The 144179-nt window shown below is 37.3% G+C and overlaps 1 pseudogene; it reads left to right on the plus strand.

Annotated features, from left to right (window-relative positions):
• The first annotated feature begins 1413 nt into the window (after positions 1–1413).
• Positions 1414–111130, plus strand: LOC119522365 (annotated as a pseudogene).
• Positions 111131–144179: the final 33049 nt, after the last annotated feature.

A 144179-nucleotide genomic window follows, 5' to 3' on the forward strand; every position in this document is an offset into this window, starting at 1 on the left:
CTACTTCTCTACCAACAGTGAATAGGTACATCCCTCTCTCCACATTTTCTCCAGCAAATTTATCTTTCTGTTAATCTTTTAAACAGTTTTATTCACACACCATGCAATCCATACTAAGAAAACAATATATTGTCCCTGGCATAATCAAATAGTTATGCATTCACAACCACAATCTATATGAGGACATTTCCATATCTTCTGCAAAGACAGAAGAAGAGGGAAAAAATGAAGAATAAAAAATAAAGTAAAATAAAATAAAAAGGAGAAACAATATTGTGCAAGTTTGAATGCATTATGTCTCCCAAAATGCGATTATCTTTGATGTAGTCTTGTCTGGGCACTTATCAGTGTCAATTAGATTGTAATTCTTTGAGTGTTTCTGTGGAGATGCACCCCACCCAACTGTGGGTGATGACTCTGATTGGGTAATCTCCATGGAGGTGTTACCCTACCCATTCAGGCTGGGTCTAAATTAAATCACTGGAGCCATATAAATGAGCTCACAAACAGAAGGAAATCAGTGCAGCTGTGAGTCACATTTTGAAGAGGAGCTACAGCCAAGAGGGACACTTTGAAGAATGCACAGAAGATGAAAGAGTAGCTGCAGATGAGAGACAGTTTGAAGATGGCTGTTGAAAGCAGACTTTTGCTCTGGAGAAGCTAAGAGAGGGCAAATGCCCCAAGAGCAACTAAGAGTGACATTTTTAAGGAGCTGAAGCCTAGAGAGGAACATCCTAGGAGAAAGCCATTTTGAAACCAGAACTTGGAGCTCATGCCAGCCATGTGCCTTCCCAGCTAACAGAGGTTTGTTCTCTATCTGTTCTTTGACATTCAGTTCAACTTAGTCTAGACCTCTTGCATAGCTTTTAACTGGTCAGAAATTTTCAGCTCTTGTTATTCTGGTTCTTATCCTGCCTATATAGAAGTATTTTTATGAGGATCTATCCAGATATGATTGACCCCAAACAGATTTTCCCAGACCAGACAGGCCCAAGTCTCAGAAAGAGTGTGTAATCAGTATCAAGTTTCCCTGAGTTTGAGACACAGCATGTCGTCAAACTTTCCTGTAAGGTCACTACACTCTGTGCCTTTCTTATCCTGCCCAGAAGCTGGGGCTTTGCAGCTCTCAACTCCCCACTGGTGTAAATAGGTTCAGTGCCTTTAATTCTTGGCAGACCCTGTCCCTACCTGGGGTCTCATTAAGGCAAGCTTAAGCTGTTTCTGTTCCCTTTATTCCCAGATCCTGGGGTCTGAATTCTCTGAAGGAGGTCCACCACTTGACCTGGGCCTCACACCCCTTTTCTTGGGGAAGGAATGTCCTTTCAGGAATTATCCTCTTCACATGATTCCTAATTTTGTCTCTCAGACCTGTCTTAACTCCATCCTTTCCTGGATCAGCACTAACATTTGAAAATGCCTGAGGCTTTCTATAATGAGCTACTTTGTGGAGGCATGGAAGGTTCCCTGGCTTGGCAGGTTAGTCAGGGAGGCCGCCTCCTAAGCATTGTGTGCCCAGCAGGCACCAGGCTGGGAGAAGGCCAAAGCACTGTGTGCCTGAAGGCAGGCACCAAGGCATTGTGGGCCTGAGGGCAGGCACCAAGGCATTGTGTGCCTGAAGGCAGGCACTGAGGCATTGTGTGCCTGATGGCAGGCAATTAACTTAGAGAATGATGCTGGGCTCCTTCCATGCCCTTGCTTTCCCACCTGATTCAGAAGAGATCATTCCCTGAGATTACTATTGTCCTCAAGCTTGCACCCGAAGATTGTAAACATGCTAGTCTTGTGATTCTAGAAGAAATGTGGTTGCCTGGGGAAATGGAAAAACAATCACGTAGCCCAAAGAATGCTTATGCTATATAATCCTGTGCTAAAAAGCCAATAAAAAACTTCTTGCAGGAACAGAGATATGGAGTCGGCTCCCTTCTTTCACAATTGGTGCCCTGTGTAAGGACATTCCAATCCTGACCACAACATTTGGAAGCTGTGCAGTAAGTACAAGCAATTTTATTTTGTGGTGGTTCAGTAGTTTCAGCCACTCAATGATATGGGTCAGTCTTACTGTTCCCCAGTGCTGGTATGTGTTAACCCTACAATGGCTGCTGCAGGCTAGTGGATATTCTGTCTCTGAGGACACTTTGCATTCTTTGTTACATGATGTTGTTCAGCATAACCCTTGGTTTCCTGATGAAGGCACATTAGATCTAGATGTCTGGGAATGAATTCGAAGGAATTTAAAATGTGATTTTGAGCAAGGACAAAAAATTTCCTCTAAGACATTTACTACATGGGCTCTTGTTTGCACTGCCCTGACCCCTCTTCATATTGCTGGAACTGAGCTTTCTGAAACTGAGGTAACTAAAAGGGAGACCACAACTGTCTCCAATGAGTGCCTTCTGCCTCCCAAGCCCTCAGCTCCCCTTCCAACAGCTGATAAAGGTGGCAGACAAACAACCATAACCTGGCCCTCTCCTCCTCCTTCTTTACCACCACCACCACCTCCTCTCCCTGGAGGTGCCGCACCAGTTTTACAATGCTGTTTGCATGAGGCAGCATTGGCTGGTGATCTTGTTTGCCCCATTATGCTTAACCAGCAAAATCAAAGAGCGTTTGAGCCATTAACTTGTCAGACTTACAAAGAACTCAAAAAGAGTGTTCATGAGAAAGGAGCTGCAAGTCTGTTTACTAAAGGGCTATTGAAAGCTTTGTCTGAAGGTTTTGTTTTAACCCCCCTGGGAACAGGGATATGCTTGTGTTTCTACCTCAGCAGGCCGCATTGATGATGTGAGAAGTCCTGAAGAAAACTACACTAAAGGCTGGGGTGGTGCTACAAAAAACTGGCACCCCTGTAACTCCAGAAACACTGTTTCTGGCAATGGTTTCTACTATCCATTGCCAGAGTGTGGTAATCTTAATCTTCCTTTCCTTGTTCTCCTTTCTATCCCCATGTGTCTCTGCCCACCTGTATTGGGCACACATTTTAGACCCCCCTCTGTTCCACCCAGTAACTTGGATGGACTCCCCTTTCCCTGTCTCCCACAATGTTACCACTTGGCTAGGTGGAGTGCATGTGTCACCTAGCAGTCCTCTAATTAATGGCAGTCAATGGATCTTAGCTAACAATAGTTTATCTTTTGCCTCCTCTCATCTTCCCCTTTGTGTATCTTTAACCAGTGAATATTGCATCAAACCCCACAACTGTGCCTGGCTACATAATGCCTCCCAGATACTCACTTTCATATCCACAGGGAGCCTCACTTATGGAAACAAAACTACCCAGAATAATGTTTCTGTGCTGGCTCCAGATCCCCCTTGTGCATCTAGATGCAACATATATAAACCCATGGGTGCATCCCTCAATTGAGATGCATGCAGTGGCAAAAATCCCCATGTCCTTTTCATTCATAACCACTCTATTATTGATTGGAGCCCCATCAGATGTCTCATGTCTGGCAATCATACACAATTAGTTCATTGGGTCAGAAATCACTCTGTCCTTGTGGCAAACTCCTCTGAACCTATCATTTGGACCAATGGCTCATTAAGTCTTCCCACCCCTCAACTCAACTCCTGGCTGCTGCAGTGTACTGTGTGGTGGTTAGGACATGTCTTCCACAAAGTATCCATCTGGCATGGTAATTATAACTCTTCCAAGCATACAAATATTACTTTCACTCATAACTGTACTCTTGATGTCCTAGTCTGCATTATGCATCCTTACGTATTCCTAATCAGTGATTCCCGTAATGTTACCTATTCTGATCATTACAACAATACCTTCTCAAACAACTCATATTTTACTTCTTGTATTTCAAACACTAAAATAACTGAGAGGAATATAACAAGTATATTAGTCTTAAAGAAACAAGCTGAAATATTTCTACCAGTGAATTTAACTCAAGAATGGCAATCTTTCTCCTCTCTTGCTGTTCTTGAACAGGCTTTGCAAAACATTCATGTCACCCATTTCATATTTACTCTAATTGCAGTTCTTATATCCACTGTTGTAATTTTAGCCTCCGCTACTGCGTCTATAGTAGCTATCACCCAAACTGTGCAAACAGCTCACTTTGTAAATTCTGCTATTGAAAATGTTAGTCAACAATTTATTACTCAACAAAGCATTGATCAGAAAATCCTAACCCACCTTCAAGCTCTAGAGGCTGCAGTTGAATTTGTAGGTGAATGGCAAGATGCCCTTGCCCAGCACCTTACCTTAAGATGTGATTGGCAGATGATGTCCATCTGCGTAAACCCTTTGCAATGGAATCATACATGCCACACTTAGAATGATGTCAAAAAACAATTGTGGGGAGTGTTTCATGATAATTTAACTACTGATGTGGATAATCTAAAAACACAAATTTTAGAAATCCTCCATGCCACCCAAATCAATGAAGAGCGAACCAATGCTATCAATACTCTACAAAATCATTTGCAATGGCTAGACCCAAGCTCCTGGCGTCACATATTTCTCTACCCTCTATAGCTAAATGGCTCTTCCTTAGTGCTATATCTTGTGTTTTACTTTTAGGACTCCAGTGCTGGTGGACCAGCCTAAGAAGACATCATGCCCATTCCCGGAATCCCCATGATATCCCTATGAATGAGCTTTATGTTATTACACAAAACTATAATCGTAATCAAAAGGGGGGAGATGTGGAAGCACAGAAGTTTCCTTGGCTTGGCAAGTTAGTCAGGGAGGCCACCTCCTAAGCATTGTGTGCCTGAAGGCAGGCACCAGGCTGGGAGAAGGCCAAAGCATTGTGTACCTGAAGGCAGGCACCAAGGCATTGTGGGCCTGAGGGCAGGTGCCAAGGCCTTGTGTGCCTGAAGGCAGGTGCTGAGGCATTGTGCACCTGATGGCAGGCAATTAAGTTAGAGAATGATGTCAGGCTCCTTCCATGCCCCTGCTTTCCCACCTGGTTCAGAAGAGATCATTCCCTGAGATTACTATTGTCCTCAAGCTTGCACCCGAAGACTGCAAACATGTTAGTCTTGTGGTTTTAGAACAAATGCAGTTGCCTGGGGAAACAGAAAAACAATTATGTAGCCCAAAGAATGCTTATGCTATATAATCCTGTGCTAAAAAGCCAATAAAAAATTTCTTGCAGGAACAGAGAGATGGAGTCGGCTCCCTTCTTTCACACTACTTAGAATAGTGTAAAAAAGAGAAAGAAAGAAAAAGAAATCCCTTTTCAGAGCCAGTCCCCATGCCCCAGTTTTACTGGTCAAGAGCTGGAGCTGGTACCTGGCTCTATGTGCCCTTTCCTTGGCTCATAGCCCTTTTCCAGTATTCTGAACTCAGCTGATTCCAAAAGCCTCTGTTTTTATTATTTTTTTTCCATCAGCCCCTCATTCTTTCTGCTGAAAGAGACCTCAGGGTTCCTTTTCTGCTTGCTCTGAGTTTATCTATGTTTACAACTTGTATTCAGTAGTCCAAAATTGTTAATTAAAACCACAGTTGGAGCTTGGTTGAGCTACCTTCCCTTGCTCCTTGTAGAGACTGCTTTTTTCCCACAATGGAAAACTCAGCCTGCTGTGCCAGTTGGGGAGGACTTCCAGCCTTTGCCACTTTGGGGGCTTTACTTACAGTTCTACACCATGGTCTTGGCCCTTTCACCCATTCCAGACCAGTGTACAATGTGTGTCTGGTCACGAATGTCCCCCAAACTGTTTTTCAAGACTATTTACCTGTTGTTCCAGGCTGTTTACTAGTTGTTCTAGAAGACCAACTAAATTCCACACCTTCCTACACCACCATCTTTTCCTACCTCTGCCAATTGATTTTTGACAAGGGTGCAAAGTACATGCAATGAGGAAAGTAATAGTCTCTTCAACAAATGGTGTTGGGAAAACTGAATATCCATATGCAGAAAAATGAAGTTGGATCTTTACCACATACCATATAGAAATATTAACTCAAATTTGATAAGTGACCCAAATATAAGAGCAAAAACCATAAAACTCTTAAAAGAAAACATAGAGGCAGAACTTATGACCTGGGATTCCATGACAGGTTCATACATATGACACCAAAAGCATGAGTGACCAAAAAGTGATATATAGATTCAAATTCATCAAAATCAAAAACCTATGTGCATTTAGATGTTCCTTGGTAAATCATCAAGAAAGTGAGAAGACAACCTACAGAAAAGGAAAAAAATGAAAAAGAAACTATATCTGTTAAGGGCTTAATATCCAAAATATATGAAGAACTTCTCTAAATACATTTTTATTGTGAAATCCAACTCACACACAGAACAGTGACAGCTCTCAAAGCACAACCCAACAAATATTGAGAGCAAACCTCAAGATCTTGAAGATGCTTCCTCTCATTTTCTTATAGAAATTTTATAGTCCTGGTTCTTATATTTTTATTAATGGTGTGAGATAGGGGCCATCCTTCATTATTTTGCATATGGATATCAAGTTCTCCCAGCACCATTTGTTGAAGAGTCTATTCTGTCCAAGTTGAAAGGACTTGGCAGCCTTGTTAAAAATCCACTGGGCATTTATATGAGAGTTTCCTTCTGGACTTTCAATTCTATTCCATATTTCAATATATCTATCTTTGTGCCAGTACCAAGCTGTTTTTACCACTGTAGCCTTGTAATATGCATTAAAGTCAGGAAGTGTGCATCTTCTAACTTTGTTCTTTTTCAAGATGTTTTTGGCTATATGGGGCCCCTTACTCTTCCAAATAAATTTGATAATAGGCTTTTCCATTTCTCCAATATAGGCTATTGGCATTTTGATTGAGATTACATTAAATATGTAAATCATTTTGGGTAGAATTTACATCTTAGCAATATTTAGTCTTCCAATCTATTAACACCAAATGTCCTTCCACTTATTTAGTTCTTTGATTTCTTTTAGCAAAAAAAATTGCTAAAATATTGTGGCTTTCTGTGCACAGGTCCTTTAGAACCTTAGTTAAATCTATATGAGATATTTGATTCTTTTAGTTGCCATTGTAAATGGAATTTTTTAAATTTCCTCCTAAGATTGCTCATTTTTAGTATATAGAAATGCTACTGAATTTTTGTGTGTTGATCACTTTGCTGAATTTGTTTATTAGCTGTGGCTTTGCTGTAGATTGTTCTGGGCTTTCTCTATATAGGATTATGTCTTCTGCAAATAGTGAAAGTTTTACTTCTAACTTTCCTATTTGAATGCCTTTTACTTCTTTTTCTTGCCTAACTTCTCTGGCTAGAAATTGCAATACAGTGTTGAATTATAGTGGTGAAAGTGGGCATACTTGTCTTGTTCCAAAACTTGGAAATTTTTGAGTCTTTCACCATTGAGTATGATGTTTGCTGTGGGTTTTTCATATATGCCCTTTATCATGTTGAGGAAGTTTCCTTATATTCTTATTTTTCAAAGTCTTTTTTTAATCTAGAAAGGGTGCTGGATATTTTTTAATCCCTTTTCTGTGTCAATGGAGATGAACATGTGTCCTTTTCCCTTTGTTTTGTTTATGTGGTGTTGTTACGTTAATTGTTTTTCTCATGAATAGTCCAACTTATTATATATCTTTGGAATAGCCCCTATTTATCTGATCAGATTTTATCAGCTCTTCATCATCTGACTTTATCCTGGATATGTTGGACAGTTTTTAAGATTATACTTTTTATGAAATTGTTTCATCTTCAGGAGAAAATTTCCTTTCTCTATTCCTTCTCTGGGAATCTTGAGCTATTCTGTTTGTTTTCGTGCAGAATTTTCTCTCCACCTCCTATGATTTGTTTAAATTCTCTCCCTCACTTTGTGCCCCATTTGCCTTACTTTTATAGTTCTGGGCCCCTCCTGTTTTACAGCAGTTCAGTTTACAACCCCCCCTCTTTGTTTTCTCTGTGAGGTTTTCTGCTTCTGGTTTCTTCCCAATAGGGCAGCCCATCCTGCAGAATCAGATAGGGTCAATCAAGAAAGGTGGGCCACTCCAGAAATGTCTGTTTTGCATTTAGGTGGTCCAGTCAACAAAAACTGGATTGACTGAGCACAGTACTTTCCAGCCACAGTTTTACTGCAGTCTTCCTATGCCTGCTGCTTTTGGGACCCTTTTATATGCAGCACTACTCAGCAACATGTGTTCTGCCCTGGTACTCTGTGGACTTGGATCCTTTTGCCTGGCATGAGGTTCCATTGCTGCTAGTCCTGGTTGGAGGTGGGAGGGATCTGGGTCATTGCCTCTGAGCAACTACCCAAGCTATGTGGGACTGAGTAAGGGTGAGGGAGAGGACTGATGAGAAAGAGACAGAAGTTTCCTATTTGATATTTTCCTCTTTTTTGATTCAGTATTTGTGGAGTACTTCTTCAGACTCTACCATCCTCCAGAGTTCTAAGCAAGTGAGATTTGTCCTTTTATTTGCTGAATCTCTTAGGAGGTTTTTCAGGGGATATCTTACCACACCATGTTGATGACATCACTACACCAGTAGGGTTTCAATATCCAGAACACATAAGGAAATCCTATTTCTAAAATTGCCAATGTATCCCAAAGTTTCACCCAAGGTTTATTGTTCAAAGTATGGTTTCAGGGGCCAGAAGTCCAAGTCAAAGTATGTTTGCAAGACCATGCTTTCTCCTGGGGTCACTAGTGTTTTGGCACTGCTTTTCTGGCAAACTTGGGATTATCTGGCCTTCCCAGAACATGGAGGAATGCATTCCTTTCCCTTCCAGGTTCCCACTAACAATAGCCTTTTAAAGTTGAAAGAATGTCCTGACTGAAAAGCAACAACAGAAACCACATTTACAATTGCCTCATTACTTTCTATTGAGGGGTGTGTAATAGTGAATTTATAGTAATCAAGTACTTTTGTAAGAGATGTTCACCAAGCAAGTAATTGACTTTTTCAACTTATTCTGTAAGAGATACCTCTTACTACTACATATGCATCATCTGAGAAACATAAAAAGTACCTACCAATATACACTATGTCCATCCAGTGCAGATATTTGTTCTTAACAATAGCTTCATAGGGGTTAAGTTCAAGGATTTATAAAGGTACAACTTAATGCACATTTTGGAGTGAACTATATATGAGCACTAAGCAGTTTCCATAAACACAAATGTATATGTTGTATCATAAACATACAGCGTTAAAGGGACTCGGGCAAGATGACGGCATAGAGAGGAGTGGAAGCTAAGTAGTCCCCCTGGAACAACTACAAAAAACCAGAAACAACTAGTAAATAATCCAGAATAACTGCGGGGGGACAAACGAGACCATCCATTCATCATACACCAACCTGAATTGGGAGGAATGCCCGAGAACACAGCATAAAATCTGTAAGTAAAACCTGCGGAACCAGGTCGGGAGACCCCCTCCCCCATAGCCCGAGCTGCAGAGCTGCGTGGTGCCACAGAGAAGCTCTCTCCCAGCAAGCAAATACAGCTCAGCTGAGCTCCAACTGGGGTTTTAAGTAGCGAGTGTGAACTGCTCACTACAGGTACGCAGCCCCAAAAAACAGACAGAGGCTTTGGGTGACGACTGACCTGGGAGAGCCGGAGGGTTGTCTTGGACTGGGTCTGAAGGGGACTATCTATTTCTTTTTTGGCTCAGTGGAGAAAGCCCCAGTCATTTTCAGTTTCCAGGGCTGTGACTCTGGGAAGGGTGGAGACACCACAAGCAGAGAGCGAGACCACTGAAATGCTAATGACCTCCACCTGAGGGGTCTGTCTTCTCTAGGAGGAAAGGGGTGGGGCCCTTTCCATTCAGAACCAGACCCCAGAGCCTGGGGGAACACGGCCATACCTCCTCACACCAGGCAAGAATTATAGGCTAACAGGCGTCACCTGCTGGGCAGAAAAGCACAGTGACCTGAGGCATCAAAGGGTGGAGCAATTTTCTAAGACACACCCTCAGGGAAACCAGATACTGAATATTTCTTCCCTCTGGGACCTGAGCATGTTCTGGTCTGGGAAAACCTGATTTGGATAACCAAGGAAACCATGCCTAGACAACAGAAAATTACAACCTACACTAAGAAAAACAAAGTTATGGCCCAGTCAAAGGAACAAACGTACACTTCAACTGAGATACAGGAATTTAAACAACTAATGCTAAATCAATTCAAAAAGTTTAGAGAAGATATTGCAAAAGAGATAGAGGCTGTAAAGGAAGCACTGGACATGTATACGGCAGAAATCAAAAGTTCAAAAAACCTACTAGTAGAATCTATGGAAATGAAAGGCACAACACAAGAGATGAAAGACACAATGGAAACATACAACAGCAGATCTCAAGAAGCAGAAGAAAACACTCAGGAACTGGAGAACAAAACACCTGAAAGCCTACACGCAAAGGAGCAGATGGAGAAAAGAATGAAAAAATATGAGCAACATCTCCGGGAACTCAAGGATGAAAGAAAGTACAATAATGTACATATCATTGGTGTCCCAGAAGGAGAAGAGAAGGGAAAGGGGGCAGAAGCAATAATAGAGGAAATAATTAATGAAAATTTCCCATCTCTTATGAAAGACATAAAATTACAGATCCAAGAAGCGCAGCGTACTCCAAACAGAAGAGATATGAATAGGCCTATGCCAAGACACTTAATAATCAGATTATCAAATGTCAAAGACAAAGAGAGAATCCTGAAAGCAGCAAGAGAAAAGCAATCCATTACATACAAAGGAAGCTTAATAAGACTATGTGCAGATCTCTCAGCAGAAACCATGAAGGCAAGAAGGAAGTGGTGTGATATATTTAAGATACTGAAAGAGAAAAACCACCAACCAAGAATCCTGTATCCAGCAAAGCTGTCCTTCAAAAATGAGGGAGAGCTCAAAATATTTTCTGACAAACAGACAATGAAAGACTTTGTGAACAAGACACCTGCCCTACAGGAAATACTAAAGGGAGCACTACAGGGTGATAGAAGACAGGAGTGTGTGGTTTGGAACACAATTTTGGGAGATGGTAGCACAACAATATAAGTACACTGAACAAAGGTAACTATGAATACGTTTGAGAGGAAGATGGGGAGCATGTGAGACACCACAAGAAAGGAGGAAAGATAACGACTAGGACTGTGTAACTTGATGAAATCTAGAGTATTCAACAATTGTGATAAAATGTACAAATATGTTCTTTTATGAGGAAGAGCAAGCAAATGTCAACCTTGCAAGGTGTTAAAAATGGGGAGGCATTGGGGGAGGGATTCAATCAGCATAAACTAGAGACTGTAACTAATAGAATCATTGTATTATGCTTCCTTTAATGTAACAAAGGTGATATACCAAGGTGAATGCAGATGGGGGGGGGGATAGGGGAGGCATGTTAGACACTTGACATTGGTGGTATTGTCTGATTCTTTATTCTACTTTGATTTAAGGTTATTTTTCCTTTTGCTGCTTCCTAGCTGTCATTTTTTTGTTTCCTCTTTCTTTTGCCTCTCTACCTTCTTTGACTCTCCCTCCTGCCTTGTGGAAGAAATGTAGATGCTCTTGCTTAGTATGAGCAGAATGTTCAATTAGGATGAACTTAAATGTTTGGAAATGAACAGGGGTGTTGGTAGCAAGATGTGAGAATAACTAACAGCGCCGAATGGTGTGTGAATGAGGTGGAAAGGGGAAGCTCAGAGTCATATATGTTACCAGAAGGAAAGTTGGAGGTCAAAAGATGGAAATGTATAAAACTGAATCCTATGGTGGGCAATGTCCATGATCAACTGTACAAATACTAGAAATCACTTCATGAACCAGAACAAATGTATGACAATACAATTAGAAGTTAATAATAGAGGGGCATATAGGGAAGAACTATATACCTATTACAAACTATATACTACAGTTAGTAGTATTTCAACATTTTTTCATAAACAGTAACAAACGTACTATATCAATACTAGGAGTCAACAATTGAGGGGGATTGGTTAGGGATAGGGGAGGTTTAGAGTTTCCTTTTCTTTTTTTCTTTTTTCATCTTTCACTTTATTTCTTGTCTGGAGTAATGAAAAGTTTCTAAAAATTGAACAGGGGCAAGTGATTGTACACTTTGGATCTTTGGATAATTGTATGGTATCTGAACAATCTCAATAAAAATGAAAAAAATAATAAATAAAAAAAATACAGCGTTAATTTAAAATATTATATTGATATAACTTTATAAAGCACAGATTGCCTACAAAGACCAGAAAGGTAACAAAAATAAGTTAGCCAGCTGTAAGGGAACAGAGAGTGGTAGAACCTTTCAAACTGGGGAATATATTCCCAGCTTAAATACAGAAGCTACTACTCATCTAACACAGATTGTTGCCACATAATAATGCAGACACACATATGCCACATCTTCTGAGTTTTCAAAAGAGGCTTGAAATTTGGATTTATATTAAAATTTCTAAATTTCTAATCACTGGACATCAGTAAGTCAAATGTGGCCTATTGGCCAATTTTCAACCTCTGTTGTGAGCTGCCATCCTCTTCTCTACAGGATGTTAGTGGAAACCTTTGTCTGAAGCAGGTCGTATAGTGTCTGTCCCAGTTCAGGTCTGGATTATCTTCTTCCATTGCCTTGGTTTGGTACTTCTATGTCCATATACTGGGATAATCCAGATCCTATATTGTTCACATCATACCTATCACTTCTCATATCATCTGGCTTAACATTTATAGTTAATAATCTATAAATTTGTTCTTGCTCAAAGTTCAGCCTTTAATATTCAAAACCTTACATTGTACTATGAGGAAAATTAGTTGTGTGTATATTGCTTTAGCTATTTCCTTTCCTATTTACTGCTGTTCAATATGATTAGTACTGAAATGGTAGAATTACCATGACCTTAGATCAACAGTAGTATCTGCTAATGACATTTTCAAACTAGCCTTTGGAGCTGCAGTGAGAGGAATTTTGTAACTACTGACATTAGAGAGGGAAAGAAATGTCTTCCAGGTTAAGCCTTGCTTGGAAGTTTCTGCTGTCAGAAAGTTTTACTGCTCTGGTTGTTTACTGTTTCCCAACAGTAGCAGTTGAAATTAAAAGAGGTAGATGACCTTATCACTATGTGTAACTGCACCTACTGTATAACTCTGTCATAGTTCTTATTGTATATCCTCTCCACTAGACTGTGAGATTTGAAGACTTACTCATTGCAATATGCCTAATATCAAGCACAGTGCTGGACACATGTAGATGCTCAATGCTCACTAAATGTTTGCTGAATGAATGAATTAGCAGTTCCATCTTGTAGAAACATTCCCCACCCTTCCCTTAGGTGAGTTAAATCAGAGCTAGCAGGTATTCATCATAATGAAGTATGGTATCTATACCATGCAGAATCATTATATGTGGTCCACATACAACCAATCAAAAAACATTCAGATATTTTTGAAAGGTTTTAGAAATGAAATTTATGAAGCTATTCTGCAGAGCTATGGTAGGCTGATTTATGCCCCCCCCCCCCAATGATTCCCATGCCCTTACATGGCAAATGAAACTTTGTAGAAGTGATTAATATTATGTACCTTGAGATGAGGGGATTATCCTGGAATATCAGGATGGGACCAATCTTAACCCATGAGTTCTTAAATGTGGAGAAGCTTTCCAAGCTGTGATTAGAGGTGGCGGGGGAGAGAGAGAGAGAGAGAGAGAGAGAGAGAGAGAGATGTGACAATGGGAGCAGTGTGAAAAGATACAATGTTAGCTTCAGATGGAGGAAGGGGGCTATAAACAAAGGAATTAGGTGGCACCTGGGAGGAACATAGATAGCCATCCTGACACCTTAATTTTAGCTAATACTGACTTCCAGCCTTCAGAAATGTAAGTCTTTTTTGTTTAAACCACAAAGTTTATGGTAATTTGTTAAAGCAGCAATAGAAAACTAATACAAGTGCAAAGACAGTTGTCATATTAACAAGGTTCTGGTCATAGACACATTACTGGATTTAAATGTTCTTTTATTAAACATTTATTAACTGTTAGACAAAAATGATCAATATGCTCTCATAGGCCATAGAATAAGCAGACTTCAATTTACTGCTTTACAAGCATCCAATTTATCTTTAACACCCATTTCACAGAGTCTGGTGATCAACATGGAAAAATATGAATGCTGTGCATCATTATCCAGCTGACTGGGAATACAAGCCTTTCAGATGGTCATGTTAACACTGGCATTTAAATCCTGTGTGGTCCCCTAATAGGGGCTATAACAAGAATTTCTGAATTGTGAGTCCATTTTTATCTTTAAAATTTTAATTTTGAAATATTTCAAACTTACAGGACAGTTACAAAAAGAATACAAACCCCATTCAGAGAACTCCAACATACCTCTACTCCCCCCAAATATATAGATCCACAAATTTTAACATTTCACATTTGCTATTTCTTTCTCCCTCTCCCTCTCTCTCTCCTTCTCTCTCCCTCACTCTTTCTCTCCCCCATCTCTATCTCTATCCCTATCTCTATCTCTATCTCTATTTCTCTACCTCTCTATCTCTTTCTCTCTTTCTCTCCTCTCTATGAGTTTTCTCAACACTTAAATGTAGGTTGTATACATCATGCTCCTTGAACACTTGAATACTGGCAGGCATATTTTCCAGAAACAAGGACATTCACCTTTGTAACCACCTTAAGTGCAGTTAGCAAATTTAAGAAATACAACATTGATATAAAACTTATAGTTTGTAATCCAAATTTTTTTCATGTGTCCCAATAATGCCCATTTGAGTCTTTTCTCATCACTTTCTGGATCCTATCCAGGAATATATATTGCATTTAATTGTCATTGTCCCTTTAGTTGCCTTCATTTTTTTAATTGTGAGAACATATATACAACATAAACTTTCCCATTTAAATAATTCTCATATTTACCATTCAATGGGATTCATTGCATTCACAATATTGTAGAACCCTCACGACCATCCTTCAATCTCCGCAAGCAGAAACCCTACAACCATTATTCATTAACACCCCATTCCACATGCCTTCCAACCTTGGCATCATATACTTTAATTTCTGTCTCTATGGGCCTGCATATTCTCCAATATTGTCTTTGCAGTTACCACAGGGCTTAAATATAACATCCTAAATCTATAACAATCTCACTTGATTTGATACCAATGTAACTTCAATAGCATACACATAATGTGTACTTATGCCCCACTATATCCCCTATCTTTATGTAGTTTTTCTCACAAATTGCATGTTTATACATTGAGTCCAAAACCCCTGATTTACCATTGCATGTCAGTCATTTACTTTTAGATCCTATAGAAATTAAAAAATGGAGTTACAAACTAAAAATAAAACACTACTGGCATTTATATTTATCTGTGACATTACCCTCACTAGAGATCTTTATTTCTTCTTGCAGTCTCAATCTATTATCTATTGCCTATATATTATATATTGTCTTTTCCTTTCAACCTGCAGAACACTCTTTAGCATCTCTTGTAGGGCCAGTTTAGTGGTAATAAACTCCCTCAGGGATTGTTTATCTGGGAATGTTTTAATTTCATTCTCAGTTTGTTTTTACATGAAATTTTATTGAGATGTATTCACACACCATATAGTCCATCCAAACTATACAATCAACAGCTCACAGTATCATCATATACTTGTGCATTCATTGCCACAATCAATTTTAGAATATTTTCATTTCTCCAAAATTAAAAATTAAAAAAAATCAGAACACCCAAAACATCCTATAACCCTTATGCCCCCTATCATATATATATACACACACACATATATATATATATATATATATACACACACACACACACACACACACATACATAGTCTTTATTTTATTACTCATCTGCCCATACACTGGGTAACAGGAGTGTCAATCACAAGGTCTTCACAATCACATGGTCACATGATGAAAGCTATATAGTTAGGCAATTGTCTTCAAGAATCAAGTCTACTGGATTACAGTTCAACAGATTCAGATATTTCCTTCTAACTATTCTAATACACCAGAAACTAAAAAGGAATATCTATGTATTACATTAGAATAATCCCCAGAATGACCTCTTGATTCAATTTGAAATCTCTCAGCCACTGAAACTTTCATTTATTGTCCCCCTTTTGGTGAAGAAGACATTCTAAGTTCTATGATGCCAGGGTCAGGCTCATCCCTGGGAGTCATGTCCCACATTGCCAGGGAGACTTATATCCCTGGGATTCATGTCCCCCATAGGGCAGAGGGAATTGAGTTTATTTTCAGAGAGGGCTGAGAGAGAAAGGCCACATTGGAGCAACAAAAGTGGTTCTCTGAGGGTGACACAGGCATAATTATGACTAGGCTTAGTTTCTCCTTTTCAGGAATGTTTCATAAGGGTAAGCCCAAAGACTGAGGGCTTGACATATTAAATTGGGAGACCATAATGCTTATGAGAATGTCAGGAATTCTCCAGGTGGGGAGGTTTAATATTTCCACATTTTCCCCCAGTCCCTCAATGGGACTTTGAAAATCCTTTTTGATTTTCTGTCCAAAATGCCCTGAGGTGTATCAGGGTATTTCATTAACAGAATCTCAAAATCTTATTCCCTATTCTAAGTTCCATGTAATTATGTTGTTTAAATAAACTGAACAAACAGGTTAAAATAGATTATGTATGCTAGAGAAAATAAATTTTGTACCAGATAAACATCTCAAATTACAGTTAAAACTCAGGACTAGATGTGACTTCTATAACAGCTTACAATCTATAAACCTTTACAGTAAGCCTTATTGAGCATTCTGTTCCCCTGCATCATCTATTGCCCAATCTCTGTACACATTCTCACCCCTGATGAACTATGCTGTCAAATATAATTCTCAGCATTTGCTCAATATGGTTAGGTTATATTAGTGAGGCCTTACAATATTTGTCCTTTCATTTCTGGCTTATTTCACTCAGCATAATGTCCACAAAATTTGCTTAGTTTCATGCCTCAGAATTTCATTCCTTCTTGCAGCTGTTCAATATTCTGTTGTATGTATACACCACAGTTCACCTTTCCATTCATCAATTAGTGTACCCTTAGGCAACCTCACTTCATTGCAAATTGTGACTAAAAGTGCCATAAACATGAGTGTGCTAATGCTTATTTGTCTCCCCGCTTTCAGTTTTTCCAAGTATATACCAAATTATGGGGTTGTAGGATCATATGGATACCCTATACTTAGCCTCTTATGGAACCACTACATTGCCCTCCTGAAGGGCTGCACTGTTCCACTTTTCTACAAACAGTGAATAGTCATATATCTCTCTATATATATCTCCAGCAATTGTATCTTTCTGTTCATTTTTTACAAAGTTTTATTCACATAAGATACAATCCATCTTAAGTGAACAGTCAAGGGCTCCTGGTATAATCATATAGTTATGATTTCACCACCACAAACTATATGAGAAAATTTCTGTTTCTTCTGAAAAAACGAAAGGAAGAAAAAAATAATGAAGAGTAAAAAATTAAAATAAGAAATGAGAAACACCACCGCCACCACCAAGAATCCCATACCCCTCCCTTATATCACAATCTTTTGATATTTAGCTTTGGTATTTTGCCTTTGTTACAATTAATGGAAGAATATTACAATGTTACAGTTAACTATAGATCCAAGTTTGTATTGATTGTATTTTTTGCAATATGCCATCCAATTTTCAACACATTACAGTGTTCATAAACACTTGTTCTCCCTCATGCAAATATCCTGAAATAACTTCATTCCTTCCAATATACTTCTGCCTTATCAAAAGAAAATTAACAAACCATAGTCACACCTGAACATTTCCATATCTTTAAGATCAGCCTCAATATCTTGTGTGTTATTATTAGATTAACGTTCCCCCTTCACTAGCTGCTGTCTTTAGGTCACTTATATTCAAGAATATAAGACAGTTATTTTACATTTTTCACAGAGTTCACATTAGTGGTAACATATAATATCTCTCCTTTTATGTCTGGCTTATTTCACTCAGCATTATGTCTTCAAGATTCATTCATATTGTCATAAGTTTCACAACCTCATTCATTCTTACTGCTGTGTAGTATTCCATTGTGTGCATATACCACATTTTGTTTAATCACTCATCTGATGAAGGACATTTAGGTTGTTTCCATCTCTTGGCAATTGTGAACAATACCACTAATGAATATTGGTCTGCAAATATCTTTCAAGTCACTGCTTTCAGATCTTCGGAGTAAATACCAAAAAGTGAAATTGCTGGATCACGGGGAAACTCAATACCTAGTTTTCTGAGGAACTGCTAAACTGTCTTCCAGAGTGGCTGAATCATTATAGAGTCCCACCAGCAATGAATAAGAGTTCCAATTTATCCACATCCTTTCCAGCATTTGCAATTTCCTGTTTGCTCAATGGCAGCCATCCTTACTGGTGTGAGATGATACCTCATTGTGGTCTTGATTTGCATCTCCATAATAGCTAGTGAAGATGAACATATTTCCATGTGTTTTTTAGCCATTTGTATTTCCTCTTCAGAGAAATGTCTTTTCATATCTTTTGCCCATTTTATAATTGGGCTGTTTGTACTATTGTAATTGAGATGTAAGATTTCTTTATATATGCAAGATATCAGTCTCTTATCAGATACATGGTTTCCAAATATTTTCACCCATTGAGTTGGTTGCCTCTACCTTTTTGACAAGTACCTTTGAGGTACAGAAGATTTTAATTCTGAGGAGTTCCCATTTATCTATTTTTTTCTTTCATTGCTTGTGCTTTAGGTGTAAGGTCTAAGAAGCAACCTCCTAATAGTAGGTCCTGAAGATGTTTCCCTACATTATCTTCTAAGAGTTTTGTGGTACTGTCTCTTATATCAAGATCTCTGATCCACAGTGACTAACTTTTGTATAGGGTGTAATGTAGGGATCCTCTTTCATTGTTTTGGATATAGATATCCAGTTCTCCCAGCTCCATTTGTTGAAGAGGCTGTTATGTCCCTGTTCAGTGGATTTTGGGGCCTTATCAAAAATCAGTTGACCATACATCTGGGGGTCTATTTCCAAATTCTCACTTCAATACCATTGATCAATATATCTATCTTTGTGTCAATATCATGCTGTTTTGACTACTATGGCTTCATAGTGGCCTTAAAAGTCAGGCAGTGTAAGTCCTCCTACTTCATTTTCCTTTTTTAGAAAGTTTTTAGCAATTCAAGGCATCTTTCATTTCCAAACAAATTTTATGAATAGCTTTTCCCAGTTTACAAAGTAGATTATTGGAATTGTGATGGGAATTGCATTGAATTTATAGATCAGTTTGGATAGGATCGACACCTTAACAACATTTACCCTTCCTATCCATAAACACAGAATATCTCTCCATCTCTTTGGGACCACTTTTATTTCTTTTACTAGAGTTATGTAATTTTTTGTGTAGAGGTCTTTTACAGCCTTGGCTAAGTTTTTTCCTAGGTACTTAATTTTTTAGTTGCTATTGAGAATAACAATAGTTGTTTGATTTTCAGATTAATGTGTTGTATTACATTGATTTTCTTATTTTGAACCACCCTTACATGCCTGGGATGAACCCCGGTGGTCACAGTGTATGATTTCTTAAAGTGTCTTTGCATTCAATTTGCAAGAATTTTGTTCATAATTTTTGCACCTATATTCATTACAGAGATTGTCCTATAGTTTTCCTTTCTTATAGTGTCTTTATCTGGTTTTGGTATTACAGTGATGTTGGCTTCATAAAATTAGTTAGGTAGTATTTAATTTTCTTCAATTTTTTGAAAGAGTTTAAGTAGGAAATGTGTCAGTTCTTTTTGGAAACTTTGGCAAAATTCCCCTGTAAAGCCGTCTGGCCCTGGGGTTTTATTTGTAGGAAGCTTTTTTAAAAACTGTTTGGATCTCTTTACTTGTAATTAGTTTATTGAGGTCTTCTATTTCTTCTCTATTCCGTCAAGGTTGTTCACGTTTCCAGGAAATTATCCATCTCCTCTGAATTATCTAGTTTGTTGGCATAGAGATTTTCATAGTATCCTCATGATTTTTTATTTCTTCAGGATTTGTAGTAATATCCTCCCTCTCATTTATTATTTTATTTATTTGGGTCTTCCATCTTGTTGACTTTGTCAGTCTAGTTAAGTGTTGGTTGATCTTGTTGATCTTCTCAAAGAACCAATTTTTTGTTTTATTTATGCTCTATTGTTTTTTGTTTGTTTGTTTTCCATAGCATTTGTTTCTGCTTTAATCCTTATTTCTTTTCTTCTACTTGCTTTAGGATTAGTTTGCTGATCTTTTTCTAGCTTCTACAGTTGCTCCATTAGTTATTTGATTTTAGCTCTTTCTTCCTTTTTAAAGTTTGCATTATACTTATAAATTTCCCCTTTAATACTGTCTTTGCTGTATCCAATAAGTTTTGATATGTTGTAGTCTCCTTTTCATTCATCTCTAGATATTTAACAATTTCTCTTACAATTTCTTCTTTGACCCACTTGTTTAGGAGTGTGTTGTTTAACTTCCAGATACTCGTGAGTGTTCTGGATCTTTGATAGTTATTAACTTCTAGTTGCATTCTATTGTGGTCAGGGAATGTGTTTTGAATAATTTCAATCTTTTTAAATTTACTGAGGCTTATTCTATGCCCCAGCATATGATCTATCCTGGAAAGAATTCCATGAGCACTACAGAAGAATGTATATCCTGGTAATTTGGGACGTAATATTCTATATATGTCTAAGTCGAATTCATTTATCACATAGTTTACATTCTCAATTTCCTTATTGGTCTTCTGTCTGGATTATCTATCTATAGGAGAGAGTGCCATCTTGAAGTGTCCCACAATTATTGTGGAAACATCTATAACTTCTTTCAGTTTTGCCAGTGTTTGTCTAGTGTACTTTGGAACACCCGGATTGGGTGCATAAATGTTTGTGATTGTTATCTCTTCTTGGTAAATTGTCCTTTTTTTAGTATATAGTGTTCTTCTTTGTCTCTTATAACATCCTTGAATTTAAAGTCTATTTTATCTGAAATTAATATTGATACACCTGCTTTCTTTTGATGGTAGCTTGCATGGAATATTTTTTCCATCCTTTCACTTTCAATTTCTTTGTGTCACTATGTCTTAGATGAGCCTCTTGTAAACAACATATTCATGGTTCATATTTTTTTTAAATCCATTCTGCCAATCTATATCTTTAATTGGGTAGTTTAATCCATTCACATTCAGTGTTATTACCATGACAGCAGTTCTTGAATCAGTCATCTTATCCTTTGGTTTTTTATTTGTCAGATATATTTTCCCCGTCTATCTTCATTTCCTTTAACTTACCCTTACTAAAACTCTTTAGTTCTGAGCCCTTCTCCATACCTGTCTTTCTTTTCCTTTTTTGCCTGCTAGTAGGTCTCCCTTTAGATCTCTTGTAGGGCAGGTCTCTTATTAGAAAATTCTCCCAGCATTTGTTTGTCTGTGAAGATTTTAAGCTCTCCTTCAGTTTTGAAGGATAAAGAATTCTTGCTGGAAATTTTTCTGTTTCAGAATTTTAAATATATCATATGACTGCATTCTCACCTTGATGGTCCCAGCTGAATAGTCAGTACTCAATCTTATGCTGTTTCCCTTTTATGTGATAAATTACTTCTCTTTTGCTACTTTCAGAACTCTCTCCTTCTCTTCAGCATTCAACAATCTCATCAGAATATGTCTTGGAGTTGGTTTATTTGTATATATTATATTTGGAGTTTGTTGGGCATCTTTGATTTGCATATTTATATCATTTAGAATGATTGGGAAATTTTCCCCAAGAATGTCTTTGTATACTCTTCCTAGCCCATTAATCTCTTCCTCTTCTGGGACACCAATGATTCTTACATTGTGTGCTTCATAGTGTCCATCACTTCCCTGAGATCCATGTCAAATTTTTCAAGTTTCTTCCCCATTCATTCTTTTGTGCTTTCACTTTCTGTCACCCTTACCTCAAGTTCACTAATTTGTTCCTCTACCTCTTTGAATCTGGTGTTGTGTGTCTCAAGACATTTAGCTTTGGTCTATTGCCTTTGTTAAAATTAGTGGAAGCATGTTACAATGTTACTGTTAACCATAAACTTTTGTTTGCATTGATTGTACTTTTCCTCTATAACACCCAATTTTCAACACCTTGCAATATTGACAATTTGTTTCCCCTCATGAAGAAACATTCTTATATTTGTACATTTATTTAACATCATTAATCACTCTAGGTTTTGCAAAGTTATACAATACCAGATTTTATCTTTTATCTCTTTCTTGTGTCATACATGCCCCTAGTCTTCCTCTTTCAACTGTTCTCACCCTCATTTTTCTTCAGTGCACTTACAATATTATGCTACCATCACACATTTTTCTGTGATACATTTCTGGATCTATACAATCATCCCTGGTGAACATTCTGTACTTCTTCATCATCATATGCCAATTCTCTACCCTCTTTCTATCTGCTTATAACCTGTGTTCTCACTCTTAAATTTTGCTCATTAATATTAGTTCATATTAATGAGACCATACAGTATTTATTATTTTGTTTCTGGCTAAGTTTATTCATTGTAATATCTACTCTCTACCATTTTGTCTTTTGGATATTATATGTCATATCTTATTTTATTTTTATTTTTTCTCTCTCTTTTTACCCTTGCTGATAGTCTTCATTTCTACACTCTTCCAAACCTCTCTTTCCTGTATTTTCCTATCTGCCTGTAGTGCTCCTTTAGTATTACTTTTAGAGCTGCTGTCTTGTTCACAAATTCTCTCAGTGTCTGTTTGTCTGAAAATACTTTAAACTCTTCTTCATATTTGAAGGACAGTTTTTATGGATATATAATTCTTGGTTGACAGCTTTTCTCTTCCAGTATCTTAATTATATCATATCACTGCCTTCTCCACTCCATGGTTTCTCCTGAGAAATCTGCAAATAATTTTATCAAGCTTGCCTTGTATGTTATGGATTGTCTTTCTCTTGTTGCTTTCAGAATTCTCTCTTTGTCTTTCACATTTGATAATCTGATTATTAAGTATTTTTGAGTCAGTCTACTTGGATCTATTGTATTTGGGGATTACTGCACTTCTCAGATCTGTAAGTTTATGTCTTTCAAAAAAGATGGGAAATTTTCAGTGATTATTTCCTCTGTTACTGTTTCTGCTCCTTTTCCCTTTTCTTCTCCTTCTGGGACACCCATGACACACATATTTGAGCCCTTCATGTTGTCATTCAATTCTGTGAGACCTTCCTCATATTTTTCCATTCTTTTCCCAATCTTTTCATTTCTGTGTAGGATTTCAGATATCCTGTCTTCTAGTTCATAAATACTTTATTCTACCTCTTCAAATCTGCTGTTGTTAGTCTCCATTGTGCTTTTCATCTCCTCTGTTATGCCTATCATTCCCATATGTTCTGCCAATTGTTTTTTCAAACTTTTGAGTTCTTATGTTTGCCCAATAATTTCTTTATATTTTTTATCTCTTTAGCCATATCTTCCCTCAACTTGATTTGATTTTTGAATTGATTTAGCATATTTGTTTGAACATCTTCAATTATATATTTCAACTCTTTTATCTCATTTGAAGTGTGTATGTTCCTTTGATTGGGCCATATCTTAATTTTTCCAAAGGTGGCATACATTTCTGTTGTCTAGGCATCTGATTTCCTTATTAACCCAATCAGATTTTCCCGGAACATATGTGTCCATGTCTCAGGAGGAGGGTGCAATCAGTATGGATTTTCCCTGAGTAACAGGTGCAGCAGATTGTCAGAGCTTCCTGTGAGGCCTCTACACTCTGCTTTTCCTATTGTTCCTGTTTGCTAATGCTGCCATTTTTCAAAACACTAGAAATGGATTTTATAAAGGGGGTTTAATTGGTTACACAGTTACAGTCTTAAGGTCATAAAGTGTCCAAGGTAAGACATCAAAAGTCAGGTTCCTTCACTTGAGAAAGGCTATTGGCATCTGGAAAAACTCTGTTAGCTCAGAAGGCTTGTGGCTGTTGTCTACTTGCTCCTAGGTTGCATTTCAAAATGGCATTCTCCAAAATATTTCTCTTGGGGCATTTTGTCCTCTCTTAGTTGCAGCTCCTCTTCACTCTCACTTGCTTTCCAAAATGTCACTCACAGCAGCTCTTGGGGCATTTTGTCCTCTCTCAGCTCCTATGTGTTCTTCAAAGTGTCCCTCATGGCTGCAGCAAGCAGTGAGCTCCTTCTGTCTGAGCTTTTCATATGGCTCCAGTGATTTAGTTCAGACCCACCCTGAATGGGTGGGGTAATGCATTCATGGTAATTATCCAATCAAGTTCTTGTCCACAGTTGATTGAGTCACATCTCCATGGAAACACTCAATCAATAGGTTCCAAATCTAATCAACACTAATATGACTGGCCCCACAAGATTGCATCAAAGAACATAGCATTTGGGGGGACATAATACATTCAAATTGCCACACGTATCTTCCCAGCAGGTGATGCTCATCCTCCCAAAGCTCCCCAATGGGGTAAAGATGTGTAGTGCTTTTAATTCTCAGCAGACCCTGTCCCCACCATGGACCAAGGATGAGTCAGAAGCCAAGCTTCAGCTGATTTTCCCTTTTTTACTCCAGGCACTGGGGTCTGAATTCTCTGAGAAAGGGCTACCAATTGAGCTGGGTCCCTCCCACCCCTACTTTTCTTTGTCTCTTTGATTACCTTAAATCCACCCCTGCATGAGACAGTGCTGACAATTGAAAATGCCTGAGGTGCTCTCTAATGAACTACTTAGAATCAGAGAAAAAACAAAAAAGGAAGAAATCCCCTCTTCAGGGCCAGTCACCAGCCCTCCAGTTTCACCAGTCAAGAGCTAAACCTGGTACCTGATTCTATGTGCCACTTTTCTTGGGACACAGGCCTTTTCAAGTATTCTGAGCTCAGTCATCTCCAAAACCTCTTTTTTTCTGTCAGCCCTGCCACCTCTCTGCTGAGTGAGACCTCAGGGTTGTTTTACTGCTTGCTCCAGGTTTCCTTGTGCTCATAGATTGTATTCAGCAGTTCAAATTTGTTAATTAAAACCACAATTCTTCTTGGTTGAGCTACCTTCCATTGCTCTTAGTATATACTCCTTCTTTTACCCACAGGGAAGTTTTCCAGTTCAGAGTGCCATTCCAGTGGGGGAGGGGTGCCCATTCCACAGTTTGGGGACTTTACTTACATTTCTTATGCTGAGATCTTGGCCACTCCACCCATTCCAGACTGGTGTATGATGTGTGTCCAGTCACAGATATCCCCAAAAGAGTTGTTTCAGACTATTTACTAATTGTTCCTGGCTACTTACCTATTGCTCTGGAGGACTCATTAAATTCCACACCTCCTTTTTGCTATCATCTTGCCCTGCTGATAATCTTTTCATGTATTTTTGAGCCATTGGTATTTTATTTTTGGAAAAGTGTCTGTCCATGTATTTTGGCAATTTTTTAATTGGCATGCTTGTCTTTTTGTGTTAAGTTGTAGGATCTCTTTGAATATTCTGGATATTAAACACTTATGTGACATGTGGTTTCTATATATTGTCTCCCATTGTATTGGCTGTCTTTTCACTTTCTGAAAAAGTCCTTTGATGCACAACTGTTTCAAATTTGGAGGAGATCTCATTTATTTATTTTCTTCTTTCACTGTTCATGCTTTAGGGGCAAGGTCCAGGAAACCACCTCCTATAACAAGATATTTAAGATATTTCCCTACATTTTCTTCTAAAATTCTATGGTCTTAGCTCTAATGTTTAAGTCTTTGATCTATTTTGACTTAAATTTGTATAGGGTGTGAGATAGAGGTTCTCTTTCATTCTTTTGATATGGGTTTGTTGAAGAGACTGCTCTGTCCAAGTTGAGTCAACATGACTGACTTATCAAAGAACAATTATCTATAGATGGGAGGGTCTATTTATGAGCACTCAATTAGATTCTATTTTTCAATATATCTATCTTTATACTAGTACCATACTGGTTTGACCACTGTAGCTTTGTAATATAGTTTAAAGTCAGGTAGTGTGAGACCTCCAACTTTGATTTTCTTTCTCAAGATATTTTTAGCTATGCAGAGCAACCTGATCTTCCAAATAAACTTGATTATTGGTTGTTCTACATCTGCAAAATAAGTGGTTGGAGTTTTATTTGGTATTCCTTTGACTCTACAAATTAATTTGGGTAGAATTCAAATCTTAACTATATTTAGTCTTCCAATCCATGAACACTGTATGTCCTTCCATTTATTCAGGTCTTCATTGATTTCTTTTACAACTTTTTATAGTTTTCTGTATAGGTCTTTTATGTCCTTGATTAACTTTATTCATAAATATATTATTATTTTTGTTGCTATTGGAAATGGAATCTTTTTCTTGATTTCCTGCTCATATTGCTCCTTACTATTGTACAGGAATATTATTGAATTTTGCACATATATCTTGTATCCTGCCACTTTGCTATGCATATTTATTAGCTCTAGTAGCTTTACTGTTGATTTTGGGGGGATTTTCTACATATAGGATCATGTCATCAGCACAGTGAAAATTTTTATTCTTTCTTTCCAATTTGGACACCTTTTATTTCTTTTTCTTGCCTGACTGATCTAGTTAGAACTTCCTTCACAATGTTGAATAACAATGGTGACACTGAGCACACTTCTCTTGTTCCTAATCATAGAGGGAAACCTTTAAGTCTTTCCCCATTGAATATGATGTTAGCTGTGGGTCTTTCATATACTCCTTTTATTATTTGGAGGAAGTTTCTGTCTATTATATCCTGTGATGTCATCACAAAATGATGTTGAATTTTGTCAAATGATTTTTCTCCATCAATCAGGATGATCATGTGGTATTCCTCTTTAATTTATTAGTGTGGTGTACTACGTTAATTGATTTTCTTGTGTTAAATCACCTTTCTATACCTGAAATATAACCCACTTGTCCTGGTGTTTAATGCTTTTAACGTGCTGCGGGATTTGATTGCAAATATTTTTTCAAGATTTTTGCATCTATATTCATTAAAGAGATGGGATTATAATTTTTTTATTTGTATGTTTTTCTGGCTTTGGTATTAATTTGATGTAGGCTTCATGGAATGAGTTTTGTCACTTTCCTTCCTCTTCATTTATTTTTAAGAGTTTGAGAAGGCTTGGTATTCATTCTTGACTGCTTGGCATAATTCACATGTGAAGCCGTCAGGTCCTGGACTTTTCTTTTTTGGGAGTTTTCTCATGACTGATTCAATCTCTTTACTTGTGATTGGTTGTTGAGGTCTTCTATTTCTTCTTGAGTCAATGTTGCTTGTTGATCATTTTCTAGGAAGTTGTCCATTACATCTAAGTTGTCTAGTTTGTTAGCATATAGCTGTTCACAGTATCTTACCATCATCTCTATTTCCAAAGTGTACAATCAGTTGTTCATGGTACCATTATACAGTTGTGCATTCATCACCTCAATTATTTTTTAATTTTAGAATATTTTCATTACTCCAAAAAAGAAATAAAAATAAAAAAGGAAACTCAAATCCTCCCATATCCCTAACACCCCCTCTATTATTGACTCATAGTATTGGTATAGTACGTTTGTGGCTTTGATGAAAGAATATAAAATATTGCCAACTGTAGTACATAGTTTGCAATAGGTGCATTTCCCCATATACCCCTCTATTATTAACTTTTAGTTATAATGTCATACATTTGTTCTAGTTCATGAAAGAAATTTCTAATATTTCTACAGTTAATAATGGACATTGTCCACAACAAGATTCACTGTGTTACACATTCCCATGTTTTAACCTCCCACTTTCCTTATGGTGACATACATGACTCTAAACTTCCCCTTTACACCACATTCACACTCCATTCAGCACTGTTAGTTATTCTCACAATAATGTGCTATCATCACCTCTGTCCTTTCCCAAACACTTAAATTCAACTTAGTTAAATATTCTGTAGCTTCATTCTGTATCCTGATAACCTTTATTTCATGTCTATGAGTTTACATAATTTAATTACTTCATATCAGTGAGATCATACAATATTTGCCCTTTTGTGTCTGACTTTTTCACTCAACATAATGTCCTTGAGTTTCCTCCATCAACCCATTTTTAAGATGGTTTTGTTCATGCATGATACATTCCATCCTAAGTAAACAATCAATGGTTCCTGTATTATCATGCTGTTATGCCTTCACTACCACCACCACTATCTATATAAGGACATTTGCATTTCTTCTGCAAAGAAAGAGGAAGAGTAAAAAAGTAGAAAGAAAACAGAAAAAGAAAAAGAAAGAAAAAATGACAGCAAAAAAGAACAAAAGAAAAGATAAAATTAAAATAAAATAGAATAAAAAAGTCAGACAGCATCACTAATGCCAAGAATCCCATACCCCTCCCTGGTATCCTCCAGTTATAGGCATTTACCTTTGGTAAATTGCCTTTGTTAGATTAAAGGAAGCATAATACAATGTTTCTGTTAATTATAGAGTCTAGTTTGCATTGATTGTTTTTTCCTCAATACCTCCCATTTTTAACACCTTGCAAGGTTGGCATTCATTTGTTCTCCCTCATATAAAAACATATTTGTACATTTTATCACAATGGTTTGCCATTCTAGATTTTACTAAGTTATACAATCCCAGTCTTTATTTTCCCTCTTTTCTTCTGGTGTCCCACATGCCCCTAACCTTCCTCTTTCAACCATTCTCACAGTCATCTTTGTTCAGTGTACTTACTTTATTGTGCTATCATCACCCAAAATTGTATTCCAAACCTCTCACTCCTGTCTTTTCCTGTCTGCAGAATTCCCTTTAGTATTTCCTGTAGAGGAGGTATCTTTTTCACAAACTCTCTCATTGCCTGTTTGTCAGAGAATATTTTAAACTCTCCCTCATATTTGAAGAACAGTTTTGCCAGATATAAAATTCTTTGTAGGTGGTTCTTCTCTTTCAGTATCTTAAATATATCACATCACTGCCTTCTTGCCTCCATGGTTTCTACTGAGAAATCCACACATAGTCTTATTAAACTTCCCTTGTATGATGGATTGCTTTTCTCCTGCTGTTTTCAGGATTTTCTCTTTCTCTTTGATGTTCGATAATCTGATTATTAAGTGTCTTGGTGTAGATCTATTCAGATATATTCTGTTTGGGGTATGCTGCACTTCTTGGATCTGTAATTTTATGTCTTTAATAAGAGATGGGAAATTTTCAGTGATTATTTTCTGCACCTTTTCCCTTCTCTTCTCCTTCTGGGATACCCATGACATGTAGATACATGTGCTTCATATTGTCTTCAAATCCCTGAGACTGCTCATATTTTTCCATTCTTTTCCTTATCTTTTCTTTTATGTGTAGGATTTCAGATGTCTTTTTCTCCAGTTCCTCAGTGTTTTACTCTGCCTCTTGAAATCTGCTGTTTTATGGCTCCATTGCATTTTTCATCTCTTGTGTTTTGCCCATTCATTTCTATAGGTTATGCTAGTTGTTTTCTCAAACTTTTGAGTTCTTCCTTATGTTCACCCAATATTTTCTTTATATCCTTCATTCTTTTGCTATATCTTCCCTCAACTCATTTAATTGGTTTTTTGAATTGATTTATTGTATTTTTTAAAGATATTTAATTAGTTCTTTCAATTCCTGTATCTCACTTGGAGTGTAATTTGCTCCTTTGACTGGGCCATATCTGCCTTTTTCCTAGTGTGATTTGTAGTTTTCTGTTGTCTAGGCATCTGGTTTCCTTGATTACCCCAATCAGATTTTCCCAGACCAGAACAGGCTCAGGTCTCAGGAAGAGGAGATATGCAGTATCAGGTTTCCCTGATGGTGTGTCCTAGAAGACTGACACACTTTACTGTGAGGCTTCTAGACACTGTGCTTTTCCTAACCTGCCCAGCAGGTGGCACCTGTCAGCCTGTCACTCCCCACTGGTGTAAAGAGGTGTGGTCCCTTTAATTTTCAGTTTAAGTTGTTTCTGGTTTGATTGTTTCCCCCAGGCCCTGGGCTCTGAGTTCTGAAGGAAAGGCAGCCATTTGAGCTGGGCCCCACCCCTTCCTCTTAGGGAAGATACATCCCCTACGGAGTTACCTTCTGCGCTTGAATTACTCCTTTGTGTCTCTGACTCTGTTAGGTTCATCCCTGCCTGGGTCAGCATGGGGCAGGGAACTGAAAAAGCCTGAGACATTCTCCACTGCACCACTCAGACTAAGAGAGAAAAAAAAGGAGAAAGAGAGAAAGCCCTTTTTCATAGCCAGTACCAAGTCCCACAGTTTCATCTGTCAGCCAGAGAAAGTACCCAGTCCTCTGTTCTCCTTTTCTTGGGACACAACCTTTTTCCAGTATTCTAAGCTCAGCCATCTCCAAAAGTCTCTGTATTTTTTTCCTGTCAGCCCCACCTCCTCTCCACTCAGAGCTACCTAGGGGTACTTTGCTGCTTGTTAGGGGTTTGTGTTTGTAGCTTGTATTCAGTGGTCCACATTTTTAATTAAAACCCCAGTTGGAGCTTGGTTGAGCTATATTTGCTTGCTTCTGGCAGGGACTGCTTCTTTCTCCCATAGCAAAGTGTTGCAGCTTAGCCTGCTGTGGGGAGAGAGGTGCCAGTCCTGCAGTTTTTACTTACAGCTTTTATGCTGTGATCTCAGCCATTGAACCCATCCCTGGCTTGTGTATGATGAGTGGAGAGTCACAGTTTTCCCCCAGCAGTTGTTCCAGACTATTTACTACTTGTGCCTGGCTATTTACTAGTTGTTCTAGATGGCTAACTAAATTCCACACTTCTCTTTGCCATCATCTTGCCCCACCACCCTTACCCTCATATTTTTCCAATTTTTTATTGAGATTGTTCACATACCAATTATCCAAAGATCCAAAGTGTACAATCTATTGCCCATGGTACAATCATACAGCTGTGAATCCATCATCACAATTAATATTTTTTTTCAATTTTAGAGTATTTTCATTACTCCAGAAAAGAAAGAAAGGGAAAAAAAAGGAAATTCAAATCCTCTTCTACCCCTAACCACTCCCCCTCCATTATTGATTCATAGTATTGATATAGTACATTTGTTACTGTTGAGGAAAGAATGCTAAAATACTACTAACTATAGTACATAGTTTGCAATACATACATTTTTCCTATATGCCCCTCTATTATTAGCTTCTAGTTATAGTGCCATACACTTGTTCTAGTTCATGAGAGAGATTTCTAATATTTGTACAGTTAATCATGGACAATGTCCACCACAAGATTCACTGTTTTATACATTCCCATTTTTTATCCTCCAACTTTCCTTTTGGTGGTATATGTGACACTGAGATTCCTCTTTACACCACATTCACACACCATTCAGCACTGTTAGTTATTCTCACAATGGGCTACCATTCCCCTCTGTCCACTTCCAAACATTTAGGTTCACCCTACTTGAACATTCTGCTCATAATAAGCAAGCACTCCCCATTCTATAGCCTCATTCTATATCCTGAAAACACATTTCATGTCTATGAGTTCACCTATTAAAATTAGTTCATATCAGTGAGACCCTGCAATATTTGTCCTTATGTGTCTGTCTTATTTCACTCAATATAGTGCCTTCAAGATTTCTCCATCAATGTGTTTTTAAGACAGTTTTGTTCACACACATGCATTCCATCCTAAGTAAACAATCAATGTTTCCCTGTATAGTCACATATTTATGTATTCACCACCATCACCACTACCTACATAAGGATGTCTCCATTTTTTCCATAAAGGAGCAGGAAAGGTCAAAGAACATAGAGAGACAAGAGAAAGAGAGAAGCAAAACAAAACAAAACATTACAGCTAGGAAGCAAGAAAACAAAAGATAGCATTAAACTAATGTAAACTAAAGAGTCAGACAACATTACCAGTGCCAAGAATCCCATACCCCTCCCTTATGCCCCGCTCTTATATGAATTTAGCTTTGGTATATTGCTTTTATTACATTAAAGGAAGCATAATACAATGTTTCTCTTAATTACAGTCTATAGTTGCATTGATTGTATTTTTCCCTCAATGCCTCCCTATTTTTAAAACCATGCAAGGTTGACATTCATTTGTTCTCACTCATGAAAAAGCATATTTGTACCTTTCATCACAATCATTGAGCACCCTAGGTTTCACTGAGTTATACAGTCCCAGTCTTTATCTTTGCTCTTTTTTTCTGGTGTCCCATATGCTCCTAACCTTCCTCTTTCAACCATACTCACAGTCATCTTTGTTCAGTGTACTTACATTTATGTGCTACTGTCTCCCAAAATTGTGTTCCAAATGCCTCACTCCTGTATTTCTTTTCTGTCTGTACTGCTCCCTTTAGTGTTTCCTGTAGAGCAGGTATCCTGTTCACAAACTGTCATTGTCTGTTCATCAGAGAATATTTTGATCTCTCCCTCATATTTGAAGGACAGTTTTGCTGGATATAGGATTCTTGGTGGTCAGTTTTTCTCTTTCAGTGTCTTATATATATCACCCCACTTCCTTCTTGCCTCCATGGTTTTTATTGAAAAATCCACACATAGTCTTATCAAGCTTCATTTGTATGTGATGGATCGCTTTTCTCTTGCTGTTTTCAGGATTCCCTTTTTATCTTTGATGTTTGATAATCTGATTAAGTGACTTGGTGTAGGCCTATTCAGATCTATTCTCTTTGGTGAATACTGCACTTCTTGGATCTGTAAATTTCTGTCTTTCATAAGATATGAGAAGTTTTCATTGCTTATTTCCACTGTTATTACTTCTTCCCCCTTTCCCTTCTCTTCTCCTGGGAAACCCATAAGATATACATTCTTGCATTTCATTTTGTCCTTAAGTTCCCAGAGATGTTGCTCATATTTTTCTATTCTTTTCTCTATCTGTTCTTTTGTGTGTAGGCTTTCAGGTGCCTTGTTCTCCAGTTCTTGAGTGTTTTCTTCTGCCTCTTGAGATCTGTTGATGTATGTCTCCATTGTGTCTTTCATCTCTTTTGTTGTGCCTTTCATTTCCATAGATTCTGTCAGTTGTTTTTTTGAACTTTTGATTTCTACTTATATACACCCAGTGTTTTCATTATGTGCTTCATCTCTTTTGCCATATCTTCCCTATACTTTTAGAATTGATTCTGTATTAGTTGTTTAAATTCCTGTTTCTCAGTTGAATTATAAGTTTGTTCCTTTGACTGGGCCATAACTTCATTTTTTCTTAGTGTAGGTTGTAGTTTTCTGTTGTCTAGGCATATGGTTTCCTTGGTTACCCTAGTCAGGTTTTTCCAGACCAGAACAGGCTTGGATGTATAAGGAGGCAATAGTGTCATATCTCCCTGAGGGTGTCTTAGATTGATACACCCTGTGAGACCTCAAATCACTGTTCTTTCCTGCCCAGCAGGTGGTGCCTGTCAGCCTGTCACTCCAGACTGGTGTAAGGAGGTGTGGCATTTGGCTGTTTTCCCCTAGGCTCTGGGGTGTTGTTCTGAATGGAAAGTAGATAGTAGAGATTGGCCCCATCTCTTTTCTCTTAGGGAAAATGCACTCTTTAGGAAGAGGTTAATAGCATTTGAATAGTCTCTGACTCTGCTCTCTCTGCCCTTGGCTGGGTCTGAGTGCTGGGAATTGAAAATGAAGCTATCTCCCCTGAGCCAAAAAAAGGGACAGAAAACCTCCCTTCAGGGTCAATCTGCAGATCCCCTAACTTTTACCCATAGGCCAGAGACAGCACCCATTCCTCTCTGCTTCTCCTCCCTCCCAGAGAAGTCCTCCACCACTCCAAGTTCAGTCATCACCAATAGCCTCTGTCTGTTTCTTGGGCATTTGTAGCTTGTAGTGAGCAGTCTATGCTTGTTAATTAAAACCCCAGTTGGAGCTCAGCTGAACTATATTCACTTTCTCACAGAGTGCTTCTCTCTAGCACTGTGAGGCTTTGCAGTTTGGGCCTTGGGGGAAGGGAGCTCCTGGCTTGGAGCCACAGTTTTTACTTACAGATTTTATGCCATGATCCTGGGCATTCCTTCCAATTCTGGTTGGTTTATGATAAGTAGATGGTCATGTTTGTCCCCCCACAGTTGTTCCATATTATTTACTAGTTGTTCTTGGTTGTTTGTTAGTTGTTCCAGGGGTACTGATTAGCTTCCACTCCTTTATATGCTGCCCTCCTCTTCTTCTCTTCCCCTTATCTTTGTAGGATGGTTTTGCCAATTATAGAATTCTTTTTTGGCAGTTTTTCTCTTTCAATATCTTAAATATATCATATCACTAACTTGCTTCCATGGTTTCCACTGGAAGATTCACACTTAGTCTTATAAAGCTTCCTTTGTATGTGATGGATCACTTATCTCTTGCTGGTTTCAGAATTCTCTTTTTGTCTTTGACATTTTCCAATATCATAAGTAAGTTTCTTGGAGTAGGTCTATTTGCATATATTCTGTTTTGGGTACACTGCAGTTCTTGTACCTGTTACTTTATATCTTTCATAAATTTGGGAAATTTTCATTGAGTATATCCTTCATTATTCTTTCTGCCCCTTTTCCCTTCTCTTCTCCTTCTGCAACACCCGTAACATGTATATTCATGTGCTTCATGTCATCATTCCATTCCCTGAGGCCTTGCTCATATTTTTCCATTCTTTTCCCTGTCTGTTCTTTTGTGGGCAGAATTTTGGATTTCCTGTCTTCCAATTCACTGATCCTTTCTTCTGCCTCTTCAAATATGATGTTGTATGTCTCCATTTTGTTTTTTATCTCTTCCCTTGTGCTTTCCTTCTAATATGTTCTGCCATTTGTTTTTTCAAGCTTTTGAGTTTTTCTGTATGGACACCCTGTGTCTTCTTCATATCTTTCATCTCTTTTGCCACATTTTCTTTCAACTCATTGATTTTATTGAGAAGGTTTGTTTGAACATCTTTAGTTTTTCCAACTCCTGTATCTCAGTTGAGGTGTTAATTTGTCCCTTTTAATGGGCCATATCTTCATGCTTTCTTGTTTGATGTGATATTTTGCCATCATTTTCTTGATTAGTTCATTCTGGGGGCAATTTTCACTCTTTTGCCTAGGGTTCTCTTGTTGGTTGGCTTTGATCTCTGTCTGTTCTTCATCTGTCTTGCCAGCCAGTTGTCAGATTGGCTCTGCTCCCCAGTTCCCCCCCAAATTCAGGAGCCCACAGCAGTCTGTCACTGGGATAGGGTGGTAGGCACTGGACACTCCAATAAAGTCTCTGTGTATGGTACAACATGTCTGCTGTCTCACAGCAGTGCTCTGTTTTTTTGCTGGCCAGCAAGACCTGAAATTGTTTTAGCACCCTGCTTTAACAGTTGGGTCACCTGTATTTCTCAACCAAAATAGGGCCAGGCTTCCATGCAGGGGGTGTTGACCAGCTCCAGTGGTCCTAAGGTAGGGATTAGTGTGTCTTTCCAAAGCCCTTCAATTCCCTTGCACTTTACTTTCTGATTAACAGATGGTGCTGTTCAGTGACTTAATTGTCTTCAGAAGATGTTTTGCCTCTGAACACAGGCTGCATCTGAACAGGTGGGGTTATAACTGCAGGATTCCACTGCCTTCACTTTGTTGGCTAAAATCTGGCTTCATGTGGGGCTGTGTCTCCACTTTACATGTGGCATAGGACTCCTCCTACTATCCTTGTTTTGCATCCATTCTCCAGGCAAGGAAATGGCTGCATGCTGCTGTTTCCCTCAAGGTAGTGGAAGGGCTTTTGGACTCAGGGCTGTAAATACAGTCTCTGTGCATGTTTTCTCAGACTCTTTGCCCATCATTGACCTGGGCCTTGAAATGTCCTCCACTGTCCCTCAGGTCTCCAAACATTGGGGTCTGTCTCACTGCTGTAAGAGATTTTATAGTCTGTGTCCCCAGTGGGAGGGTCTCTGGCTTCTGTTTCTGTGCCTTTTCCATGCTGTGTGAGATGAAGTGAGGGGGAAAGGAGAAGACTGGCTGGTCCAGGATGGAAGATTCCTACCTGATGTTTTTTTCTCTTTCTTCAATTTGGCATATCTAGGGTCATTCTCCAGTCTATATCTTCCTCCAGAATTCTGAACAATTCAGAACTGTCCTTTTTTTCTGTTGAGTCTCTGGAGAGAGGTTTTCAGTTGCTGTCTACATCACCATGTTGATTACATCCTCTCCCTCACTTTTGAAAGCATTTTTGCTGAATATACACTTCTTAGTTGGCATTTTCTTCTTTCAGCACTTTAAATACCTTTTCCTACAGTCTTCTTGTCTCTCTGATTTCTGATGAGAAATCAGTGCTTAATCGTATTGTGAGTCTCTTTTATGTGATGTAGCTTCTCTCTTGTGGCTTTCAGAATTTTCTATTCATCTTTGGCATTTGACAGTTTGATTATAATATTCCAAGCTATGTTTCTGTTTGTAATTATCCTGTTTGGACTTCATTAAGCATCTTGGATGTATATATTCATGCCTTTCATTAAATTTGGGTAGTTTTTGACCATTATTTCTTTGACTATTCCTTCTGGCCCTTTTTCTCTATCTTCTTCTTCTCAGAATCATGAATAATGTGTATATTGGTATGGTGGATTGTGTCCCACAGGTTCCTCAGGTTCTGTTCATTTTTCTTCATTATTTCTTCTTTCTAGTTTTCAGATAGAATGATTTTTTTAAATTTTGAAATAAATTCAAAGCTATAGGAACAGTTGCAAAGACAATACTAACCCCATACACAGAATTCCATCATACCCTGACCCCCTCCCCCGATAGCTCAATCCAACTTTAACATGCTGTCACATCGCTATTTCTTTCCCTCCCTCCCCCCCTCCCTATCTATCACCCATCATCTATTGCACTGTCTTCTGAACATATGAGAGTTAGCTGCACACATCCTTGAACATACACTAATTCACGTATACACTTCCCATGAACAAGAACATTCTTTTATGCAATCTCATTAAGTGCAGCTAAGAAGTACAAGAGATTCAACAATGATGCAAAGCTTACATTCTATATTTCCTTTTCCTTATGTCTCAACTGTGTCCCTTTAAGCCACCTGTCCTCTCTCCTCCATTCCCATCCAAGTTCATCCTTGGCATTCAATTGTCATCTATTTAGACTGATTTTTTTTTCAGTTGTGGAAACATATATACAGCCTAAATCTTCCCATTCCACCCCCTCCCTAGACTTCCATTAATGGGATTAATCACATTTAGAATGTTGTAATGCTCTTTCCCACCATCCATTACTAAAAATTTCCCTTCACCTCAGACAGCAACCCTACACTATTTCTTAACTCCCCATTGCCCCTTCCCCCATTTCTCTCAACCCATACTCTACTTTTCATCTCTATGGTTATATTCTGTGACAATTTCTTTGTGTTTACTGTGGGGCTTAAAATTAACCTCTTAAATCCATACCAATCTTGTTTTTCTTTGATACCACCTTCACTTCAATAGGACACATAAACTATGTTCCTATACTCCTCCATACCCCCACCTTTATATAGTTGTCTAAAATTACATATTTTACATTGAGTTCAAAACCACTGATTTGTCATTAGAGTTTGTGTATTTTATATCATGTAGGAAGTAAATGGTGGAGTTACTATTCAATAATTATTGACTTCTATTTGTATTCCATTGTGGTTGGAGAATGTGCTTTGAGTATATTCAATTTTTTTTTTAATTTCTTGAGGCTTGTTTTATGTCCCAGCTTATGGTCTTATTTTAATTGTCTTATTTTCAAGTACTATAATTCTTTCTTCTGCCAGGGCCAGTCTGCTGATAACCTCCCACTAGGGAGTTTCTAATTTGTTACTCTGTTCTTCAGTTCTGTTTTGTTTCTTTTCATAATTTTCATCTCTTTATTGATATTCTTTTTGTGCTCATCTTTTGTTTTCACAATTTCCTTTAGTTCTATCTCCATGTTTTCCTTTAGCTCCTTGAGCATATTTGGGAACATTTTTTACAAAGTCTTTTTCTGGTATGCTCGATATGCTCTTCTTCATTGATGGTTTCTAATGCTTTAATACTCTCCTTAGCCTGGATGGACCATCACTTCTTTATTTCTTTGTCAAAGCCTGAATATTTTTATATGTTAAGTTGTCATCACTGGAATTTAGACCTTGAAACACCAATTCCTTAAGATTGTATCCAGCTAGTGTTATGACAGAACTTTCCTTAATGCCTGGAGCTAACAAATCGAGCAAGGGAACAAAGAAAACATCTTTCCAATATTCTCAGATTGACCTTGCAAGTGCTCTCCTTCACAGCTTATCCATACAATGAATTTAGAGACTACCTCTAGGAAGAAGCATAGAGGCATCCCTGATCCTTTCTGTACATGCATCCTGCTTTGAGAATGCATGTGTGTCTTTAGTAATTCCCCAATTTACATGGTTTTGAGTGTCCTCTCTTCCCTAGGAAACAATTTCCTCGTAGTCCCAGCACTATGCTGCAAGTCCCACAGCCAGCAATACTTTGCATCAGACAGTATGATTTGACATTTGCCCATAGCATTCTATATGAGAGCTCAATGAGCAGCCTTCAACATGCAGGGCAAGCTCTGAGATATTGAGTCCCTCAGCCTGCCACCAGAAATATTGGGCCAGACATACATGATCTTAGTATGAGCAGTAGGGTTACTCAGCTCCCTCTGGAACCAGGCCAAGGGATCTGCACTGGGAGCATGGCTGGCTCTGTGCCAAGTCAGTGAGGGTTGTGAGACAGGCTAGTAAGGGTGCCAGGAGAACATACATCTTTTAAGTAGCCTTTTTCTTGAGTTGTTGCTCACCTGTTACTCTATTCTTTTAACTGTGTTTGGAGCTATAGAAAGATATTTTTGTCAGTTTTTGCTGTTTGTTCAAAGTTTCTGTGGTAGGAAGGAGCCCTGAATGTCTCACTCTGCTATTTTGATCCTGATCTCAAAGTGAGTCAATTTTTAAAAGCAATTTATGTCAGACAATTTGGGAGAATAAAAAGCACCATGGATCAGATGGTTTTTCCTAATTTACAGAAGAATCTCTCTGAGCTTGAAAGCAAATGGGCTTTTTTTCCTTGTCCTGGGGAATCAGACTGGTTATGTGCATTTCATGATCATCACCAATAATCTTTCAATGACACTAATATATGAAAGCACTTGGAAAACTATCAATTGTTATATAAGAGACTGTTATTACTACCAACCTCCCTTCAATCTATTCACATTCATTTTCAAGGCTCTAATTGCACTGGGCAACTTCATTAATAATGACAATTCCAACTCATATATGCTGAGATATTTTAACCTTCCAGTGCTTCTTTACTTGCATCTGCTCATTTGTTCTCCCAAGAAAAGAGTGATGTAAAAAGCTCAGGTGTTATTAACCTGTTATGGATTGAAATATCCATAAATATTCAAAAAGAGATATTTAAGTCCTAATCCCATCTTGAGATAGTCTCTTGAATATGATCCTATTTGGAAATAGGATATTTGAATATATTGTTAGTTAATATGAGGCTAAACTGGACCCATAAGGATAGTCTTCTGGTGTCCTCATAAGAGGAAATTTGGACACAGGCAGACGCAGAGAGAAGATGGCATTAAGAAGAGGAAGAGAAAGATGAAATTGAGATTTGCAGCAAACTAAAGAACAGCACTGATTGTTGGCATGCTACCACCAGATCCCTATGAGCTTCAGAGGAATCATGGCAATGCCAACTCCTTGATTTCAGACATCTAGCCTCCAGAACTGTGAGACAATAAATTTCTGTTGTTTTAAGCCACCCAGTTTGTGGTACTTTGTTATGATTGTCCTAGTAAACTAAGACATAACCCCATGGGAAAAAAAGGAAATTGAGTGTGAAAATACTAAAAATCATTGAATTATACACTTTAAATGGGTGAATTATATGGTGTGTAAATTATATCTCCATAAATCTTTTATATAAAATTATTATTACCTGAAAATAAAAAAATTAAGTACTGGCCAAAGTTTCTGTGATGGTTTATACATACAGATATCTCTTGTTGGTTCTGTTTCCCTAGAGAACCCTAACTAACAGAGTAACTTAGGTAGATATTGTCAGAGTTGGATCTTGCTGGCAATGATGGAGACTTAAGGAATTAGAAAAAACATGGAGGCAGAAAAATAATGATTAACCCACCAAATGGCAGATCAAAAAACATGATAATTACAAAGTCTGCTCAAAATTGAGTTCCCTTCAACACATCCCACCTGCACCCCTTGTTGAAGCTTTTAATTTTCTTCATGTCTTGATCATCTCCTAAGGTTCTTTGTTGAGCTTGAACCTAGAGGAGAAGTCTGTCAACAGATGCAGCTCTGCAAAACACAGTGGACAGAAGCAGTGGCAATGAAACTGAGTCACCAACTTTCTTATCACAATGGAATGTGTTCAATGACACTTGTTCTATTTTTCTCAAATACAATGCTCAAAATAAAGGTGGATAATTAAGGTCAGTTTATTTCATGTACAAATCAGGTACTTGTGCAACACATGCAAAAATCTTTATCTCCTGAGTGTGTGCTATAATGATTTCTATTCCAACTTTTAACTGAAAATAAAAGGAGCAATTGCCTTCAAAGTTACATGACATCAAAACTGGATCTTGGAATAGCCATAGTTATTTTTTTCCATTATGTAAAGGGTATGGATCTTGTTAAGAAACAAATATTGTTGAGAATTTTCTAGGCAGAATTGTGCATCATTCCCATCCCCTTAAATGACGTATGCAGATTTTATTTTCACATAATTCCCAGTTTGCACCTGATCTATGAGCTGACATTTCTTTGTGAATATTTTAACTAATGTGTGCTCTGGTCTCCTGTGCAAAATCAAACAAAACTTTTCCCACTCAACTTTAGTCAAGTGTTATGTATTTGCTTATGAGCATTGCCTGGGAAAAAAAATGGGTCATCTATTTCAAAGAGATTATTTTGTATCTGTATAAATGAACCTTTTAGGGATTTTATTTGCAAAGAACACATTTCAAAGAAACTTTACCTTTACCCAGACTATAGAAAGCTATCCCAGATGGAAAATGAAAATACCATCTCACTAATTACAACCTTTTATTATTGGAATTAAGTTCTGTTTGATGTATCAGGGCTGTTTCGGTAAATGGTAAGTTCAAATATCTCTCTGAAGATGAAGGGCAGTTAGTACACTTCATTGTCCTTAGAGTTATGTCACCTGGAAAAAAGTGTGGTGACCTGACAACTATGGGAAACCATTTTCAACTATCATTTTTGTTCCAGAATATAACCATTATTAAAACTCTTAATTGCAGCTGCTCTGCCCATAACCATCCTCTATTAACAAAATTTAGTAACTTGAGTTACTTGAGTCCATAAGAATACATCATACCAAACCGTTCTGGTTTGCTAATACAGTCATTATGCAAAATACCAGAAATGGGTTAGCTTTTATAAAGGGGGTTTATTTGGTTATAAAGTTATAGTCTTAAGGCCATAAAAGTGTCCAAACAAGGGCATCAACAATAGGGTACTTTCACTGAAGAACACCAATGGCATCTGGAAAACCTCTGTCATCTGGGAAGGCACAAGCATGTGGATGGCATCTGCTCTGTGGTTCTGGTTTCAAAAGGGCTTTCTCCCAGGATGTGTCTATCTAGGCAAATGGGAGTGTTCTCTTCATTTCTCCCAGGCAAACTCTGGACTAAAAAAAGTCTACTTTCAATCACCATCTCCATAATGTTTCTCTAAGCTTCAGCAGTGAGCTTCTTCTGTCTGAGCTCTTATATGGCTCCAGTAAACTAATCATGACCCATGCTGAATGGGTGGGACCTCACCTCCCTGGAAATAATCTAATCAGAGGTATTACCCACAGTTGGGTGGGTCACATATCCATGGAAACAAGTTAATTCAAATATCCCACATGATTGGATTAAAAGATCACAGCTTTTTCTTGGAGGATATAATACAGCCAAACTGGCACACAAGCATACCATTCAATGGGATTCATCACATTCATAATGTTGTAGTACCCTTGCCAACTTCTACTGTCAGGGCTTTCCCATCTCCCCAAACAGAAACCCTACACCCATTATGCATTAACTCCCCCTTCCCACTTCCCTCACCTCCAAAGGATTCTCTCCTAACTCTCAAATTTTCCAAATAAATATATTTTCAAGTTTTACTCAAATGTTGACTCACTTTATACCCCACAACTTCCATGTGAGGTCCTGACATATACCAATCCATTTTGGTCAATTGTTAAACTGGTCAACTTTCCTTCCTTCATGTCTCTGATATGTAGTCACCTGACCCAAGTTTCAACTCCACCATCTTTCCTTAACAACTAAAATTCCTACAAGTAATTACATTGTGTTAATGGTTTATTTTAATTTGTTCCTCAATTGGATGGATGTAGAGAGTGAGGAAAACACACAGAAAGAAATAAACAGAAACATTTGTAAAACAAGGGATGAAAGGGGCCTTAGAAATCATCTGGTCCATGCCCTAATTTTACAAATATGGAAACTAAAATTCATGAAAAAGAAAAGAAATAACTTATCAAAGTTATCATAAATTTTGACTATCGTAATTATAGTCATGTGAAAAGTGGAGACTAGAACTCAAGTTACCTAGTGTATTTCTGTTGGTGCCGCTCCAGATTTTCCCTGTTTCATGGATTTATATAAGTTTGCACATCTCTCCACCTTAAAGTTTCCTAAACACTGCTCACCACTCATCTAGCTTGCTTTTTTGCTTCTGTTTTCCTCATCTATGATCACATAATACTCTGTGCATACTTTTACTACAGTATTCATCATGCAGTATGGATATAGTTGATTTTCTTGTATGTTTTTTTCATAGTGGACTGTGGATTTTTTAGAGCAAAGACTGGGTCTTATTCATCTCTGAATCTTAACACACAGAAATACACCCAGCACAAATTAGGTACACATCATATATTTGTGGGAAATAGTTGGATTTTAAACTTTTATCTCAACATTCAAATTAAAACTACATTAAGATACAATTTTTTCACCTCAGTTTAACAACATAATTTGTTGGTGAGGCCATGGAGAGACAGGCATCTAAATCATTGCTGCAGGGAATGCAAAGTAATATAACCTGGGTAGAGAGGAATTGTGCAATATACAGGAAAATTACATAGAGTGGGTTTATTACAGCAGCAGGACTTCATAAATAAATTTGACACTCAGAGTCAGATCAATAATTTCACCTTAGTCCCTGGTATTTTATCCAATAGAAGAAGGATCATAACTAGTGCAAGAAGATAAGGGCTTCAGGACCTAGCTTCAAACACAATGGAGCTATTATGATATGGGCATGACATCTATGATCCTCTCAAGTAATCTAGTATTCAGATAAGACTAAGAATTCCATAAGAGGCTTAATACACAAATTAAGGAATCAAGACTGAATTTGTATGATATGGATTTGACAAGTCTAGTAGTAATTGGGGAAAGGCTGTAGCTTAAACACCCTTAGCATCATAGTTGTTAATGGCCAATGCTATACATCCAGCTTATGAAAAAAAAAAAAAAGCAACTGAATAAAGAATATGATCATAAACACCTGGCTGACTTTTCAAGTTTGGTTTAAAAAATAAGTGGGTCTAAGCTTGCAGGCTGAAGGCAATCAGCACCTGCTGCTAAGTAAGAAAGGGAAGAGAAACAGGGGTTAACACACACCACACATTGCCATACTGTTTGGCCTTGCCTGTAATGCATATTATCCTATTGTGGTACCACTAGTCTTAAAAATCAGGCCAAATGTCATCTCTTCTAGGAAACATTTCTTGATCTCATAGATGGAAAACATTGCACCTTCTTTAAACCTCCAAAGCATTCTGCCTGTAACTCTTTTATAAAAGACATTAATCTTACTTTGCCATTTTACTTTCCCTTGTGTACTTATCTTGCCCCTATGAGATTATAAACTCTTCAAGGGCAGTGAAGATGTTCCCATATTTTTATCTCCCTCACCTCAAATAAATACTATAAAATATGTGCTTTATTGAAATTTTGACTTCATTTCTTGTTGAAAAATTGATACAGAACATCAGGATTAAACTGGTGCCAACCAATATTTCCTGTTTCAAGAGTTCTACCTCTTTCCAACAACAATATCTATGAAGACAGGGTAAAAACAGAAACTCATAATATGACTAAAAAATAAGATTGACAAGCAAGTTATTGCCAGAAGCTAGAGCATCTTTTTCTCTAATTATAAGACACTCAAAATGAAATTGACAATCACAATTGGAAGTTGACACATGCTTTTCAAGTTGAAATGAAGTAAACCTGTTGTTTTGAAAGAAATGGAGAGAGGTGTCATCTTTCATACACTGCCTGGTCCCAGGATATATACTACTCAGAAAAATAGGCAGCCCAGCCAATACATGCAGGTATTTTTGTATTTTAGATGACCAAAATACTAGTATACTCTTCTATCAGTTCCTACCTTTTTAATTCATTCTGGGGCTATAACTCAAGAAATCAGTGTGGCAGAAGGTATGATGTGAGATAGGAATTGGCAATGATTTACTACATTCTACAAAAAATAGATTCAAGGTCACTAGCTATGAATTTGAAAACGATACTTTCTCTAGGTAGACAGCCTCACACACATATCTTGGAGAATGAAGTACATGCTGGATTGCATCCCCCACTCCACCAGATGCCCTTATGTAGAGAATAACCCCCAAAACAATACAGGGATGCTCTGAAGAGAACTAGTAAGTAAAATGTTGTATATGGAGAAAGAGACAGAAAAGTAATTGGTAATAGTAGATGCTGGGAGCTTAGAGTTTTTCATTTGCTTCTTTAGCTCAGTGTCAGAGAAATGCACAGAGAGAAAATTAAAACATAAAAGGAGATCTCACATCAATCTAATAAAATCTGCTTAGACCAGTGGTTATCAACTTGGAACCAGGGGCAACCTTGCCCCATAGAAGTTTTTGCCAATGTATGAAGAGTTTTTTGTTTGTCACAGCTAGGGGTGGTGGTGTGCTACTAAAATCTTGTGTGTAGAGGCCAACAATGCTGTTAAACATGATACAACATATTGGGCAGTCCCCGCAACAAACAATTATCTGTCCATAAATATCAACATAGCCAATGTTGAGAAATTCTGACTTAGATAAATGAATGCCTGCTAGAATTATAAATTGAGCTAAGAGGTAGAATTGTCAATCTAAACTGAGAATGAGATTCTATTTATAGACAAGTTGGAAAAGACCAGGAAAAAGGTGATGTCTCACATACCTCACAATATTGAGACAAAATATAGCTCTCCTTGTTCCAAGAGGAGGGAATAAATGATTAATTTGGAGTCTATGAAAGGGCACTGCAGAACAAAGAAAAGGTGAAATTTTTGAAGACTTAGAGAAGACTGCTCACAATTACTTACTATAAGAAACAAAAGAAAAAAATTAAATTTCTTAGCTTTCTAAACAGGATTCAACAAGCCACAACTCTATGAAATAGGAACAGAGAAAAATAAAAGATAAGAGAATGCTATGTAAAGACCTCTAGATGAGCCAAAAAGGAGTTGTGAAAGGAAATATTGTTTCCAAAGAGAATAGAACAGCAAACCATGAATAAAACTCATACTGTAAGCAGAAAACAGCAGAGCTGACACTAAAGAAAGTCAAAGAAATGGAGGGCAAATTGAGAAACAATAGAGAGACATAGTGAGAAACATAAAAATAATAGAGATCCAACCACAGATAATTAGTGTTCCTAAAGAAAATACTAAAACAAATGGAGCAAATGCAAAATAAACTAAAATAATTGAAAACTTTTCTGATCTGAATAAATATCAGGGTCCAAAATCCAAAAGGTTCACTAAATATCATCAAACATAATTTAAAAAGAAGATCCATTACTTCACACATTCTGGCAAAATATTTGATTTCAATTTATTAAGAAGAATTTAAAAATTCCTACAAACTTTAGGGTATGTATGGGTAAGGTCAAGGTTTTCTACACAGGAATAAAAACAGACATTTCAGACTTCACACATGTTCTTTGATATACTCAAAACTGCATATTAATAAGCATGCAACACATATAGAATTCTGAGAAAGATTGTTTCCCAAGAGCTCTGTACCTAGATACATTGTCATTTATTCACAACAGGTATGCAACAGGCTAGAAAATGTACCAACCAATAGCCCCTTTAAAAACAATTACATGACTACATATTCCAGTCCACTGAACAAATAATCTAAGTGGATAAATCAAGCAGAGGCAATTCCTGCCATAAGAGGATGGACATTGCTTACTGAATTGAATGAAACATGGAGCCAACAAAACATTATAAATCTGATTGTGAAAATGAATGCAAATGGAAAAATTATATGTTATTATAAGAAATCTATGAGGAGAAATATATAATTGCATACCAAAAACTGGGTCTTAAACTCTAATCGGGGGAGATGGGCAATTAATAAGAACATGAATGAGTACCTGTATAAATAGATACATACTTAAATAAACAAATAAAGTCATTACAGATACTATTAATAGAATAAAGGAAATAAATAAGGTTCTATGATAGAAATAACAGAGGTGACCTACTTGAAATAAGGTGGTCAGGGAAGAACTCTCTTAGGATGTCTCATTTAAGCTGAAGGATAAAAATGTGAAGAATTCTGTTTGAAAGGGACAGAGTATACTATGGGTAAAGGTAATAACAAGTACAGAAGCCTTATGGTGTGAAGGAGCATGGTACACTGGAAGAACTAAACTGCAGCCTCACTAGTTTCTTTCAGAGTGAACTTGGGGAACAATGATGACAGATGGCACTGTAGAGATGGGCAGGAGCAGCCACATCATGCAGGCCCTTATAGGCCATGGCAAGGGTTTGTCAGCTTATTTCAAAAGCAATGATAAGTTGTTGATAGATTTTAAACAGAGAAGGGATGCAACCTGATTTACTTTTTAAAAGAAAAGTAAAACTGTTCTGTGGAGATATATTGAGGATTTTTAAATGATCAAGAAATACATAGTTTGCAATTTATATAAATGTTTTCAAGCACTGAAAAATATGAACAGCTTCCCATACAATTTTCTGTAAAGAGCTTAACCCTGAAACGGAAATCTGATAAAGATAGCTTAATGAAATCTAGAGACAAATTGAAGATAGAGATATGAGTCCTAATTAAAATAATGTAGAACAAATGTATTGGTATATTAAAAGTAAATCGGAGACGGGGCAAGATGGCGGACTGGTGAGCTGTATGTTTTAGTTACTCCTCCAGGAAAGTAGGTAGAAAGCCAGGAACTGCGTGGACTGGACACCACAGAGCAATCTGACTTTGGGCATACTTCATACAACACTCATGAAAACGTGGAACTGCTGAGATCAGCGAAATCTGTAAGTTTTTGCAGCCAGGGGACCCGCACCCCTCCCTGCCAGGCTCAGTCCCATGGGAGGAGGGGCTGTCAGCTCCGGGAAGGAGAAGGGAGAACTGCAGTGGCAGCCCTTATCGGAAACTCATTCTACTGATCCAAAATCCAACCATAGATAGACTGAGACCAGACACCAGAGAATCTGAGAGCAGCCAGCCCAGCAGAGAGGAGACAGGCATAGAAAAAAAACAACACGAAAAACTCCAAAATAAAAGCGGAGGATTTTTGGAGTTCTGGTGAACATAGAAAGGGGAAGGGCAGAGCTCAGGCTCTGAGGCTCATATGCAAATCCCGAAGAAAAGCTGATCTCTCTGCCCTGTGGACCTTTCCTTAATGGCCTTAATTGCTTTGTCTCTTAGCATTTCAATAACCCATTAGATCTCTGAGGAGGGCCCTTTTTTTTAATCCTTTTTTCTTTTTCTAAAACAATTACTCTAAGAAGCCCAATACAGAAAGCTTCAAAGACTTGCAATTTGGGCAGGTCAAGTCAAGAGCAGAACTAAGAGAGCTCTGAGACAAAAGGCAATAATCCAGTGGCTGAGAAAATTCACTAAACACCACAACTTCCCAAGAAAAGAGGGGTGTCTGCTCACAGCCATCATCCTGGTGGACAGGAAACACTCCTGCCCGTCGCCAGCCCCATAGCCCAGAGCTGCCCCAGACAACCCAGTGTGATGGAAGGGCTTCAAATAACAAGCACACACCACAAACCTGGGTGTGGACATTAGCCTTCCCTGCAACCTCAGCTGATTGTCCCAGAGTTGGGAAGGTGGAGCAGTGTGAATTAACAAAGCCCCATTCAGCCATCATTTGAGCAGACTGGGAGCCTCCCTACACAGCCCAGCAGCCCAGAACTGCCCTGGGAGGATGGCACTCACCTGTGACATAGCACAGTCATCCCTCAACAGAGGACCCGGGGTGCACAGCCTGGAAGAGCGGCCCACTTGCAAGTCTCAGGAGCCATACGCCAATACCAAGGACTTCTGGGTCAGTGGCAGAGACAAACTGTGGCAGGACTGAACTGAAGGATTAGACTATTGCAGCAGCTTTAAAACTCTAGGATCACCAGGGAGATTTGATTGTTAGGGCCACCCCCCCTCCCTGACTGCCCAGAAACACGCCCCATATACAGGGCAGGCAACACCAACTACACACGCAAGCTTGGTACACCAATTGGACCCCACAAGACTCACTCCCCCACTCACCAAAAAGGCTAAGCAGGGGAGAACTGGCTTGTGGAGAACAGGTGGCACGTGGAAGCCACCTGCTGGTTAGTTAGAGAAAGTGTACTCCACGAAGCTGTAGATCTGATAAATTAGAGATAAGGACTTCAATTGGTCTACAGATCCTAAAAGAATCCTATCAAGTTCAGCAAATGCCAAGAGGCCAAAAACAACAGAAAATTATAAAGCATATGAAAAAACCAGACGATATGGATAACCCAAGCCCAAGCACCCAAATCAAAAGATCAGAGGAGACACAGCACCTAGAGCAGCTACTCAAAGAACTAAAGATGAACAATGAGACCATAGTACGGGATACAAAGGAAATCAAGAAGACCCTAGAAGAGCATAAAGAAGACATTGCAAGACTAAATAAAAAAATGGATGATCTTATGGAAATTAAAGAAACTGTTGACCAAATTAAAAAGATTCTGGACACTCATAGTACAAGACTAGAGGAAGTTGAACAACGAATCAGTGACCTGGAAGATGACAGAATGGAAAATGAAAGCATAAAAGAAAGAATGGGGAAAAAAATTGAAAAAATCGAAATGGACCTCAGGGATATGATAGATAATATGAAACATCCTAATATAAGACTCATTGGTGTTCCAGAAGGGGAAGAAAAGGGTAAAGGTCTAGGAAGAGTATTCAAAGAAATTGTTGGGGAAAACTTCCCAAATCTTCTAAACAACATAAATACACAAATCATAAATGCTCAGCGAACTCCAAATAGAATAAATCCAAATAAACCCACTCCGAGACATATTCTGATCACACTGTCAAACACGGAAGAGAAGGAGCAAGTTCTGAAAGCAGCAAGAGAAAAGCAATTCACCACACACAAAGGAAACAGCATAAGACTAAGTAGTGACTACTCAGCAGCCACCATGGAGGCGAGAAGGCAGTGGCACGATATATTTAAAATTCTGAGTGAGAAAAATTTCCAACCAAGAATACTTTATCCAGCAAAGCTCTCCTTCAAATTTGAGGGACAGCTTAAATTTTTCACAGACAAACAAATGCTGAGAGAATTTGCTAACAAGAGACCTGCCCTACTGGAGATACTCAAGGGAGCCCTACAGACAGAGAAACAAAGAAAGGACAGAGAGACATGGAGAAAGGTTCAGTACTAAAGAGATTTGGTATGGGTACAATAAAGGATATTAATAGAGAGAGGGGAAAAATATGACAAACATAAACCAAAGGATAAGATGGCTGATTCAAGAAATGCCTTCACGGTTATAACGTTGAATGTAAGTGGATTAAAGTTCCCAATTAAAAGATATAGATTCGCAGAATGGATCAAAAAAAATGAACCATCAATATGTTGCATACAAGAGACTCATCTTAGACACAGGGACACAAAGAAATTGAAAGTGAAAGGATGGAAAAAAATATTTCATGCAAGCTACAGCCAAAAGAAAGCAGGTGTAGCAATATTAATCTCAGATAAAATAGACTTTAAATGCAGGGATGTTTTGAGAGACAAAGAAGGCCACTACATACTAATAAAGGGGGCAATTCAACAAGAAGAAACAACAATCATAAATGTCTATGCACCCCATCAAGGTGCCACAAAATACATGAGAGAAACACTGGCAAAACTAAAGGAAGCATTTGATGTTTCCACAATAATTGTGGGAGACTTCAACACAGCACTCTCTCCTATAGATAGATCAACCAGACAGAAGACCAATAAGGAAATTGAAAACCTGAACAATCTGATAAATGAATTAGATTTAACAGACATATACAGGACATTACATCCCAAATCACCAGGTTACACATACTTTTCTAGTGCTCATGGAACTTTCTCCAGAATAGATCATATGCTGGGACATAAAAGAAGCCTCAATAAATTTAAAAAGATTGAAATTATTCAAAGCACATTCTCTGACCACAATGGAATACAATTAGAAGTCAATAACCATCAGAGACTTAGAAAATTCACAAATACCTGGAGGTTAAACAACACACTCCTAAACAATCAGTGGGTTAAAGGAGAAATTGCTAAATATATAGAGACGAATGAAAATGAGAACACAACATACCAAAACCTATGGGATGCAGCAAAAGCAGTGCTAAGGGGGAAATTTATAGCACTAAATGCATATATTAAAATGGAAGAAAGAGCCAAAATCAAAGAACTAATGGATCAACTGAAGAAGCTAGAAAATGAACAGCAAACCAATCCTAAACCAAGTAGAAGAAAAGAAATAACAAGGATTAAAGCAGAAATAAATGACATAGAGAACAAAAAAACAATAGAGAGGATAAATATCACCAAAAGTTGGTTCTTTGAGAAGATCAACAAGATTGACAAGCCCCTAGCTAGACTGACAAAATCAAAAAGAGAGAAGACACATATAAACAAAATAATGAGTGAAAAAGGTGACATAACTGCAGATCCTGAAGAAATTAAAAAAATTATAAGAGGATACTATGAACAACTGTATGGCAACAAACTGGATAATGTAGAGGAAATGGACAATTTCCTGGAAACATATGAACAACCTAGACTGACCAGAGAAGAAACAGAAGACCTCAACCAACCCATCACAAGCAAAGAGATCCAATCAGTCATCAAAAATCTTCCCACAAATAAATGCCCAGGGCCAGATGGCTTCACAGGGGAATTCTACCAAACTTTCCAGAAAGAACTGACACCAATCTTACTCAAACTCTTTCAAAACAGTGAAGAAAATGGAACACTACCTAACTCATTTTATGAAGCTAACATCAATCTAATACCAAAACCAGGCAAAGATGCTACAAAAAAGGAAAACTACCGGCCAATCTCCCTAATGAATATAGATGCAAAAATCCTCAACAAAATACTTGCAAATCAAATCCAAAGACACATTAAAAAAATCATACACCATGACCAAGTGGGGTTCATTCCAGGCATGCAAGGATGGTTCAACATAAGAAAATCAATCAGTGTATTACAACACATTAACAAGTCAAAAGGGAAAAATCAATTGATCATCTCAATAGATGCTGAAAAAGCATTTGACAAAATCCAACATCCGTTTTTGATAAAAACACTTCAAAAGGTAGGAATTGAAGGGAACTTCCTCAACATGATAAAGAGCATATATGAAAAACCCACAGCCAGCATAGTACTCAATGGTGAGAGACTGAAAGCCTTCCCTCTAAGATCAGGAACAAGACAAGAATGCCCGCTGTCACCACTGTTATTCAACATTGTGCTGGAAGTGCTAGCCAGGGCAATCCGGCAAGACAAAGAAATAAAAGGCATCCAAATTGGAAAAGAAGAAGTAAAACTGTCATTGTTTGCAGATGATATGATCTTATATCTAGAAAACCCTGAGAAATCGATGATACAGCTACTAGAGCTAATAAACAAATTTAGCAAAGTTGCAGGATACAAGATTAATGCACTTAAGTCAGTAATGTTTCTATATGCTAGAAATGAACAAACTGAAGAGACACTCAAGAAAAAGATACCATTTTCAAAAGCAACTAAAAAAATCAAGTACCTAGGAATAAACTTAACCAAAGATGTAAAAGACCTATACAAAGAAAACTACATAACTCTACTAAAAGAAATAGAAGGGGACCTTAAAAGATGGAAAAATATTCCATGTTCATGGATAGGAAGACTAAATGTCATTAAGATGTCAATTCTACCCAAACTCATCTACAGATTCAATGCAATCCTAATCAAAATTCCAACAACCTACTTTGCAGACTTGGAAAAGCTAGTTATCAAATTTATTTGGAAAGGGAAGATGCCTCGAATTGCTAAAGACACTCTAAAAAAGAAAAACGAAGTGGGAGGACTTACACTCCCTGACTTTGAAGCTTATTATAAAGTCACAGTTGCCAAAACAGCATGGTACTGTCACAAAGACAGACATATAGATCAATGGAATCGAATTGAGAATTCAGAGATAGACCCTCAGATCTATGGGCGACTGATCTTTGATAAGGCCCCCAAAGTCACTGAACTGAGTCATAATGGTCTTTTCAACAAATGGGGCTGGGAGAGTTGGATATCCATATCCAAAAGAATGAAAGAGGACCCCTACCTCACCCCCTACACAAAAATTAACTCAAAATGGATGAAAGATCTCAATATAAAAGAAAGTACCATAAAACTCCTAGAAGATAATGTAGGAAAACATCTTCAAGACCTTGTATTAGGCGGCCACTTCCTAGACTTTACACCCAAAGCACAAGCAACAGAAGAAAAAATAGATAAATGGGAACTCCTCAAGCTTAGAAGTTTCTGCACCTCAAAGGAATTTCTCAAAAAGGTAAAGAGGCAGCCAACTCAATGGGAAAAAATTTTTGGAAACCATGTATCTGACAAAAGACTGATATCTTGCATATATAAAGAAATCCTACAACTCAATGACAATAGTACAGACAGCCCAATTATAAAATGGGCAAAAGATATGAAAAGACAGTTCTCTGAAGAGGAAATACAAATGGCCAAGAAACACATGAAAAAATGTTCAGCTTCACTAGCTATTAGAAAGATGGAAATTAAGACCACAATGATATACCATCTCACACCAATTAGAATGGCTGCCATTAAACAAACAGGAAACTACAAATGCTGGAGGGGATGTGGAGAAATTGGAACTCTTATTCATTGTTGGTGGGACTGTATAATGGTTCAGCCACTCTGGAAGTCAGTCTGGCAGTTCCTTAGAAAACTAGATATAGAGTCACCATTCGATCCAGTGATTGCACTTCTCGGTATATACCCGGAAGGTCGGAAAGCAGTGACACGAACAGATATCTGCACTCCAATGTTCATAGCAGCATTATTCACAATTGCCAAGAGATGGAAACAACCCAAATGTCCTTCAACAGATGACTGGATAAATAAAATGTGGTATATACACACGATGGAATACTACACAGCAGTAAGAAGGAACGACCTCGTGAAACATATGACAACATGGATGAACCTTGAAGACATAATGCTGAGCGAAATAAGCCAGGCACAAAAAGAGAAATATTATATGCTACCACTAATGTGAAGTTTGAAAAATGTAAAACAAATGGTTTATAATGTAGAATGTAGGGGAACTAGCAATAGAGAGCAATTAAGGAAGGGGGAACAATAATCCAAGAAGGACAGATAAGCTATTTAACGTTCTGGGGATGCCCAGGAATGACTATGGTCTGTTAATTTCTGATGGATATAGTAGGAACACGTTCACAGAAATGTTGCTATATTATGTAACTTTCTTGGGGTAAAGTAGGAACATGTTGGAAGTTAAGCAGTTATCTTAGGTTAGTTGTCTTTTTCTTACTCCCTTGTTATGGTCTCTTTGAAATGTTCTTTTATTGTATGTTTGTTTTCTTTTTAACTTTTTTTTCATACAGTTGATTTAAAAAAGAAGGGAAAGTTAAAAAAAAAAAAAAAGAAAAACAAGGAAAAAAAGATGTACTGCCCCCTTGAGGAGCCTGTGGAGAATGGAGGGGTATTTGCTTACCCCACCTCGATGGTTGCTAACATGACCACAGATATAGGGGACTGGTGGTTTGATGGCTTGAGCCCTCTACCATAGGTTTTACCCTTGGGAACACAGTTGCTGCAAAGGAGAGGCTAGGCCTCCCTATAATTGTGCCTAAGAGCCTCCTCCCGAATGCCTCTTTGTTGCTCAGATGTGGCCCTCTCTCTCTAGCTAAGCCAACTTGAAAGGTGAAATCACTGCCCTCCCCCCTACGTGGGATCAGACACCCAGGGGAGTGAATCTCCCTGGCAACGTGGAATATGACTCCCGGGGAGGAATGTAGACCTGGCATCATGGGATAGAGAACATCTTCTTGACCAAAAGGGGGATGTGAAAAGAAATGAAATAAGCTTCAGTAGCAGAGAGATTCCAAAAGGAGCCGAGAGGTCACTCTGGTTCGCACTCTTACGCACACTTTAGACAACCCTTTTTAGGTTCTAAAGAATTGGGGTAGCTGGTGGTGGATACCTGAAACTATAAAACTACAACCCAGAACCCATGAATCTTGAAGACAGTTGTATAAAAATGTAGCTTATGAGGGGTGACAATGGGATTGGGAAAGCCATAAGGACCACACTCCACTTTGTCTAGTTTATGGATGGATGAGTAGAAAAATAGGGGAAGGAAACAAACAGACAAAGGTACCCAGTGTTCTTTTTTGCTGCAATTGCTCTTTTTCACTCTAATTATTATTCTTGTTATTTTTGTGTGTGTGCTAATGAAGGTGTCAGGGATTGATTTAGGTGATGAATGTACAACTATGTAATGATACTGTGAACAATCGAAAGTTTGATTTGTTTTGTATGACTGCGTGGTATGTGAATATATCTCAATAAAAAAATGTATCAAACAAAAAAAAGAAAAAAAAAATCAAAAAAAAAAGTAAATCATACCATGACAATCCAAGAGATGCTTAGAACCTGAGGATATTTCAACATTAGGAAAGCTATTAAAATAATTCATCAAAATATGTCAAATGAGAAAACCAGATAATTATCTCCAAAGATGGAAAATCAAAGTATTTGATAAAAGTCAAGACCTATTACTGATTTTAAGGTTTCCAAATAAACTAGGCCTAGAGGCATACTTAAGATAATAAAATCTAAATAATCTCAAAATATGTTTATCATAACTTCCTTCAGTATTTTTCCAGAAGTTCCCATAAATGTAACAACCTCAAAATAATAAAAACAGGAATGGCAACATTTATAGAGGATTTACCATATGGGAGGCAATTATGCTATCTGTTTTATGTGGCTTACATCCTTTAACTTTCACAAGGATTCTAACCTTAAATATGATCTTTACCTTCATTTTACAGATGAAGAAACTGAGAACACCATAAAAAGAAATGGTATATAGAGGCAAAATTATTGTTTGTGAATGATATGATTATAAACTAAAGAATCTAAGAAAATAAACTAAAAAGTCAGGAAAAGCAGTAAGAAAGCTCAGTAAGTTGGCCAGAAATAATATATATATATATATATTCAACAGTTTTATATACCAGGTTGAAAATGAGATTAAAATAATCATAACCATATATAATAGCATGTGATCTGACTGCTGATCATTGCATTTGATCAGCTATTTCAGAATACTGTGTGTCAGTTCTGAGGGCAGCCATTGTTCCAACACCAGTCAGGCAAAAGCAGCAGAGGAGTCTTAAGACAAGACCCTTTCTCAAATCTAAGGAAAACTATGAGAGAGCTGCTCTAACTATACAAGTGCTGACTCAAGAAAACACAACTTCAAAACCCATAGGAGAAGCTCCTGGTGCCCTTGTCAACTCTTCCTCCACCCCCTCCACAGCATGTTGTGGAGCCAGCCTGCACTTTTATTGTAGGTCCTTGGTCCTGTTACAGCAGGAGCACAACAACCTATATGGGCACACTGGGGTGCCTGTACAACAGTGCCAAACAATTGGGGGCAATCCACTTGGATATTCTCCTTAAAAAGAAGGGTGAATTCTGAAGTCAAGCAATGGACAATGCAGAATCAATTTGCAAAAATTGTGAAAGGTATTTTAGCATTGGTTTGTTTGGTTTTGTTATCTTTTGGCACTCAAGGAAATCTCTATCATAACATAATCTGGATACAAACTTAAGGAACAGACAGCTCAGGTATTAAATCCAAAAGTTAACATTTTAATATAATATTAAAATGTACATTATGCACCAAAGTATTACAAGACAGACAAAGAAATAGGAAATGATGGCCCATTTGAAGGAACAGGATAAAGATCCAGAAACCATCAACAAAGAAGATCATATTGTGGAAATACTAGAAAAAGACTTTTAAAAAATTATCCCCAATATGTTCAAGGAGATAAAGGAAAACAGAGAAAGAACTAAAAGATATCAGGAAAACAATGGATGAACATATGAGAATCTCAACAAGAGAGAAATTTTAAAAGGACCAAACAAAAGTACTGGAGTTGAAGACCATAACAACTGTAATTAAAGATTCTCAAGAGAGTTTCAAAGGCAGATTGGAGTGACCAACCAAAAGAATCAGTGAACTCAAAGACAAGATATGCAAAATGTAAGGCTGAGGAGCAGAAAGACAAAGAACAAAAAAAGTGAAAATAGCCTATAAGACTTGTGGGACACCATCAAGCATAACAATATACACATTATGGGAGTCCTAGAAGGAGAAGAAAGGGAGAGAGGCAGAAGGAATATTTAAAAAATAATAGCAGAAAACTTCCCTAATGTTTCAGTTTGCTAAAGCTGTCAGAATGCAATATACCAGAAATTGGTTGGCTTTTACAATGGGGATTTATTAACTTACAATTTACAGTTCTTAGGCCATGAAAATGTCCAACTCAAGGCATCTGTAGGATGATACCTGGACTCTGAAGACAGGCTGCTGGCATCCAGTATACCTATGTCACATGGGAGGGCACATGGTCCAAATCTGCTGGTCCTTTGCTCTTGTGTTTCCTTGTTTTCAGCTTCTGGTTCCAGTGGCTTCCTCTCTGAGTTTCTGTGGGTCCTTTCTTGGCTTCTCTAGGGCTTTTCTCTAAGCTCTCTGGGCTTTTTCTTTCCTTTATTGTCTCAAGAAGGACTCCAGTAAAAGGATTAAGCCCCACCATAAATGGGGTGGGTCACATTTCAATTGAAATAACCTAACCAAAATGTCCCACCCACAACAGGTCTGCATCCATAGGAATGGATTAAAAGAATATGGCCTTTCCCAGGTACATAACAGCTTCAAACCACCACACCAAACTTAGCCAAAAAAGAACATGAATATGCAAATCCAACAATCCCATAAAACACCAGACAGGATAAACTCAAAGAGAAACACAGCAAGAAACATAGCAATCAAACTATTTGATGCAAAGGATGATGAGAGGAGAGAGTTCCGAAAATTATGAGAGAAAAGTGGCATGTTATGTATAAGGGATTCCCAATAAGATTAGGTGTTGATTTCTAATCAGAAACCACAGTGGCAAGAAGGCAGTGAGATGAAATATTTACAGTGTTGAAAGAAAAAAAAATTACCACTAAGAATTTTATATTCAGTGGGACTGTCTTTAAAAAATGGAAAGATAAGATTCCCAGATAAACAAAGTTGAGGGAGTTTGTCACCATTAGACCTGCCCTATGAGCAATGTTAAAGGGATTCTTCACACTGAAAGGAAAGAATACTAGGCAGGGGATTGAAGCAACAGAAATAAATGAAGACCTTTGGTAAATGTAGCCATAAAGGTAACTATAAATGTAGTACAGTACACTCAAATTGTGTGTTTTGGTATGTAACTCTACTGTTTACTTCTTACAGTTACAAAAATGCCAATGCATAAAAGTAATCATGAATCTATGGTTTGGAAAATACAACATGTAAAGATTTAACTTGTAACAAGTACAACAAAAAGGTGGGGGAACAGCTGGGTACATAAAATATGTATGTATATATTATTGAAGTAAAGTTGGTATTAATTCATGCAACATTATCAACTTACAGCACTAATTTTAGTCCCATGGGTACCACAAAGAAAATATATGAAAAGTATTTTCAGAAAGAAATGAGAAGGGACTCAAGATGGTACAACACAAAAATAAAATAAATATGAAAGTAGGCATTAACCAAAGATTTAAAGGATGAAAAAGGTATAAGACATACAAAGACAAAATAACAAAATGACAGAAGAAATTCCTGCATTATCAGTAGTTACTTTAAATGTAAATGGATTAAACTGCCCAGCCAAAAGGCAGAGATTGGCAGAATGGATACATAAGCATGACCCAAATATATGCTGCTTAAAAGAGACTCATCATAAATTCAAAGAAACAAGTAGGGTGAAAATGAAAGGATGGAAAAAATGTGACATGTAAATAATGAACAAAAGGAAGCTGGAGTAGCTATAGTAACTTCAGATAACATAGACACTAAGTCAAAATCAAATATGAGGGAAAAGGACAGGCATTATATACTTATAAAGGGGTCAATTCAACAAGAAGACATAACAATTATAAATATATATGCACCTAATGGCAGAATCCCAAAATATATGAAGCAAATATTGACAGATATCAAGGGAGAAATAGACATTCTACATTAATAGCAGAAGCATTCAACACACCATTTTCAATAGTGGATAGAACATCTAGGCAGAAGATAAATAAGAAAATACAAGACTTGAATGATAGTATAAACCAACTAGACCTAATAGACATATATACAACATTACACCCAACAGCAGCAGAATACCCATTTTCTCTAGGACACATGGATCATTCTCCAGTATAGTCTACATGTGAAGACACAAAACAAGTCTCAGTAAATTCAAAAATATTGAAATAATACAAATCCAACAGCACATTGAAAGAATTATACATCATGATCAGGTGGCATTTATTCCAGGCATGCAAGGATGGTTCAAAATAAGAAAATTAATTAATGTAATAAACCACATTAATAGAACAAAGGGAAAAAACAAATAATCATCTCAATTGACACAGAAAGGGCATTTAAAAAACTACAGGACCCTTTCTGTATTAAAACACTTAGAAAAAAAAGGAATAGAAGTTAACTTCTTCTTTTGTCTTTGTATGTTTTGTAGGAAAACCCCAGAGCTAACATCATACTCAATGGTGAAAGATTGAAAGATTTCCCTCTAAGATGCTGAATATAACAAAGATGCCTACAGTTATCACTGTGATTGAACATTGTACTGGATGTTCTAGACAGACTGATTAGGCTAGCTAAAGAAATAAAAGGTAAGAAGTAAAACTTCCCCTATTTGCAGGTGACATGATACTGTATATATAAAAATACCAAAAATTATACAATAAAACTACAAAGTCAAGAATCTGGTGGATGTGAGATCAACAAGCAGAAATCAGCAGTGTTTCTATATACTAGTACTGAACAATCTGAAGAGGAAATAAAGAAAAAAATTCCATACAAAATAGAATTTTAAATAAAATTAGACTAAAATAATCAAATACTGAGGAACAAATTTAATCAAGGAGGTAGAAGACTTGTAGACAGAAAATTACAAAATATTGCTAAAGTAAATAAAAAACTCTAAATAAATGGAAGGTCATTCTATGCTTATGGACTGGAAGAAGACTAAATATGGTCAAGATGTCAGTTCCACTCACAGATTCAATGCAATCCCAATAAAAATTCCCATGACCTTAATAGAAGAAATGGAGAAGCCAATCATCAAGTTTATATGGAAGTGTAAGAGGCCTTGAATAGCCAAAACAATCTTTAAAAAGAATAAATTTGGAGGACTCACATTAAGCAATTATAAAACTTACTGCACAGATACCATGGTCTAAGCAGCATGGCAATGACACAAGGTCAGACATATTGACTAATGAAATCAAACTGATTGTCCAGAAACAGACCTTCACATCTATGGCTGATTGACAAGGGTGCCAAGTCCACTCAATTGTGAAAGAATAGTTTCTTCAACAAATGGTACTGAGAAAACTGGGTATCCATGTGCAAAAGAATGAAGAGTGAACCCTATCTCACACCATATACAAAAATTAACACAAAATGAATAAATAACCTAAATATACATAAAACTAGTGGAAAACATAGGGAAGAATTTTCAGGACCTTGCATTACAGAATGATTTCTTAGACTTAACAAAAAAAGCTGGAGCAAAAAAAAAAGAAAAAGAAAAGATAAGTGTGGTTTCATCAAAATTAGAAACTTGTGTGCATCAAAGGATATCGACATGAAAATAAAAAGACAAACTACAGATGGTAGAAAATATTTGGAAACCACATATCTGATAAGGGTTTAATATCTAAAATTTATAAAGAAGTCCTACAACTCAACAACAAAAATGCAAACAAACCAATTATACCAGGTTCCATTGATTGTACACTTAGTATGGACTGTATGCTGTGTGAAAAAAAATTGTTTGAAAAATAAACAGAAAGATACAAGTGTGGGAGAAGATGTGGAGAGAGAGATAAACCTATTCACTGTTGCTAGGGAAGTAGAACGGTGCAGCCACTCTGGAGGGCAGTGTGGTGGTTCCACAGAAGGCAAAGTATAAGGTTGCCAAGTGATCTTGCAACCCCATTATTAGGTACATACTTGGAAGAACTGAAAGCAGGTACATGAATAAACATTTGCACACTGGTGTTTAAGGCAGCATTATTCATGATTTGCAATGGAGGGAGGTGGCCTAAGGGTACAATGATTGATAAACAGAAGGGTGAACTGTGGTGTATACATATGAAGGAATATTGAGCAGCTGCAGGAAGGAAGGAAGTTGTGAGGCATGCTACTAGGTGAATTATCCTAGTGAACATTGTGTTGAGTGAAATAAGCTAGAAGCAAATGGACAAATATTGTATGGTCACACTAACATAAACTAACTATAATGAGCAAACTCTTGGAATTGAATTCAAGAGCATAGGCTATCAGGAGATAGAAAGTGGGAAGAGATTGTGCAATTGATGATTTAGGAGTGCAGAATGTTCAATAAGGTTCATTGTGAAGGTTCCTAGATTGTAAGTTCTTACAGCAGTCACATCTATTCCTGAGTATTAAATGTTATTTCTAAATTATGAGATGCTGTGCTCTTTGTGTATAACCTGGTAGTCCCAGGAAGGGGTATCTGTGTGACACCTGAGACTCAGAGTTAGAGTTCTGCAGCTCTGAAAGTCAGCATTACTCTATACAGCATCCATTAAAGAAGCTGAGAAAGAGATCAGACTTCAATTAGAGATATGAATAAAACAGACCTGGTTAGGACCAAAGTAAATTGGAACACAGGGTAAAAGATGGTATTGTTTGTATTTTAAAACTTCAACAACTGTGTGAGACCAAAGTAAGAGATATTTATTTTGTCCAAAATTTAAATTTTCTGTGGCACACTATCTAATTTAAACTTTCCGGTCAATTTATTTAAACAACAAAATTACATGGATCCTAGAATAGGGAATGAAATCTGGTTACTCTAAAAAGGTTAAGTGATGCCCTGATACATTACAGAGTATTTGGGGCAGAAAATAAAAAAGTATTTGCAAAGTCCCCTTGAGAGACTGGGAAAAATGTAGAACGATTAAACATCCCCACTTGGGGAATTTCTGATATTCTCTTAAGCAATAGGGACTTCCAACTTAATAAGACAAGCCCTTGATACAGAGGCTTGCTCGTATGAAACTTACCTATCCAATGGTGAAACTAAGCTTACTTATAACTATGCCTAAGAGAACCCAGAGAACCCTGTGTGTGGGTTAGATGTGGCTTATATCTCTAAGCCAACTCTGCAAGTTAACTCACTAACCCCCAAAGTGGGACATGAATCCCAGGGATGTAAGTCTCCCTGGCAATGTGGGACAGGACTTCTAGGGATGAGCCTGACCCTGGCATCATGGGATTAAGAATGCCTTTTTGACAAAAAAGGGAAAATAAATGAAACAAAATAAAGTTTCAATGGCTGAGAGATTTCAAATAGAGTCAAGAGGTCATTTTGGAGGTTATTCTTATGCAACATACAGATATTTATTCTTAGTTTCTAGTGTATTAGAATAGCTAGGAGAAAATACCTGAAACTGTTGAACTGTAATCCAGTAGCCTTGATTCTTGATGATGATTGCATAACTATATGGCTTTTATCATGTGACCATGTGATTGTGAAAACCTTGTAACTGACACTCCCATTACTCAGTGTATGGACAGATGAGTAATAAAATTAAAGACAAAGTATATACAAATAATAGGGGTAAAAGGGGTATGGGATGTTTTGGGTGTTCATTTCTATTTCTATTTTTTGGAGTAATGAAATTGTTCAAAAATTGATTGCAGTGATGAATGCACAGCTATATGATGATACTGTGAGCCACTGATTGTATACTTTTGATGGATTATATGATGCATGAATGTAGCTCAATAAAATTACATTAAAAAGTGGGCAAATACTTGAATAGATATTTCTTAAAAGAAATCACATGAAAATGTACTTAATATGATTAGCATTAGGAAAATGCAAATCAAAACAATGAGATATCATTGCAATCCTATTAGAATATCTACTGTTAAAACTGAAAAATAAGAAATGTTGGAGATAGTGTGAAGAAATAGAGATACTTGTTCATTGTTGATGGGAATATAAAATGGTGCAGCCTTTGTGGAAAACAGTTTGGTAGTTCCTCAGAAAGTTAAGTATAGCATTACCATATAGCTTGACAATTCCACTTCTGGCTATATATCAAAAAGAACTGAAAGCAGGGACTCACATATATTTGTACACCGTTGTTCATAGTGGCATTATTCACAAATTTCAAATGATGGAAGCAATGCAAGTGTCCTTGAACAGAAGAATGGATAAGCAAAATGTGGTATATACATATAATGGAATATTATTCAGCCATAGAAATGAATGAATTTCTGATACATGCAACAACATGAATGATGCTTGAAGACATCATGTTGAGCAAAAAAAAGCCAGACATAAAAGGATAGATACTGTATGATCTCACTGATATGAAATAATTTGAATAAGCAAATCCATAGTATCAGTAACCAGAATACAGATTACCAGGAGCTGTTGTGGGGACAGTGAATAGGGATTTAATGCTTAATTGATAGAGAATTTCCATTTGGGGTATTGGAAAACTTTTAGTAATGCATGATGGTGGTGTTATTACACCACTGTGAATGTAAGAACATGAATGAATTACATATTTGAATGTGGTTAAAAGTGAAAATTTTAGGTTATATGTGTATGTCACTAGAATAAAATTTTTAATAGAAACCAACCATAGGACTGTACAACACCAACAGTGAGCTTTAATTTAAACTTTGAACTATGGATACTAGTACATCTATAATAACATTCTCTCATCATTTGTAACAAAGTTACCATACAAATGCCAAGTGTTAAAAATGGGGGCAGTTATATGGGAACTCTGTATTTTCTGCATGGTTTTTCTGTAAACCTACATCTTCTCTATTAAAAAAATAAACAACAACAAACCCTGCTTCCTGAAAAGTCCAATGACATTTCCACCATATCTTAAAGAATGATGGAAAAAAGAGGGAAGGAATTCCAATTGTGGATAAGAGGATTCACAAATGCATGAAAGCAATATAGAATAATAATGACTACAGAGATTTGAGAGTCCTCTGTGCAGCTAGCAGAGGTTCTCAAACTTGAGCCCTCAGGAGAATTTTCCAAAAATTCAGATTCCAGGGCCCCACTCTCAATGACTCTGATTCACCATGTCTATGCTAGGGCCTGAGAATCTGATTTCTTGGCAATCTTCACCCTTAACCCAGAAGAACCTGTTGCACTCAGAGAAAATCTTGGAATAGTTTACTGAGGGCAATGAAATTCCAGACTCAGTGTGTCTAATAGCCTTGTTCATCTTTGGCATCAAGCCTGAGGCATTCTCCTGGGATCCAGCTCTGGCTCCTTTATGGGTTTACTTACCATCCTGGAGGCTGCAGATCACACAGACCACTGAGGCATTTTGCTTGTGGGTTGTGGGCCAATATACATGTCCAATCAACTGTGGTCTTTTTTCTTAGCTCAGGTTCTAAGGAAAGCCTCAAATGAGGCTGAGGTAGCAGCCTAGTTTGGTCTGTGTGGCCACACAGCCCCCAAAGGAGTAAACACACTGTTTTAGTTTGCTAATGCTGCCAGAATGCAAAACACCAGAAATGGACTGGCTTTTATAAAAGGGGGTTTATTTGGTTGCACAGTTACAGTCTTAAGGCCATAAAGTATTCAAGGTAACACATCAGCAATTGGGTACCTTCACTGAGGATGGCCAATGGTGTCCAGAAAACCTCTGTTAGCTGGGAAGGCACGTGGCTGGCATCTGCTCCAAAGTTCTGGCTTCAAAATGGCTTTCTCCCAGGATGTTCCTCTCTAGGCTTCAGCTCCTCAAAAATGTCACTCTTAGTTGCACTTGGGGTATTTGTCCTCTCTTAGCTTCTCTGGAGCAAAAGTCTGCTTTCAATGGCTGCCTTCAACTGTCTCTCATCTGCAGCTTCTGTGCTTTCTTCAAGGTGTCCTCTTGGCTGTAGCTCCTCCTCAAAACATCACTCACAGCTGCACTGCACTGAGTTCCTTCTGTTTGTCAGCCCATTTATATGGCTCCACTGATCAAGGCCCATGCTGAATGGGTGGGGCCATGCCTCCATGGAAATATCTCATCAGAGTTATCACCTACATTTGGGTGGGGTGCATTTCCATAGAAACACTCAAAGAAATCTAATCAAAACTGATAAAGTCTGCCCACACAGGATTACATCAAAGATAATGGCGTTTGGGGGACACAATACATTCAAACTGGCACACACACCAACGATTTTTCATGGTGTTAGCTAGTGGCCAAATCCATCCCTAAACAATCCCTCCCCAGCCCAAACCCCAACACTCTTCTCTTTCTTCACTTGGCAGATGGCAAGCATGTGCTACAGTTAGTCCACAAGCCAAAGGGGTGTTGTATATCCTTCAGGATTGATTTGCAGACCTTTGGCCCCAAAGGTATGAAATCAGGCCAGTTTCTGTCTGTTCTCCTTAAAGTATGAAGCTGTGTGCCTGTATTTAAAACACATCAATTATAAACTCTCACTCCAGGAGTTTTCAAACAGGAGGGTGTAAAAATGAGGATGTAATAAAGGAAAACTACACCACAATAAAATTTAGAGCAAATTCAATACACAACTAGTATTCATCAAGTAGCTCATATACTGTAACACTGTGCAAAATTCTATAGGAGAGAGAAAAGGCATTACTCCTGTTCCCAAGTAGCTTAGAGTCTAAATGTGAGAGAGAAACCTAAAGCACATGAAGGTGTTTGAAAATGCATAGGTCAGTTTATTGTGTCAGGACACTTCCTTTGCTCCAATTAACTTTGCAGATGAGTGTGTGCATGCATATGTTTGGTGTGTGTGAGTATATGTGTGTGAGTGTGTGTGTGTGTTTGTGTGTGTGGTGAGTGCATGTATGTGAGCATATGTGTACAAGTGGGGACATGTGTGCACATGTGTGTGTGTAGGGGCTAGTTCTCTCTATGCAGAGCCTGGAACTGGGTGGTCAGTGAAGATCATAGGTATGTCCCTCCCCAAAAATTGGTTACATACGATAAAGATTCCAAGACAGAACAAAACACTTACAAAAACTACCCAGAAAATAAGAACAAAATATAAGTGAATGCATTCATAATTTGCAGTAGCTGGGCAAAGATATATATATATATAATCAAAGCATCATTAACTAATAAAATCTCTTAATTACTCAGATTTTTAATATATTCTACTTTTAAGGAAAAGATAAATGAAAAAAGTGCCAATAAAGGAAATTCAGCTAACAACAACAATAATAATGATACCTGTTTGTTATGTCTGAGTTAACTGAAACTAACTTCTTTCTTTCAATTAAGAGTCCTTCATGAGAGTTTTTGAGAACAATAAAGTATATTTGCATATCACTATGTGATTTCCAAAGCACTGTTCACATATATTATCTTATTTAGTCCTCATATCAACCATGGAAATAGGTATTTGCATATAACCTATTTTGCATAAAACAAAAATGAGGAAACCAAGGTTTCACTGTCAGTGAAACCCTCAGTTATCAAAAAGTTTTCCATATTATCCAGTATCTTAGTTTCCTAGGGCTGTCATAACAAAGTACTACAAACTTGGTGGCAAAAAAAAACAGAAATTGATTCTCTCAGAGTTCTGGAGGGTTGAAATCCAAAATCAAGGTGTTAGCAAGGCCATGCTCCATCTAATACCTGTAGGGGAGTTTCCTTCTTGCCTCTTCTAGTTTCTGGTGTTTGCCAGAAATCCTTGATATCACTTGGTTTGTAGATGCATTACACCAATCTCTGCTTCCATCTTCACATGGTCTTCTCCCCAGGTGTGTTACTGTGTCCAAATTTCCCTCTTCTTATAAACACATCAGTCATATTGGATTTGGGTCCACCCTAATCCAGCTTGGCCTCATCTTACCTAATCACATCTCCAAAAACCCTAGTTCTAAACAAGGTCACATTCACAGGACTTCATAATTAGACACAATCAACCCATAATACCCAATATATTATTTTTACTAGAGATAGAAATGTCATCATAGATGCTTTAAAAGGATTTTCAATAAGACTTGAAACAAACCAAAACATTTTAAATTTGTAAACAAAATATTCTGATTAAATTGGAATTTCAATTAACCCAGAATACCCAAACATGTATACATGCCAAAGCATTATGGGTAATCAAGGCTGTACTGTGAATAATCTATGGAGACTTCCATCTTATGGAATGATCAGAGCAGTGGGGTTAGTCAGGAATGCTGGCAAGCAGAAGTTTGGATATAGGTTTCAGAGTAGAGGAAGGATGTTGAAGAACAATTTCATAGCCAGGAAAGGAGAGTGAAATCTGGTGCTGGGTAATGAAAATTAAAGTTAAACATGGGACTAAGAAAATCACAGTCAAGAATGAGCAAGTTTGTTAGCCTAGAGGAGAATATGAATTAGGGGTAAGAGAGCATAAAGTCAATGCAATCAACACTGCTTAAAAATTTTTGGCTAAGTGTTGTTGAAAAAGCTACAATTGCTCTTTATTACTCAGAGCAAAAAGCCCATAGCTCTTCCATTTTAAGCTGTTCTATCAAGTTTTATGCAACCTGTGCATTTCATAATGATAAGAACATGGGATTTGGAATCTGCCATAACTGTGTAAAAATGTAGGTCAGACACTTACTCACCAAGTAGACTTGTCAAAGTCATGGTTCATTTATGGATTTGCAAAGAGCAGAATGGTTGGGAACCTGGATCTGGAGCAAATCCTGGTTTAAATTCTTCCTCTCCCATTTACCAACTGTCTAGCTCTTGAAAGTTAATTAACCTGTCTGCACCTCAGTTTCCCTGTCTCTAAACTTCTCAAAGTTGTTGTGAGGAATAAACAACATACTTGCAATGCAATGCTGGATACCTACAAGGGCCTAATGAACTACAGTGACTATTATTTCTCATACACTGTGGGTCAATGGGAGTTAGAAATTATTAGGCAAACATAGATTTCAGGCTTGACTGGTGAATTTAAATAACATACACACATTTATTGTGCCCCAGTAGAGCCCAAAAGACAATAATTACACCATAATGCATAGAAAACCTCACCTCAACACTAGCAAATGGCTTATTTCTACAAGGTCTTTTGCTGACATTTCTTCCTTGAATGGTATGGGTTTGCTATCAAGGAACACCTATCTCAGCCTAAAAACTGGATCTGCCCCTCTCCTTCAGAAAATGTGGTACCAACTAAAACACAAACTTGTGAGGTTGACTACAGCTAAACCCAGTAACTAGAGAGAAGCCAACAGCAAATCAACTACTATTTGGTTAGCCTGGTGTTTTAATTTTCTTGGCTTCTCAAGCAAATTCTGTATCGTTCAATGGTATGGCTTAAACAATGGGAATTTTTGGCTCATAGCTTTCAGACTAGAAAAATCCAAATCAAGGTGATGTTTTTCCCCTGAAAACTAGCATTCTGGGGCTGGCTGCTGGTGATCTTTGGTCCTTGGTTCCTCTATCACATGGCAATGCACATGGTGGCCTCTCCTGGCTTCATCCTTTTTTTCCAAGTTCCATTGGCCTTCAGCTTCTTGCTTCCTGTGAATTTCTCTCTGTGTCTGAATTCATTCTGCTTATAAAAGGCCCCAGTGGTAGTATTAAGACCTATCCTGATTGAGTTGGGCCACACCTTAACAGAAGTAACCTCATCAAATGTTCCTACTTTCAAGGGGTTCACACACACAGGAATAGATTAAGTTTACTCTGTTAACTTTAAGTGTTGTTTCTGGAGTATATAGCTCCAAACCACCACTAGTACAGAGGAAAAGGTACAGGCTTTGGGGACATAGAGATCTGAATTGGATTCTTGGCTATTTGCTTGAACAAGTTACTTAACATCTCTGAATCTTGGATTCCTTAAAGGGTAATAATGCCCACCATTTAGGGATTTTGTTAAAGATTAGAGATACCTAAAGCACCTAACAAGGGCCAATAGTAGACTCTCCATGAAGAAAGTCTTTACTATTATATTCTGTATTTACCTTTTCATCTCCAAGTTAACTGCAGTGGTAGGTAATTATTTTTTTATTGATGTGAAATTCATACAACAAAATTAAGCATTTTAAAGTGTACAATTCAGTGACAATTAGGACTTTCACAATGCTGTGAAAACATCACTTCTATCTAATTCCAAAATGTTTTGGAATTAGATAGAAGCAATGTCTCCCAAAGGAGACTAAGTACCCATAAAGCACTCATTTCCTGCCCCCACACCCGCACCCACACCTACCTATGGCAACCACTAATCTGCTTTCTGCCTTTATATCTCTATGGACTTTCCTAATCTGGATATTTCATATAAATGAAATAATACAATATGTGGCCTTTTGTGCCTAGATTCTTTCACTTAGCATAATGCTTTCAAGGTTAATTTATATTTTAGCCTGTATCAGTTCCTCATTTTTTTATGGCCAAATAATATTCCATTGTATGGATACCACATTTTGTTTATTAATTCATCAGCTATTAGGCATTTGAGTTGTTGCCACTTTTTGGCTATTATGAATAATACTGCTATGAATATTCATACACAAGTTTTTGTTTGGACATATGTATTCATCTTTCTTGGTTATATACCTAGGAGTGGAATTGCTGAACAATATTGTGACCCTCTGTTTAACTTTTACCACAGTGGCTCCACCATTTTACATTCCTACCAGCAGTTTACAATGGTTCCAATTTCTCCACATCTTCTCCAACACTTGTTATTTTCTGTTTTGTTTTTAAGACAGCCATCCTAGTGGGTGTGACGTGGTGTCTTATTGTGATTTTGATTTGCATTTTTCTAATAACTAATGATGTTCAGCAGCTTTTCATGTGCTTGTTGGCCATTTTTATGTCATCTTTGGAGAAATGTCTATTTAGACCCTTTAACCATTTAATTTCCTTTTTAAAATCATGCTTTTTATAGGTCCTTAGTTAGAACTTTTCCAACAAACTGAGGATAGCCAGGCACTATTTGACACCCTTAGTTTAAAGCACTGCAATTTGTAATCACATAACTTATTATTTATGAAATGATATAAATATGCAAAATGGAGTCACTGATAATCCTTAAAATCATGCTAGCCAATGCTTTTAACTTCCTCTTCCACTGAGTCTCTTTTTTTCTTGCAATTTTATTGAGATATAGTCACATACCATACAATAATCCAAAGTGTACAATCAATTGTTCAAAGTATCATCATATAGTTGTGCATTCATCACCATAGTCAATTTTTGAATGTCCCACATTGCCAGAAAAAAATCACACCCCTGGGAATAATGTCCCACTTAGGGGAGAAATCATCAAGTCCACCTGCCAAGTTGGCTTAGAGAGGGAGGCTACATTTGAACAACAAAAGAGGATCTCTGGGGGTGACTCTTAGGCACAATTATACATTCAAAATAAGAGTAAAAATAAGAATAAATAAGAATAAAGAAAGTAAAAAGGAACACCCAAAACATCCCATCCCCCCATCTCCCCATTATTCATTTAATTTTTGCCCCATTTTTCTACTCATCTGTCCATACACTGGATAAAGGGTATGTGAGTCACAGTGTTTTCTACAATCCCACAGTCACACTGCATAAGCTACAAAAACCCTCATCTTCAAGAAACAAGGCTACTGGGTTGCAGTTCAACAGCTTCAGGTATTTCCTTCTAGCTATTCTAATACACTAAAAATACACTTTCCTTGAAAGTAGAGTATATTAAAAATCTGAATAATTAAGGGATTTTATTAGTTAATGATGCTTTGTTTATATATATATATACACACATATATATATGTATATATATATATAATTCATAAGAATAACCAGAATAAGCTCTTGACTCCATTTGAAATCCCTCAGCCCTGGTGGTCAAGAAGTCTTTCTGAATCCCATGATGCTTGGCCCAGACTCATCCCCAGGACTTATGTCCCACATTGCCAGAAAAAATCACACCCCTGGGAATAATGTCCCACTTAGGGGAGAAATCATCAAGTCCACCTGCTAAATTGGCTTAGAGAGAGAGGCTACATTTGAGCAACAAAAGAGGATCTCTGGGGGTGACTCTTAGGCACAATTATACATAGGCTTAGCCTCTCCTTTGCAGTAACAAGTTTCATAAGAGCAAGCCCCAAGATCTAGGGCTCAGCCTACTAAGTTGGTAGTCCCTAATGTCTGTGAGAATATGAAGAATTCCCCAGGTGGATAAATTTAATATTTCCACATTTTCCCCACAGTACTTCAAGGGAGCTTTTCAAAAGCTTTTTCCTTTGCCCAAATTATTCTGGGATGTATTGGGACTTCACACTAACCTGTACAAACAAATCAGATTTCACTCCCTAGTCAACATTCCATGTAATTATATTTGAATAAACTAGCCATATAAGTTAAATTATATAGCATGCTACAGAAAATAAAAATTTTCCACCAAATAAACATTCAATATCATCCTCTGCCCTTTAGTCTGAATTACCTTATTCCTAAAGAAGTCCATTTCATTCATATCTAGAACTAAAGTCTGATCTCTTCTTCAGCTTCTTTAACATTTGTTATATGGGGAAATTACATTCATGGCTACTGAACTGAAGCTCTAAGTCTCAGGTGTCACACAGGTACCTAAATTTCCAGGCACTGACAGGTTATACACAAGAGCTCAGCTTCTCAGAATCCAGAAATAACCATTACAACTCAGGAATAGATGTAACTGCTTTAAGAGCTTACAATTTGGGACTCGTAAAATAAGCCTTCCTTGAATAACCTGATTTCAGATTCAATTCTCAGAGTTTGCACATTATAATTAGTCCATATTAGTGAGGCATTGTGTCTTTTCATTTCTGCCTCATTTCATACAACATACTGTCCACAAGGTCCTTTCATCTAGTTGCATGCCTCACAACTTCATTTTTCCTTGCAGCCACTCAATATTCCATTGTATGAATATCCCACAGTTCACCTTTCCATTCATCAGACGAAGTACCCTTAAGCCACCTCCATCCATTGTGAATCATGAATACTGCCACCATCAACACCAGTATGCAAACATCCATTCATGCCCCTGAGCTCAGTTCTTCCAAGTAAATACCCAATAACAGGGTTGCAGGACCGTATGGTAACCCTAAACTTATCTTCCTGTAGAAACACCACACTGCCCTCCTGACAGCCTGCAACATTCTATGTCCACACCAACAGTGACTAAGTACATCCCTCTCTCCAGATTTTATCCAGCTCTTGTACCCATTTGTTTATTTTTTAACCATTCAATCCTAAGTAAATAATCAGTGGTTCCTGGTATAATCACATAGTTATGCATTCACCACCGCAATCTATATGTGGACATTTCCATTTCTTCCACAAAAAAAAAAAAGAGGAAGAGGAGAAAAAAGGGACAAAAGAAAAAAAATGAAAAATGATGAATAAAAAATAAAAGAAAAAATAAAAATAAATTAAAACAAAATACATTAAAAAGTTCAGACAACAATGCTGCCACCCAGAATCCCATACCCCTCCCTCATATCCCCCTCTCATAGACATTCAGCTTTGGTATATTGCTTTTGTTACAATTAGTGGGGGCATATAACAATGTTACTGTTAACCATAGATTCTAGTTTGCATTGATTTTATTTTTCCCCAATACTATCCCATTGTCCACACCTTGCAAAGTTGACATTCATTTGTTCTCCCTCATGTAAAAACATGTTAAATTTGTACATTTAATCACCATCATTGACCATTCTAGTTTTTGCTAAGTTATACAGTCCCAGTCCTTATCTTTTACGTTTCCTTCTGGTGTCCTACATGCACCTAGCCTTCCTCTTTCAACCATACTCACGCTCATCTTAGTCCAGTGTACTTACAATATTGGGCACTAATTACACAATATCATGCTATTTATGGATCTATACAATCAATGCTGTTGAACATTCTCTACTCCTTCAGCATTAAATGCCCTATCTCTACCCTCATCCTATCTCCTGGTAACTTGTGTTCTCAACTTTAACTCTCAAAGTTTGTTCATTAATGTTAGTTTGTATTAGTGAAACCATACGGTATTTGTTGTTTCTGGCTAATTTAACTCAACATGGTGTCCTCAAGGTTAACCCACATTGTTATATTCTTCATAACTTTATTCTGTCTTCAGCTGCATAATAGTCCATCGTATGTATATACCACCATTTGTTTATCGATTTGTCTGATGATGGACACTTGGGCTGTTTCCATCTGTTGACAATTGTGAATAATGCTGTTAATGCTGCTATAAACATTGGTGAGCAAATGTCCATTTGTATCCTACAGTTCCTCTGTATATATACCTAGTAATGGGATTGCTGAATCATAAGGCAATTCTATGCTTAGCTTCCTGAGGAACCACCACACTGTCTTCAAGAGTGGTTGTAAAATTCTACATTCCCACCAACAGAGACTAGTTGTCCCTCTTCCTTCACATCCTCTCCAGCATTTGTAAGTTTCTGGGTTTTTTTTTTTTTATTTTTGGTAGTGGCCATTCTAGTAGGTGTGAGATGACATCTCGTTGTGGTTTTGATTTGCATTTCCCTAACAGTAAGTGAAGTTGAACATCTTTTCATGTATTTTTGAGCCATTTGTATCTCCTTGTTGAAAAAGTGTCCGTGTCTTTTGCCCATTTCTTAACTGGGTTATTTGTCTCTTTGTTGTTGAGTTGTAGGACCTCATTATATATTCTGGATATTAAACCTTTATCTGATATGTGGTTTCCAAATATTTTCTCCCATTGCATAGGCTACTATTTTACTTTACTGGCAAAGTACTTTGATGCACAAAAGTGTTCAATTTTGAGTGGATCCCATCTATCTTTTTCCTCATTCACTGCTCATGCTTTGGGTGAAAGGTCTAGGAAACCATGTCCTGTCACAAGACCTTTAAGGTATTTCCCTACATTTTCTTCTAAAGTTTTTATGGTCTTAGCTATAATGTTTAGGTCTTTGATCCATTTTGAGTTAATTTTTGTGTAAGGTGTGAGATAAGAGTCCTCTTTCATTATTTTGGATATGGATATTCTGTTCTCCAAACACCATTTATTGAAGAGGCTTCTCTTTCCCAGTTGTATTGGCTTGACTGCCTTTTCCAAGATCAATTGTCTGTAGATTAGAAGGTCTATTTCTGAACAAACAATTTGACTCCATTGGTTGGTATGTCTATCTTTATTCCAGTACCATTCTGTTTTGACTACTGTAGCTTTCTAATATGCTTCAAACTCAGATAGGGTAATACATCCCACTTCATTATTATTCTCAAGATATTTTTGGCTATTCAGTGCACCTTACCTTTCCAAATAAACTCAGTTTTTGGTTTTTCTACTTCTGCAAATATGTTGTTGGGAATTTAACTAGTATTGCATTGAACATATAAATAAATTTTGATAGAATTGACATCTTAACTACATTTAGTCTTCCAATAAATATACCTAGTATGCTCTTCCACTTTTTTAGGTCCTGTTTTATTTCTTTTAGAAATTTCTTATGGTTTTCTGTGTATAGGTCTTTTGTAGCCTTGATTAAGTTTATTCCTAAATACTCTATTCTTTTGGTTGCTATTGTAAATGGATTTATTTCCTTGATTTCCTCCTCATGTTGCTCATTATTGGTGTATAGAAACACCACCGAATTTTGCGTGTTGATCTTGTACCCTGCCACATTGCTGTATTCATTTTTTAGCTCTAGTAGCTTTGCTGTAGATTATTCTGGATTTTCTACATATAAGATCATGTCATCTGCAAACAGTGAAAGTTTTACTTCTTCCTCTCCAATTTGGATGATTTTTATTTCTTTTTCTTGCCTATTTGCTCTAGCTAGAATTTCCATCACAGTGTTGAATAACAATTGTGACATTGGGCATCCTTGACTTGTTCCTAATATTAGAGGAAAAGCTTTCAGTCTTCCCCCATTGACTATGATGTTAGATATGGGTTTTTTCATATTGCTTTTATCATACTGAGGAAGGTCCCTTCTATTTGTATCATTTTGAGTGTTATTATCAAGAAAGAATGTTGAATTTTGTCAAATGCCATTCTGCATCAATTGAGATGATCATGTGGTTTTTCTGTTTTGACTTATTGATGCTGTCTATTAGATTAATTGGTTTTCTTGTGTTGAACCAGCCTTGCTTACCTGCAATAAATCCCACTTGATCATGGTGTATAATTCTTTTTATGTGCTGCTGGATTCAATTTGTGACTATTTTGTTAAGGATATTTGTATCTATATTTATTAAAGAGATTGATCTGTAATTTTCTTTTCTTGTAGCATCTTTGCCTGACTTTCATATTAGGGTGATGTAGGCTTCATAGAATGAATTATGCAGCTTTCCATCCTCTTCAGGTTTTTTGAAGAATTTGAGCAGGATTGGCACTAATTCTTGAATGCTTGGTAAAATTCACAGGTGAAGCCATCTAGTCTTTGACACTTCTCTTTTGGGAGCTTTATGATCACTGATTCAATCTCTTTTCTTTTGATTGTTTTGTTGAGGTTGTCTATTTCTTCTCAGGTCAATGTTGGTTGCTCATGCTTTTCTAGGATGTTGCCCATTTTGTCTAAGTTGTCTACTTTATTGGCATATAGTTGTTCATAGTATCCTCTCATTATCACCTTTATTTCTACTGGGTCAGTGGATATGTTCCATTTCCCATTTCTGACATTATTTATTTGCATCCTCTCTCTCTTTTTTTGTTAGCCTAGCTAAGGGTCCATAGATTTTATTGATTTTCTCAAAGATCCAGCTTCTTGTTTTGTTGATTCTCTCTATTATTTTCATGTTCTTAATTTCATTTATTTCTTCCCTAGTCTTTGTTATTTCTTTCCTTCTCTTTGTTTTGGGATTATTTTGCTGTTCTTTCTCTAGTTCCTCCAGGTGACTGGATAATTCCTCAATTTTTGCTCTTTCTTCTTTTTTGATATAGGCATTTAAATCAATAAATTCCCCTCTCAGAACTGCCTTTGCAACCTCCCGTAAGATTTTTGATGTGTTGTGTTTAATTGTCACTTGCCTCAAGATATCTATTAATTTCTCTTGTAATATTTTCTTGACCCACTGGTTGTTTAACAGTGTACTGCTCAACCTCAATATATCAGTGAATGTTCTGGCCTTCTGCATGTTATTGATTTCCAGCATCCTTACATTATGATGTGAGAAGTTGTTTTGTATAATATTAATTTAAAAAAAATTATTGAGACTTGCTTTGTGCCCCAAAATTTTGTCTATCCTGGAGAATATTCCATGTGCACTTGAGAAAATGTGTATCCTTCTGTTGTGGGGTGTAGTGATCTATAAATATCTGTTAAGTCTAGTTCATTTATCATACTGTTCAACATCTCTGTTTCCTTATTAACCTTCTGACTAGGTATTCTATCCATTGGTGAGTATGCTGTATTGAAGTCTCCAACTTTTATTGTTGAGGTGTCTACATTTCCCTTCAGTGTTGCCATTGTGAACCCCATGTATTTAGGGGTGCTCTGACTCAATGCATAAATATTTATGATTGTTTGGTCTTCTTGATGAATTGTCCCTTTTATTAATAATGTCCTTCTTTATCTCTTTTAATTGCTTTGCAGTTTAAGTCCAATTTTTCTGATATTAGTATAGGTACCCCTGCTCTTTTCTGGTTGTTGTTTGCCTGAAATATCTTTTTCCAATCTTTCAATTTCAACCTATTTTGCCCTTGTAGGAAGCATATAGATGGGCCCTGTTTTTAATACATTTTGACAGACTATGTCTTTTAATTGTGGAGTTTAGTCTATTAATATTTAATGTTATTACTGTAAGGGTAGTACTTTATTCCACCATTTTGTCTTTTGGATTTTATATATCATATTTTATTTTTCCTCTCTTTCTTTTTAACCTTCTTGATAGTCTTCATTTCTATACTTTTCTTCAAAGACCTCTCTCTTATCTTTCCCTATCAGCCTCTAGAAATCACTTTAGTATTTCTTGCAAAGCAGGTCTCTTGTTCACAAACTCTCTCAGTATCTGTTTGCCTGAAAATGTTTAAACTCTCCATCATTTTTGAAGGAGAGTCTTGCCAGATACAGAATTATTGGTTGGCAGTTTTTCTCTTTCAGTATCTTAAATATATCCTACAATTGCCTTCTTGCCTCCATGAGTTCTGCTGAGAAATCCACATATAGTCTTATTGAGCTTGCCTTGCATGTGATGGATCACTTTTCTCTTGCTGCTTTCTGAATTCTCTCTTTGTCTTTGACATTTGACAATCTGGTTAGTAAGTGTCTTGGAGTATGTCTATTCAGGCCTTTTCTGTTTGGGGTGCACTGCACTTCTTACATCTGTAATTTATATCTTTCATAAGAGATGGGGAATTTTCAGTTATTGTTTCCTCTGGTATTTTTTCTGCCCCTTTTCTCTTTTCATCTGAGACGCCCATGAAACTTACATTCATGTGCTTCATGCTGTTATTCAATTCCCTGAGACCCTGCTTATATTTTTCCATTTGTTTCCTATCCGTACCTTTGTGTGTAGGATTTCAGATGTTCTGTCCTCTAGTTCACTAACCCTTTCTTCTGCCTTTTCAAGTCTGCTTTTGTAAGTCTCCACCATGCATTTCATCTCTTCCATTTTGTCTTTCATTCCCATAATTCTGTTGTCTGTTTTTTCCAAACTTTTGAGCTCTTCCATATATTCACCCAATGTCTTCTTTATATCCTTCATCTATTTTGCTATATCTTCCCTCAACTCATTGATTTGATTTTTGAACTGATTTAGCATGTTTGTTTGAACATCTTTAATTTGTTTTTTCAACTCCTGTATCTCATTTGAAGTTTTAGTTAGTTACTTTGACTTGGCCATATCATCATTTTTCCTAGTATTTACTCATAATTTTTTGTTGGTCTAGGCATCTGGTTTGCTTGATTAGTTTATTCTAGAGGTTGTTTTCACTCTTTTACTTTGAGTTTTCTTATTGGTTGGCTTTGTTCTCTGTCTGTTATTTGCTGTTCAATTCAACCTATTATAGACCTCTAACATTGCTTCTTTTTAACTTATCTAAATTTTTCAGCTCTTGTTTCAGTTCTTGCCTTGCCTATGCATCTTTCTTTCCAGCCAGTTGACAGATTAATGCTGGCTCCCAGTCTCCACCTTTATCCAAGTGCCCAAAGCAGCCTTCCTCTGGGTGTAGGCACTGGGAACCACAGCAAGTTCTCTGTGTGTAGGAAATACAAATCTCCTAGCACCCACTGGTGTTCCATTTTTCACCAGCTAGCAAGCCCTGGGTTTGATTTTGAGCACTGCTTTAACTGTTGTGTCATACATACTTCTTAACTTAAACAGGGACAGTTTCCTGGGCATGGGGTGTAGACCAGCTCCACTGGGCCTTTGATAAGATCTGAGAGATTCTGAGAAGTCCTGATATGCCCAGCAGACAGCACTGTTCAGTGACTTAATTGTTCTCATGAGTTTTTTACCGTCTGGATCCACAGCTGTGTCTGATGAGTGTGTGAGGCTGAATTACCTCTTGGAGTACAGCAGAGATTGGCTGGGTGGGATGAATTACTTCTTGGAGCTCAGTTAAGTCTGACTGGGTGGGTCTGAATAGTCTGTTGTAGCCTGGTTGATTCGGTTTGTGTGGGACTTGATTACCCTTTGGATCTCAGCTGTGTTCAGCTGGGTGGGACTGAATTACCTGTTGTAGCCTGGCCTAGTCTGTTTGGGCAGGGCTGAATTACCTCTTAGATCCCAGTTGTGTCTGGCTGGGTGGGACTGGATTACATCTTGGAGCCCAGCTGAGTCTGGCAGGGTGGGGCTCAATTATCTCTTGGATCCCAGCTGAGTCTGGTTAGGGAGGGCTGAATTGCTTCCAGGTGCCTCCATCAGGCCAGGCAGGGCTGAAGCTGTGAGTTTCCTGTTCCCTCACTTTGCTGGGTAAGTCTGACTCAATGTGGGGCTGTGTTTCCCACTGTCTCTTTGGCAGAGGACTCCCACAGCTGCCAGTTTTCAGCCATCCCCCAGGCAAGTGTCAGGCTGCTAGCCACCACCTACCATGTTCCTCAAGGTTTGGGGAAGGGCTTTCAGACCACAGGCTGGAACAGTCTCTGCCCACATTTTCTCATACTCTTCATCCCTCACTGATATAGACCTTGAAATATCCTCCACTCTCCCCCTGATCTCCAAACAATGGGGATCTGTCTCACTGCTATAAGCAACTTTTTAGACTGTGTCCCTGGTGGGAGGTGAGATGAATACCAGCTGCTGGTTCTGTGTTCCTTCCATGCTGTGTGAGACTGAGTGAGGGGAGAGGGTAGAGGGCCCACCAGCCCAGAACAGATTTCTCCTACCTTATATTTATCTTCTTCAATTCAGCATCTGTACTGTCCTTCTCCCATCCATACCCTCCTCCAATGTTCTGAAAAATTCAGGGTTATCTCCCTTTGTGCCTGTTTGGATATATTATGTCACCCAAAAGAAATATTCTTAAATGCAATCTTGTGTGGGCAGATTTATTAGTCTTTTGATTGGGGTGGAAACTTTTGGTTGAGTGTTTCCATGGAGATGTGACTCACCCAACTCTGGGTGATACTTTTGATTAGATTATTTCCATGGAGGTGTGGCCCCACACATGCACAGTGGGTTTTGATTAGACAGGAGTATTTAAGAGAGAAGCTAAAAGCCAACACAGACCCAGATGCTTCCTGACACTTAGAGATGGTGGAAGATGCAGACAGAAGGATGTTTGGAGATGCTAAGCTAACATATGAAGCCCAGTGTTTGTCCCAGAGGAGCTAAGAGGCACCCAGAGACATTTTGGAGAATGCCATTTTGAAACACAACCTGGGAGCAAAGGAACAGAAGATGCCAGCCACATGCCTTCCCAGCTGACAGAGGTGTTCTGGACACCATTGACCTTTCTTCTATGAAGGTATCCTTTTGTTGATGCCTTAGTTTGGGCACTTTTATGGCCTCAAACTGTAAATTTGTACTTGAAAAATCCTCTTTATAAAAGTCAATCTGTTTCTGGTATTTTGCATAATGGCAACTCTAGCAAAACAGAACAGCTTTTTTTCTGAATATTTAAGGAGAAGTTTTGTCAGCTGTTTGTGTCACTATATTGATGATGTCACTGAGTCTCTTGATTATTACAAAAAGGAAACAAAACAAATGGTCTTAGTTTCTATCATTGTTTCTTTTCCCTGCCATCTGGTGATGGTAATAATATTGGTCATTGGGGAGCAATAAGAAAACATAAATGAAATTAACATTTATAGATCCCTCAGTATGTTCCAGGTACTGTACTAGGTATTTTACATACATTATCTCACTTTATCAGTATGAAATCCCTAAATCACAGGAATTATTTTGCCCTTATTTTACAGATGGAGAATTGAGGTTAACTACCTCACCCAAATCACACAACTATTAAGTGGCTGAGACAGAAATTGACACTAACACTTTGCTATTTTCATTACAAGAACATGAATTGTGGTTACTGAGCCCTGCTACATATGAGATAATTAGATGATGATTACTGGGGCAACAGCAGTGGTAATTCAACTTCTTGCATGAAGTGTATTGTGTATAGGCATAGTGTTAGCAGGCCTGATTCCAGAAGATGTAGGCCTATTTCAATTCCTAATACTTATTAACTTTCTTAAGTCAGTCAGAGCTTTGCTGTCCATTGTTCTCTTCACCCTATTTGTCCTGAGGATTTGCTAATTCAATTATTCTTTTCTTCTAATATTGATCCTCACATCATGCTCTAAATCTTTGCTGGTACTGTTCCCTGAAGCACAATGATTTCCCATCAAGTTTTAATTCTGCAGCTCACTCAACAAGATCAACATCACTTCTACTTGGTATTCATCTGCCCAGATTTTCTTATTAGACTTTAAAATTAGATATCTGCTGCCTGGAGCAGAGCCTTCTACTTCTCTGAAATGGTGGGATGATTCAAGCACCTACCCAATTTTTGAAGAAAGGAACAATATAAGCTAAGGCTAATGCAGTTCAGAGATTTCAAATGTAGACCCAACCAATGAAAAGTCATAGTATAATTGATTATTGATTCTAGAATATGTGATTTTTTGCAGTGTATACAGGTATATTTTTTTAAAAAATCTTTTATTGGGAAAGCAAAAAGTAAATGAAGGGTGATAAGATTGGCAAGAGGGGGAGATAATGAAAATGATTCAGAATCAGGTCAGAAGCATTGGATTATGGTACTTGAAGCAATGACAACTGAGGAATTAAATGTCACATTTTCTGATGAGAGCCTTTCTTGTCATCTCTGATATTCTGCATAATGACAACTGTAAAATCTGTCTCTTAGATTAAGATACATGATGTATAATTGAAAAAAGCATTCCAGTGGAATCAGTCAACATATTTGACAAGAGTCTTTATGATATAGGATTTGACCACTGGACCAGGAATATAGAGAGTCAGCCTCATCAAGAGAGCAGTTTTAGTCAAGTAGTAAGAACAGGAGCCTGTGGTTAAGTAAAAAACCATTGGCAAAACAGAATTGGCAGCCTCCTTTAAACCATGGTTGTGATGAAAGGTAATTTGGGTGGTTATGAGGGACAAGGGAGAGTTGTTTTAGTATATAGGAGAAACTGAGCTTCATTATTATCATCAATATCATCATTATTAGTATAATAACTAACACAAGTTAGCTCTTACCATATGCCAGGTACTCTGCTAAACACTATATATATTATTCTTGAAACAGTTCTGATACAGATAGGAAAATAAAGCTCAGAAAGGGTAGGTGAATTATCCAAGTCACACAAGACTTAAGTGGTGGAACTGGAGTTCAAGTCCAGGTACTCTGACTCTAGAATCTGGGCTTATAAACACTATGTTATATAGGCTTTTAAGTATAAGTAGAAGGAAAGGAGCTAGGAGAGGAGAGCCTGAAAATTCTTGGAGAAAATTGTAGCTGATGGATTATGGTCTCAGAGGAAGAGTGATGTGAAAGACAGGAAGTGTTTGCCTTGAAAATGACAGGGAAACTTCTTTCTTACTACTGTATCATGGATGGGATAAGCAAAAGAATGGAGAGAAAGATAGAAAAATAAAGAGACAATGAGAGAGATATTTTGGGATGGAAAGAATGAATCTTAATGTAGCACACAATGTGCAAGTCAGGTAGGAGTTCACTATCTACAAACTCTGGAGTAGTAATTGGGAATTGACTGGGAGTACTTAAGCATGCAAGAATTCTTAACTCAAATGAGGGCCCACTAAAACTAGGGAAGATGTACTTGCAGTAAACCCCAGTTTAACAATTTTGTTTGTTAACAGTTTAACAATTTTCTTAATGTGGTTCCCCATAATCCAGGACAGGGTCTATGAAAGGCAATATGGTTATCCAGGACAGGCTAAAAGAAGACATGAAGTCAAAAGGGTGAGAGAATCTAGGAAGGGAACAAATCCATCACCAAATTACCTGAAAATAGGATCAGGCTGAAGCTACAATAAGGCACTGAACTAGAATACTGGAAGTAAGGATGCATGAGACAGAGAGAGACTTGGGACAAAAATGAAGGTGAAGAACATGCACAAAGAAAATGAAATAATAAAGGGAGTTAAAGGTATGAAGCTGAGATCACACATTGAGATTTCACTATGTAAGATCTTTAAAATGGAGTGTTTCCAGCAGATGACAAGATCTAATGTGTATGGCATTTTACACCGCAGCATAATGCACTATGCTCCTTAACACCACTTCTAAGGCTTTCCATGAACTGAACTTCACCATCCTCCTGGTTTTTTGTTTTGTTTTGTTTTGTTTTACCTCATCACACTCTCCCATGTTCTCTTCAGTCACAATAGTTTGATTTTACTCCTATAAATGTAACACTATCTTCTCAGTAGGACCTTGTCACTTATGTATGCAAATATTTGAGTGCCTATTATGTGTCAGGTATTATTGTAAGTTCTGGGACTACAACAATGAACAAAAGAAGAGGTTCCCTGCCCTCTTGAAGTTTATAGTCCAGAAGGGGAAATGTCATTCATCAAATAATACATGAAGTTATCATTGCAAATTATCATAAATTCTATGAAAGAAAAAAAATAACATGATATAATGAGAAAATAGAATATTCTATTTTACCCACATCCCTCCTCCCCAACTGTACTTAGCAAACTTCTGCTCATTCTTCAGGTTGAAACATAAATATCACTAATTCAACAAAGCCTCCAGACTAGGTGAGAGGCCCCTGATTATACACACCAATTCTGCTTCCACTCTTCCTTCAGAGCACTTATCAAAATTCTTAATATTTGTTGAATAATAGTGTCCCCTACCTCCATCCCACAGGACTTTTTTAAATTTAATTTTATTGAGATTGTTCACATACTATACACTTATCCAAAGATCCAAAGTGCACAATCAATTGTCCATGGTACAACCATACAGCTGTGCATCCATCACAATTCATTTTTTCCAATTTTTAGAATATTTTCATTACTCCAGAAAAGAAATAAAGACAAAAAAGAAAATTCAATTCCTCCCTTACCCCAACCACCATCCCTCCATTATTGACTCATAATATTGGTATAGTACATTTGTTACTGTTGATGAAACAATGTTAAAATACTGTTAAAAGTAGTACATAGTTTGCAATAGGTATATTCCTTCCCTATATACCCCTCTATTATTAACTTCTAGTTACAGTTTCATACATTTGTTCTAGTTCATGAAAGAGATTTCTAATATTTGTACAGTTAATCATGGACATTGTCCACCACAAGTTTCACCATTTTATACATTCGCACCTTTTAACCTCCAACTTTCCTTCTGGTGACATATGTGACTCTAAGATTCCCCTTTCCACCACATTCACACACCGTTCAGCACTGTTAGTTATTCTCACAATAACATGCTACTATCACCTCTGTCACTTTCAAACACTTAGGTTCAACCTAGTTGAACATTTGGCTTATAATAAGCAACCACTCCCCATTCTTTAGCCTTGTTCTATATACTGTTAACTTATATTTCATGTCTATGTGTTTGCATATTATAAGTAGTTCATATCAGTAAGACCATGCAATATTTGTCCTTATGTGTCTGACTTATTTCACTTAATGCAGTGCCCTCAAATTTTCTTCATCAACCCATTTTAAGATGTTTTTTCACCCACCATACTTTCCATCTTAAGTAAACAATCGAGGGGTCCCTATATAGTTACATATTTATGTATTCACCACCATCAACACTATTTAAGGACATCTCCATTACTTCCACAAAGAAGGAGGAAGAGTCAGAGAAGGTAGAGAGACAAAAGTAAAAGAAAAAGAAAGAAAAAAACAAGATAGCTAAAAAACAATGAAAAGAAAGATAGAATTAAACTAAAGTAGAATAAGAGAGTCAGACAACATTACCAATGCCAAGGGTCCCATAACCATCCCCTATGCCCTCCTCTTATAGGTATTTAGCTTTCATATATTGCCTTTGTTACATTAAAGGAAGGATAATACTGGGTTTCTGTTAACTATAAGTCTCTAGTTTGCATTGATTATATTTTCCCCAAATCCACCCTATTTTTAACACCTTGCAAGGTTGACATTCATTTGTTCTCCCTCATGGAAAAACATATCTGTACATTTTATCACAATTGTTGAACACTCTAGGTTTCACTGAGTTATACAATCCCAGTGTTTATCTTTCCTCTTTCCTTCTGGTGTCCCACATGCTCTTAACCTTCCTCTTTCAACCATACTCACAGTCATTTTTCTCAGTGTACTTACATTGCTGTGCTACCATCACCCAAAATTGTGTTCCAAATCTCTCATTCCTGTCTTTTCCTATCTGTCTGTAGTGCCCCCTTTAGTATTTCCTGTAGTGCTGGTATCTTGTTCACAAACTCTTTCATCATTGCCTGTTTGTCACAGAATATTTTAAACTCTCCCTAATATTTGAAGGACAGTTTTGCCAGATATAAGATTCTTGGTTGGTGGTTTTCTCTTTCAGTATCTTAAGTATACCACACCACTGCCTTCTTGCCTCTATAGTTTCTACTGAGAAATCCACACATAGTCTAATCAAGCTTCCCTTGTATGTTATGGGTCACTTTTCTCTTGCTGCTTTCTGGATTCTTTGTCTTTGACATTTGGTAATCTGAATATTAAGTGTGTTGGTGTAGGCCTATTCAGATCTATTGTGTTTGGGGTATGCTGAGCTTCTTGGATCTGTCATTTTATGTCTTTCATAAGAGATGGGAAATTTTCAGTGACTATTTCCTCCATTATTGCTTCTTCCCCTTTTCCTTTCTCTTGTCCTTGTGGGACACCCATGACACATACATTCCTGTGTTTCATGTTGTTGCTCAATTCCCTGAGACATTACTCATAATTTCCCATGGATTTCCCTCTCTGTTTTTGTGTGTGTACGATTTCAGGTGTCTTGTCCTCCAATTCCTGACTGTTTTCTTCTGCCTCTTGAGATCTGCTATTGTATGTCTCCATTGTGTTTTTCATCTCTTCTGTTGTGCCTTTCATTTCCATAAATTCTGCCAGTTGTTTATTCAACTTTTAGATTTCATACCTTACGTTCACCCAATGTTTTCTTTATAGCCTTCATCTCTTTTGTTATATCTTCCCTGAACACATTGATTTGGTTTTTGATTTGATTTAGCATATTTCTTTGAAAAGTCTTTAATAGATTGTTTCATTAAAGTGAAACAATATCTCAACTGTATCTTTTTTTATTTCTTTAATATTCATTTTATTGAGATATATTCACATACCATGCAGTCATACAAAACAAATGGTACATTCGCTTGTTCACAGTACCATTACATAGTTGTACATTCATCACCTAAATCAATCCCTGGCACCTTCATTACCACACACACAAAAATAAGAAGAATAATAATTGAAGTGAAAAAGAGCAATTAAAGTAAAAAAGAACACTGGGTGCCTTTGTCTGTTTGTTGGTTTCCTTCCCCTATTTTTATACTCATCCATCCATAGAGTAGACAAAGGGGAGTGTGTGGTCCTTATGGCTCTCCCAATCCCATTGTCACCCCTCATAAGCTACATTTTTATACAATTGTCTTCAAGATTCATGGGTTCTGGGTTGTAGTTTGATAGTTTTGTGTATCTACCACCAGCTACCCCAATTCATTAGAACCTAAAAAGGGTTGTCTATATTGTGCATAAGAGTGCCCACCAGAGTGACCTCTCGGCTCCTTTTGGAATCTATCTGCCAATGAAGTTTATTTCATTTCCATTCACATCCCCCTTTTGGTCAAGAAGATGTTCTCCATCCCAAGATGCCGGGTCTACATTCCTCCCCGGGAGTCATATTCCACGTTGCCAGGGAGATTCACTCCCCTGGGTGTCTGATCCCACATAGAGGGGAGGGCAGTGATTTCACCTGCCAAGTTGGCTTACCTAGAGAGAGAGGGCCACATATGAGCAACAAAGAGGCATTCAGGAGAAGGCTCTTAGGCACAATTAAAGGGAGGCCTAGCCTCTCCTTTGCAGCAACAGTCTTCCCAAGGGCAAATCCTGTGGTAGAGGGCTCAACCCATCAAACCACCAGTCCGCTATGTCTGTGGGCATGTTAGCAACCATCATGTTGGGGCAGGCCAATACCCCTGCATTCTCCACAGGCTCCTCAAGGGGGCTCTGCATGTTTTTCCTTGTTTTTTTTTTTTAAATCAACTGTATGAAAAATAAAAAGAATTAAAAAACCATACAATAAAAGAACCTTTCAAAGAGACCATAACAAGGGAGTAAGAAAAAGACAACTAACCTAAGATAACTACTTTACTTCCAACATGCTCCTTCTCTATCCCAAGAAAGTAACCTAATACAGCAGCATTTCTGTGAACTTGTTCCTACTATACCCATCAGAAATTAACAGACCATAGTCATTCCTGGGAATTCCCAGAACATTAAATTTACCCACAATAGCTTATCTGTTCTTATTGGATTATTGTTCCCCTTTCCTTAATTACTCTCTATCGCTAGTTCCCCTACATTCTACATTATAAACCATCTGTTTTACATTTTTCAAAGTTCACATTAGTGGTAGCATATAATATTTGCCTTTTTGTGCCTGGCTTATTTCACTCAGCATTATGTCCTCAAGGTTCATCCATGTTGTCATATGTTTCACAACATCGTTCCTTCTTACTGCCGTGTAGTATTCCATTGTGTGTAAATACCACATTTTATTTATCCACTCATCTGTTGAAGGACATTTGGGTTGTTTCCATCTCTTGGCAATTGTGAATAATGCTGCTATGAACATTGGCGTGCAGATATCTGTTCGTGTCACTGCTTTCCGATCTTCTGGGTATATACCAAGAAATGCAATCGCTGGATCAAAGGGTAACTCTATATATAGTTTTCTAAGGAACTGCCAGACTGACTTCCAGAGTGGCTGAACCATTATACAGTCCCACCAACAATGAATAAGAGTTCCAATTTCTCCACATCCCCTCCAGCATTTGTAGTTTCCTGTTTGTTTAATGGCAGCCATTCTAATTGGTGTGAGATGGTATCTCATTGTGGTCTTAATTTGCATCTCTCTAATAGCTAGTGAAGCTGAACATTTTTTCATGTGTTTCTTGGCCATTTGTATTTCTTTTTCAGAGAAGTGTCTTTTCAAATCTTTTGCCCATTTTATAATTAGGCTGTCTGAACTATCGTCATTGAGTTGTAGGATTTCTTTATATATGCAAGATATCAGTCTTTTGTCAGATACATGGATTCCAAAAATTTTTTCCCATTGAGTTGGCTGCCTCTTTACCTTTTTGAGAAATTCCTCTGAGGTGCAGAAACTTCTAAGCTTGAGGAGTTCCCATTTATCTATTTTTTCTTTTGTTGCTTGTGCTTTGGGTGTAAAGTCTAGGAAGTGGCCGCCTAATACAAGGTCTTGAAGATGTTTTCCTACAATATTTTCTAGGAGTTTTATGGTACTTTCTTTTATATTGAGATCTTTGATCCATTTTGAGTTAATTTTTGTGTAGGGCATGAGGTAGGGGTCCTCTTTCATTCTTTTGGGTATGGATATCCAAATCTCCCAGCCCCATTTGTTGAAAAGACCATTATGACACAGTTCAGTGATTTTGGGGGCCTTATCAAAGATCAGTTGGCCATAGATCTGCGGGTCTAACTCCAAATTCTCAATTTGATTCCATTGATCAATATGCTATTTTTGTGCCAGTCCCATGCTGTTTTGACAACTGTGGCTTTATACTAAGCTTCAAAGTCAGGGAATGTAAGTCCTCCCACTTCGTTTTTCTTTTTTAGGGTGTCTTTAGCAATTCGATTCATCTTCCCTTCCCAAATAAATTTGATAACTAGCTTTTCCAAGTCTGCAAAGTAGGTTGTTGGAATTTTGATTGGGATTGCATTGAATCTGTAGATGAGTTTGGGTAGAATTTGCATCTTAATGACAATTAGGCTTCCTATCCATGAACATGGAATGTTTTTCCATCTTTTAAGGTCCCCTTCTATTTCTTTTAGTAGAGTTATGTAGTTTTCTTTGTATACGTCTTTTATATCTTTGGTTAAGTTTATTCCTAGGTACTTGATTTTTTAGTTGCTTTTGAAAATGGTATCTTTTTCTTGAGTGTCTCTTCAGTTTGTTCATTTCTAGCATATAGAAACATTACTGACTTATGTGCATTAATCTTTTATCCTGCTAATTTGCTAAATTTGTTTATTAGCTCTAGTAGCTGTATTGTCGATTTCTCAGGGTTTTCCAGATATAAGATCATATCATCTGCAAACAATGACAGTTTTACTTCTTCCTTTCCAATTTGGATGCCTTTTATTTCTTTGTCTTGCCGGATTGCCCTGGCTGGCACTGCCAGCACTATGTTGAATAACAGTGGTGATAGTGGGCATCCTTGTCTTGTTCCTGATTTTAGAGGGAAGGATTTCAGTCTCTCACCATTGAGTACAATGCTGGCTTTGGGTTTTTCATATATGCTCTTTATCATATTGAGGAAGTTTCCTTCAATTCCTACCTTTTGAAGTGTTTTTATCAAAAAGGGATGTTGGATTTTGTCAAATGCTTTTTCAGCATCTATTGAGATGATCATTTGATTTTTTCCTTTTTATTTGTTAATGTGTCATAATACATTGATTGAGTTTCTTATGTTGAACCATTCTTGCATGCCTGGAATGAACCCCACTTGGTCATGCTGTATGATTTTTTTTAATCTGTCTTTGGATTCGATTTCCAAGTATTTTGTTGAGGAGTTTTGCATCTATATTCATTAGGGAGATTGGTTAGTAGTTTTCCTTTTTTGTAGCATCTTTGCCTGGTTTTGGTATTAGATGATGTTAGCTTCATAAAATGAGTTAGGAAGTGTTCCATTTTCTTCGATGTTTTGAAAGATTTTAAGTAAGATTGGTGTCAGTTCTTTTTGGAAAGTTTGGTAGAATTCCCCTCTGAAGCCATCTGGCCCTTGGCATTTATTTTTGGGAAGCTTTTTGATGACTGATTGGATCTCTTTGCTTGTGATTGGTTGGTTGAGGTCTTCTGTTTCTTCTCTGCTCAGTCTAGGTTATTCATATGGGTCCAGGAAATTCTCCATTTCCTCTAAATTATCCAGTTTGTTGGCATACAGTTGTTCATAGTATCCTCTTATATTTTTTTAAATTTCTTCAGGATCTGCAGTAATGTCACCTTTTTCATTCATTATTTTGTTTATATGGGTCTTCTCTCTTGTTGATTTTGTCAGTGTAGCTAGGGGCTTGTCAATCTTGTTGATCTTCTCAAAGAACCAACTTTTGGTGTTATTTATCCTCTCTATCATTTTTTTGTTCTCTATGTCATTTATTTCTGCTTTACTCCTTGTTATTTCTTTTCCTCTACTTGGTTTAGGATTGGTTTGCTGTTCATTTTCTAGCTTCTTCAGTTGATACATTAGTTCTTTGATTTTGGCTCTTTCTTCCTTTTTAATATATGCATTTAGTGCTATAAATTTCCCCCTCAGTACTGCTTTTGCTGCATCCCATAGGTTTTGGTATGTTGTGTTCTCATTTTCATTCATCTCTATATATTTAGCAAGTTCTCTTGCTATTTCTTCTTTAACCCACTGATTATTTAGGAGTGTGTTGTTTAACTTCCATGTATTTGTGAATTTTCTTAGTCTCTGATGGTTATTGACTTCTAATTGTATTACATTGTGGTCAGAGAATGTGTTTTGAATAATTTCGATCTTTTTAAATTTATTGAGCCTTGTTTTATGTCCCAGCATATGATCTATTCTGGAGAAAGTTCCGTGAGCACTAGAGAAGAATGTGTACCCTGAGGATTTGGGATGTAATGTTTTATATATGTCTGTTAAATCCAATTCATTTATCAGATTGCTTAGGTTTTCAATTTCCTTATTGGTCTTCTGTCTGGTTGATCTATCTGTAGGAAAGAGTGATGTGTTAAAGTCTCCCACAATTATTGTGGAAGCATCAATTGCTTCCTTCAGTTTTGCCAGTGTTTCTCTCATGTATTTTGTGGCCCCTTGATTGGGTGCATAAACATTTATGATTGTTATTTCTTCTTGTGGAATTGCCCGTTTTATTAGTATGTAGTGGCCTTCTTTGTCTCTCAAAGCATCCCTGCATTTAAAGTCTATTTTATCTGAGATTTATATTGCTACAACTGCTTTCTTTTGGCTGTAGCTGGCATGAAATATTTTTTCCATCCTTTCACTTTCAATTTCTTTGTGTCCCTGTGTCTAAGATGAGTCTCTTATATGCAGCATATTGATGGTTCATTTTTTTTATCCTTTCTGCGAATCTATATCTTTTAATTGGGAAGTTTAATCCATTTACATTCAATGTTATAACCGTGAAGGCATTTCTTGAATCAACCATCTTATCCTTGGTTTATGTTTGTCATATATATTTTACCATCTCTCTATTAATATCCCTTACTGTACCCATACTGAATCTCTTTAGTACCAAACCTTTCTCCTTTCCTTGTTTCTCTGCCTGTAGGGCTCCCTTTAGTATCTCCAGTAGGGCAGGTCTCTTGTTGGCAAATTCTCTCAGCATTTGTTTGTCTGTGAAAAATTTAAGCTCTCCCTCAAATTTGAAGAAGAGCTTTTCTGGATAAAGTACTCTTGGTTGGAAACTTTTCTCACTCAGATTTTTAAATATGTCATACCACTGCCTTCTCGCCTCCATGGTAGCTGCTGAGTAGTCACTACTTAGTCTTATGCTGTTTCCTTTGTGTGTGGTGAATTGCTTTTGTCTTGCTGCTTTCAGAACTTGCTCCTTCTCTTCTATAATTGACAGTGTGATCAGAATATATCTTGGAGTGGGTTTATTTGGATTTATTCTATATGGAGTTCACTGGGCGTTTATGATTTGTGTATTTATGGTGTTTAGAAGATTTGAGACGTTTTCCCCAACAATTTCTTTGAATACTCTTCCTAGACCTTTACCTTTTTCTTCCCCTTCTGGAACACCAGTGAGTCTTATATTAGGACGTTTTATATTATCTGTCATATCCCTGAGGTCCATTTTGATTTTTTCAATTTTTTTCCCCATTCTTTCTTTTGTGCTTTCATTTTCCATTCTGTCATCTTCCAGGTCACTGATTTGTTGTTCAACTTCCTCTAATCTTGTACTATGAGTATCCAGAATCTTTTTAATTTGGTCAACAGTTTCTTTAATTTCCATAAGATCATCTATTTTTTTTATTTAGTCTTGCAATGTCTTCTTTATGCTCTTCTAGGGTCTTCTTGATGTCCTTTATATACTGTGCCATGCTCTTCTTCATGTCCTTTATATCCCATGCCATGGCCTCATCATTCATCTTTATTTCTTTGATTAGTTGCTCTAGGTACTGTGTCTACTCTGATCTTTTGATTTGGGTGCTTGGGCTTGGGTGGGCTTGGGTTATCCATATCATCTGGTTTTTTCATATGCTTTAAAATTTTCTTTGTTTTTGGCCTCTTGGCATTTCCTTAACTTGGTAGGGTTCTTTTAGGATTTGTAGACCAATTGAAAGCCTTATCTCTAATTTGTCTGATCTACAGCTTCGTGGAGTACACTTTTTCTAACTAACCAGCAGGTGGTGTCCAGGAGCCACCTGTTCCCCTCAAGCCAGTTCTCCCCCACTTTGCCTTTGTGTTGAGTGGGGGAGTGAGTCTTGTGGGTTCCAATCAGTGTACCAAGCTTGCGTGTGTAGTTGGTGTTGCCCGCTCTGTATATGGGGCGTGTGTCTGGGTGGTCAGGGAGGGGGGGCGGCTCTAACAATCAAATCTCCCTGGTGTTCCTGGAGATTTAAAGCTGCTGCAATAGTCTAATCTTTCAGTTCAGTCCTGCCACAGTTTGTCTCTTCCACTGACCCACAAGTCCTTGGTATGGCCCCTGAGACTTGCGAGTGGATCCCTCTTCCAGGCCGTGCACCCCCTGGTCCTCTTTTGAGGGATGACTGTGCTATGTCACAGGTGAGTGCCATCCCCCCAGGGTGGTTCTGGGCTGCAGGGCTCTGTAGGGAGGCTCCCAGTCTGCTGAGCAGATGCCCCCCTTTTCTTGGGAAGTTGTGGTGTTTAGTGAATTTTCCCAGCCACTGGATTATTGCCTTTTGTCTCAGAGCTCTCTTAGTTCTGCTCTTGTCTTGACCTGCCCAAATTACAAGTCTGAGGCTTTCTGTATTGGGCTTCTTAGAGTAATTGTTTTAGAAAAAGAAAAAAAAGATTAAATAAAGGGCCCTCCTTGCAGATCTAATGGGTTATTGAAATGCTAAGAGACAAAGCAATTAGGGCCATTAAGGAAAAGTCCAGGGGGCAGAGAGATCAGCTTTTCTTTGGGATTTGCATATGAGCCTCAGGGCCTGAGTTCTGCCCTTCCCCTTTCTATGTTCACCAGAACTCCAAAAAGCCTCCGCTTTTCTTTTTGGGCTTTTCTTGCTGTTTCTTGCTATCCCTATCTCCTCTCTGCTGGGGTGACTTCTCTCAGATTCTCTGGTGTCTGGTCTCAGCCTATCTATGATTGGAGTTTGGATCAGTAGTATGAGTTTCCAATAAGAGCCACCACTGAAGTTCTCCCTACTCGTTCCCAGCACTGATGGCCCCCTCCTCCCACGGGACTGAGCTTGGCAGGGTGGGGTGCAGGTCCCCTGTCCACAAAAACTTACAGATTTTGCTGATCTCAGCAGTTCAACGTGTCCATGAGTGTTGTATGAAGCATGCCCAAAGTCAAATTGCTCTGCAGTGTCCAGTCCATGCAGTTCCTGGCTTTCTACCTACTTTCCTGGAGGAGTAACTAAAACATACACCTCACCAATTCACCATCTTGCCCTGCCTCCCAGTTCTTTCAACTTTATCTTGATTTAGGTGTAAGTTTTTCCTTTAACTGGACCATATCTTCATTTTTCCTAGTAAAGATTGTAGTTTTCTTTTGTCTAGGCATCTGGTTTCCTTGGTTACCCCAGTCAGATTTTCCCAGACCAGAATGAGTTCAGGTCTCTGAATGGGGTTATATTTCATGTGTATCTTAGTAGAATGACAAATGTTCCTGTGTGTTTTCCAGTAACTGTGCTTTTCCTAACCTTTCCAGCAGGTGTCACCTGTCAGCCTGTCACTCCTGACTCATGTAAGGAGTTGTGGCCTCCTTAGTTTCTGTTTTGGCTGCTTTCCCCCAGGCTCTGGAGTCTGCTTTTGAAGGGAAAACTGGGCCCCACTTCCTTATTCCTAGGGAAGATACACCCGCTAGGGAGCTATCATCTGCATTTGAATATTCTCTCTGATGCTGTTACCTCCACCCCTGTCTGGGTCAGTGTGCTCAGAACTGAAAATGGCTGTGGCTCTCTCTTCTGAGCCCCTCAGGCTGAGAAAGAAAAAAAGGGACAGAAAGCCCCATTTTGGAGCCAGTACACAGCCCCCCAATTTCATTCGTCAGCCAGAGGTAACAACCCAGTCTTCTGGGCTCCCCCTCCCAAGACAGAAGGGTCTTCTTGTTCTTTAAGGTCAGTCACCACTAAAAGCCTCTGTCTGCTTGTTGGGGGTTTGTAGCTTGTATTCAGCAATGCACATTTGTTATTTAAAACCCCAGTTGGAGTTCAGCCGAGCTATATTTGCTCACTCAGATAGTGCTGCTATTTTCTCCCACAGTGAGGTTTTGCAGCTCAGCCTGCCATGGGGGGAGGGTGCTCTTGGCATGATTCTGCTGCTTTTACTTACAGATTCTATGCTGTGATCTCAGGCATTCCTCCCAATCCAGGTTAGTATATGATGTGTGGACAGCCATGGTTGTCCCCCAGCAGTTATTCCTTATTATTTACTAGCTGTTCCTTGGTGTTTATTAGTTGTTCCAGGGGACTGTCTAAATTCCACTCCACTCTATGCCACCATCTTGCCTCTCACTCCCCACAGGACTTTGTGCTCTAATAAGGCAAGGACTTTATCTGTTTTGTTCTTCTCTAGAACTCCTCCTTCTGTCCCTATGAGCCTGAAAGAGAGGGAAAAGTATGGGAGATGTTTAGAGGGACTAGAAAGATATTTTGAAGGCAGCTTTCTTTTGTTTGTTTCATCTAAGACTAAGAAGTGATGGGAACATTCCATGAAACAATGAAAGCTGTGAAGAAGTTTAATATTTATTTATAATGAAATAGATTAAGATAGAAGTTAATAACAAAAAAATAATTAGAAAACCTACAAATATTTGTAATTTAAGTAATACAATCTAAAGAATCCAATGATCAAAGAAGAAATTTCAATGAAAATTAGAAACGAAAATAAAAATGTCATCCATGAAAAGAAGTGGGAGGAAGGTAAAGCAGTGGTTACAATAAATTTATAGATGTAAAGACATATATTAGAAAAGAGGAGGGCTGAAAATCAATTTCTAATCATTCACTTCAAAAGATAACATAAGATATCAAAACTAATGAGTTGGATGGGCCAGAAGAGGAGAAAAATGAGGTAGAAATAGGATAAAAGTCAAAAAGAAGATAGGTTAATGTGATGTTGTTTATTGAACATGAATCTAATGAAGGTCTATGGATGATAGATTATTTGAAAATGATGAATTGAATGGGCCAGATATAGAACAAGCCTAACTTAGAATTCTGAAAATTTCATGAATAAAGGATATGTCTCTGCTCTTGGTTAGAGATAACTTATTCATATTCATAACCCAATTTCTAAAAAACAAACAAACAAAAATCCCTTGCAATATTAGCACAGTTGGTATTCACAACCCTCCTCCTGCTGTCAGTGTTTCTCTCTTCTTTTGAATTCCCCATGTCCATCAGGCACTAAGACTCATCATTATGCAACCAGCATATGTAAAACCATAACAGACATCCTATGAAACACACTCTCCAGTGAAGCACTCCTCAACTATTAATGTCAATATGAATCACCTGAAGGTCTTGCTAAAATGAAAATTCTGATTCAGCAGGTAGGGTAGGACTTGATATTTTGCATTACTAACAACTTCTTAGGTGATACTACTGCTGCTGGTTCATGGATTAAATGTTCAGTAGCAAAGGGCTAGCCCTGCACTATACAATATGGTAGCCATGTGACATGTAACTGTGGAGCACTTGAAATGTGGCTAGTCCAAATTGAAATGCACTGTAAGGTTAAAACACACACCAGATTTCAAAGACATAGTATGCAAAAAATGATGTAAAATATCTCAATTTTAAAAGATTTTACAACTGGAAATGATAACATTTGGCAATATTGGCTTAAATGAAATGTCATTAAAATTAATTTCATCTTTTTTATTATTGTTTACACAGCTATGAGAAAAATTAAAGTTTTATATGTGGCTTGCATTTTATTTCTCTTGACATAGCTGGTTTGGATATTGTCTGAACATCTTTTCCCACAATTAAACTTCCCTGTCCTAGTCCCATTTTCTCAGGGTCCTCCCTGCCTATATTCCAAAGGGTAGTTTGGTAGCTTGTAAATAAAGCTAAAGTTTTAATGGCTGCTAAAGTTGTAAAGCTGTCTTCACCACTAAAAGTACCAGTGGTGCTCATGTTTGTGTTGCAAATAATTACATTTACACCTTAATCTATTGTGATTACAATCAAAACTTAGAAGCTGATGTGAAACTAGCATGTTACCCATACTGCCCATGCATTTACTCCTATGGCAGTGGAAAAAACAACCAAGGAGGGAAGTGTCACTACAGGCCCAGACACTGAATTGCCAGATATAGCAAAAAAAAAAAAAAAAAAAAAAAAAAAATCATACGGTGAACAAATAAATTTGAATTTCAGATAAACAATGAATAATCTATGAGTAAAAGTACACCCCATGCAGTTTTGGGACATACTTATACTAAAAGATTTCTTGTTTATCTGAAATTGAAATTTAACTGGGCATTTTGTATTTTACCTAGCTAAAATTTTATCTAACAAATATGATTTTTTTAATAAACTGTTTATTTTCAAATAATTTTAAACTTACAGGACAGTTTCAAACATAATACAAAACCTATTAGAACTCCAATTTACCACCACCCAGATACACAGATCCGCCAATTTTAACATTTTACCACATTTGCCATATCATTCTACCTATGGATCCATTTATCTATCTATACACCTTTATATTTTCTAAACCTTTGAGAGTAATTTGCATACATCATTGTCTTTGAACACTTAATACTTCCATCTATTTTTTACTAAGAACAAAGATATACACTTATGTAACCACCTTAAGTACAGTTATCAAGTTTGAGAACTTAAATATTGATACAAAGCTTACATCTATATTCTAATTTTTTTCATATGTCCCAATAATGTTCTTTTTGGCCATTTATCCTGAATTATTAGAACCAGTCCAGGATCATTGTGATGGTTAATTTTGTGTGTCAGCTTGGCTAGGTTATGGTGTCCAGTTGCTTGGTTGAGCAAGATCTGGCCTGATTGTTACTGTGAGAGTATTTCATAGATTAATTTGCATCTAGTTAGTTGGTTGCATCTTCAGCTAATTGCATCTACAATCAATAAAAGAGATTGCCCTCAGCAATGAGGGGAGACTCTTCATGCAATCAGCTGGAGGTATTAAAGCCAGAACTGAGGAGTTCAGAAGTCAGAATAATTTCTCTCTACTTGAGCCAGCCAGCTTGTTGGAGAATTCAAATTCACCTTCATTGTAGTTTGCAACTGTGGCCTGCCTTATGGATTAAGACTTGCCAATCCCCACAGTTGCATTAATCAATTCCTATAATAAAGCTGTTAACATACCCTGTCTGTTGTTTTTCTCTAGAGAATGCTGACTAATGCAATTATGTGTTACATTTAGTTGTTAAGTCTCTCTAATTTTTAATTGTGGAAATGTATATACAACACAAAGTTTCCCATCAACCACTCCCTAAGAATACAATTCTGTGGGATTAATCACATTCACAATGTTGTTCTACACTCACCTCCATCCATTATCACATTTTTCTCCTCCCCAATAAGAAACCCTGCAGCCATAATTCATTAATTCCCTATTCTCCCTCCCTATTCCCTTACCCTATAGTCTACTTTCTGTCTCTATGAATTTGCATATTTTAGCTATTTCATATATGCAGAATGATAGAATACATGTCCTTTTGTGTCTGACTTATTTCACTGAATTATGCCTTCAAGGTTTATCCATATATTACCATGTATCAGAATTTCATTATATTTGGGGCTGAATAATATTCCATTGTATGTATATACTACAGTTTGTTTATCCATTGTTCTGGTTTGCTAATGCTGCAGTTATGCAAAATACCAGAAATGGATTGACTTTTATAAAGGGGGTTTATTTGGTTACAAAGTTACAGTCTGAAGGCCATGAAAATTCCAAATGAAGGCATCAACACAAGTATACCTTCACTGAAGGAAGGCCAATTGCATCCAGAAAACCTGTTAGTTGGGAAGGCATGTGGCTGGTTTCCACTGATCCCAGGTTGTGTTCCAGCTCCACTTTCAGCTCCCATGCATTCTTCAAAGTGTCTCTCTTGGTTGCAGCCCCTCCTTCTGTCTGTGAACACTTTTATAGGACTCCAGTGATTCAATTAAGACCCACCCTGAATGGATAGGGTAACAACTCCATGGAAATTATCCAATCAAAGGTCTTGCCCACAGTTGATTGAATCACATCTCCATGGAAACATTCAATCAAAGGACTCCAACCTAATCAACACTAATGCATCTGCTCCCATGAGATTGCATCAAATAACATGGCATTTTTTGGGACATAATACTTCCGAACTGGCACACCCTTTCATCTCCTGATAGGTATTTGTGTTGCTTACACCTTTTTGGCTATTATGAATAATGCTGCTATGAACAGTGGTGTATAAATATCTGTTTGAGTCCCTGCCTTTAATTCTTTTCAGTGTATGCCTAGAAGTGGGATTGCCAGGGGATATGGTAGTTCTATGTTTACTTTCTGAGGAGCAGCCAAAACTGTTTTCCACAGTGTCTCCATTTGACATTTCCACTAAAAATGTGCTAAGGTTCCTATTTCTCCACATCCCTTCCAGTACTTGTTATTTTCTGATTTTTAAATAGTAGCCATTCTAGCAAGTGTGAAGTAATATCTCATTATGGTTTTGATTTGCATTTCCCTAATGGCTAAAGGTATTGAGCATCTTTTCACATGCTTTTTAGTCATTTGAATATTTTCTTTGAAGAAATGTCTATTCGAGTGCTTTGCCTATTGTTAATTGGTTTGTTTTGACATATATTATTCTACATCTCTTGCTAACCTGTGGTTTAAGGAATTTGGATAATTAATGAATGCATTTGGATATAAGTATCAATAGCTTCCATGAAAGAGAAATTAATTATCCTAGTTGTTTTCTATTATGTTGATCTTTAAATTAGAAAACTAATCCTGAGAAATTCAGATATTCCTTTGGACTGTCTATAGGGTTTTGAGGTATTATGAGCCTGAAGTTCAAAAACTATGCTTTTGTGAGGCTGTTCTTATCTCTAAACTGCTATTTTTCAGGCATTTGCTGCAATTGCCATCCTCAAAGCCAAAAGCCAATGAAAGGGTTTAATCAATTTAATGAATATTTAAACTATCAAATGGAATTTGCTCTTAGTATTATCAGTTTCCTCTCTATTTTGACATGAAGAGAAAAACTTGCTGGTAGGTATGCAGCAAGACAACCTCACCACACTGAATCAGGAATCTATGATATTTTCTCTTCCTAGATTATTTCACTTTGAACCCAAACTACTCTCTGGCATTTGTATGGCATTGGAGATGTCACACTATCTGCACTAATAGTCCTCAGTCATGATACTAGTCTGGTTCACAGGGCAAACTAATTACAGATCATGGTTTTCCCTTCAATATTTCTTCCCTTGGCCCAACCAAATTAGTAAGAAATAAGCATATTTGATCCAGGAAGGATAAAACTAATAACCGTTCCTTCTGCCAAGCAGTAATCTGAAGCACTTGATGATATCACTTTCTCCTCCTGGTCTGCTGCTGCGCTGCCAAAGTGTACCAGAATGTTCAGTTTTCTTCTTCATTTTTTCCCTGAAGATAGGCTGGCATTAAGTTTTCCCCTCACTTTAGTTTTTAAAATATGTAGGGACATTAGCTATTTATAGGTCCAACATCTTGAATGTAAATCTGGCTTGATTAAATATCAGATTTGACCAAATCCTTTCTTTTTTGCTTTTTAATAATATAAAAGTCTCAGCTTTAAAGGTTCCAAATGGCAGATTGTGACATGCTTTCAATCCTTATTACTCCATCACAAATAATTGAACAAGAAGGAGGGTCACCAACAGATGAGAGATTTCAACATATTTCTGGAGGACAGAATATGGATGAGAGATGTTTGTTAAATATTGCACTGTGAAACTGAAATGAGAAATATCCATCCCACACTAAAAATGTTTGATTTTTTAAAATTTTTATTAAGCCTTATAGAACTACATAACATTTAAGAATATGTGTGGGTTTGTGTGTGTATATATTACTTTGAAACATCAAGTAGTTTTACAAATATTATTATGAAAAAGAGCATCTTTGCCCACCTATGATCCCAGTGTTGGGGATTGAATCATATAACCCACAAAAGGCCAATTCAAGTCTTAATCTGCATTCCTATGGGTATGGATCCATATGTAAACTGGACCTTTGAAAATACTGTTAGCTAATTTGTGGGCTCATTTGTGCATAAGACCATCAAAGCCTTTAGATGAAGCCAAATTGAATCAGGATTAGTCTTAATCTATATGACTGAAGTCCTTATAAGCAAAGGACATTTGGACACAGTCAGTCAGGAAAAGCCACAGAAGTAGGCCAAGGAGAGAGATTGCTATGGGATGGAGGCAGACATGGAAGCCAAGGAACTCCAAGAAGTGTGGCAAGCCATCATCAGAATGCTATAGGCTCTCAGAGAAAGTGCTGATTGTTTGAGACCTTGATTTTGGACTTCCAGCCCCCAAAACTGAGAGAAATAAATTCCTGGTGTTTAAGCCAACCAATTTGTGGTATTTGTCATAACAGCATGGGCAAATTAAGACACTCAGAGACTTTGAATAAATTATATTGTTTCTCCTTAAATTAATTTTATATTTTAAAAAGCATGATTATGCTTCTATTTATTTAGTTTTCATTACTAGATAACAGGGAGTCTAAAGACCTCATAATATCAAAGATGAGGGTTTAACACTTACCTACACTTCCCACATACATCTTATCATTGAAGTTCTGTCATAACTTTTACATTATAATGGCTCTATTAATATTACTCACAGTTGGGCCACATGATATACTATGATTAAATTTCTTTTTTAATATAAATTTTTTTCCTAATGTAAATAATTATCTTATTTTCTTGATTTTCTATGTACATAATACCAGTTCCTCCTCAAATTCTCCATCAAAAATATACTTATTCTGTTATTATATTTTAAAACATTAGATTAATTACTTTTATCTATTTTTGAGACATCCTTCTTGAAGTCCTTTGTTCCCCTAATACAGTCTACTCTGGTTGCTCTCTAGGTCTGCTTCTCAGTAATCATGCTGGGATATTCCTTCAAAAGGAATTCCCTCACTCTTTAAATTGTCTTGGGGCTCTACTTTCATTAATTTTTTATTGGTATTCCTTATTTTGGTGCAGCATATCTTCCAGTAGATTCCTAAGAAAAAGTGCAAAGGAGGTAAATTTTTAAGAACTTGACATGTCTACAAACATTTTTATTCTACCCTCTTACTTGATTGATAGTTTTTGGCTGGGTATAGAATTCTAGGTGGAAATTTTTTTTCTCAGTATTTTGAAAGAATTGCTACATGGTCTTCTAGCTTTTTGTGTTACTGCTGAGAAGTTAGATGACATTCTGATTCCTGATCCTTTATAAATATCCTATTTTTCTACCTGGAAGCCCTTAAAATTGTCTTTTTGTACATATTGCTCTAAATTTCATTATGCTGTGCCTTTATGTGAGTTTTTGTCCACATACTGTGGACCTATTCAATCTGGAAATTCATTTCCTTCAGTTCTGAGTTATCTTGAATCATATCTTTGAATTGATTCCTCTCCTCTTCATATTTTTCTCTCTTTCTGAAATTCATATTATTAAAACATATCACCTCCTATAGAGAACTTCCCAATTTTATTATATTTTCTGTTTTCATATATATTTTTCCCAGTTTGGCTTTGTGTGGGAGTTCTTCAACTTTGTCTTTCATCCTTTCATTATCTGTTTTATTTCTAGTAAATGAAATTAAGGCAATTGCCAAATATCAGAATTTTTTTTGGTGTATGATATTTATTTAAAAACATACTATTATCTCAAAGTATAAATGAAAACATTTGAATCAATTCAACACTCTTTGGAATTTTTAAATGTATATACATATATATTATTAGCAACCTAGGGAGAGAAAAGAACTTTCTGACACCAGTGATGAAACCAATATACTTAAGGATGAAACAGGAAGCATGTTCATTAAAGCTAAAAACAGGACAGATACTCTTGCTATCACTGCAATTACTCATTGTAACAGGGTCTAGCCAATGTAATGAGACAAAAATAGATATCTAAGACATATAGGATTGGAAAATAGAAATTCTTGTAGGGATTTGCAGATAATATAATTGTGTACACAGGAATACCAAGATCCCCTTAAGATAAATTATTGGTGGTAACAATCAAGTTTAGCAGGTTTTCTGTGTACAATTTCTATATGGAAGAGGAAACAGCAGTAATCATCAATTAGAAATTGGAATGCAAGAAACTATCTCATTCAGAATACCATCACAAATTTTTAATAATACATCTTGTTACCTTGGATTAAAACAAGAAAAGCTATATACAACCTTAAAGGAGATAATTATGAAGTATGGTTGAAAAAGGAAGGCTAAATCATGTATGTCATCAAAAGGAAAGCTAGAGAATAAAAATTAGGATTGTATACCTTAGCAAAACCTAGAGTGGACAATGATGGTGCTTAATTTTATAAATATTAGAAAACTGGAATGAGCACACATCACTATTACAAGGTGTTAATAATAGGTTGGTATATGGGAAAAATACAATTAATGTAAACTAAGGTCTATAGTTAACAGTGACATTGTAATAGTCTTGCATTAAGTGTAACAAAGCCACTATACCAAAGCTAAATTTCAATAATAGGGGGATATAAGGGGTGTTAGATTGTTTTTGGAAGAAATGAGAATGTTCTAATACTAACTATAATGATGAATAACTATGTGATTTTACCAAGAGCCATTGATTGTACACTTAGGATGGATTGAATTGTGTGTGAATAAAACTGTTAAAAAATAATAGGGGAGGATAATGGGTATGAGATATTTTTGAATTTCTTCTTTTACTTTTATTTCTTTTTTTGGAGTAATGAAAATGTTCTAAAATTGATTGTGGTGATGAATGCACAACTATGTGATGATACTGTGAGTCATTGAGTGTATGCTTTGAATGGATTATATGGTGTGTGAATATATCTCAATAAAATTGCATTTAAAAAAGAAAACAATTATGGAATATCACTGAAGAAAATAAAAGAAGACCTGATGGAGATATCCAGTGGCAAGAGACATACAGTGGTCAAGAATGGGAAGATACCATATTGTAAAAATTGAGGCAGCCCCAAATTAAGCAATCCATTGTACTTCCATTTGGATGTTAGGATAAGAAAGTGATTGGAAAACCCACTTGGCAGAATACATACAAAGAACAAGGACAATTCTTGGAGGAAAAATGAAGAGGAATTGCCCTACAGAATACAAAACTTACAATTATGATATAGTGTTTAACCATTCTACTTCTGGTAGTATGGGAGGCTAGACATCCTCATATTACAAAACAACAAAATTTTTCTTTAAAATAATTTTGCCACATTATTGGTATTACAGGAAGTAGGAAAAATTTTCTAAATGGAAAACATTTTTAAAAAGAAAATTTAAATATAATGGGCTGAAGTGTTTTCTTTAAGGGGTAAATATGTAAATAGGATGGATTTCCATGAGAGAAAATGCCTTTCAAAACCATGATCTAGAATCCAAAGTTTGGCTCAGACTTTAAATCCTGGAAATATCAGGCCCAGAATATAAAATATGAATAGATTTCTGGAATGGAGGAATGTATCTAACAGGGTTCAACCAAGGAATCAGAAACAGTAAGTTTATAAATATAAATTTTATAAATATAGATGTAATCACAGAAAGAGAGAGATAAAGAGAGAGACAGACAGAATACTTGATTGATTATAATGATTGGCTTATGCAATTGTGAGAACAGGTCAAGCAAGTCCAAAGTCCTCAGGGCTGGTTCTCAGGAAGGGAACATCACAAGCTGACAAACTCAAACCTCATGGGCAAAGTGCAATGCTGTCACAGACAAGATTTCTCCTTCTATTTCCAAGAAACTTCAGTTCTTCATTTAAAACTTTCCAACAGATTCCATCAGGCCACTAAGACGATTCAGATTAATCCCCTTTATGTAAAGTTAAGTGATTATGGACTTTATCCGCAAAATACCTTGTATGCAACAAATAGATTAGTGTTGTATTGAATAACTGAAAAGTGTAGCCTAGCCAAGCTTATATATCAATAAAGCCATCACAGGGAATAAACTCTTAGCATATCAACTCTTCCACAGATAACTATTAACTAGAGTTAAAAAAAAATCAACCACTTGAAGACATTGGAAAATGAAGAAAAAACAGGCAGATTTGGGGCAGTAATTGAAATTTAAAAGAAGAAGCAAGCATTGGTAGGTTTATTCTTTTTACAAATAGAGCCTAAGTATAGGTCACTGTAAATGTATAACATGAAGTGGCTAATTTTCTGATTTTAAAAAACAAACACACCCCAATTTTCTCTCCTGAAGAACAGAGAACAGAGCCACTAAACAGCAACCACTGTTGGAAAGTAAGGAAGGAATCCCAGAGATGAAAGAGCAAATGAAAGGGAAACCCAAATTTTGTGTGTCAACTGCCAAAATTTCTGGCTGATGGATGACTCAAGCATGTGTAAGATAACGTAAGGGTGAGTTGCAACTAAAGCTGAAAGAACTAACTTGAGATCATAATTTCTGCCCACCATAGGAAAGACAGAGGTTGAAATTTGAGCCTAAAGAAGGTAGTTGCTTGTGAAAACAAAGATACCAGCATGCTTCAACATATGTTTGATAAGGTAAAGGAAAGCACATTTGTATTCTATGAAAAGACAGGAAATCTAGGCAGAAAAATATGAACAATAAAGAAGAACCAAACATTGACCTGTCCCACATTTTATACAAAATTAACTCAAAATTGATTACTGATTTAAATATAAAACATAAAACTATGATATTTTAGGAAGAGAAGAGAAAATCTTTGGGTTCTGGGGAAAAGGAAAAATTCATAATTGAGTTTTATTAAAATTAAAGACTTTGTTCTGCAAAAGATCCAGTAGAGAATGAAAAGACAAGCTACAGACTGGCAGGAAATATTTGCAAACCACATATCTGACAAATGATTATTATCTACAATATATAAAGAACTCTTAAAGCTCAGCAGTAAGAAAAAAACAATCTAATTAAAAATAGGCAAGATATTTAAACAGAAATTTCACCAAAGAGAATGAACATGTGGCAAATTTGCACATGAAAAAAATTAAAGTTTTTACTTTCAATAAAATTCAATTATGAATTTTTCCTTTTCCCCAGAACCCAAAGATTTTCTCTTCTTTTTCTAAAATATTATAGTTTTATGTTTTATATTTAAATCAGTAATAAATTTTGAGTTAATTTTGTATAAATGCTCAAAACCAATAGCCATAAGAGAATTGCAAATTTAAACCATGGTGAGATAGTACAATATACTTATCAAAACAGCTAAAATACAAAATAATGACATCACCAAACACTGCTGAGGATGTGGAGAGACTGCATGAAATATACAATTAAAAAAAAGAAATATACAATTATGGCAGATAACTTAAAATGGTACAGCTATGTTGGAAAATATTTTGGCAGTTTGTCAAAAATACTAAACATGCAACTACCATATGACCCAGAAATTGCACTCTTGGACACTTATTCCAGAGAAATGAAAATTTATGCTCACAAAAAATCCTTTATGTGAATGTTTATAGCAGCTTTGTTGTAATAGCCCCAAACTAGAAACAATCTAGCTGTTCTTCAATAGGTTGCACCAACTGTGGTACATCCATACCATGGAATACTGCTAAGCAATAAAAGGAAGAAACAATGATACATGTAACAAGCTGTATTAATCCCCAGATAATTATGCTGAGTGAAGAAAGATAATCCCACAAAGCTCCACAACTGTATGATTCCATTCACATAACATTCTTGAAGTGACACACTATAGAAATGGAGAAGAGGTCAGTGTTTGCCAGGGGTTAAGGAGGGAAGTGGCTGTGGTTATAAAATGGCAACATGAAGGAAGCTTATGGTGATGGAAATGCACTGAATCTTTACTGTATCAAGTTCAACAGTTTTTCAAAGTGGATTAGAGTACATAGGATCTTTCTGTATTATTTCTTATTTTAATAGCTTGATTAAGATTTAATTTATATAACACACAATTTACCCATTTGAAGCAGACAATTCAATGGTTTTTAGCATAGTCACAGAATTACATGGAATATTTTCATTACCCTTACTAGAAACTCCTTGACCATTACCAGTGATTCCACATTCACCCTCAATCCAGCCTCTGGCAATCACTAATCTATTTTCTGTCTCCATGGATTTGCCTACCCTGAACAGTTCATAGAAATGGAATCATATGTTTTGTGGTCCTTTGTGGCTAGCTTCTTTCATTTAATATAGTGTTTTGAAGGTTCATCCAGGTGGTAGCATGTATTAGTATTTCATTTAAGTTTATAGCCAAATACTATCCCATAGTATGAATAAACCATATTTTTTATCCATTCATCATTTTATGAACATTTTATTAAGCAATAAAAAGAAATTAATACCTGTAAAAATTATGTATTCTTTCTTACAACTGCATATGAATCAATGATTATCTCAAAATAAAAAGTTTAATTTAAAAAGAACCAAATGGATATTCTATAACTGAAAAATAAAATATCTGAAAAAATTTTTAAATCACCAATGGGGCTAATCAGCAGAATAGAAATGACACAGGGGATATTCAGTGAACATGATTAGAGAGTAACAGTAGTAATTCAATCTTAATAAGAGGGGAAAAATGAAAAGATACATCAACATATTCAGGGACATATGGAAAAATATTAAGACATAACATGTGTTATAGAGGTCCTAGAAGGAGAAAAAAGAGATAAGGCATCAGGGAAAAAATCATGTGGAAAAATAAATGAAAACATACCAGATTTAGAATAAAATAAAAATTTCAGAAACAAGAAACTCATTGAACCCCAAACTGTATAAAAATAAAAATAAACACACCTAGGCACAATATATTCAAGTTCATAAAAATCAAAAATAAAGAAAAATTCCTGAAAGCATCCAGAGTAAAACAACACATTATATACAAGGGAATGACAATTCAAATGGCTATTGTATCCTCATCAGAAATTATGGAAGCCAGAAGACACTGCAACAATATATTTAAAGTGCTAAATCGAAAAAAAAAAAAAAAATAAGCCAGCTTAGAATTCTATATCCAGCAAAAATATCTTTAAATAAAAACATTCTCAGGTAATTGAAAACTGTAAGAATTCAACACCCAGAAACCAATTCTTCAAAGAAGCTAAAGAAATTTCTTTGTGCTTAAAGAAAAATGTCAGACATGATCTAACATCTTCAAAAAAGAATGAAGAGCAAATGAAATTATAAACATTTGCATAAATATGAAGACTAATATTTTCCTCCTGATTTCTTTTAAATACATGAGATTGTTCAAGGCAAAAATTACAAGATTATCTTGTCATTTCTGTCATAATGTAAAGGTAATAGAAATTTATTCAAAATTCTGAAAGAGAAAAATTGCCAGCCAAGAATTCTTTATCCAGTAAAGCAGCATCAAAGATGACAAAGAACTATAAAGGTGAGATTTTACCCTACATGTAAGCCAACAAGGTTGTCTGCCACAGTTTCTTGGGTGTTGGCAGAAGACATAAGACTTCTGGATTAGAGACAATGGACTTTATTACTCATGGTGGAGTAAACAACATGAGCTTCAGGTTTGGGTTGGTTCCTCTTGCTCCTCAAGTTCCATGGGTGTTATGCTGAATGGCCCAGGTGGCTGCTGCACACACAGTGAGTTTGCATCATGGCTGGGGAACCCCAAAATTACAAAACCCTAACAGTTTATAATGAGCTGAAAGCAAATGTGCCTGATCACTGTCCCAGAGGGAGACATTCTTTTCATTTTACTTGACAGTAAATAAATCTACCCTTTGTTCAAGAGAGACACTCTTACTTTCTTCCAAGCTTGCTATACACACATTATTGGAAAAATAATCCTGAAATAGTGATGTTAGTTACTCTACACACAAGACATGTAGAAACATGAGGAACCCATGGAGAATTGTCTTCCCACATACATTTGTGGGGTTTCTACATTTTACATGAAATGAAAGTAGACTGAGAAAATTTAATAAGATACGTTTCAATTCCCAGAGAAACCATGAAACAAAATGCAAAGATATATAAATAAATAGGCAACAGGTAAACTAAAATGAAGTTCTAATAAATATTCAAATTCTAATAAATATTCAAATAATCCAGAAGAAAGTAGGAAGAGAGGTTGGAAGGAGAAGAGAAGAGTAAAGAACTAGGAAGATTATTTGAAGTAATAGTTGGGAAAAACTCCTTAACCCTTATAAATGACATAAATATGCAAATCAAAGATGTCCAATGAACTCCAAATACAATAAATCCAAAAAGACCCACTCCAATATATATATTAAGCAGATTGTCAAATGCTGAAGAGGAGAAAATTCTTATAGCAGCAAGAGAGAAGTGATTCACCACTTATGATGGAAACCACATAAGACCAAGTACTGACTAACTCAGCAAGCACTATGAAGGTGAGAAGGCAGTGGTATAACATATTTAAAATTCTGAAAGAAAAATTGGCAGCCAAGAATTCTTTATCCAGTAGAGCTGTCCTTTAAAATTGAGTGAGAGTTTAAAATTTTCACAGACAAATTCTGACAGAATTTGTTAAAGAGACCTGACCTGCAAGAAATATTAAAGGGAGTTCTACCAGCTGAGATAAAACAGAAAGGAAAGGAAGGTCTGGAGAATGGCACAGAACTGAAGAGTAAAAATAAGGGTAACTTAAAAGAAAAAAAAAGAGGGGGAGGGAATCTGACAAAAAACAAAGTGTAAGATGGTTCAAGAACTGCCTTCAGAGTAATCAGACTGAATGTGAATGGATTGAATTCCCCAATTAAAAGACACAGATTGTCAGAATGGATTAAAAAGCATGATCCATCTGTATGGTGTTTACAGGAGACTCATCTTAGAGCCAATGACACAAAGGGATTGAAAGTGAAAGTATGGGAAAAAAATATTCCATGCAGGCTACAGCCTAAAGAAAGCAGGGATAGCAATACTAATATCAGACAAAATGGACTTTAAATGAAAAGACATCATAAGAAACAAAGAAGGACATTATATATTTATAAAAGGGACAAATCATCAAGAATAAACAAAAATCATAAATGATTTTGCACTCAATCAAGGAGTTCCAAAGTACATGAGACAAACATTGGCAAAACTGAAGGAGGCAAAAGACATTTCTATAATAATACTGGGAGAATTCACTACACCACTCTCTTCTATAGATAGAACAACCAGTCAGAGGACTGATAGAGGAATTGAGAACATAAACAATGTGATTAATGATTTAGAATTGAGACATATATAGAGCATTACATCCCAAGTTACCAGGATATACATTCTTCTCTAGCACTCATGGAATGTTCTCCAGAATAAATTGTATACTGGGTCAAAAAATAAGTCTCAATAAATTTAAAAAGATTGAAATTATTCAAAGCACACTCTCTCACCATAATGGAATGCAACTAGAAATCAACTACTGCCAAAGAAGCTGAACATTCATAAATATATGGAGGTTAAATAAAACACTCCTAAACAATCAATGGGTCAAAGAAGAAACTGCTAGACAAATTGGTAAATATCTAGAGACAAATGAAAATGAGAATACAACATATCGAAACCTATGAGATGCAGCGAAGCTGGTGCTGAGGGGAAAATGCATAGTGCTAGATACATACATTAAAAAGGGTGAAGGAGCTAAAATCAAAGATCTAGTTGAACAACTGAAAGAGCTAGAGAATGATAAGGAAACTAAAGCAAGTAGAAGAAAAGAAACAACAAGGATCAAAGCAGAAATAAATGATATGGAGGACCAAAAAAAAAAAAAAAAAAAAAAAAAAACAGAGAATAAATAAAACCAAAAAGTGGTTCTTTAAGAAGATCAACAAGATTGACAAACCCTTAGCTAGACTAAGTAAAAAACAGAGAAGACCCGGTCGTTGCCACCAACGGGCACCCCTGCCCCCTCCCCTCCACCTGAGCTACCGCAGCAGCGCCTCAGGTGAACGCAGCCAGGGAACAGATTTGATAATAGGCTACATTAAAGTAAAGAGAACAAAAGTCCAGCCATTAACTATAGAACTGAAAACACTCCAGAGCCTGTGAGCACAAGTGTCAGCCATTATGGAGTACAACACACTGCAATGTCACTGTCATCATCAGCGAAGGGAACATCTGTTGATTTTAGCAATCTTTCCATAGCCCCATTTGGAGGATCCTCAGGGGTGACACCTTTTGGAGGTAGTGCCAACTTCATATCCTACTGGTTTAACAGGTGGTGTTACTATATTTGTGGCCTTATATGATTATGAAGCTAGAACTACAGAAGACCTTTCATTTAAGAAGGGTGAAAGATTTCAGATAACTAACAATACAGAAGGAGACTGGTGGGAAGCAAGATCAATTGCTATAGGAAAGAATGGTTATATCCCTAGAAATTATGTAGCACCAGCAGATTCCATTCAGGCAGAAGAATGCTATTTTGGCAAAATGGGGAGAAAAGATGCTGAAAGATTACTTCTGAACCCTGGAAATCAATGAGGTATTTTCTTGGTAAGAGAGCATGAAACTACTAAAGGGTGCTTATTCCCTCTCTATTTGTGATTGGGATGAGATAAGAGGTGACAATGTGAAATATTACAAAATTAGGAAACTTGACAATGGTGGATACTATATCACAGCCAGAGCACAATTTGATACTCTGCACAAATTGGTGAAACACTACACAGAGCATGCTGATGGTTTATGCCATAAGTTAACAACTGTGTGTCCAACTGTGAAACTCCAGACTCAAGGTCTAGCAAAAGATGTTGGAAAATCCCTCAAGAATCTTTGCCACTAGAGGTTAAACTAGGACAAGGATGTTTTGGTGAAGTATGGATGGGAGCATGGAATGGAACCACAAAAGTAGCAATTAAAACACTAAAACCAGGTACAATGATGCCAGAAGCTTTTCTTCAAGAGGCTCAGATCATGAAAAAATTAAGACATGTTAAACTTATTCCACTCTATGTGGTTGTTTCTGAAGAGCCAATTTACACTGTCACTGAATTTATGTCAAAAGGGAGTTTACTAAATTTCCTTAAGGAGGGAGATGGGAAGTATTTGACGCTCCCACAACTGGTTGATATGGCTGCTCAGATTGCTGATGGCATGGCATATATTGAAAGAATGAATTATATCCACCATGACCTTCAGGCTGCTAATATTCTTGTAGGAGAAAACCTTGTGTGCAAAATAGCAGATTTTGATTTAGGAAGGTTAATTGAAGACAAGGAATGTACTGCAAGACAAGGTGCAAAATTCCCAATCAAATGGACAGCTTCCAAGGCTGCACTGTATAGCTGATTTGCCATAAAGTCCAATGTGTGGTCATTTGAAATTCTACAGACAGAACTGGTAACAAAGGGCAGAGTTCCAGGCATGGTAAACCACGAAGTGCTGGAGCAGTTGGAATGGGGTTATAGGATGCCTTGCCATCAGGGTTGTCCAGAATCCCTACATGAATTGATGAACCTTTGTTGGAAGAAGGACCCTGATGAATGATCAAGATTTGCATGTATTCAATCCTTCTTGAAAGACTACTTCACTGCTACAGAGCCACAATACCAGCCAGGAGAAAATTTATAAGTCAAGTAGTTTATTTTATATGCACAAATGTGCCAAAATATAACAAACTTGTGAAGAGTTCCTCACTTATATACAGGAATCAAAAGAAGAAAATCTTCACTCAGCATGTTTTTTAATGGAATTAATGGAATTTTAACTGGAATTGCAGACATGGTTGCACAAAACAGCTTTTTTTTTCCCAAGTGTTAAACTCCAAAGTACCAATGATGAATTTTCCAACTTATTTCAGGGTCGAAAGAAAGTAGAAATAGGATGTTAATGACACTGTGAGTGATAGCATGACAATGAAGAGCAACAAGGCTACTGTTTATAAATCCTCTTCCCCCCACCCCCCAACTTAGAATTGTTAAAGGAAAATTATTTATCCTTATAGTCAAAACTTGGGACGTAAAAAGTTATACATAATAAAATCTAAAATCAAGGAACTTCATGGGACCAAACAATTCCATTCCAGTTAAAATTTTTTTTTTGCATTCATTAAGTTGAACTGTTAATATACAATCCTAATATATGCCTCCTTTTGCATGGAAATGGGCCAGGTTTCTTGTAAGCAAAAAGGAATATAAATAGCATCTAAAACTTGATTAAATGTTAGACCTCAGCAGTAGAATTTGAAAGTATAATGTACTATGTTAATACTCATTCACAGAACTAGAAAGAGGAATAAGAAAATTTTCACTTTAATCATTTTCTGAATAGTTTAATTTAGAATAATGAAGATAACTAGAAAGTGAGTTAATCTTTTATAAGGTTTCATTGATTGAAAAAGGCAACATGTGATTGAAATTGTACTGTCCAATACAAGGGGAAATCTTTAAATCTTTAGATACCATGAAAACTAAGACCCGGAATATAAACAATGCTTTTTTCAAAAAATAAACTTGGTATTGTAGATGTTGCTAATATGTACTTATGGGGAATGGTGCCACAAATATAAAATATTACTAGATCAGGGACTTGAATGCACTTTTGCTGTTAATGAATATAGACTAAGAGAGAAAATTGTATTTAAATGAAATAAGAGAAAAGAAAATGTGAAATCTTTACAGGTAGAGGAATGGAATGGAATGTTTAATGTTGATGTCATGGAGTGACAAAATGGCTTTGCTGGCACTCAGAGCTCCTCACTTATCTCTTTTTTGAGACTTTTTAAGAATTATAAAGTATGACTATAGTTTTTCTTAGTATACACACTACATGAGTGTTATATCCTCAAAATAGTGAAGTTAAGGCTTCACATTTATTCCGGTGACACAGCATTTCCTCAAAACATTTTTAAAAATCCAGTTTTCAAATTTCTGTTTTATCTTACATTCACTTTTTAAATATACTTAATGATGAGCATTTTTTCTCTTTTAGAATGTAATTGATTTGAGGAGAAAAACTAATTCAGAATAATAATAATAATGCAAAAAAGGGATAGGTTTTGCCCATTTAAAATTAAAGTGGAGAAGTACAACATAAAGTAAGACTGGTTTTTATGACTAAGTTACAAAGAAATTCCAAAACATGAATTTGAATAGCAGCATTACTGGTTTAAGTGTCTAGCAAAGGAAAAATGAATCTGATAAAAGTCTAGTATTTATGTTTTTAAAATACTCTATTTTATAGTCACACTTCAAATAAAGCAATAACATCAGGTCCCCATATTTTAGGAATGTAATTTTTAACCACCATCACTTACCTGATTTAATCATGAAATTTAAATTTCTGTGCCATCATATCTGTTGGAATTTTAAGATGTGACAAATGAATTTCATGCGAGTTGGCAATGGTTCTGGTACTAAAAACTGTGATTGTTTCTTATGTTTACATAACCTGCTTAGTATTGAATTCCTCTACCAAGGGGTCCTCCTGAGGAAGAGTGTGTCATTATTCACCATTAACTTCTACAACCCCGTGACATCAGATTTTTAAAGAGCTTTATGTAACTATGATATTATAACTTTTCTAAGCATTTTGAAAAGGGTAACATACATGTACTAATGCTCTTAAGAAATATAAGACAGGAAAAGTTGATGGTATTCATTAGGTTTTAACTGACTGAAGCAGTTCCTTGTAATAATTGTATAGTAAGGAAACAAACATTAACTTAATGTGTATTCAGTTTAAATGGTTATGTATTTTTAAATTGCCAAAAAAATAAACAACTTTGTACATTTGAAAAAAAAAAACAAAACAAAGAAGACCCAAATAAACAAAATCAGAAATGAGAGGAGGGACATTACTGTGGATTCCAAAGAAATTAAAATACTCATATGAGGATACTATGAACAACTGTATGCCAACAAACTAGATAACTCAAGGAAATGGATAATTTCCTGGAAACACATGAACAGCCTAGGCTTAACAGAGAAGAAAGAGAAGACCAAAACAAACCAATTACAAGTAAAGAGATCTAATTAGTCATCAAAAAGCTTCCTACAAATAAGAACCCAGGGCTAGATGGCTTCATGGGGGAATTTATCAAACTTTCCAAAAACAACTGACACCAATCCTGCTCAAACTCTTTCAAAAAATTGAAGAAAAAGGAACACTACCTAACTCATTTTATAAAGCTAGCATCACTCTAATACCAAAACCAGATAAAGATACAAGAAAGAAAAACAGCAGGCCAATCTCCCTAATGAATATAGATGCAAAAATTCTCAAGAAAATGCTTGCAAATCAAATCCAAAGACACATTAAAAGAATCATACACCATGAGCAAGTGGGATTCATTTCAGGCATGCAAGGGTGGTTGAACACAAGAAAATCAACCAATGTAATACAACACATTAACAAATTGAAAGGGAAAAATCAAATGATGATATTGATATATGCTGAAAAAGCATTTGACAAAATTCAGCATACATTTTAAAGCAATTTTATTGACATATATTCAATAGCATAGAAACCATCCAAACTCTATAATCACTGGTTCACAGTATCACCACATAGATATATATACAGAACCATGATCAAATTTAGGACATTTTCATTAATCCAGAAAGAAAATAAAAAGAAAAAAGATAACCTTAATCTTCCCATACTCCTTAACACCCCCTTCATATATTTTAGTGGTAGCTTTTTTATTTTTTAATTCAGTTTTGTTGAGATATATTTACATACCACACAATCATAAACAGTGTAAAATCAATTGTTCACAGTACCATCATATAGTTTTGTATTCATCACCACAATCAATTTTTGAACATTTTCACTACTCAAAAACTTGATAAAAATAAAAACAAAAATAAAACTAAAAATAAAAAAGAGCAGCCAAAAACACTGTATCCTCCCATCTCACCATATTTTTCATTGGATTTTTGTCCCCATTTTTCTACTAATCTGTCCATACACTGGATAAAGCTAGTGTGAGCCAGGTTTTCACAATCACATAGTCACATAATATAAGCTACATGATTATATAATCATCTTCAAGAATCAAGGCTACTGGGTTGCAATTCAACAGTTTCAGATATTTCCTTTTAGATATTTCAATACACTAAAAACTATAAAAGTATATCTACATAGCACATAAGTATAACCTCCAGAATGACATCTCAACTCCATTGGAAATCTCTCAGAGACAGAAACTTTATTTTCTTTCATTTTGCATCCCCCTTTTGGTCAAGCAGCCTTTCACAGTCCCGTGATACTGGGTCCAGGATAATCCCTGGGCATCATGTCCTGCATTGCCAGGGAGATTTACAACCCTGGGAGTCATGTCCCTTATAGGAGGGGTGAGCAATGAGTTTACCTGCTGAGTGGGCATAGAGAGAGAGGCCACATCTGAGCAACAAAATGGGATCTCTGGGGAAGACCCTTAGGCACAATTACAAGTAGGCTTAGCTTCTCCTTTGCAGTAAAAAGTTTCATAAGGGCAAGCCTCTAGATTGAGGGTTCAGCCTAATAAACTGGTAGTCCTCAAGACTTGAGAGAATATCAGTAATTCCCCAGGTGGGGAAGATTAATACTTCCATATTTTCCCCAGTTCCTCAGGGGGGCCATGCAAATACATTTTTAGCCTCTTTTGGCTGTATTAGGGTTTCACACTAATATTACAAACCTACCAGGTCTCACTTACTATTCAAAGTTCCATGTAATTATGGTGTTTGAAGAAATTGACCATACAAGTTAAATTATTTACTGTGCTACAGAAAATATAGATCCTGCACCAAATAAACATCTCTTCCTTTGGTCTCACACAGAAGTTGAAGCTTCAAAACACAGTCAATATTGTCCTTTACCCTTTGGCCTGATTTTGCCTTAGTCCTGACCAGATCTGCTTCATTCATATCTCTAATTGAAATGTGAACTCTTTTTCAGCTTTTTTGAACAGTTGCTGTATGAGTTAGTACTGACATTCATAGTTGCTAAACTCTAGCCCTGAGTCTCAGGTGTCACAGAGATACCCAAATTTCCAGAGACCAACCAGGTTATACACAAAGAGCTCAGCATCTCAGAATTTAGGGATAAACATTACAACTCAGGAATAGATGTCACTGCTGTAAGAGCTCACAATCTAGGGATCTTTACAATAAGCCTTCCCCTGATAATCTGTGTTCTATGATTCAATACATACATACATACTAACCACACATTGTAGTTAGTCTATATTTGTGAGGCCTTATAATGTTTGTCTTTTCATTTCTGTCATACTTCACTCAAAATGCTGTCCTCATGAATTCATTCCTTCTTGCAGGTGCTCAATATTCTCTTGTATGCATACACTACAGTTCACCATTCTGATCATCAGTCGATGTACCCTTAGGCCACCTATGTTCATTGCAAACATGAATACTGCTGCCATAAACAACAGTGTCCATTCATGTGCCTGCTCTCACGTCTCCCAAGTATATATCCCATAATGATGTTGCAGGACCTTATGGCACACACAGACAGGTTCTTGTGGAAACACCACATTGTCCTCCAGATAGGCTATACCATTCTACTTCCCCACTGTTCAGTTTGCTAATGCTCCCATTATGCAAAACACCAGAAATGGATTGGCTTTTATAAAGGGAGTTTATCTGGTTACAAATTTACAGTCTGAAGGCCATGAAAATGTCCAAGTTAAGGCTTCAACACAAATATACCTTCACCAAAGGAAGGCCAGTGGCATCTGTAAAACCTTTGTTAGCTGGGAAGACACATGGCTGGTGTCTGCTGATCCCATGTTGTGTTCCAACTCCTCTCTCAGCTCCTGTGTGTTCTTCAAAATGTTGCTGTTGGGATGTTTTTTCCCCTCATAGCTTCTCCAGAGCAAAGTGTCTACATAAGTCTGCTTTCAATGGCCATCTTCAAAATGTCTCTTGGCTGTAGCACTGACCTCCTTGTGTCTGAGCTCTTATAGGGCTCCAGTTATTTAATTAAGACCCATGCTGAATGGGTGGGGCCACACTGCCATGGAAATAATCCAATCAGAGTTATCACCTACAGTTGGGAGGGCCACATCTCCATGGAAAGAACCCAATTCAACTTTTCCAACCTAATCAAGACTAAATGTGTCTGCCCCCACAAGATGGCATAAAAAAACATTGCATTTGGGGGGACATAATACATCCAAACCAGCTCACCCACCAACAGGGAATAGGTACATCCCTGTCTCCATGTTTTCTCCATCACTGGTACCCCTCCATTTATTTTGTTTCCCTCAAACAGTCTGAACAAACAGACTCTTATTTTTTAATTGGTCTGCAATACCACAAAAAGGCATTCATTGAGATGGTGCTGATCATAATTACCTTAAAGAGATGACTTATTTTGATTCTTTCAACAAATGCCCAACACTGAGTATCTTTCCTCCTTGTACACATTGAACCATTCTGGGTGATTCATCTTCTCTGCTTGTAGGGCAACCCAGGACATAAAGGCAATTGCCTTACTAAATTTTTTGAATGAGAATTCTTTGTAGATAGCAGCTCTTTCATTTAATTCTGACCACCCTGCTGCTTTCTAGTCAAGTGTAACATGGTTCCCCTCTTCTGCTGCCAACCAGTAAGCATCTGCTGACATGGCTGTGAAGCTCAAGTCATGGCCCCACACTGCAGCAACAAAGCACTGCATTGCCCAGCACACCTCTGTGTGGCCACCATGGCCCAACATTACTTATTTTTGCATGTTGACATTATACCTTGCCACTGTTCTGTATTCATTTATTGCTCTAGTAGCTTTGCTGTAAATTTTTCTGGATTTTCCACATATAGGATCACATCATCTACAAACAGTGAAAGGTTTATTTCTTCCTCTCCAATTTGGGTGCTTTTATTTGTTTTTCTTGCCTAATTGCTCTAGCTAGAATGTTCAGCAATATGTTGAATAACAATTGTGACAGTGGGCATCCCTGTCTTTTTCTTGATCTTAGAGGGAAAGCTTTCAGTCTTTCCCCAGTGAGTAAGATGTTAGCTATGTGTTTTTCAAATATTTCCTTTAACATATTGAGAAAGTTCCCTTCTGTTCCTATCCTTTTGAGTGTTTTTATCAAGAAAGAATGCTGAATTTTTTCAAATTCATTTTCTGCACCAATCAAGATGGTCATGTGGTTCTTCTGCTTTGATTTATTGATGTCATGTACTACATTAATTGGTTTTCTTCCAGTGAACCAGCATTGCATAATAGAAATAAATCCTACTTGGCCATAGATTATAATTCTTTCAATGTGTTGCTGGGTTAGTTTTTTTGAGTGTTTTGTTGAGGATTTTTCATCTATATTCATTAGAGATTTGTCTATAATTTCCTTTTATTGTATTATCTTTGTCTGACTTTGTAATTAGGGTAATGTTGGCTTCATAGAATGAGTTAGGTAAGCTATCCTCCTCTTCAAGTTTTCTGAACAGTTTGAGCAGTATTGGTACTAATTATTTCTTTAATGCTTGGTAGAATTCACATGTGAAGCCATCCAGTCCTGGGCTTTTCTTTTTTTGGGAAGTTTTGATGAATGACTGAATATTTTTACTTATGATTGTTTGTTGAGGTCTTCTACTTCTTCTCTTATCAATATTGTTTGTTCATGCTTTTCTAGGAAGTTGTCCATTTCATCTCATTTGTCTAGTTTAGTAGCATAAAGTTGCTAATAGTTCTCTCTCATTATCTCCTTTATTTCTGCAGGATCAGTAGTTACATCCCCTTTCCGATTTCTGATTGCATTTACTTACATCTGCTTTTTTTTCTTTTGTTAGCCTAGCTATGTATCCATCAATTTTATTGATTTTCCCAAACAACCAACTTCTGGTTTTGTTGATTATTTCTATTGTTTTCCTTTTCTCAATTTCATTTATTTATGCTCTCATCTTTGTTGTTCCTTTCCTTATGTTTGTTTTAGGGATAGTTTGCTGCTCTTTTTCTAGTTCTTCCATATGAAAAGTTAGTATCTCAATTTTGGCTCTTTCTTCTTTTTTAATATAAGCATTTAGGGCAATAAATTTCCCTCTCAGCACTGCCTTTTCTGCATCCCATAAGTTTTGATGTTGTATTTTCATTGTCATTTGCCTCTAGGTATTTACTAATTTCTCTTGCAATTTTTTCCATTACCCACCGGCTGTTTAGAAGTGTGTTGTTTAGCCTCAATATATTTGTGAATTTTCCAACCTTCTCCTGTTATTGATTTCTAACTTCATTCCATTATGATCCAAGAAAGTGTTTTGTATAATATCAATGTTTTTAAATTTCTTGAGACTTGCTTTGTGACCCAACATGTGGTCTATACTAGAAAATGATCCTTGAGCACTTGAGAAAAATGTGTATCCTGCTGTTGTGGGCTGTAGTGTTCAATAAATATCTTTCAAATCTTCTTAATCTATTGCACAATTCAACATCTCTGTTGCCTTATTGATCCTTTCTCTAGATGTTCTATCCATGTATGACAGTGGTGTCTTGAAATTGTCACCTATTATTGAAGATGTATGTACTTCTCTTGTCAGTGTTGTCAGTGTTTGCCTCATGTATTTTGGGGCACTCTGGCTTGGTGCATAAATATTTATGGTTGTTATGTCTTCTTGATGAATTGTCCCTTTTAATAATGCCTAATTTTTCTGATATTAAAATCGCTACACCCAAATATAGGGTGGGGCAAGGTGGCAGAGTGTTGAGATATGGAGTATAGTACTCCTCTATGGCAGCTGGTAAATAGCTGGGAACTGTATGAACCAGCAGTTTCAGGGACTTCTGTGACCAGACATGCATTGTACACCAGTCTGGAATGTGTGGAATAGCTGAAATACCAGCAAAGACCTGAAACTTTACCTGGCCAGGGGGCTGGCACCCCTCCCCCACAGGCATGGCAGACTGCCTGGGAGCTGATTCCCAGAGGGAAAAAGAACTAATCTGTGCTGTGAGCAAGGAGGGGGGCTCAACCCAGCCCCAATTGCAGAATTAATTAGCAAATTCAGGCTGATGAATAAAAGATTCAAGCACAGATAACCAATAGCAGGCGCAAAAGGAACTGGGAGGAATTGGTCCAGCAAAGTGGAGGCAGGGCTAACAATAACAATAACAAAAAAACAGAGACTTTTGGAGTTGGAGGTGTTCAGAGTATTGGAAAATGACTGAGCTCCAAGAAAAAGGAGCACATATTTATGGTTACCAACATGGGCTCTTGCTCAAAAACCTGGGGAGCTTGGATCTGGTTCTGAAAAGGGTTTTTTTATTATCTTTTGTTCCTCTCTGACCTTTTATCTTTTTACTTTTCAATAGCCCATCAGAGCTCCTGCTTCAGCACTGCCCTGGATAAGGTATGGGAAGAAATAAAGTTGTCTGAAAGTAACTATTCAGGTGAAAGAGGTAACAGCCAAAAGGGCCTTTCTTTAAATAGTCTATACTGTGACTGACAAAACTTCAGGGCTAGGGAAAGGCCTGGAAAAGGGATTTATTTTTTTTTTGGAATAACTATTCTAGGTAACTCAATGTCTGTGAGCGCATCAGCAACAATCCAGGTGAGGAAGTCCAACATTTCTGCATTTTTCCCAAGCTCCTCAGGGAGGCCCTGCATATAAATTTTTATTCTCTGCCCAAATTACTTTGGGATGTTTTGCTATTTCACTCTAACCTATACAAATCTACCATATCTTGGTTCCTATTCAAAGTTCTATGTAATTATGGTGTTTGAACAAACCGTAGAAGTTATATTGTTTAGAAAATATAGATCCTACACCAAATAAATATCTCTTCCCTTGATTTCACATGGAAGTTGAAGTTTTAAAACACAGTCACTTTTGACCTTTACCCTTTGGTCCAATTTGCCCAAGTCTTAACCAGATCTGCTTCATTCATATCTCTACTTGAAGTCTGGGCTCTTTTTCAGTTTTCTTAAAATAGTTTCTGTATGTGCTAATACTGACATTCATATTGGCTTGGCTCTAGCTCTGAGTTTCAGGTGTCACACAGATACCCAACATTCCAGAGACCAATCAGGTTATACACAAAGGGATCAGCATCTCAGTGTTTGGAGATAGCCATTACAATTCAGGAATACATTTGACTGCTATAAGAGCTTACAATCTAGGGACTGTTACAATAATCATTCCCCTGATAGGCTGTGCTCTAAGATTCAATTCTGAGTTTACACATTGTAGTTAGTCCATATTGGTGAGGCATTATAGTGTTTGCCTTTGTTTCTGGTGAACTTTACTCAAAATGCTATCTACAGGACCCATTCAACTCCTTGCATGTCTCACAGCTTCACTTCTTCTCATAGTTGCTCAATATTCCATTGTATGCATACACTACAGTTCACCATTCTGTTCCTTGGGCAATGTACCCTTAGGCCACCTCCATCCATTGCAAATCATGAATACTGCCTCCATAAACACCAGTGTGCAAATGTCCATTCCTGTCTCTGCTCTCAGATCTTCCAAGTATATGCCCCATAATGAGGTTGCAGGACCTTATGGCCCCCATATACTTAGCTTCTTCTGGAACCACCACACTGACCTCCAGAAGGGCTAAACCATTCTGCCTCCTTCTGAACAGTAAATAGGTACATCCTTCCCCCCATGTTTTCTCTAGCACTTTTGTCCCTATTTATATTTTCTTACAATTTTTTAGAGATATATTCACATAACATACAATTATCCACCGTGTAGAATCACTTGTTCATGGTATCATCATATAGTTGTACGTGTATCACCACAGTCAGCACTCGAACACATTGATTACTTTGAAAAAAGTTGTTTTTTTAGAAAATAGTAAAAAAGATAATAAAACAAAAAGTAAAATGCCATACAATACAAATAATAGTAAGGACAGAGAGCAACACCAGTACTAAGAATCCCATATCCCTCCCTTATCGCCCCCTCTCATACACATTTAGTTTTGGTGTATTGCCTTTGTTTTAGTAGAAGCATATTACAATGTTACTGTTGACCATAGACTCCAGTTTGCTTGGATTATGTTTTTCCCCAATGCCTTCCCATTTTCAACACTCTGCATGGTTGACATTCATTTGTTCTCCCACATGTAAAAACATTTTTATATTTGTACATTTAGTAACAGTCACTGTCCACTCCAGCTTTTGCCAAGTTTTATGGTCCCAGTCTTTATTGTAAGAAAGGGTTAAGTTTAGCTTTCACATAAAGGCAACATGGAATAGGGAAAATGAAGACTCAGTGGCAGAACTGGCCTAAACTGGCTCCATGGTAAAGGGAAGGAGAGAGCAAGAGCTATGACATAAGCCTAGAATCAGCACCAGCTCCTTATATGGGAAAAATAACCAGGGTTACTGGAATATAAAGGGATGTGGGGTATAATCAAAGGTAGGAACTCTCGGTGAGAAATGTGAACTAGCTAACTCTCTCTGATAGGCTGTACAATTCAAAATCCCAAAGGTGGACTAGTTAGCTCTCTTGGATAGGCTCTAAAATTTAAAATCCCAAAAGTGGACTAGTTAGCTCTCTCAGATAGGCTGGAGTATCCAGCCAATGGAGAAACAGGGGAGGGCCTTGCCTGTTAGGCTTAGGATAAATAGTGCTGTTATTTTTTGCTTGGCATGCCTGCCATGTTTCTGGCTGTGCATCCATTCTTGCAAGATCATGAATAAATTCTTTCTCCTCCGCAATTGTGTGAGCATTTATTACAGGGCTATTTCCAACATTTATCATCAGTCTTTACTTCTGGTGTCATACATTACCCTATCCCACCTCTTTCAGCTTTACTCACAGACATCTTTGTTAAGTGTACTTACAATATTGTGTTTCCATCACACAGTATTGTGCTATCTATTTCTGGATCTATGCAATCAATCCTGCTGAACATTCTATAGTCTTTCAGCATCAAATGCCCAATCTCTACCCTCTTTCTGTTTCCTGGTAATCTGTATTATCAGCTATTAACTCTCAAAGATTGCTCATTAATGTTAGTTCATATTAGTGAGACCATATAGATTTGTCATTTTGTTTCTGGCTGACTTCACTCAACATAATGTCTTAAAGGTTCATCCATGTTATTATATGTCCCATGTCTTTGTTCTTACAGCTGCATAATATTACATTGTGTATATATACCTCAGTTTGTTTATCCACTTCTCCACTGATGGACATTTGGGCTGTTTCCATCTATGGCAATCATGAATAATGCTGCAATAAACACAGATTTACAAATGTCTGTTTGTGTCTTAACTTTCAGTTCCTCTGAGTATATAACTAGCAATGGAATAGCTGGGTCATATGGCAAATCTATGCTTAGCTTCCTAAGGAACTTCCATGGTGTCTTTCAGAGTGTTTGCACCATTCTACATTCCCACCAACAATGAATAAGTGTGCCTCTTTCTCCACATCCTCTCCAGCACTTGTAGTTTTGTGTTTTTTGGATAATGGCCATTCTGGTTGGTGTGAAATGATAGCTCATTGTGGTTTTGATTTGCATTTCCATAATAGCCAGTGAAGTTGAGCATTTTTCACACTTTTGAGCCATTTGTATTTCCTCTTCAGAAAAGTGTCTGTCCATATCTTTTGCCCATTTTTAAATTGGATTGTTTCTCTTTCTGTTTTTGAGTAATAGGATCCCTTTATATATTCAGGATATTAAACTGTTATCTGATATGTGGTTTCCAAATATCATCTCCCATTGCATAGGCTGCCATTTTACTTTCCTGACAAAGTCCATTGAAGTACAAAAGTGTTTAATATTGAGGAGATCCCATTTGTCTATTTGTTCTTTTGTTGCTCGTACCTTGGGTATGAGGTATAGGAAACCACTTCCTATCATAAGGTCTTTTAAATGTTGCCCTACATTTTCTTCTAAGAGTCATGTTGTCTCAGCACTAATGTTTAAGTCTTTGATCCATTTTGAGTTACTTTTTGAATAAGGTGTGAGATAGGAGTCCTCTATCATTTTTTGAAAAGGATATCCAGTTCTCCAGACACCATTTGTTGAAGAGGCTGCTCTGTCACAGTTGCTTTGGCTTGACTGCCTTATCAAAGATCAAGTGTCCACAAACACCACTTTGTCTAGTTTATGGATGGATGTGTAGAAAAGTAGGGGAGGGAAACAGACAGACAAAGGTACCCAGTGTTCTTTTTTACTTCAATTGCTCTTTTTCACTCTAATTATTATTCTTGTTATTTTTGTGTGTGTGCTAATGAAGGTGTCAGGGATTGATTTAGGTGATGAATGTACAACTATGTAATGGTACTGTAAACAATCGAAAGTACAATTTGTTTTGTATGACTGCGTGGTATGTGAATATATCTCAATAAAATGATGATTTAAAAAAAAAAAAAAAAAAAAAAAAAAAAAAAAAAAAAAGATCAAGTGTCCATAGATTCAAGAGTCTATTTCTGAACACTCAATTTGATTCCATTTGTTGGTATTTCTCTCCTTATGCCAGTACCATGTTATTTTGACCACTGTAGTTTTGTAATGTTTCAAAGCCAGGTAGTGTGAAACCTCCCTCTTCATTCCTCTTTCTGAAGATATTTTTGGTTATTTGGGGCACCTTGCCCTTCCAAATAAATTTGGTTATGGGTTTTTCTATTTCTGCAAAGTAAGTTGGGATTTTAATTGGTATTGCATTAAATCTATAAATCAGTTTAGGTAAAATTGCATCATAATTATATTTAGTCTTCCAATCCATGAACATGGTATATTCCTCCATTTTTTAAGGTACTGTTCAATTTGTTTTACCAGTTTCTTTTTGTTGTTGTTGTTAGCCCTACATCCTCTCTTCTGGGTGGAATCCTCTTGCTTCCTTTTGTGACTGCTGTTGGTTTATCTGTCCTTGGAGCTTTTATTCAGCAATTTGAATTTGTTAATTAATTCTAGAATTGGGGCCTGGTTGAGCCCCCCCATTTGTTCCCAGCACAGATTGTTTCTTTTTCCTTTGGGGACAAGCTCCAAGTCCATCTGCCATGCCTGTGGGGGAGGGGTGCCAGCCTTCTCACTGTGGAATCTTACAGCTTAGAGTTCCTGACTACAATCTCATCCATCCCTTTTCCAGCCTTTTATATGATGCTTGTCTGTTCACAGAAGTATCCAAAAACAGCTCTTCCATACATTTCCAGGCTATTTGCCAGCTGCTCTAGAGGAGTCACTAAATTCCAAACCTCAACACTCTGCCATCTTGCCTCTCCAGCATCCCTTTTTGATAAAAACACTTCAAAAGGTAGGCATTGAAGGAACCATCCACAATATGATAAAAGGTATAAAATGAAAAACCCACAACCAGCATAGTACTCAATAGTGAGAGACTGAAAGCCTTCCCCCTAAGATCAGGAATGAGACAAGGATGGACCCTGTCATCACTATTATTCAACATTGTGCTAGAAGTTCTAGTCTGAACAATCTGGCAAGACAAAGAAATAAAAGTCATTCAAATTGGAAAGAAAGAAAAAAATTGTCATTATTTGCAGATTATATTATTGTATATTTGGAAAATCCTGAGTAATCAATGACAAAGTTACTTGAGCTAATAAACAATTTCAGCAATGTGATGGGATACAAGATTAATTTGCAAAATCAGTAATGTCCCTATATTCTAGAAATGACCATACTGAAGAGACACTCAAGAAAAAGAATCCATTCATAAAAGCAACTAAAAAATCAAGTACCTTCACCAAGGATGTAAAAGACCTCTACACAGAAGATTACAAAACTTTACTAAAAGAAATCAAAGGGGACCTAATTAGGTGGAAAGATATTCTGTGTTCATGGAAAAGAAGTCTAAAAATCATTAAGATGTCAATTCTACACAAACTGATCTACAGATTCAATAGAATTCCAATAAAAATTTCAACCACCTACTTTGCAAACTTGGAAAATCTAGTTATCAAATTTATTTGGAAGGGAAATGGGCCTCAAATTGCCAAAAACATTCTAAAAAGAGTGAAGTGGGAAGATTTACACCTTCTGAATTTAAAGCCTTCTATAAAGCCAATGTGGTCAAGTCAGAATGGTAGTGGCACAAAGATAGCCATATTGATCAATGGAATTGAATAGAGAGTTCAGAAATAGACCCCCAGACCTACAGTAGACTGATTTTTGATAAGACACTCAAATCCACTGAACTGAAACAGAACAGACTGTTCAACAAATGGATCGGGGAGAACTGGCTATCCATATCTGAAAGAATTAAAGAGGACCCCTACCTCATACCCTATACAAAAATTAACTCAAAGTGGATCAGAGACCACAATATAAGAGACAGTACCATAAAACTCCTAGAAGATAATGCAGTGTAACATCTTCAAGACCTAGTATTTGTTGGTCACTTCATAGACCTTACATCAAAAGCACAAGCAATGAAAAAAAGAGATAAATGGGAACTCCTCAGAATGAAAAGTTTCTGCACCTCAAAGGAATTTGTCAAAAAGGTGAAGAGGCAGCCAATGCAATGAGAGAAAATATTTGGAAAACATATATTTGATAAGAGACTGATATCCAGCATATATAAAGAAATCCTACAACTCAATGACAATAGTACAAACAGCCTAATTATAATATTGACAAAAGATGTGAAAAGCCATTTTTCCAAAGAGGAAATAAAATGGCTATAAAAACACATGAAAAGATGTTTATCTTCAATAGCTATTAGGGAAATGCAAATCAAAACAACAATGATATATCATCTCACACCAATAGAACGACTGCCATTAATCAAACAGAAACTATAAATGCTGGAGAGGATATGGAGAATTGGAACTCTTATTCATTGCTTCTGGGAATGTATAATAGTACAGCTGCTATGGAAGACAGTTTGGTAGTTCCTAAGAAAACTAGATATTGAGTTACCCTACCATCTGACAATTTCACTTCTCAGTATATACCCAGAATATCTGAAAGCAGTGATGTAAACAGACATTTGCACACTGATGTTCATAGTGGCATTGTTCACAATTGCCAAGAGATGGAAACAATCTGTGTCCATCAACAGATGAGTGGATACACAAAATATGGTATATACCTATGATGGAATACCATGCAGCAGTAAGAAGAAACAAGTTCCTGAAATATGGATGAATGTTGAAGACATAATGCTGAGAGAAATAAGTCAGAAGCAAAAGAGAGATATTGTATATTAACACTCATATGAACTCCCTGAGCAATATAAAATCAGTATCTTATAATATAAAATACAGGGGATCTAGAGATAGACAGAAGCTAGTAAAGGAGGAATGATTACCTAATATGTACAGACATGTCAATGATGGTGAATGTAAAGGTATGGGAATGGGCAGAGGAGATGATAGTTCTTTAAAGTGATTACAAATATCAGTGCTTCATTGAAGTCGCACATGATTGAAAGGGTTGTTTAAAGATATGCATCCCACAGATTAACTCTACAAATATAAATAAGTGTTGCATGTTCTACTTCTAAGCTGTGATACTGGTTCAAATTGTTAACAACAGATGTTATATGGGAAAAACTACCTGTTGCATATTATAGACTATATTTAATAGGAATACTTTACCAGTACCACACTAAGACTAAGAATAAATAATTAGGGGCTGATAAGAGCTTTGAGGTGTTTTGGACTTTGATAGTTGCTTAAATTGAGAGCGATGGTGATTGTACAACTAAATGGAGACAATGTGAGGCAATGATTGTATATTTTGTACAGAATATATGTCATGTGAAATTAGTAACCCCTACTTAATAAGTCAAGCCCTGATCTTGAAGTTTGCACTACTGAAATTTATGGCTGTAAAGGTGATGCTAATCCTACCTATAATTATGCCTAGGAGCAACCTCCAGATAATCTCTCTTGTTCAGATGCAGCCTTTGCCTCTCTATGTCCAACTCTGCAAATAAATTCATTACCTTCCCCCTATGTGGGACATGACTCCCATGGGAGTGAATCTCCCTGGTAACATGGGACACAATTCCTAGGAATGAGCCTGGCCCTGCCATTGAGGGACTGAGAATTCCTTTTTGACCAAAAGAGGGGAAAGAAGGGTGACAAAATAAGTTTTTTCAATAGCTAAGAGATTTCAAATAGAGTCAAGAGGCTAGCCTGGAGCTTACTCTTATGCAAGCTTCAGCTAGATATTCCAAATGCCCACAGTATGCCAAGCCCTAAACAACTGTAGTCCTGAAAATACTAAAGAATACCTAGGTCCCTATCTGAGACCATAAAAGTTTCACTCACTGAATTTACTTTTCAGAAACTTAAATCCACAGCCTGTTCCTATGCCAGGTAAGTCCCAAAATCCAGAGGCAGCAGTCTTTCCAAGAACATCAACCAGATGTTTCCCCCTTCCCCATAATGTCAACACCCATTTTCAATATGAGCAAGTTAGGTTGGTCACTGCAAAGTTATCCCTGAAGATTGAGAAAGTGATAAAGGTAGAGAAAGGGGTAGCAACTGACAAGATAGGATTTAACAAATGATTATGAATACTGAATGTTTTATATAAATATATTTTTTAGTTTCTAGGGTACTAGAATATCTAGAAGGAAATAACTGACATGGTGGAACTGTAACATGTAACATGCTACAAAATTTGGTCTATAGCTACTTGTTAAGTCATTCTTTGAAAATTATCACATTTGTGTATATATGTTATATTTTACAAGAGGAAATAACTGAAATTGTGGAACAGTAATCCATAACATTCTTTGAAATTTGCTCTGTAACTACTTGTTAAATCATACTTTGAAAGTTATCATGTTTATGTATATGTGTTCTACTTCATAATAAGGAAATAACTGAAATGATGGAACTGTAACCCATAATATTCTTTGAAATTGGCTCTATAACTACTTGTTAAATTGTCCTTTGAAAGTTATCACTTTTGTGTATATATGTTATATTTCACAATAAAAAATGTAAAAAATGAAAGTGGACAAAATCTTGAATATCCATTTTTCCAAAGAGGAATTATAAATGTCTCAAAAGCACATGAAAATATGCTCAAATCACTAGCTATTAGGGAAAAACAATACAAAACCACAATGAGAAATTTTTAAAAAGCCACAATGAGATATCTTTTCACACGTACCAGAATGGGCACTATTTAAAAAACAGTAAACTACAAGTGTTGGAGAGGTTGGAGAGAAATAGGAACACTCATTCACTGGTGGTTGTGCATCTGCTATGGTAGACACTTCACCATTTCCTCAGGAAGCTAAGTATAGAATTGCCATATGACCCAGCAATCCCACTACTAGTTATCTACCCAGAAGAACTGATAGCTGGGACACAGACATTTCCACACCAATGTTCATAGTGGCATTATGCACAATTTCCAAGAGATGGATGCAACCCAAGAGTCCATCAACTGATGAATGAATAAACAAAATGTGGTATATACCTACAATGGAATATTATTTAGCTCTAAGAAGTAATGAAGTCCTGATGCATGTGACAACATGGATGAACCTTGAAGACATCATGTTTAGTGAAATAAGCTAGACAGAGAAGTTCAAATATTGTATATCTCACTAATATGAAATAATTAAAATAAGCAAACTCATAGAGTTAGAATCTAGAATATAGGTAACCACAGGAGAGAATTGGTGTAGAGAATGTGAAGTTGATGCTTCATTTGTGCAGAATTTTTAATTAGGTTGGTTTTTAAAGTTTGGAAATGGATAGTAGTTATGGTATCACAATATTTGAGTTTAATTACCAGTGATGAATTATGCATGTGAATGTAGTTGAAAAGGGAAGTGTTGGGTCATGTATTACTAGAGGGAAAGTTAGAGAATAAAACATGGGACTTATAACACAGTGAAGCCTGTCATGTATGATGACTGTGGTGTATATTACAAATATAAGAATGTTCTTTCATAAACTATATCAAATATATGTCACTATTACAAGGTGTTAATAATAGGGTTTATTATGGGGAAAATACCCCTCATGCAAACTATGGATTATAGTTAATATTTTAATATTATTTCATCAATTTCAACAAAGGTAACACACCAATGCAAAATGTCAACAATAGAGAGGTATATGGGAATGTGTTTTTACATGACATTATGTAAACCTACAAATTCTCTAATTAAAAACAATTAATAGGACTTCTGGAAGATGGCAGCATAGAGAGGAGTGGAAGATACTTAGTCCCCATGGAACAACTAATAAACAATGAGGAACAACTAGCAAATAAACTGGAATAACTGCTGGGGGACAAATCTGACTGTCCACACATCATACACCAACTTGAATTGGGAAGAATGCCTGAGATCACAGCATAAAATCTGTAAGTAAAAACTGTGGACCCAAGCCAAGATCCCTCCCCCCACAGCCCACACTGCAAAGCCTCACAGTGCGAGAGAGCAGCACTCTGAGCAGAGCAAGCAAATACAGTTCAGCTGAGCTCCAACTGGGGTTTTAATTAGCAAATGTGGACTGCTCAGTACAAGCTTTGATTCCCCAAGAAGCAGACAGAGGCTTTTGGTGATGACTGACCTTGGAGAGCCAGAGGACATCCCTCAGAGGGAGGGGGGGCCCAGAGGACTGGGTGCTGTCTCTGGCCAATGGGTGAAACTGAGGGCTGTGTACTGACTCTATCAGGGGCTTTCTGTCCCTTTTACTCTTTCTCAACCTGAGCACCTCAGTGGAGAAAGCCTCAGCCATTTTCACTTCACAGCACTCTGAAGTGGAGAAAGCCTCAGCCATTTTCAGTTTGCAGCACTGTGACCCAGACAAGGGTGGAGATAGCAGAGTAAGAGAGACAAAGAGCCTATTTAAATGCAAATGAAAACTCCCTAGGAAAGAGGTGGTGCCCAGACCTACAACCAGCCTTCCATTCAGAATCATACCCCAGAGCCTGGGGAAAACAGCCACAGGCCACACCTCCTTACACCAGTCTGGACTGACAGGCTGACAGGCACCACCTGCTGGGCAGAAAAGCACAACAGATTGAGGCATCACAAGGTGTGTCAAGCTTCTAAGACAAACCTTCAGGGAAGCATGATACTACTGTCTCCTTCTGGGATCTGAGCCCATTCTGGTCTCAGAAAACCTGATTAGGGTAACCAAGGAGACCAGATGCCTAGACAGCAGAAAACTACAACCTACACAAAGAAAAATGAAGTTATGGCCCAGTCAAAACAAACTTACACTTCAACTGAGATACAGGAATTTAAACAACTAATGCTAAATCAATTCAAAAAGTTTAGGGAAGGTATGGCAAAAAAGATGAAGTGTACAATGAAAACACTGGCCATAGATCGGGTAGCAATGGAAAGCTTGAATAAACAACTGACAGAATCTATGGAAATTAAAGGCACAACACAAGAGATGAAAGGCACAATGGAGACATAAAACAGCAGATCTCAAGAGGCATAATAAAACATTCAGGAACTGGAGAACAAGGCACCTGAAAGCTTACACATAAAAGAACAGATAAAGAAAAGAATGGAAAATATGAGCTATGTCTCTGGGAATTAAATGACAAAATGAAATGCAGGAATGTAAGTGTCATGGGTGTCCCAGAAGGAGAAGAGAAAGGAAAAGGGGTAGAAGCAATAATAGAGGAAATAATCAATGAAAATTTCCCATGTCTTATGAAAGACAAAAAAATTACAGATCCAAAAAGTGCAGCTGTTTTAATTTGCTAATGTTGCCAGGATGCAAAGTTCCAGAAATGGATCAGCTTTCATAAAGAGGGTTTATTTGGTTGCACAGTTACAGTCTTAAGGCCACAAAGTGTCCAAGGTAATGCATCAACAATCAGGTACCTTCACTGCAGGATAGCCAATGGTGTACGGAAAACCTCTGTCAGCAGGGGACGCACACAGCTGGTGTTTGCTTCAGAGTTCTGGTTTCAAAATGGCTTTCTCCCAGGATGTTCCTCCCTAGGCTTTAGCTCCTCAAAAATGTCACTCTTAGTTGCTCTTGGGGCATTTGTCCTCTCTTAGCTTCTCTGGAGTTAAAGTCTGCTTTCAAAGGCCATCTCCAAAATGTCTCTGTAAGCTGAAACTCCTCTCTCAGCTCCTGTATGTTCTTCAAAGTGCCCTTTCAGCTGTAGGAAAGCTCACTTCTTCTGTCTGAGCTTATTTAGTGCTCCAGTAAACTAATCAAGGCCCATGCTGAATGGGTGGGGCCACACCTGCATGGAAATTATCCAAGGAAAGATCTCATCCACAGTTCAATGATCACATCTCCATGGAAACAACCAATCAAAATCTGCAACCCAATTGACACCAATATGTTTCCTGCCTACACAAGACTGCATCAAAGATAATGGCATTTTGGGGGACATAATACATCCAAACCAGCACATTCCACCCCCTGGAACCCAAAATGAAATGATCCTTCCATATACCAAAAACATTCATCCCATCACAATATCACAGAAACTTAAATCATTTCAGTAACAATAGTTAAGTACAAGATCAAAATAAATTACAGGTGTGGTCAATCCTAAGGCATAATTCTCCTTTAGCTGTGGATCTGTGAAACTTAGAACAAGTTATGTGCTTCCAATACACAAAGGATGAACAGTCATAGGATAAACATTACCATTGCCATAAGGAGAAACAGTAAGGAAAGCAGGGTTTAAGGGACCAAAACAGTTCCTAAAACATGCAGAGCAAACTCCATTAGATTTCAAAGTCTGAGAGTCATTTACAGAATGATGTTTTATCCTTGGGGTTTGAGAGAGTGGCTTTCCCACACTTTCCAAAGGCTTACCCAGCAGGCTTTTTCTCTCCAAATGCTGTGGTGAGTTCTCCAACATGTCCACATATTGGGGAGACCACCTTTCTGCCCCAAACTCCTCAAACATTGGGGCAGCACCTGGATTCTCTTCCATCTCTGGGGCACATGCTTAACCCCTTCAGAACAGTGGGGTGGTGGCCAGACTCTTCCCAGTCCCCTAGGAATAGGCTTCACCCTCTTTGGGGCCTGGGGTGGCAGAACTTTCACTGAGCAGCAAGGCAGAAAGCCCACCCTAGACCTTTGGGGCAAACTCACCATTTCCATGTGAGTGGGCCACTCTACTCTCCCATCCCAAGACCTCTTGACTCCAGACCTCAGCCTACATGGCTCTGTCTTTGAAATTTTATTTCCTTTAATTTGTTCCTTGCCTGTCTCCTCCAGTCCAGACTGGCACATCTCTGTCTATAAAGATCTTGCAAAAATTCTGTTGGCTTCACATGAAGCACACAGGGGTCAAAGCCATCAGACAATAGGACTTTCCACAAATCCCTTCTGCTTAACTCCTCCAATCTTGGCTTGTACTGAAATGGTGGCTGGGTTCCATGCTTGGTTACATCCTCACATTGGGTTGTAGCTTCTGGGGTTTTACCCCCTAGAAGCCCAGAGTTTTTCAGGCCATCAATTTGTGGTTTCTTTGAAAGAAGAGTTCATTTCTCAGCTTATTTCTGTCCTCTCACATTTTGCTATAAGCTGCAAGTGAGGAATAAATTTGTGAGACTAACTCTATCATCCCTGAAGAGCTCTGTAGCCAACCATCTCTGTAGGTCAGATATTACTGTGGGAACTTCTGTCACTGAGCTGGAATCCTTAAACACAATGGGGGTAATCAGATCCCTAGTTGGCAGAAGCCACATGGCAGCAGTTAATCACTAAAGACAAGGTGGGTGTGGCTATGATAATGGAAAACAGGCTCAAAGCCACAATCAAAAATAATCTGAGTCACAGAGACTTGTTGCACTGTCTAGTACATCATGGAGTACCTAAAAGTAAAATAGATGGGCAGTCTACTAAATTCTTTTTTGATCTGTATAAGCAGAAGCATTCTAGGTCAAGTGAACAAAAGTCTAACTTGAATTACAAAAACAGAGAGTCGTGGCCCCTTAATCAGTTCCCAGACTTCAGACAGTTTGCACACTCAGAGCCCCATGAATGAGGGGAAGGCTGGGTACCCTTGGGGAAGGACATTGTTACATTGCCAAAAATTTAAACTTCTAGCCTTCCACGGGGGAACCTATGACCTTTTACAAGGGTAACTGCATTGGGGAAAATGAAATGATCAGATATTTGGGGGATTATTAGATTCTGACTCAGAAGTGACAAATTCCAGGAGATCCAAAATATCACTCTGGTCCACTAGTCAGAGTAGGGGCTTGTGGACATCAGGTGTTTGATGGAATTTTAGCTCAGATCTGTCTCACAGTGAGTCCAGTGGGTCCATTGACCCATTCTGTGATTACTTTCCCAGTTCCAGAATTCATAATTGGAATAGACATGCTCAGCAACTGGCTGAATCCCCACATTGGTTTCCTGACTCATGGAGTGAGGGCTATTATGGTAGAAAAGTCCAAGTGGAAGCCACTAGAACTGCCCCTGCATAGCAAAATAGTAAACCAGAAGCAATACCAGATTCCTGGAGGGATTGAAGAGATTAATGCCACTGTTAAGGACTTGAAGGATGCAAGAGTGGTGATTCCAGCCATATCCCCATTCAACTCTCCTATTTGGCCTGTGCAGAAAACAGATGGGTCTTGGAGGATGACAGTGGATTATCATAAGCTTAACCAGGTAGTGACTCCAATTGCAGCTGCTGTTCCAGATGTGGTATCATTGCTTGAGCAAATAAACACATCCCTTGGTAACTGGTATGCAGCTATTGATCTGGGAAATGCTTTTCTCTCAATAGCTGTTAGTAAAGACCACCAGCAACACTTTGCATTCAGCTGGCAAGGCCAGCAGCATACTTTCACTGTCTTATCTCAGGGATGTATCAACTCTCCAGCCTTATGTCATAATATTGTCCACAATATTGTCTCCCTCCTTGAAGACATCACACTGCTCCACTATACTGATGATATGTTGATTCAACCTAGTGAGCAAGAAGTAGCAACTACCCTAGACTTATTGATAAGACATTTGCATGTCAGAGGATGGGAGATAAATCCAACAAAAATACAGGGGCTTGCCACCTCAGTAAAATTTCTAGGTGTCCAGTGGTGTGGGGCATGTTGAGATATTCCTTCTAAGGTGAAGGATAATCTCTTTATTCTGGCCCCTCCTATGACCAGAAAAGAGGCACAATACCTAGTTGGTCTCTTTGGATTTTGGAGACAAAATGATCTTCATTTGGGTGTGCTACTCTGTCCCATTTACTGAATGACCAGGAAAGCTTCTAGCTTTGAGTGGGGACCAGAATAAGATGAGACTCTGTATCAGGTGCAGGCTGCTCTGAAAGCTACTCTGCCACTTGGACCATATGATCCAGCTGATCCAATGGTCCTGGAATTGTCAGCAGCAAATAGAGATACTGTCTGGAGCCTTTGGCAGGCTCCTATGGGAGAATCACAATGCAGGCCCTTAGGATTTAAGAGTAAAGCTTTACCATCCTCTGCAGATAACTATTCTTTTGAGAAACAGTTTTTGGCCTGCTATTGGGACTTAGTAGAGACAGAATGCTCAACAATGGGCCACTAAGTTACCAGGAGATGTGAGATACCTAACATGAGCTGGGTGCTGTCTGATCCACCAAGCCATAAAGTTGGATTGCACAGCAGCAATCCATCATAAAATGGAAATGGTATATACAAGATAGGGCTCAAGTGGGTCCTGAAGGCACAATTTATGTGCAGATTGACCCAAAAGCCCATGGCCCTGACTCCTGCCACATTACCTTCTCTTTCACAGCTCAGAGCTATGGCTTCTTGGGGAGTTCCTTACAATCAGTTGACTGAGGAAGAGAAAACTCAGGTCTGGTTTACAGATAATTCTGCATGATATGCAGGTATCACCCAACAGTGGACAGTTTTACAGCACTGCAACCCCTTTCTGGGATGTCCCTGAAGGACAGTAGTGACGGAAAGCCCTCCCAGTAGGTGAAACATAAAGCAGTGCATCTGGTTGTCCATTTTGCTTGGAAGGAGAACTGGCCAGAAGTGCATTTGTTTATTGATTCATGGTCTATTGCTAATGGTTTGGCTGGATGATCAGGGAATTGGAAGGAACATGATTGGAAAATTGGTGACAAAGAAGTCTGGGGAAGAGGTATGTGGATAGACCTTTCTGAGTGGTAAAAAAATGAAGATGTTTGTGTTCCATGTGAATGCTCACCAGAGGGTGACTTCAGCAGAAGAAGATTTCAATAATCAAGTGGATAAGATATCCCATTCTGTGGATACCAGTCAGCCTCCTTCCCCAACCATTCCTGTCATTGCCCAATGGGCTCAGGAGCAATGTGGTCATGATGGTTAGGGATGGAGGTTATGCATGGTCTCAGCATCATGGACTTACACTCACAAAGGCCAACCTGGTGACAGCCACTGCTGAGTGCCCAATCTGCCAGCAACAGAGATCCACAGCCAGTCCCTGATATGGCACCATTCCCTGAGGTGATCAGCCTGCTACCTGATGGAAAGTTGATTGCATTGGACCACTTCCATCATGGAAGGGGCAGTGATTTGTTCTAACTGGAATAGACACATACTCCAGATATGGGTTTGCCTTCCATGCATTCAATCCTTCTGCCAAAACTACCATCTGTGGACTTACAGAATGCCTTACCACCATCACGGTATTCCACACAGCATTGCTTCTGATCAAAGAACAAACTTCACGGCAAATGAAGTGAGGGAATGGGCACATGCTCATGGAATTCTCTGGTCTTATGTTCCCCATCATCCAAAGGCAGCTGGGTTGATTCAATGGTGCAATGGCCTTTTGAAGACTCAATTATGGTGCCAACTAGGTGGCAACACCTTGCATAGCTGGGGTAGTGTTGTCCAGGAGGCTGTGTATGCTCTGAGTCAGCATCCACTCTATGGTGCTGTTTTTCCCATAGCCAGGATTCATGGTGCCAGGAATCAAGGGGTGGAAATAGGAGTGGCACAATTCACTATCACTCTTAGTGATCAACTAGTAAAGTTTTTGCTTCCTGTCCCTGTAGCCTTAAGCTCTTCTGGTCTATAAGTCTTATTTCCTTAAGGAGGAGTGCCCCTATCAGAACAATAATTCCATTGAACTGGAAATTAAGACTGCTACCTGGCCACTTTGGGCTTCTCATGCCTCTAAGTCAACAGTCAAGGAAGAGGATTACTGTACTGGCTGGGGTGATTGATCCTGACTATCAAGGGGAAATAGCACTGCAACTACACAATGGAGGTAAAGAGTTTTCCTGGAATACAGGAGATCCCCTAGGGTGTCTCTTAATACTACCATACCCTGTGATTAAAGTCAATGGAAAATGGCAACAACCCAATCCAGGCAGGACTACCAATAGCCCAGAAACTTCAGGAATGAAGGTTTGGGTCACCCCACCAAGCAAAGAATCACGGCCAGCTGAAGTGCTTGCTGAGGGTAAAGGGAACATGGAATGGGTAGTGGGAAAAGGTAGTGATAAATATGAGCTATTACCAAGTGACCAGTTATAGAAATGAGGACTATGATGGCATGAATATTTCCTCCTTGTTTTCTTAAGAGTATGTTCATTTGTCCATAAAGCAAATATCTTTGTTTTCTTTTCTATCTTATCCCTGTATCGTATGATATAATTTGTTTTTGTACATTTCATAGTATTTAAGTTATAAGATATCAAGTTTAAGAGTGAATGTTACCCAAGTACTTGTACCCTATTCTGGAGAGATTTAGTGTGTTTCTGGTTGAACACAGGACAGCTGAGCATTGTTAGGTGAAAAATATGTCTGTTATTGTGTTCTGTTTAGAAATTAAGTATGGCTTAAGGTGATGTGTATAGCTGCCAAGTTAATAGACTGATGATTAGGTTTATGTGTCAGTTTGGCCAGGTGGTGGTGCCCAGGTGTCTGGTTAAGCAAGCACTGGCCTAACCATTACTGCAAGGACATTTGTGGATGGTTAATAAACCAGAAGGCTGGTTTACTATATGAGCAGTCAATTGAATGCATCTTTGGTTTATTTCATCAATGAAGGGCATGTCTTCTGCAATGAGAGAATTCAATCAGCTGGATTTAACCTACCAGTTGAAGAATTTTAAGGGAGAAGAGCCAACCAGCCTCTCCTGGGACGTTCATCAAGGACCTTCATTGGAGTTGCCAGCTTGCTGCCTGCCCTACAGAATTCGGACTCATGCATCCTGCCCTATGGAATTTGGACTCATGCATCCCCACTGCTGCATGAGACACTTTTATAAAATCTCATGTTTACAGATATCTCCTGTTAGTTCTGGTTCCCTAGAGAACCCTAGCTAACACATAAAGTATAAAAATATGCACCAAGTTCATGATGGTGTTTGCCTCTGGAGGTGGAGGGGATGAGAGGAGTGAATCCATTTAAGAGAAAAACATTTTATCTATCATATCTTAATTCTTTCACCCAAAAATATGTAAGGCAGAAAGAACAAAATGTTAATATTTGTTCATTCTGTGTAGAAGGTGCAATGGTGTTTGATATATTATTCTCTATACTTTTCTGCATCTTTAAAACTTTTCAAAATCCTAAAATAGACTATGGGAGTAAGTTTAAGGATGAAACGGATTGAGAAATCCCAAGCTACAAGTGAGCTTCAGAGAAGATCGGAACTAACTTACCAGCAGGAAGTCTGAAGATGCTTTGGACTCCACACACATTGTGTGATGCCAGCATTTGCTCTCAAGTAAAAACACTATGGTTCTTCTATAAAAACAGAAGGAAATATTAGGGAGCTTCTAGTATGGATGTTGAAACCCTAGAATAGGGATTCTCAAACTTTAGCCTGCATTAGGACCACCAAGAAAATTTGTAAAACCATAGATTGCTAGACTCCACCTGGGTGCTTGTTAGAAATGCAAATTCATGGGCTACACCTCAGACCTACTGAACCAAAACCTCTGGGGGTAAGGCCCAGGTGATGCTGGAACCATGAGTTGTTACCCACTGCTCTAGAATAAAGCTTTCTTCTTTCTGTATTTGGAACATCTGCAGCCTGACAGCTGCTTCCTGTATGCTCTCCCTAAAGCAATCTTTTTATTTGATTTGTCCTGCTCCATCCCACCTAGGTATTCCAGTCAGATTCCCTCCCCACTTAGGGGAAAAAGCAAGCATGAAGGTAGCCCTACTTCAAAGTAGCTGAGTAAAACCTTACCAGTTACCCAGTCTTTCTGTCTTAAATGGAAGAAAAAAAAATAAACCAGAAACACAAGGAATTTCAGCAGAAAACAAAATAAAAATAATCAAAAATTAGACTCAATTGGAATAAGAGATGTTTTAGGTAGAAGAAGATATATTTATATAAATACAAACAAAATTCTATTGTCCTCAGAGACATGTCAAAATAATGCAATCCGATATGGTACCCACTAGATGCATTTAGCTATTTAAATTTAAATGAATTTAAATAACATAAAATTAGAAATTTATTTCCTCAGTTACACTCACCATATTTCAGGTGTTCAACAGCTACATATGCCTAGTGGCTAACACTTTAGACAGTGATAGACAATTCCATCATTGCAATTGGACAGTGCTGTTCTGAAAGATATTACTGCTCACTTGGGCCACAAAATGCTAAAATTGGAAGAACACAGAAAAAGTATCATGGGTTCAGCACAAAGATGATACAGATTTCTGAACCATTTCATATTTTTATATTTCATAAGAGGCTTGAACACACAAAGAGGAGTTATCCCATTTGACTTTAAAATGCAATAACTTGATTATATAGTTATAGTTGGATTTACCTAAGGACAAAAAGAATGGCAAGGAATTTTAAACTGCATTTAGTAGTCTTATTTCTATAACAATTATGGCAGTTGTACTGAAACTCTTTTAGTAATTATATTGTTACAAATAATATTGGTGTTATTTTGAAACTAGTGTGTATGTATATAAAAAGTAAGTAATTATATTAACATGTTAATATTTTAAGGAACCCATGTGTGCTGGTTTGAATGTATTATGTCCCCCAAAATGCCATTATCTTTGATGTAATCTTGTGTGGGCAGATGTATTAGTGTTGATTAGATTGTAATTATTTGAGTGTTTCCATGGAGATCCCACCCACCCAACTGTGGGTGATGACTCTGATTGTGTATTTCCATAGAGGTGTGACCCCACCCATTCAGGGTGGATCCGAATTAGTTCACTGGAGCACTATATAAGCTGAGACAGAAGGACCAAGCTTGCTACAGCCAAGAGGGACACTTTGAAGAAAGCACAGGAGCTGAGAGGGGAACTGCAGTTTACAGAGACATTTTGGAGACGGCCTTTGAAAGCAGACTTTTGCTCTGGAGAAGCTAAGAGAGGACAAACGCCCCAACAGCAACTGAGAGTGACATTCGGTGAGAAGCTGAAACCTAGAGAGGAACATCCTGGGAGAGAGCCAGTTTGAAACCAGAACTTGGAGCAGATGCCAGACACGTGCCTTCCCAGCTAACAGAGGTTTTCCGGACACCATTGGCCATCCTCCAGTGAAGGTACCCGATTGCTGATGTGTTACCCTGGACACTTTATGGCCTTGGGACTGTGACTGTGTAACCAAATAAAACCCATTTATAAAAGCCAATCCATTTCTGGTGTTTTGGATTCCTGGCAGCATTAGCAAACTAGAACACCATGTTTTCAGTGTAAGAAAAGGAACACAAATGCAAAATCAAAGAAATTAAATAAAATTGAATAATCTTAAATTTGAACTGAAAATTTCAGTATGAATTCATGATATGTTTTTTTGCTCTTTCCTTGACTCTGTCCATGGGAAAGAGCAACAAGTAGCAATGATCGGCCTTAGTGCCTTTATCATGGTCCCTAAATACCACTTCTCACTTGAAAGAACAAGGGCTACTAGAGAAATGTCTGATTCGAAGTTCAAGGCAGGAAATTTCCAAAATGAACTGGAATATCATGTTATATAGTAAAAGCAAGGAAATTATCATAAACAACAGAGATAGAGTCAAAAGACTCAGCCAACTTAGATAGGCTCCCACTGACCAAAGGTGGTACAATTTGTGCATAAAGATAATAATTATAATGGATTGAAACATGTTACATGTTAAAAGTAATGAATTCTTAATGATATTTTAAAAACATTACTCACCTTTGAAGGATGTGAAGGTAACAAATCAATATTATAAATAGTGATGACTTTCAGAATTTCAGATTGGAAAGAATCAAGCAATTATCCTGTCTTTCCTGTACAAGTTGTATCTCAGAATATCTAAAGAGTTTATGAGAGGAAGTTTCTCCTTATAGAAATCTTATGACAAATAAATTAAGAAAGACTTATAAAATCACCATTTTGTATACTGTATTAGTTTTCTAGGGCTGCTATAACAAAGTACCATAAACTGGATGGCTTAAAACAACAAAAATGTATTATCTCACAGTTCTGGAGTATACAAGCCCAAAAATCAAAATATCAGCATGGCCTGATCCATGTCAAAGCTGTAGGGGAGAATCCTTTGGTTCACTTTTCTTGGCTGCTCAATCAAATACCATGCAATGGGTTGGTTTAAACAATAGGAATTTATTGGCTCATGGTTTTCAGGCTAGAATCAGGCTAGAAGAATACAAATCAAGTCCAAATCCAGCCTCATCAAGGTGATGCCTTCTTCCCAAAGATTGGTGTTCTGGGGCTGGCTGCTGGTGATCCTTGGTCCTGGGCTCCTCTGTCACATGGCAATGAACATGGTGGCCTCTCCTGGCCTCTCCCTTCTCTCCTGATTTCCATTGACCTTCAGCTTCTTGCTTCCTGTGGCTTTCTCTCTTATATACCTGAATTTCACTCTTCTTATAAATGACTCCAGTAATTGGATTAAGACCCATCCTGAGTTGGGTCATACCTTAACTGAAGTAAGCTCATCAAAACATCCTACTTACAATGGGTTCACACCCATAGGAATGGATTAAGTTTAAGACATGTTTTTCTAGGCTACATAGCTCTAAATGACCATACCTTCCTTACCTCTTCCAGTTTGGCATCATCTTAATGAATCACAGAGTTAAAGATATCTTATTTCCAAATTAGGTCACATTCACATGTCCAGGATTTAAGCCTTAAACATATCTTTTGGGGGGACACAATTCACCCAATAACAGATCCCTAAAGAAATAATGGATCTACCCATTACTGATCTAGTGAAACAAACTAAATGTAAGAAAAAAGCATATGAAATATTTAAGGAAATTTGAAGCCTGCCTAGATATTTGATATTAAAGAAATATGAATAATATTTAGGTGTAATAATGGCTTTGTGCTATGTAAAAATTATAGATGAAATTATATGCTGGCTGGAATTCATTTAGAAATAATTAATTCAATAGGAAAGTGGCTAGGGTTATAGACAAAACAAGATTGCCCATGTGTTGATAATATTGAAGCTGAGTGATAGATAAATGAAGACGCAATTTTTATTATACTATTCTCTCTGATTTTGTATGCATTTGAAAATTTCTGTAATACAAGTTTAAAAAGTAGACATTGCCACCATTAAACAAGGACACAATAGTATGATACAGGAATAAAAGAGCTCGTAAAAATGAAAAATATGATTGAAATCTTAAAATCATTGTAGACACTGGAAAATAAAATTAAGGAAATCTCCAAAAATTTAGAACAAAGATGAGGAAATGTGACCAAAAATATAGAAAAGGCCAGTCCAGCAGTTAGGATACCAACTAATAGGAGGTTCAGAAAGAGAGAGAGTGAAAAAAATGAAAGGAAGTGAGGAAATTACCAAAGAAATAATACAAAAGAATTTCCCAGAGTAGGACATGTGTCCTGAGATTGTATGAGCCTACTAAGGGTTCAGCTTAGTTAATCATAAAATACTTACACAACCTATTGAATTTTCAAAGCACTATGGTAGATGCTAAAACTTCTACAGAGAAAAATGAAAGAAGTCATCCTGTAGAAATGAAAATAGACTGACCTAAGACTTCATTTGTAATACTGAGCAAAGCCTTCAAAGTTCTGAAAGGAAAAATATTTCCCAAATAGAATTCTATACCAAGCATGAGAACAGAATTAAAACACTGCCTTGGTTTGGGTTCTCTTGAAAAATATTCAGACAGACTATTGTGGGGAAAGGTATTTTGGGGAGTGTTCTGTAAGAAAGTGAAGAGGGTGGACTGACAGAGGAAGAAGTTGACCACAATGAAGCTGCAACCAAGGTCTTAGCAGGTTCTTGGGGAGTTCTGGGATGTGGTGGCCTTTCAGAGTTATCTCTAATTGAGGTGGGGGGGGGGGCTGTGACTGTGTATCCCTGCATAAGCCAGTCATTTGATGTAATTAACAAGCTTGGAGAGGGCTTAAATTTGGACCCTTCCCTGTGGCCAGTGAGGGATGCAGCTGTGTCATCAATAGCTGATATTTCTAAGAGATGAGGCTGAATAGTTCAGCTTTAGAGAATGATCTGGTCAGAGTAACATAGTATCCACTATAGGTCATGCCTTAAACATGTCATACGTTCTTTTATATTAAGTTTGCCCCATCTGTAAAGACTTCTCCAGAATCCTAGGTTTCTTTTTCCTGGCAAAATGTAAAAAAGGAGTATTGGATTAGTGGGAAAAAACTCAGCACCCACTGCTAAAACTGATATTAAGGCTATAACTGATACTAATCAGCCCTCTTTCCCATTGTCCATTCCAGATTTCCCTTCCCTTGGATAGCACCTTTGTTGGTATAGTCAGCTTACTGGTGGTATGACCCAGACAGACCATCACCCCTGAGGGGCCTGAGCTCCAATTTACAATGCCCTTCAGAGGTCATGTTTGCTGCTTTTGTCCATTTACCTACCGTTAACAATGTGTATGGAAGCAAAAAAAATTTGCCCCTGATCACCATATTCCTTCCTGCTCCCACTGTGTAGAAGCAGGCCTACAGTCTCCTGCTGATTGGTGATAACCATCTACACCAATAGATGAATCCTTTCCTTGCCTATGGCCTCTTGTTATGAAAGAGCCCAGAACAGCCAGGCAGCAGATATAGCTTAAAGTTAAATGGGACTCCTACCTCTCAAGTGCCAGAGAGATATTGTACCAGGAATTGGGTCACCTTTCCACTGGTGTCACCTTCACTGGTGAAAGTTTTAATAATTTCACTACAACAGCTTGCCAAAGACAATCCATACACCAATGGGGATCCTCTTTGCCATAAACAATCAGTTCCAAAAAACCTTTTAACAGTCTGCTTCTTAAGATCACTTCTGCCACCAGCATTCTTAGATCAGGTTCCTTGCAAATGTAAATAGGATAAATATTTCAAATAGTCATCAGAGAAATGCAAATTAAAACCCCCAAAGAGATACCACATTACACTCTTTAGAATGGCTAAAATGAAAAGACTGACACCACCAAGTGTTAACAAGGATGTGCTGCAACTGGAACTAAAATATATTGCTGATGTGCAATCACTATGGAAAATTTGTCATCTTGTGATACCTTACCATAAATTTACCATAGGACACAGCAATTCCACTCCTAGGTGTTTGCACAAGAGAAACAAAAACAAATGAAATCTGAGGCTAATGATGTGAAAGTTTCCTTCCAAGTCCACAAAAGACCTGCACTTCACAGCTTTATTCATAATAGGCAAAAGCCGTAAACAACTTTAATGTCCATCACTAGGATAATGAATTAAAAAATTACAGTATATAATGGAATGCTACTCAGGAACAAAAAGGAACCAACTACTGATACACGCGAAATCACAGATGAGCTTCCAAAACTTTATGTTGAGATAAAAAAGACTGACAAAAAAAGAGTACATACCATTTATATGAAATTTTACAAGAAGCATAATC

Source organism: Choloepus didactylus, chromosome X (genome assembly GCF_015220235.1).
Source record: "Choloepus didactylus isolate mChoDid1 chromosome X, mChoDid1.pri, whole genome shotgun sequence".
Taxonomy (NCBI): domain Eukaryota; kingdom Metazoa; phylum Chordata; class Mammalia; order Pilosa; family Megalonychidae; genus Choloepus; species Choloepus didactylus.